This window comes from Chlamydotis macqueenii, chromosome 19 (assembly GCF_036417535.1).
Source record: "Chlamydotis macqueenii isolate bChlMac1 chromosome 19, bChlMac1.mat, whole genome shotgun sequence".
NCBI classification, from domain to species: domain Eukaryota; kingdom Metazoa; phylum Chordata; class Aves; order Otidiformes; family Otididae; genus Chlamydotis; species Chlamydotis macqueenii.
In genome coordinates, this window is record NC_141574.1 from 6,812,337 (window position 1) to 6,914,593 (window position 102,257).

At 44.1% G+C, this 102,257-nt stretch overlaps 6 protein-coding genes and 1 non-coding gene across 8 annotated transcripts; 4 read left to right on the forward strand and 3 right to left on the reverse strand.

The window, feature by feature from the left end:
- Positions 1-1,486: 1,486 nt before the first annotated feature.
- CRCP (CGRP receptor component) lies at positions 1,487-34,440 on the reverse strand. Its single transcript, XM_086763310.1, has 6 exons — positions 34,313-34,440; positions 30,597-30,633; positions 27,165-27,263; positions 23,853-23,947; positions 11,240-11,297; positions 1,487-2,918 (listed from the first exon to the last, which is right to left on the reverse strand). Exons 1-6 carry the CDS (start codon positions 34,318-34,320, stop codon positions 2,775-2,777), a joined length of 441 nt encoding a protein of 146 aa, XP_086619436.1. The 5' UTR covers positions 34,321-34,440; the 3' UTR covers positions 1,487-2,774.
- Positions 34,441-34,524: 84 nt separating this feature from the next.
- Positions 34,525-34,595, reverse strand: TRNAG-GCC (transfer RNA glycine (anticodon GCC)). Its single transcript has one exon. It is a non-coding gene; the product is annotated as a tRNA-Gly (tRNA).
- Positions 34,596-38,957: 4,362 nt separating this feature from the next.
- LOC104479876 (argininosuccinate lyase) lies at positions 38,958-47,024 on the forward strand. Its single transcript, XM_086762970.1, has 17 exons — positions 38,958-39,054; positions 39,151-39,213; positions 40,489-40,683; positions 41,502-41,585; positions 41,912-41,968; positions 42,217-42,314; positions 42,943-43,020; positions 43,435-43,512; positions 43,657-43,709; positions 44,071-44,133; positions 44,356-44,470; positions 45,143-45,227; positions 45,385-45,444; positions 45,720-45,803; positions 46,009-46,089; positions 46,459-46,565; positions 46,783-47,024. The coding sequence occupies exons 2-17, from the start codon at positions 39,202-39,204 to the stop codon at positions 46,931-46,933; spliced, it is 1,401 nt and encodes a 466-aa protein (XP_086619096.1). The 5' UTR covers positions 38,958-39,054; positions 39,151-39,201; the 3' UTR covers positions 46,934-47,024.
- Positions 47,025-52,122: 5,098 nt separating this feature from the next.
- LOC147598355 (argininosuccinate lyase) lies at positions 52,123-61,919 on the forward strand. The gene is made up of 17 exons (XM_086762964.1): positions 52,123-52,219; positions 52,321-52,383; positions 54,446-54,640; positions 55,581-55,664; positions 55,991-56,047; positions 56,608-56,705; positions 57,334-57,411; positions 57,697-57,774; positions 58,225-58,277; positions 58,703-58,765; positions 58,988-59,102; positions 59,792-59,876; positions 60,034-60,093; positions 60,369-60,452; positions 60,724-60,804; positions 61,049-61,155; positions 61,678-61,919. The coding sequence occupies exons 2-17, from the start codon at positions 52,372-52,374 to the stop codon at positions 61,826-61,828; spliced, it is 1,401 nt and encodes a 466-aa protein (XP_086619090.1). The 5' UTR covers positions 52,123-52,219; positions 52,321-52,371; the 3' UTR covers positions 61,829-61,919.
- A 1,723-nt stretch (positions 61,920-63,642) lies between these two features.
- GUSB (glucuronidase beta) lies at positions 63,643-75,696 on the forward strand. Of its 2 annotated transcripts, none has more exons than XM_086762856.1 (12): positions 63,643-63,879; positions 65,578-65,763; positions 66,213-66,394; positions 66,905-67,047; positions 67,576-67,763; positions 68,714-68,866; positions 69,681-69,859; positions 70,252-70,398; positions 71,572-71,656; positions 73,239-73,415; positions 74,063-74,198; positions 75,476-75,696. In XM_086762856.1, the coding sequence occupies exons 1-12, from the start codon at positions 63,643-63,645 to the stop codon at positions 75,631-75,633; spliced, it is 1,971 nt and encodes a 656-aa protein (XP_086618982.1). In that variant the 3' UTR covers positions 75,634-75,696. The 2 variants fall into 2 exon arrangements, with proteins under 2 accessions (XP_086618982.1, XP_086618983.1); XM_086762857.1 differs by having other exon boundaries at positions 63,756-63,879; positions 65,582-65,763.
- Positions 75,697-77,868: 2,172 nt separating this feature from the next.
- On the reverse strand, positions 77,869-94,483 carry VKORC1L1 (vitamin K epoxide reductase complex subunit 1L1). The gene is made up of 3 exons (XM_086762858.1): positions 94,272-94,483; positions 82,805-82,914; positions 77,869-82,111 (listed from the first exon to the last, which is right to left on the reverse strand). Exons 1-3 carry the CDS (start codon positions 94,463-94,465, stop codon positions 81,885-81,887), a joined length of 531 nt encoding a protein of 176 aa, XP_086618984.1. The 5' UTR covers positions 94,466-94,483; the 3' UTR covers positions 77,869-81,884.
- A 3,413-nt stretch (positions 94,484-97,896) lies between these two features.
- On the forward strand, positions 97,897-100,177 carry CHCHD2 (coiled-coil-helix-coiled-coil-helix domain containing 2). The gene is made up of 4 exons (XM_010125940.2): positions 97,897-98,058; positions 98,584-98,830; positions 99,399-99,558; positions 99,863-100,177. The coding sequence occupies exons 1-4, from the start codon at positions 98,009-98,011 to the stop codon at positions 99,871-99,873; spliced, it is 468 nt and encodes a 155-aa protein (XP_010124242.2). The 5' UTR covers positions 97,897-98,008; the 3' UTR covers positions 99,874-100,177.
- The last annotated feature ends 2,080 nt before the right edge of the window (positions 100,178-102,257 follow it).

The window sequence follows — 102,257 nt, forward strand, 5'->3', positions numbered from 1 at the left end:
TGCATTTTGCTCCCTGTGAAAAAAAAGGAGAGCTTGTCAAATTCTGCATTTCAGTGGTGGGCAACCTCAAACACAGCCCTGCCCCTGGTTCATGGTGTGACCACCACCAAAGCTGCCCAGCTCATCAGTAGGGATTTCCCACATCTTCTACAGAATTCCCTCTGGAAGCCTGTTTCTCACGTATCTATTTCCCTTTCCCAGCACCAGAGCACAGCCAAGTAGGAGCAGCAGCTCCTTCTCCTGCCATAAAACAAAGTTTCCTGCTAAAAAAACTTCTCCAGTAAGGACTGTGAAGCAATCTCAAGGAAAGTTGTCTTTCTTGGGCTTGAATTTATGAAAAGAGAGGGCACAACCCTTCTCAAACAGCTTGAAACCTCAGGTAAATTCCGGCAGCTCGCTCCCCCTTCCCGCAGAGCGTTTCGAGAGCACAAGACCTGCCCTAAGCAGAGCCAAGACCCAAACATGCGATACAGAATAGAACTGAGGAACACTCAAGCAGCCTTGAGACAGGCAGATCTTTTATGTAAGATATAGGACACCGGAAAAATGGCATCACATAAACAAGGTGACATTTGCTTTCCATAAACCATTTCTGAGTCCCAGGTTTCTAAAGAACATAACTGAGAGCAAAAAAACACAACGCGAGAGCTGCTCCCAGAGCCAGAGTAATGCCTCACCTGCCCTCACATGGTCAGAGAGCACAGACAGTAGATTTGAAAAAGATTTCTTGATGTCACGCAGATGTCGAATCCCAGATCCCTTCAAATGTCACTCAGTATTGCATTTTTAGGGAAATTACAGTTTATGTAACTTAACTGAGACTGAACAAGTTATCCATGCATTTGCGCAAGTTTAATATATGTATTCATCTGGAATTGATTTTGATAAAAAAGTTAAATAGAATAGAAGTGAACGGGTTCCTGTATCTTTTGTAACGTGCATACAACAGAAGACAACATGGACGCTGGCAAAAACCCGTTACGATAACAAATCGGCAAGTCCCAAGATGAAACATCCAGCTTCAGAGACCTGTTAACATATTCTTGCTGGATAAAGATACTTGCGATCTGCTTCCATCTGCTTTTCATAAGTTTAGAACATGCTTCAGCAATTTAATTTTAGAAAAAAAGAGAGATAAAAATGTAAACACTTGCAGTCCAAGGCCAGAGGATGTCAAACACCACCAGTGACTGCTAAGAGGAAAAATGCTAATTTTAAAATTAATTTCATGTCATTCCGTGATACGATCTACTCAACTCTTCTGTTCTGTGGCCCACTTAGAGAGAGAACACACATTGATGTATCAGAAAAACCACCAAGGACTTTTCCCCTCTAATACTACGCTTACCCAGTCAAAACACACGTTTAGTCTCCAGCCTTGGATGCATTTAATATAAGATAAATTATTTTTAAGAGGTAATGAATATATTTTCCAAAAAATTCCTTTCCCCTCCAAACATCAAAGAAGTTTAAAGTACCACAAAAGTGCATATCATAATCCTCCAGACGCTGGAATTTATCGCTCCCTTTCATATACAGCACAACTACAGCTCAGAAAGCGTAAATTCTTTGCATAAAACCACAAAATAAAACCATGACAGTAGCGGGGTGAAAGAGTCAGATATTCTGATTCAAGGTCTTGTATCTTGTCTGTAAGTCACAAAACTTGTCGTTGTACTTCAGACTTAACTTCTATTTCCAGTACATTAAAATAATCATAAAAGAATGGTCTGCCGTCATAGTATAAAGCCAGTGCCACGTGTAACTCATGGCTTTATGCATACACACACAAATGATTTATTATAATCATCAATGCTTTCAACATTAAATACTTGATCTTGAAATCTTTAATCAGACAAAAGCCCAGTACACAGAAAATCCTGCTTCAGCGAGGACTGATTCTCATTCTTCTAAACCAGCTTAGGACTCCACTTCAGTGTTGACTCATCATTCACTCCACGGTCGACAGCACGTTCACAAGGCTGTGACTTGTCTATATATAAATACTGGAACAAACGTTCAAAGGGGAAATATACGCCTCACACCTAAACATTCTTCTGTCTATATTGCAAAGAGCCTTCACATTTGAGTCCAGAGCCTCAACTGTGTAAACTGGTCCAACTTCAGCTGATTTCAGTTGGTTTAGCCGATGATCTGGATCTCTCTTACCGAGTACGGACTGTAGGACATCCTTGAGAACAGTTACCCTACCAACAGATCCTCTCGCTTCCACGATGCCAACAGCCTCCTTGAATTTGGGCAGATACCAAGCGGTTCTTGTACGTTACTCCATGTACCAATCCCTGAAACAGCCCTTTCACAAACAGCTCCAAAAGCTGGCTTTGTATTGCAGACCGTGTTCTGAAAACCAGTTGGGCAATTCAAAAGCATATGAAAGCAATTATAATTATAGTACTGCTGCAGTAATTAAAACACTGCCAGCTGTATATGAGCCTATTCAAATGTACAGCTGTTATATGGGTAATGGAAAAAACACAAAAGCTTCAGATTCTATGACCCATAATTTCTCAGACCGCTACGTTACAAACTCAGTTACTACCATCCCCGTTTATGACAAATGCCAAAACAATAGTGCCCTTTTCTATGCCTTCTTGTAAACAATTGGTTCCCTCATCACCTCCGAGTAATAAAAATTGTAACATATTTTACAACGATGTCCAATACAAGATTAAACTGGTATCAAGTAAAAAACAGAAAAACAGTAGCCGATTCTCCTCTGCTGAAATTATTGCCGTCTTTGGTGTAGATGCCTCCTACGCTTGGTCACCTTTGTCCTCTGTTGCCATTGCTGAGTCTCTCTGCTGTTCTTCTGGATCCCCTGGAAGAATACTGGTGACTGTCTGGAGTAGTGACTCGATCTGCTCTTCCGTTAGTCTTTCCTCGCTTTCTTCTACCATCTGCAGGTCAAAAACAATCTATTGTAATCATTAAATCCATACTTCCTTCCTCAGCTCCAAACAGAAAGACTCAGCTAATTGGGAAATACCAGTTTCAACGGATGTAAGACATTGTCTGAGCTCATTACAAAAGTATTTTACAAAGCGGAACTCTTACAATGTTTTAAAAAAGAGAAGAGCTCCATTGTTAACCATGACAATTGGCACTCCATAATGAGACCCTGCTTTCTTTACAACAAGGGAAACATCACGCTCAGGACAGGCTTTCCTCCCTCGTTTCTCCTAAAGCTTCTCCCAACCTACAGGTCAGTATTTTGAGCCAGGCTTTTCAATTAGCTCATGTGCAGACCTACTTTCCGGAGCTGCTTTCTGAAGTTTCTGTGCTTTCATCTGAGAACTGAAATGAGAAAACCTGAAAGTGGTTACCTGAACCTTGGTACCTTACCCAGGATCTAGACTACAACTGATCAGGCCATAAATAAACCACCTAATCCTACAGCAGCTATACTTCACTGGAATTTACTTAGATTGTGAGATCCCTGAACATAAAGGCATATAAAAGCTCTGAGCAACACAAAACATGCTGTCACGACTCAACAATAAAATTCCGTAGGATTAATTAGGGACCTACTCTCACTGTGGAGCTGTGGGAACTCTCCTATCGCTGCTACCAGTAAAAACAACTGCCCTAATTTATAGGCAGCTGTTAAAAGGAAAAGCTTGTCAGAGGACTGGAAAAGCAAGCCAAATGAACTCTTCAAACGCAAATGAAACCAATTAGGATTGTGGGGTTTGAGATTTTCTTTTTTATACAAAGTCCTTTAAAATGTCCTTTGAAGAGCGGTGATTTATATTAATTATGGTTCCAAGTCAATGCAGGTTTAATCAGTTCTAGCTATAAACTGTCAGCTATTCATATGCATCTTGCCTTCTAAAAATGTAGAGTGGTATATTCAATTAACTTTTTTTTCTTTCCTTCAATGTCCTATGAGCCCTCTTTGCACAATCTGATCATCTTTCATCGGCCATTATCCACAGACACTTGACGAGAGGAAAGCAAGCCTGCCTGAATGCATTCATGTAGCAAAAGGCAGACAGTGAAGATCCATTTGCAAATGACTGTTTCTGGGGACCATCTCGATCAAAGCATGAAACTCTCTGTGGAACGGCTTTCAAACTACAGTGAGTTCCAGAACTACTGTAGGATGCTGGCTTGAAAACCAGCCCTGGCTCTCATTATCGCCAGCTGCTAAACTATACACTACAAGTTAAAATATACTAAAAATCTTCCTAACATTACGCTTCCCTGTAAGCAACTGCAGCAGCTACTGAGGTGGTATCGGGTAATTGCCTGCTGGACTGCATTTCAGAGATGATCACCGTAGCAGCTTGACGGGCATGCCTGGAGCATCAATATTATACAGTCCATAAATACACTCTTTGCTGCCCACACTGCTGGCAAAGCCATTACTCTACAAGCAAGCTATGCTGGGAAGTTTTGCAGAGGATGATCAGCCTGGGTTGCGCATTGGATTGCAGTCTTATTGATAACTGTTACACTGAACTTCCCAGGTGACAGCCCCACAGCTGCAGGAACTGTACAAAGGCAAAGCCCGCATCCTTCGGACAGGCAGCGTCACTTACAGCAGAACCATCTCTTAGTGGAGAATGTCTCCTGCATTCATTACCATCCCACTGCTTTCTGATCTTCAGAAAAACGGCACCTTGCTTGGTTTAGATTTGATTTATTGGATCACGTGAAGTCCGCTCCTCTTCCATATTTAAATTTTTTCCCTACCTATAGAACTCCTTTCCCTTTCTTCTCCAAACACTTTCTCCTTTAGATGCTTGCTTCAGATAGCCAGAGTTAAACAGAAGGATCTGATCAGAACTTAAACAGATAATAGAGACCGATTTCTAAATCATGGAATCACAGACTGGTTTGGGTGGGAAGGGACCGTTAAAGCCCATTCAGTCCAACCCCCCTGCAAGGAGCAGGGACATCTCCAACCAGATCAGGTTGCTCAGAGCCCCGTCCAACCTGGCCTGGAATGTTTCCAGGGATGGGGCATCCACCATCTCTCTGGGCAACCTGGGCCAGCGTACCATCACCCTCATCGTAAATTTTTTTTACCTAATATCTGCTCTGAATCTACCTCCCTTTATTTTGAAACCATTACACCTTGTCCTGTCACAACAGGCCCTGCTGAAGAGCATCAACTCTTCTCAACTTCTGCACGAGTGTCTAATCACTGCTTCTTACGTGCTCCTGAGTGCCAAATGAGTAATGCCCCAACTCCCAGTACGAACAACCACGGTGACGTCATTTGTACTGGCTGAACATGGAAGCCCGCAGGACTGACAAACCGCAGATACGACTCGGGACATTGACAGATGAGCTCTGGTGATTGCTCTGGCAGTTCAAGAAATCACAGTTGACCAGGAAGATGATGAAAGAAAATAGCCTCTCATGTTTCAGATGCATTGGTGCTGTAACTGATGTCTCATTAAACTGGTGAGAAAAGCATCTTTAAAGAAAGATGCTGGATACTGCACGGAGGAGTGGGTAAAGTAGCTCCAAATTCCCTTCTGTTGACAGATCCGTCGTCTCTGCCAGAGGGAAGTGGTAATCCTTTAAACTACTGCAGCAAATTTATCACGGGCTCACTTCTCGGTGCCTCCGAGATGCGCATCCTCGCTGCCAGCTCTCCCACCAGGAATTACCGATAGACAAAAAGCTACAATTTGGCAGCATGGACAGCTTACTACTCAAGCTGATGCTTCAGTGCTATTTTGCTGTGATACCATTCAAGAGTACAAAGGATCAGAAGCATAAGCCATAAAAATCAATTTTTTCCACTCTTCAGGGAAGCAGCCTGAGCAGTGACTTATCAAAACACAAGCCATTAGGAAGCAGCAAAGCAGCATGCCAAAACTCAAAAATTAAGCACAGAGAGCATGTAGATAAAGAGATAAATGAAACTGCCCTAAAGCAAAACAGATAATCAAGGGGAAATAGAAGGTCACTCAGAGGCTTATTCTAGATTCAACAGATGTTTGCACAGTCTTCTGATTTACAAGACAAAATACCTTTGCTACTGATAGTACTAGGAAGTACTGTTACGATGCTCAGAAGAGAAATGATGCGTAAAAAAAACCTAAGAGGCAAAAAGAAACAATTGTATTCAAGTATCTGCTTTTCCAGCTAGAATTATACCAATATACAAAAAAATACCAACCAAAAAGCCTTGCTAACCTCTAACTTGCAATTGGCTGCAACCGCTCAAGCAACAGATTCAAACCATAAGCAGTCAGGAATGCAAAGTTTATACTCAGGCAAACAAAAATGCAGATGTTTTTAATAGGCGTATGACATCAGATGTTTACGTTGGCAGTGCCACACACACCGAATGGAAACAGCTTATCCTCACAGATGTGCAAAGCGCAGGGTACCATCAAACTGTGTCTTTTCAATATCCAGGGGTTTGTGGAAGTAACAGAATTGGACAACGTTATAGCAACACAATTTAGAGATAAAAAGCACCCTGCTGTGCAGCAAGGCAAGCGCTTCCCCTTCTCAGGGCTGAGAGCAAGGATTTTTTTGAAATGAACACAGAGAGAGGCAGAAAGTGATGTCAGCTATGCTGCTTCTTGCACTAAATAATTCCCAAGCCGTTACTGCTTTTCAGCATTTGAGCCCGTATTATCCCAAAATAACTGCAGGTTTGGTAGCAGGTCAGCGTCACTCACACACATCACCGTACGTATTTCCTATGAAACGCAACTGCGTGGCCAAGATAACTCGGTCAAGTCAGGCCTCAGGAATAACGTCTATTTAACTCAACCCAGTAACATTTAGTTATTCAGCTCTCATTGCAATATATTCATACAGTAAGCAATTTTCACATTGCATTTCCCCCCCCAGCTAAGGCTCCGAACAACATCATCTACAAGACGATCAAAGAAGGAATCAAGGAAAGAAGCAGGAAAAACTTAATTTACAAGTCTAATACCAGTTTTTCACCTGCTTAAGCACCTTGTACCCGCAACTGTTAAGCCACAGCTTATGTACTGACTTCATTTCAAACACTCAAAAGGCCCAACTAACTTACCTGGACTTTAACCTTAAAGTTAGGCAAACATTTACTAAATGGAGAGCACATCAAGAAAAGGACGCCGACTCTGCTCTGCCTCTCCAGATACGTATGTGCACGGGCTTTCTAACACAGCAAAATGAAACACGCGTCCAACATCCATCACAGAATCTTGCTACAAGACAAGGAAAAGACAAATTGCCCGTCAACTGCAGAATTAAACACTGGCAGATGCCTTGCTCAGTAACATAACCGCTACTGGGAAGCAGAGCTGTGCTTATTAAACAAACGTGTATGTGGAATATTTTACCGCCATGCAGCCTTTCCCAGCTGCACATTTTAACAGCAGCTTCTTTAAATTGAGTGCGATGTATGAATTTCTCAGAGGAACAAAAAACTGTGATTACCAAATCAGAATCTAACAACAGAATTACATTAAGCAGTAAGTCACATTAAAACCTGCTGATAATTTATCAGGCAGAAAGTCATTTTCAGAAGCTTTTAAAGATTCTATTTATCCAGAAGGTAAATCTCAAAATAACAGCTAGCCTGACTATCAAGAGAATGTCAAAGATTAAACCGATCATTCAAAAAATAAATGTGCAAATCTGTATGTTCATAGTGCCATGTACCCATATAAGCACAAAACATGAACATACTTATTCATGTACATGCATAATTCTCTAGATTTATTTTTTTTACTTGGAGAAACAAGGACATTTTGGGAACATGCTTTCCCTAATTACAAGCACATTTTATCTTTTCTGCTTACCCAAGTAAAAGCAAAGTATAAGAGATTTCATCATCCTCACTGTGCTTCTTTTAGCTTTCAACGCTAATGTTGATTTCATTTTGCCTCCTGAGACGTGACAATACACCGCAAATGCTGAAGAATAAATAAAGCCCCACTGAAGAACCCTAAATGTTCTGAAAGAACCAAGAAACTATCTCATGGATAAGTAATATTTGATGGGTAACAAACCTCAGCATCACAGAACAGAACAATCTGTGAGTTAAAAGCTATTGTTTATTTGAATAACAAGCAGAGAATTCTATTTAAAAAACAAGCCATAAACTACTGTAAGAAAAGAAAGAGAGGTTCTGATCACTTCCAAAGCTATCAAGCACATAATTTATCTCCAGTGCAGGAGGTCCACATTTTATGAGAAAATGACTGCTATTTCCTTCTTTGAGCAGTAATTTGAAATAGTTCAGCATCAACATCCTAATAGGGAAAAAAAAAGTGTATAAAAAAGAAATAAGGTAAAAGATGGAATAATTGGATTAATGTCCCTCAGAGACAATGAACCAAGTGTGCAACATGGGAAGCAAAATACATTGTTGAGAAAATAAAGTGTTTAAATCATCTAACATCTTCTGTTTTCCAGAGGAACACTTTACATTATTATTTTCTATTCAACAATAAAAGACAATCTGCCAGGCTGGCTGTGCAGAGCACATATCACGAGGTACAAAGCTCTCCAAGATGGAAATTTAATCTTTAAAAGCACAGAATTCAAATCGACTTTTCCATTCAGAAAGAAGAATGTGGAGCAATTTGTTAATTAGAAAAGATGATGCTTAATCTTCAAATCCATCATGGTTCGGCATTAAGTAAAGCTGGACGACTGTCACGGTTAGATCAGGCTCGCTGTCTTTTTTTTTTTTTTTCCCTCCTTTGTGAATTCCTCAGCCAGGAACAACATATGTTAAAGATTAAAATAGGAGGTCAAGATAGCTGCAATGTGTACAGTGTTTCACCCTGTGGGATATGAATTAGAATTTCATGCTCCTTTTGTTGCTATTGTTTGAAAATAAATCCTGGCACACAGTCCAGAAAGGACAAATACGAACAATACAGCAATTTATGCAGAAAGACTTATGAAATAACTTGAGATCAAAAGATCACAACATAAATTTGCTTTTTAGCTTAAATATAGTTGAATCAAAATTAATTTCTTGTTTGCATAGAACTTAAAGACAGGGAATTTTAGAGAGGGAAACTGAAAAAAAAACAAAAAAGCTGGAAAGGCAAAAAAGCACCAAGCAGTAGTAAATGTAACTCCTCTCCCATCAGCCATTAAAAGCTTATCAGACAAATTTGACTCCATTCCATGGACAGGCAGCACTGAATAAAAGTTTGAGACATCAAAACTATTTGAGCAAGTGAGGGACAGGTACGGCTTGTTTGGCATTTTGTTTAAAGTCGGCTTTTAAAAAATAAGATTGATCTGCCTACATCAGAAGTTTTCATCATTATTTATTTCTGATTTCAATAGCAGGAGTGACTCAAAGCTTTCGAGTGGCAGGGGCAAGTTCAATGAAAAAGGAATCAAGGCAATTTTAGATCTAGCATTCACTTCTCTGTAGGTTGTGTCTCATCCATCGACGGCAGTGAATTGACTCGCCTGCACGAAATCTGCGTAGGGGTAATCTTCCCACCGACATCAAAGCAGAAAACGCTGGTAGCCTCCACTGCTCTCTATTATTTTGTACTCAAAGATGCTCAGAGAAGGCAGAGGTTTTCTGTGTTCAAAGACGCTGCACTGCTACAATCTCTTTCCCCTGTCCTCACAAGAAACCGAAATGATTCAAGACAGCAATCAAACAGCAAAATAATTTCCTTGCTATTGCTCCTGGTGTCTGTATTTCACTAAGCAAAACGGCCTGCAGTTTCCCAGCAGTTACTGAGCTCACAAGACTTTGATGTGCTTTGATGAAAAAGTGTACTGCAATTTTGGGGAGGCTTAATTTACCACAGGGTTAACAATCCAGTCAGCCTAGTTTGCTGTGGGAATTACAGGGGTATCGCAACGGAACAGAACTAGCTGCATCCCCAGTACCTCCACGACCATACCAACTCAGGCTAGGCCCCAAACGTACCAGTATTACATTTTCCCAAGTTGCTTTTGATCATTAGCAAAGGGTTATTATCAATAATGGGCTGACACTGAACTCAGATCTTGTATTTTGTAAGTTACAGCAATGACATTACAAACTTTGGAATATCTAAAGGAGGACACTCTACAGAAACCTGACTTCCAACACAAAGGCCCAAATTTCTTACACTATTTTCAATATTTTATGGATAGATAATGAGGGACAGGTAAGATAATAAGGGGAGGAGGGAAAAGAGAGACAAAACCACAGTCACCTGAAACCTGCAGAAGATTACTGCATTTAAAGAAGCAAAGGGAAAAAGACGACGGTATACAGCCTACATGGGAGTATAACAAACCTGTGCCTAAGCACACGAAGCTAGCAAAGGCATGAGGCAGGCTCTACATCACCACTTACAACTGACTTCCTAAACAAAACTCGTGAAGCTCTAGTGCTCTCAGTTGGGCTGATGACTGACACTGATCTCTTCAACCACAAAACACAATATTAATTCCTCCGCTAGAAGCATTCTTCTATGAGATGCCTTCAGCATTATAATATCTACTCCTTGGCTACAAAAGAAAAACAGTCCTACTGGTACCTCTCTAATCCTCCTCTTTTTTGCAGCAAAACATGATCCCATTACTACACAGTTTGGTTTGTAAAGATTGTAAACAGATGTTCTTAATGTAAGAGCTCGTTATTAAAATAATATCCTTATTATAATAATCTCTTTACTGCCCCAGGATTTTGTATTCCGAAGGAGATACTTCAGCGAACATAACCATCCATTTCTATTTAGCGACAATCCTTCTTTACATCTGAGCTATGCTTAACAGATTGGTAACGGCTACTTCCATCAGGAAATCTGTTTATATCCATTTCTCACTCTGCACCACTGCTCAAAATTCCTTATCACCTATTACTCATTCCTTTTCAGCGTGCTTGGTTTTACTGTAACATAAAACCCTGCCTTCCAAACAACCATGTCATTCATCACAGCTGTCAAAAAGTGAAGTACTTGATTACAAAGCAGCAACAAAAAGACTCAGGTTAAATATATTCTTACTCACAAGGCTGTAACTAATCTTTAATGACTGCATTGGGCCTTTTCAATATGTGACACCGAAGCAAAGAGAGTTGGAGAATCTGTCTGAGAGAAAGATGGGCTCCTCAGTCTCTGAGGTCTCAGAGAGGAAGCAGAGTAGATTTGAAACCATGAATATACAGACGTGCATAAAGGGACACATTCAGTAAGTGACCACAAGAAAGTAATTGTTCAATTCACCTTCAAGGTTAAAGCCGCGTTCATTGTAGCTTTGAACAGCCAGGAGCACTGTTACTCACCAGCTGGATTTCAACTGCCGTCACAGGCCTGTGGTTAAGCAACTGGAGCTTTTCTGCCCTGTTTAAAAGCAAAGCATAAAAACAATCCACATTACTATATAATTTGAGGATCCCCTCAAATGACTGGTGAGATGCAAATACATTCCTGATGACTTAGGGATGAAACCCCACTGCCAAGAGTAATTCTGACGGGGTTTGCAGTGAGGTTTAATCGCCACGGGTACTTCAAATACAGATATTTTAAATACATATTTTCCTATGTGTTTAGATATACTGCTGTTGCCCCTTGTAGCCTAAGGTGGCAAGGCCCTTAGATCATTACTGTACAAGCGTTAATTAACATGCACTGTTGCTTTGTTTAACGCTGTAGAGAAATGCTGAACAACTTGGCAAAGATCAGAGACTCCACTGCTACAAACACACAGCCACAAGAACAATTACCATACTTAAGAAGTTACAATCCAGCTGCCAAATGGCAATAACTTCTTTATTGTTTTAGCCCACTGCAAATGCAAAGTTAAAAAAAAAAATCAGCTTGAAACCACTTGGTCACATGCATTCTCTGCAACTCATACGGTTTAGGTCAATGCATTTCTTTGTACTTTATTGTAATGGGCTGAGACCGTACTTTACACATGTATTTTTGGGCAAAAATACATCTTCATCTCTGTTCCCATGCCAATCTACCTTCCCGTTGTGTTTCTACAACGGTTGGGCAGCACATAGCAAACCAGGTGCTGGACTGTAAAGACAACTTCTTCTTCTGGGTTGTTTTTGCCCTGATTCCCACAAAGATTTGTATGACCACAAACAGCAAGGTAGCAAAGATACAGAAGATGCCAAAAAAAAACCCTCACCACCCTCAGCCAGTGCCCGAGTTGTAAAAGTATGGTCACTCACTGTGCTTTAAAAAACAAATGAGAATTCATTAATTTACAATAACTGACACACTCTGACTACCTGCCCACACTCTAAGGCAGACACAAAGCGACTCAAAAAAAATGCACTCAGATTTGCAACCCTGTGCCTTCAGCACAAAAGCACTTCAACCAATATTTTCTTCTTTAGTTTTGACTTCAGCTATGAACCACGTTGCATCTGCATTTTTAACGGTCCAGTTCCATTCTCCTCTGCCTACACGGGGGAGAAGTCAGTAAAACCTGTCTGACTTTGGTACTTACACACAAAATGCTTCAATATTCAGAGAGAGAGCTCAGCACCAGCAGCAAAATTCCTGATACATCCAGAACCATCATTAAGCTCACCCAGCCTCACTACTTCTCTGGATTCATTTTCACCAAACAGTTATTAGCTCTACATCAAGAAATCACGAGATCTCACAAACGTCAATTTGAATACTTTATCATTAAAATAGAAAAAAAAAAAATGTGTACGAGGGGAAAAAAAATTCATTGACATTTAAAAATCTCTTTTCTTTTTGGAAGATGTGATCAAACAAGCACGTTTATTAAATTCAAACCACAACATTTAAGCAATAGCTCTGCAGCCAAAAATTATCAATTTTATACCCTACTTAAAACACAAATAATTCCAAAACCAAAGGAAAAACCAGCTGTCATATGCCAGTAATGCATATTTCATTAATTTCAGAAACTCGGAACATTAACATTGACCACATAATAGCAGCATAGCTAACGATCTGAGCCGATCTTTGTGTTTTGGAACAGAAAAGCACAATAATACAACGCTCCTAAAGATAAAACAGATGTTTGAAAGGGCATATGAAACAGTAACAAATGCACTTTTATAATAAAAACATACAATTACAGTGTAATAATAATGGATACAGGAGTAAATGAACTTGAACATACATATTTTGCGGGGGAAAAAAACCTTGCATGGTTTTTACTTGACATACAGCCTCTCCTAGCAGCCATCTATGTTCATGCAGCACCTCTATCGCACACATTGATGCAGTAACGTGAGACCTGACAGTTAACACGCACGATCTTCCAGCCTGTGACACAGTCGTGAACAACGATTTTGAAGAAACAAAGCTTGGCATTCATTATTATTTAAAAAGCAGTCTTAATGTCTATCTAAACTGATGCTGAAGAGTTTCTCCCTGGTTTATCGGACCTGTGAGTGGCCTTCAGGAGAACACAGATGCTGTAATTCTCAGCCCGGAGCTCTCCCATGACGTTCACAACCGACAGGCCAACGTCTACGTGCCTGGGGATACTGCAGAAACACCGTCTCTTCTCAAACAGCCTCCGACACCGGCTGCCCTTGAGCTCTAACACCAGCTAACAGCTTCTAACATCGTCAGGTGTTTCAGTACTCCATCGTTCACCTATGTGCACCAGTACATGTTCAAAGACCGAGGTGGTTGGACTCCTCAGGAGAAGCTTTGATGAGCGACGCATTGCTGCGGTGTGTACACACACGCACGTGCACACGTCGAGAGTTTAATACTTAAGGCAGCTGACACCCAAAGAGAATAAAGCCCTTCATTTATCGACTGAACACTCTGAATGAGCAGCACTAGCATAAAATTTTCCTGGCTTATGTCTCCTGAAGGAAAAATCCTGTATGACCACAGAGTGGATGATCTAACAAACCCTCTTCAGCTAAAACGTCCACGACTGGAAGTGACTTAGTGATGGGAACAGGGCTATGGGAGACTCTGCACCTAGTTCCTGAGCCATCCTGCCATCATTTTTATAGCATGCTGGAAAAGAATTTTAATCATGACTTTCAACTTCAAAAGAAAAGCTTTCAATTTTAAAATGTAGCATTTGTGAAATATTAACAACTCACAACAGAAAGCTCCAAGAAATTCTCCATTACATATTCATTTACATTAAAAAGCATACACAATTCAACATCTTGAATTTACATTAACTTTACAAAACGTAATTATTATTTTTCCTCTGTAAATTTCAAAATTGGAGAATGGGATCAGGAATTAGGACTTTATAAAGGAGAGGGGAAAAAAAAAAAAAAAAAAAAAGAAGAAAACTCAATTTTAATCCAGAACTGTTCAAAATGTCTTTTTAAGAAGCAAGCTCAAGCATTTTGGGTACCACCCTATCCTTTTAATCTTCTTTTCTACTTCTACAGAACCACATCAGAAGATTTTCCTCAGTCTTCACAAAAAGCTTGCAACAAAGTGACATTTGGCACCTGGAGAAATGCCAACAAGTGTGGCAGATTCCACATCCATTTCAGATTTCACAGCTAAAAGATTACTTTCGCTGAAGAATAGGAAGATGCTTCTACCTGCACATCAGCATTTGCCCTTCCAAGCAGGGCCATCAACTTACTCCTTAAAAAAAATAAAGGTGCCTAAGTACATTCCTAAAGCAAGTATTTTAACAGTGGCTCCAAATTACTTCCTTGAGCTTGCCCGCACTTATTTGTGTGCCTTGTATAACGCAGTAAGGATCACTATTCCCATTTTACAGACGTTAAGACTGAAGGGGAACAATTAAGCAGCGACCGCTTTAAAGGCCTCAAGGTTTTGGAGGTGTAAGAATGGGGAAGGGAAACAAGAAAAGGAAAGGCCCTTGAGACAGCACATGGCAGCAGACGCTGCTATATTCTCTGAATAACGCAGAAAATGTGGTCCAGACCTCCTCCTTCCTCCTGGAGATCGTGTAGTGCCCTGAAAAGGATCTGTCCTTGCATTCATGAACTGTAAGGTGCATCCAGGCTGCAAAAATACAGCAGGATGCTGAGGAGAAGATCCTTTGTGTCAATTACGATATAAATCAGTTTTTAGAAGCAATTCCCACTGTAGTCACTATGTCCTCTCTTCCATCCTGCAGAATAACTGTTTACATTTTTCCTCCCTCTCCTGTTAACGACCCCGTGGCAGCATTTAAGATTTAGTCTTAAATTCTGAATACTGTGATTTCACAGACGACGCAAAGGAATCAGAATTAGCTTGGTTAGTCAGATTTATTAGACTGCTTTCGTTTTGGAGATCCAAGGATGAAGGCCAAAGATGTTCCCATTGGTGGGAAGCAGTGGATACACCTCCTTTGTTTTCCCATGCTAATCACTTACATCTATCTGGCAGCGTGATGTTCACAACAAGAAACTCAGCCATGCTCCTAAGAGTCTAACACTGAACTCAAAGCACCACTGTTGGCTGCTTTACTGTCAAAAAGATAAGGTATTTACAACTGCTGCTGCTTACTACTGTCAAAAGTAATGAAAAGACAGAAATCAAACCTTAATATTGACGGGAGATAAGTACCGAAATCCTTTAGATCAGAACTGAAATTGAGAGCATGGTATTTAAGGAATCAGTGAGAGGAAAACCCCACCCTTGTAAAACTGCAGCGAAAGATCACTGCCATAAAAGCAGGAGCCCTAACAGAGGTGGGTGAAGAATATTAAATACCATCTTCAGTGTACAAAACTTTGGCCAATTCACCTGAATGAATGTATGAAAGACTGAGCACTCTTTCCTCAAGAGCTAGGAAACTGCCCGGGTCGGTGCCTGGAGCACTTGACAGAGCTGCAGAAGCTGGTGCTCTGGTCCTGGCTTTCCATGTTGTTTGCTTTATGGTCCCTGGCCAAGCACGTCTGTGCCTCAATTTCCAAACATCTAAAACAAAGACAACATTTGCAGCTCTCACAGGAGAGCTATGAGGATATCTACTTGTAAAACACTTCCTCCTCCTCCCAAAGCCCTACTTACAAAGACAGACTTTTATGTTCACTGTTTAATGAATTAACACAAGTTTCTCACCGCATTGTGCACTCACTTGCCACTTTGGAGATCAGAGCCTTTTCAAAGAAGTCTTTCTTTACTTTTGCAGCAAAACACGTCCCAATCCAATCCTATAGCTCCACCGCATCGCCAGACAAAACTCACTCATTTACTTTTACAAAAGAACACATAAGATACATGTTCTCATATTCTTGTTTTTCCAAGTAATATCTTTGAAATTTGTTGCCAACAAAACTTCAGAGCCAAATAAAGAGGATCAAATAACCAAGGCCATACCGTGCCTGTGCTAAAGAATGCAAATCTTATTTATCCAGAGCTGTTTTAAAACAGGTACAGCTGCATCGTGTTTGTCGCAGAAAGATTACTGGCAGAGTAGGTAGCAACAGAAATAAATTAAAACCAATTATACATCATGACTAAACCAATCAATTAGTGAAACTGTTCATGTTTCCTGAAGGCAAGGAACACAGAACACAATAAAAAAGGTCGCCTCTCAAAGACTTTCTGCTTATAAGCCGTAAACTTTACTGTAATTCATTAGGGAACAGATAGAAGTTTTACAGTTGGGACAAACGGATCCCAAAAGCATTATTTCAGCAAAGATGGTATCATTCACAGTACTCACAGTTTTTAAAATCGGTAGAGAAGGAGAGATAATTTGCAAGTAAGTCATTAAAATGTGTTATCTGAAAAATTTCATGCCTTTTTTGATCTGCAAAGCTCCCTCCTGGAACAGCGACTCAGAACATCAAAAAGGAATTAGCAGCAGGGTACAAAAAAAACCAAAAGCTACATAAATGACATATTTCATCTGAAGGTGCTGGTGTAGTGCTACAGGGCTTTAGAAATCACAAACACTAATTAACACTAAAAAATAATAATCTTTAGACATGTTAACATTGTATAATTACAATTTAAGCGACGCATGTTTTATTAACATAGAGATTGAATCCAAAGACACAGAGAAATGGCCAACTATTCACTAAGTGTCATCTGAAAACTGGTACCTAGCTAGTTATTTGCTCATCAACCTCAACATCATTCTGACAATGAATATGTAAGTTATTTTATTTTGGCAAAATACTGCAAGATGGTAAAGGGATAACGGACTGTAACTGAAGACGTGGACAAATACGCTGATACTAGTGTGGGATACTAGATGGCACGCTGGATGCTAGTATGGGTGGATATGCTCCTACTGCAACAGAGAACAGTCATATTTTATCTTCTCTCTTCTCTTTAGAAAAGATCCAGCTGCTAAGATTATTTAAGAAATACCAAGCATGCATGCGTGCAAGACATGAACAGTTACCTCTGCCTACTTGGGAGGTCCACGTTAGCAGCTCTTCCTGCCGTTTGTACAGAATTCAGACAGGCACTCCAACTACGCGAGCCGAGATCAGCTCAGGGCACCCTTTGGATGTTCTGGTTCCAGCTCTTCTCCCTGTGTGCAATTTCTGACCTTCCTTCTTGTAACAAATGGAGCGACCAGAAAGGTACTACTCTTGGTCTCCCCTTCAAGCATACACTCAACAAAATGCCTCTGAAGTTCAATGTTGCAATAGGAAACTGGATCATTCAGCGCCCAACGCTAGCAGCAAGCGGTGTATCACTGCACACAAGATGAGTTGGAGTTCAGTACCCACTCCGCTGACTTTTTCTAACACTGATACCAAAAAGTGACTGTCAGGATCAGAGCCTCTGTGTAGCTGGGATTTCTTGCTAGCACGTAGCCAAATTAGAACCTGACTACCCACAAGTCCATCGGAAATAAGCTTTGAGGAAGGCAAACACTCCAAGTCTGAACAAGCATCAGTATCAGTGCTGACTGCAGTGTTTTGCACAGGCACAGACATGATAAGCTTGAATTTAGTTCATGCTCCATTACACCTAAAAAATAAAAGGAACTTTTTCTAACTCAGATGAATCCATCTTTACACTTTCTACAGCATGCATGTTTACACTCACACGCATTTAATAAAAAGGATAACTGTCCATCTAAACAAAAAGTGAAGAATCTTTTCAGCTTAATTGCACCCCAAAAAGCAAGTCTTTGTATTTTCTCTGGACTGCCTGGGTTTTAGTAACACTGTTTGGAACATGAAAGCCGCTCATTCAAGAGAAGAATGCAAAAGATGAGTGACAGTTGAAAGCCATTTTCTCACATAAAAGCAAGATTCCACTAATCAGAGTTAATCGTCTGTTATGCAGACTCCTACAGGACCTGCCTCGTGAGAAATCCCAAAATGGCAATTACTGCTGTTAGACTGAAGTCCAACACTTCCAAGCCACATCCAGCAGTAGCTGAGACTGAGCTAGAGCCAAGATCAGCATTTCCAGCTGAGGGCAAAGTGATGCCGAGTGGGCTTTGGAACATATAAAGACAAAAATGCATGGAGTTATGGGAGAAAAAAAACAGGTCTGAGTTTGAGGGGAGAGTGTATCAGGGAGGTGAAGATTACACTACATTCATGGCCAAAAAAAAAATTGTTCTAGAAGACAAAAATCACTGTCTTTTGTTCAAGATCACAGTGCATATTTGGGTAGACAGAATGGACAGCACATTGCCACAGTGCATAATAAACTCACAGATTCTGAAAAATAAGAACAGTTACATACTGTTGTGCAAATTAAGACCAAATGTATCCTGTTCTGTCAGCAGCTAGCCAAATATTTGCAGCATTTATATTTTAACCAAAGCCTCCTATTGAATGTCTTTGTATTGCACTTTTTTAGCTACTGAACTCCTAGACTGTACATAAATATATATGCATGCACTTTTTGTTTTCCTAGGATGAGATCTATAGGTATGGGTAAGAAGAGAACAGTATTAGTGCCAAGATACAGCACAGAGCTAAAAAAAACCTTAAAAAAAAAATCTGTGACTGTGCAGAGGTAGATTTATCCTCAGGAATGTTTAGTTGCTAGGAAAACCATAGATAACAGCAGTATACATAACCATGTATTTCATTACTAGCTGAAAATACTTCAGAGTCAAAGCCTATGGTCTTGAGTCAACCACGGCACGTTGTCTGAGTAAGATCACAGATCTGGCTCACGGATGAGCAGTCCTGAGCTGTGGTCTGGGAAATCACAGTCCCAGTCTGCGCGCGGTCTGTTGCAAACACACCAGGCTGTGTTCTCCACAGGGGTTACCACCGTGCTTCAGTGTCAGTACAGCTGCGCAGGATGAAATCTGAAGGCTGATAGTGGTATCTGAATGCAATAAAAAAATTGCTACAGATTAAAGGGTTAATTTCAGATTAATTCAGTGGGAAACACAATGGTCTTTCTAAAGGCTATTAACTAGCACCATCCTGACTTTGGCGTTGAATATTCACTTTGAAAGCTCTGGAGGAGACAAAAATTACAAAGTAAATCATCCAGCCTTTAACATTGTAAAGGTTTATATTTGTTGTAGTTCTTGGCAGTAATGAGGGAAAATACTTTCTAAAAGTACTACTGATTTTCAGCTCAGTACTTCCTTGAATGTGTTGATTTAAAGACAAAATGGGCAATGTTTATGTCAAATTTTTAAAATTACGATCATATGCAGTGATTAGAAATTTGATTATTCCAAAATCAGATCTAAGATAGGCTATCGGTAACAGGCAGAAGTACAAGTACAGCAAATTTTCATTTAACTGCAATTATAGAGCACAAGCTTAATAAATATTCTTTTCATGCAACGCCATTCGCACTACCTTACAAAATATGAAGCCATTCCAGGGACTAAAGCTGGAAAATTAGCTGCTAGTGGCATACTGTATTTCCAAGTACAACATGGCTTACTGCACTGTAGCACTAGCCAAAGCTTGAGGCCTCAACAAGGTAATAATAAAATTCACTATGATGTCAGTTCAGAGCTTTTCATTTAAAAAAAAAAAAAATCTCAGTTTCAACTTTACCAAAATAACTGATGACAAGGAAAAAACTGTGCTTTACTACACTTATACTGACTATATCAGTGAAATACAGGTTTAGATGTCTTTGAATTTGCTCAATTTAGTAAGGCAGCTATCTGAAGTGACTCTGAAAGATCTAAGTTGTTTTTACACATTAGTATTTATTTTTTAAATTTGCCTTTCAGAAAAAAATTATTTTTTTCCTGCCTGTAACACCAATGAGAAAAATCACATCACAAAATTGATGGCGATCAAAGATATGCTGGTCTGTTAACCTGGTATTTTGAGTAGCAAATATCAGAAATAATAGAAATAAAAGACTTGAGGTGATTTTACAGGAACAGCACCATTTGCCAGCACAACACTATCACTGGATTCTAACTGGAACCAGAATGTTTTAGGGCATCACGTGCAGCCTAACGAGCAATGCATTCTGCACGGTTAATACCTCAGGTTTGTAGAAGGAGGGCAAGAAAATGAGAATTCACTTGATTAAAAGCTCCTTTTTTAAATGGATGTGTCTCAATTCTCTGTATTTCTCCGGATGGTGTCTGGTCTTTCTTCAGGACCTTGAAATTCTCCCATGCACTAGCACAACCTAGTGCTTGTGCGCTGCAGTAACACGCTGAGCGGGGAAAGCCAGCTCAGCACAGTACCTACCTCCATCAGGTTTTAGATACAGCTGCAAATCCTTCGTATATCAAAGCTCTGAAGTACTTGTATTAAAAAATAAGTTGTTGAGCCTAATCAGCAGCACAAACACACTGTTTAATTGTTAATTGGTAGAGTTGTAACAATGAATTTAAACAGCAGAGGAAGCATTCTAAGATGAGGAGTTTTTGACCAGTTGTGCCTTTTAACCAGAACCCTCTATTCCTCTTGTAATGAGAAAACAGAAAACACCGCTATCCCCTCACTGGGGACAAACACCAATTAACATATCACTTAAATCAAATCAGCTACCTTCAGAAAACTGCTACCAGCAGAGACCAGCTAACGGATTAAGGGAGAGAGCACATCTCTGAATGCCCTACCCAGAAAGGAAGTAGAAAAGACAGACTAGAGTTCATTATTTTTTGTGGGAGGAAAGGTCATTACTGCAAGATCATGTAAGCAAGGTCCTGGAGAGCAAATATTGCAGGTTCTTTCCTCTCAAAGGGAGGAAAACTCTCTGCCAGCTAACTGGAACAAAATCTGTAGTGAAGCCTTTTAAACAAATACCACCTCCATCCCACAGAATGGAAACAATTAAAGCCTTTGGTTTTTAATTTATTTAACAACACTGTTGAAATGATCTTGGTTATGAACCAAAGGGTAACTCAAAATTTCCTTTGAGGCATTATTATTTTAAGTGGTTTAACATAAAGTGCATGATACAGTAATTGCACACCATATGCTTTCTGTGTTTTGGTGAGAAGAGGCTGCCAGATGGGCTTTGATACTTCTAGCTTGAAATGTCTGACTGGAAAAGAGTAGAAGAAAGAAAAAGTGCCAGGGTCACACTAAACAATTCTGTTTCTCATTTCATAAAGTATGTTGTATTTGCAGTGCTGCCGAGTTCTTATCAGATGAGAAAGATGTTAACTAAAAGTAAAGTTGTAGAGCGTGCTCGAGAAACTAAAGTATCACAGCCCAATTTGAGTTCTGACAAGCCATAAAGGCGGTAAGTTTGTAGCCTAAACCAGTGGATGGCTCTTCACTCTTCTCCTCCTGCCATTATGCAGAAAGAAATGACTTGGGAGTAATTCTCTTGCTTATCTTACAGGCTCTGATTCGGAGAAAAAGGACAGAGATGATACCTAAAACTAAAAGCACTTCCTAGCATACATAAAGAGAAGATAAAACAGTCAAAAAAGCTCATTTAAAGCTTGCAACCATTTCAATCTTTGCAGCAGCGCTGTATTCAAGTTCAAAGAACAAGCAGGCTTGGGAAGGCAAATATTTAGGTAGGTCTTCTACAAAACAGTTAGGCAGTACGAGAGACATTTGGCAGCTAGACTTCTCTGCATTATGACCCAACATCATTTAGCACTTCACTCTCGGAGACACCACGTGGTGGAGCAGATGCAGACAAGGTATCTAACGTGATAACAGAGCTCCCCCAACGTTTTTTTAAGAGTTAACTCTGGGGTCCTGGTCAAATTCTACCAGAAAGATCTTTAGAAATGAGCTTTAAATCAAGAAAAGCCATTTGACTTTTGATAAGACTACTTATAAAAAAAATCCTGTTCTGCCTTTTTAACTCCCCCGGCTTTTTGCTGTGACACAGCATTCTTCTGGTCCTTCCTAACTTCTGCCCTGCACACACTGAACAAGCTGATTTCATTTCAAAGAGGATAACAGTTTCTCACTACCAGAAATCAAGGATGCTCGCTACTTACTGGAAAAAAAGTTTGTTGCTGATTTTCAGACACTCTCTACCCATGCTATCAGCTCTTAACAGTAAACAGAGTATTTTCTCCATCCTCGAATACCTCCGTGTCAGGAAATAACTAGGATATCCTTGCCCACTACATAAATTAGTATCCTGCTATACAAAACGAGCTACGGGAGGACTAATCACTGACATACTGACCTGGCAATTTTAACTCTACAAAAGAAAGCACTACAAGCAAAGTTGCAATAGCCAGAACAAAGCTTCCAAGTACCAGCACCCCTGTGTCTGCCATGACAGCAACACTGCAATCAGAGCTGCTGATGTACTGGATGTGAGCATGACTGTTTGTAGAGAGGGGGCACTGAAAGTCACCCAAATAGCTGACAATCTGCTTTCTACTCAGCTTACTATGCTTTGGACAGGGTAAAAAACTTGCCTTGTGGTGCTGCACTCTCCAGATGCTCTCACTTTGCATTTCTTTTTGTGACACAACCAAATTATTAGTAAGAGCCTCCTTCACAGAGCTTGAACTCCTTGGGAGCCCTTCCAGCAAGGAAGAAAAATGCAGTCAGTGTTTATACAGCATAAACTGCTCCTTCGCAGTGAAGACGGAGTCATTTAGAAGCAACTAAATCTTTGGTTTTCTGTTTTGAAAATCAGATGACCAACTGGAGCTATCCAAGCAAGTAGCCACTTGATTCAATTTCTTTTGGGTCTGATTATTTACAACAGGCTTCACTCACACTTTGGAGAGAGGTTTGAGAAGATCATGCATTTAAAGCACTGTGAACAGGCATTCATACCACTGCCAAAGAGGAAAAACGCCCTTGGAGTCTTCTTGTAACTGCAAAGAAAATCTTTCATTTTCTATGGAGAACTTCCCAAAATAAGAAGAATGTTCAGCTATACTAAAAACTGCAGAGGAGGGAAAAGGGTGATGGACACAATATTTTGGTAACTGAAATGTACATCGCAGAAATCCTAGTGGACATAAATACCAGTGGACAAACAGCACAAAAAGAGAAGATGAACATCTCAGATTGCTGAACGTCAGTTAGAGAGCATAACTCAAGAGAGATGATCTGTAGCAACCGGGGTTCACAGATTCACATAAAACTTAACTTCAGAATAACGTTATTTCCCATATATCCACATTAGGATTTTATTTACTTATTACTTTCCTGCAATACAGCCTCCTTTTTCGCCTCTTAGGAATGAATGCATTTTTGCTTCGGGAAGTTCATAAAAATAAGACTGATAATAAACCAAGGTTGGGTTGGGTTATTATTTTTTTTTCTTACTGTGTTAAAAACCCATTCACAACTTACAACTTCTTCCTCAGAAAACATTTTACAACTCTACTTTGCGCTTTGACCATGTGAAACCATGCTAAAAAACAACATACTGAGAAATACATTGGTAAACACAGGCCCACTGAAGGAAATATCCAACTACGCAGGCGTTAACGAGTGAAGGAAGAGATGGTTGGATAAGCATGTTAATAATGGCAGAAAATACATAAAATATGTTAATCAAAACCAGGCAGATTATCATTCTGTGTGCATGGGGATCAGATTTTCAACACTGCTATGAGTTCCTTTTATTCAAAGGCACATCTCTACTTACTTGGTTAGCTTATGGCCTTTCATTGCTACGAGGAAATCTCTCACAGTCTCAGGACTCTGGTATCTACAGGGTGTTTTCGAAATGTACTTCAGTGTCTGCAAGGGACAGAAAGAAAGTACACATTATTTCACAGATACTATTTGCTTTACCAGCCGCGTATGAAACAAGCTGATTATTGAAAAGTCTCCTCAGTACTACTCAGAAAAACTGGAAAAGTCAATTCAGGTTTTGGGGTTTGGCTTTCTTTTCTTTTTTTTTTTTTTAACAGTGGGAAGTGCTGTCACAGATGACACAGATCACTCACATGTTTCTGTCTTCGGTAAGACTACACTGGTATCTGCTGAGGGAGTAAGAAACAGGTAATACGTAACTACAACTTTATGTGATGACAATTATATTAGCAATTTCCAAAAGTCCAGAAAGCCCCGGTGAATTCATTCCATAAAGACAGGACCCAATCAGCTCATGACATACCCAGGTGAGAATTACAGCTTTGACTACTCCCTCTGTGGTTCTGGATGCCATTCATCTCATCTGTTCAAAGCCCAAAGTTGTATGTTGAAGAGCACAGGAAAGCAGTGAGTTTTAGCTCTGTCTACTAAAAAACCATCTGCTTGCGAAAGACATTTGCTTTCTTGGTTTGAAATAATCTCAGGTGATGCTAAGACTGTGATCAACACATACAGCAGTGCTGAGTAGTATCACTCAGATCTACTTTTCAACATCAACAAACATTTACAAATTCAAAGCTAGTTTAAAAAGATACACGGTTTGGGGGTTTTTTGGTGTTTTGTTGGTTTGGGTTTTTTTTTTGTTTTCTTTTGTTTTTTCAAAGCAATAACACTCAGAAAAGTTGAATACTATTCATCCTTAAAACCATGTTACTTTCTGCCAAGTTTTCACGTGCTCAGTGCCAGGGATGCTCTCACTGCCAACTCACTAAGCTCTCCAACCTGTGGTTGTTTTCAACAATATATGTATTTGACAACGCTTTCTTAAAGTTCATAGAAGCAGGTTAGATAGGTTGTCAAGAAAATCTGCAAGAAGAGTGTAGTATTAGAAATGGTTATCTGACCTGAGACAATTTACTTTTGTTGCATTTTTTACACGTAACACCCACCAACCTCAGCTAACTTTTGCAGCAGGTGTTACATGTTTTATTTAAAAAAACATGACACCTGGCAGACATGTAACACAAAATGTAATTTGACCTGAGTAAAAAAAAATTGTTGATTAAAAAAAACCAAAACCAACACACAAATTCTAGTTCACAGCTGTCTTTTGACTGGAAATAGCTTAGAATCTTCCTGAATGTTGCTTGTTGCTTGGAATAGATCCCAAAATAAAGAGCTGGACATAACGAGCGTCAATGGAAAAGTCAAGGAAATCCTTGCACTGTCTGCATCGTGTGCATCAGAAATGGAATGATTTAAAAGAGTATTGGCAATGCTTCATCTGCTGATACTGCATAGCTATATATAAAGCTTAAAAGTATCAATACACTAACTGGATTGCAAATACAGAGACATGCAGTAGGATGCCACGTGTAGAGATTATCTATAATAATAAACAACTATAAAATTCTATATGATGCTGTTTGAGTTTCTTTTTCAGAACATCTTTAAACTGAATATTTATATTTGAAAAATCAGAAGCCAAAAAAGCTGAATCAGTATTCACAGAGCAGAAAATAACAGATACCGGGCAAAAAATGAGCTACAATATCAGTATGGCAAATAAGAAAATATGCAAATGTATTTCCCAGCTATTTTCATTAAAATCTGTTATAATTTTAAAATGCTGGGTAAAGGAAAAAAGACTTCAACACCACAGGATAATTCATCCTACGTAACAGATAGTGTTGATGAAATATGAATCACTAGCATTCTCAAGGACCAGTTTCACTGGATTACTGAGAAAAACATTAAAAGCACAATAAGGTGTTAGATAACTCTCTCTTCTGTAAGCTCTGTCTGAACTGTTCAGATAAAAGGAAGTTATTATTCCCCAATAATGCCCCAATCATATTGCCGTGTAATAAAATTATTTAATAGGAGTAATTTATTTTCCAGTTCAGCCTTTTTTTCCTAGCAATTTCACATCAATTAAAATGCCAGACATAGAGCAAAACATAGGTCCAGTTTAGCCAGGTCCACCTAGTTATTTCAGTACCAACGGATCCAGCCTACACAGCTCATGAAGATATACTCAACATGAACAAAGACAATCCCGCAAGATCAAATTCTCGTTTTCTTTCAGTCAAATGTAGAGGAAATACACCTAGAGTTTACACCAGCTTCACTCCATGCACAGAAACGAGCATCCTATAGGTATCTAACGTGTAGCGATATAATGAGGCAATTAGAGCTTTAAGGTGCGTTCTGACAAAACATACTTACAGGATCTTTCTCAGCTGTTTCACAGAGGTCCAGGAAGAGACTCTTAGTCTCCATGAAGATTTAAATTAGATATGTTTTTGTAAGCCCCTATTTTGTTGAACATGAGGCTTAGGAATTACAACTCTATACCTTTTCAAACAAAGCCAGAACTAAAACAAAAACAAAGCCTAGGCCAAATCTCATCCACATGAGTAGTTTCACTGCTCAACGGATTTACTCATGCAAGCAAGGCAAACTGCTTTCAGCTCGTTGCCAGTCGTGGTGCTACTCATGCACTTCTCTGACACAGGCACAATAGGTCACACTGCAAGTCTGTAACGAAGTTGCTAATTTGAGATATTTCAAATATTAATAGTTGTATTAGACAATTTTAAAAGTTCTTCCTAGCAACAGATTAAACACTTATTACCAATCTGGCATCCAACTGATGTTGCTATCTGTGATTTTGCTATTCTTCTGACAAAAAAAAGGAAAAATTTAGTTGGAAATTATTAGTTTAATTCTGTTAATAAAAAAGTACCGTATGTGATGTGCGCCTCAGCTTTGAAATCATGATTACATGGTATCATCAGTTCATCAGATGATAGCAAATTCTGCCCTGGGTCTTAAAAGGATACAGTATTTGGAATTTTAAAAACCCCACAAAACCAAACAGTTAAAAAACAGGGCGGGAGGCGGGGCAGTGTATTCTTTTTGTGATAGATTTTAATAAGAGTCGTTGCATACCTCTGCCCTGACCGTGCAGTTAGCCTGCAACCTGAATAAACGGACCACAGAAAAGTGGCAAATAAAATATTTCACTGTGTTTTTTTAACAGGGAAAAATTGATACAAAAATATTAATATATAGACCTAAGAATGTTAATTAGTCTGGCTTGGGCTAATTTGCAAAGGAATTTCACAGTGCTACTCACTTCATACATGATTGTGTTCAGATTCTGCTGACCAGAGCTCTGCTTGTTTTTCCCACTTTCTTTGCGCTGCTGCTTAAGATCAGTAAGTAACTGGAACACCTGGGGAAAAAAAAATAAAGTGCTTTAGACCATTTGAGACTACCTAAACATATTACAGCAGGAAAACATAAATGAACAGTGCAAAATCCTATCAACCAAACAACAAAAAAAGTGTAATTTCTTTGGCGAGAGCACCAGCAATTGAAATGAAAAATGCTTTGGTACCAGAACGATGAATAGGTATGTAAATTGTTTTTTTTTTTAAAATTATGATTTTAAAAGATGATTAATCATAAAAAGATTAATATATTCTACCTGTTTATCGTATCTAATGTCCTGAACAGAGCTGGGTCATACCCTGCCATACTGGCACAGAGCTCCCATTTAAATGAGAGATGCCTGAAGCAAAGTGTCACGCAAGTTCACGGCCCTACTGGATTTGTTATGCCAGATGTTATTAAAATGGATATTATTAAAATGGACATGTATTCTGTCTCACAGAGACACAATTTTACATTATTCACAAAAAAAAAATAAAATAAACTACAACTGTCACACTGCCAGGAACCAACTAAATAAAGGCTTGACCTATAGATGCTCCTGAGATCAGTGATCCTATTGTAAATTCCCATGGAGTTACTCATAATAGTAAATGTTATAGTGACCAGCATGCTGTTACGGCATGTTAAGCCACAAAGACTAAATTAGCTCCCTATTTCATCACAACAGTGTAACACAAGCAGACATTCCTGACAAGAATGAAATAAAGTTGTCTTTGCATTTATGATGTGCTGAATATTAACGCAGGAGCGATTCCGAGGGCAAGTCTGAAGGCAAGGAAGACATCTGATTTTTGCAACTGTGTTTTGTCAAATCTGTTGCAACACTGCAACGTCTTTACTCGTCACAGCTAATTATGCAGCAAAATGTTGGGACAGCATCATAGTTACTCTTTTGTTCCCACATTAAATGACAGCAGGTGATCTGATTTCCTCAGATGTTTTTGGTTCAGGCTTTACAGTACATCCAGATCCAACACCCACTGCAAAGTAACAGACCACTTCTTGCTGTTTATCTCCTAATTTTTAACTGGTTTCGCTCAAGATCCAGATCCAATGGCATTAGAAACTGGCAAGTCCATAGAAACAAGAATACAAACACTTCTAGACAGCGAGAAATAAGAACATAACCAGCTATGAATCCTGCATCTACTTTGTACTGCATCTTCTATGAGAAAGGAACATCTCTCAACCCTGCCTTGAAAGCCAAAACCCAAGCTGTGAACTTTTACCTAATAAATATTTGAAGAAAGTGACAACAAAACACAAAACGACAACTCCAAACTCACAGAAGAAATGTAGGCATGGAACATACAACGTGTCACTCCTGAATACTCCTTTCAAATACCACTTTCTGTGCAAAACATTACCTCCATAAAGAGAACGTTAACTATGCCAGTCACAGTGCAACCGGAAAGAGGAGCAAACAGAAAGGGATCGGCAGTTTTAGGGGAATCGGTACTTCAAAGAGCAGTGAAACGGCCATGCCCCAAAGCCTATCGCTGCAAACACTGCAAATCCCCTCCTGCAAAGAGTCAAAACGCTACACGCACGACAACTGCTGCGGAAGGGAAACAAGACGTAAGCACTCTCCTCAGGAACTTTGTTTTCCACTTCCTTTTCCTCTTTTTCAACACACACAGTACACTCATCAACAAATAAAACCTCAGCTGAAGAAAGTTCTGACTGAAAGCATGAAGAATGGATTCTGCAACTCTCCATATTCTGGACTACACCGTGAAGACCCCTACAAATTTTACATAATCTGGCTGACACCACTTGAACCTCAGCAAGCAGTAATACCTAGATTCCAACAAACACCCCAGCAAACGATGAAGAAGGAAGCAGAGATGATTTTGCAATAAATAATCTCTGAAATACTTGCTATTTTCTGTACTGCATTAGCACATGTTTTTAACAAACGGGCACTTAACACCAGTTTGGCTGACACAGTATCATTTATTTGTCAGGCAAGACAGCTCTTTCCAAGCACCTCATTAAAGCCCTTTAACAGTCACCAGATGGTTGCTCTGCTGTACGCAGACAGAGGCAGCTCCAGATAAAACACTTCAAGATTTATTTCAGAATAGAACGAAACAGCTGTGCAACTTTCAAGCTTCAGCAATAAAATAATATAAACAAAGTACTTGGGTTATTAAAACTGTTCAAAAAAATTACATTAATAAACAAAGCACTGAGATCTTTCCATCACCTAGCTGAAGGTAAACCAACAAGAACACTACATTTCTTTCTACCTCACTAAAAAAATACCTTTAACTCAGGAGAGAGGAACATGGTTCAGAAGTTATCTACACTAGAAATTATTTTTTGATTTGTTGTATGTATGGCAATATTCATTGTTTGTTATGACAGGGCACCGGAGCTTCCTCCAGACGAAGGTACATCACTGGCTTCTAGAAGTGTTTATCGTGAGCAACACATCTCAGATCAAACTGCCTCACCCTCACTATAACCTAACCTGCTTGGGGAAGACCTCAAGATCTTAAAAAAAAATACTGTCAAGCTTTCATGGGTGTAAGACTGCACTTCCAGTAGCACTGGCTTCAATACAATTATGGTTTACTAAGTTACAGGCTCTCATATGAAACTGCACATCACAAGGTTAAAGTGAAATATGAAACACTGATTCTAGCAGCAGCCATCCGTGAAAAATGTTTGAAAATTGCTGCATGAATTTTTATTTGCAATATTAAACAGACTCCAGCAATCAGTGTGACACTCACTCGATGATATACTGGCTTGTCATAAGATTAAACTGGAAAAAAAAAATTAAAAAAAGATAATTTGGACATTGCTGCTCAGTGACATAGGTGACAACATTCCCAATTTGGGATTTGATGCCCTACACGTCACATAAACCACCGGTGAAGCCAGTGCACTCACCCAAATACACAACCGTTCAAAGATGTGGAGAATCAAATGCTAAATAACAAACCATCACACCCAGGAGGACTCAACAATCTCACTACACAGCAACACTGTGAATACAGCAAGGCTGAACTTAAAGTTACCGACGTTCTAAAGATCTGCTCCTCACCTATTCGAAAAACATATTTATATCTGGTTTTACAGATTTGGAAGCAAGCAAACAGTAATACAGTACCCATCACTAGAGAAAAATCAGTCATTTTCTAGAAAATTAGATTTTCTTTAAAAAGCTTTTTCCTTAATAACAAATCAAATGCAGGGCTGTGGAAATCACATGCAGGTCTTGCTGACTGCCACTGGCAATTTTCACCTTCCACAGCAGTATACAGGTGACTGATTACAGCTTTAAACCATTGGTTTAAAACCAGGACACAGATAAACTTACCTCAAAGTTACTTAGCAATGCGGCATTTGCATCTTTTCTAAAAGGAAAAATGAAAACTATTAATTTATGTTCCAAATGAAACTGTCTACAGTTTTTCTTTGCCAAGTCACAGAGACTCTAAAAGAAGAGACACTACTTTCATAAAGTTTAAATAAAAATATATCATCATTAAATCCGATTTTGGTGATTCTACAACTATCAAGTTGTTGCCACCTCTGAAAAAATATTTTTCCATATTTTTAGTAGAATTATTACATAAATATACAGTATATTTTGCACAATTTGCCCCATAAATCATAATACACTTATACAACATAGTCTTCTCAGCCACACTATTTCATTCACTCACCCAATTTTATAAACTAAAACCAACCTAAGCCTCTTCCTTACACAAAAGGGCCTCCAGTTTTACTTGAATAAAGACTGACAGGAAAAAAAATAATTCAGATTACACACAGTTTATTTAGTAGTCAAGAGCATGGAAAAACAGAACACAATTACATTTTAGCACCATGAACATCTGTGTATAGATGTGGTGCTATATTTACACACACTGTACTGAGTTAAAAAAAAAAAAAAATAAATAAAAACAACAAAAAAAAAACCAACCACAAAACTTATTGCATTTCCTCTTTATTTATTCTTTGAATCTTGATGTGCCAATCCCTTTATTAGCAGGGGAAGGCTGAGAGTTTCCCATTTTCCACCAGCCAAACAATTCCCCACTAATTCTGTCCCCATTAAGCAAGAATCCCTATCCAGCGCTGGTAGGCTGAACACACGGAGCGAAGCACTACTGAGACTAACCATGTCTCTATTACTTCCAGACGTTGCAATTTTATACTTTTAAATTTTAAAAGGGGATAAAAACTGACACAGAACATCCTATATTCCCCGAACAACACATTCTGCTGAGCAGTCAGTGGCCACAACAACAGAAGGTTTCCATACAAAAGGAAAAAAAGGCCTTTCTCAGGTCTGTGCAGCAGCTTATGAAAAAAAAAGGAAAAAAAAAAGGTGCAATGTATTGTTAAGCACCGTCAACTGTTTGAATAGAACTGTCACGTTCATCACTTTCAAACGAGTTAAAACGCATCCACAAACTTCCACAGGTTCTATCATTGTTTTTAAATGAAAAGGACCTTCTAAAATACGCTGAGATGAACTTCAACTTCCATTCCGCTGACTGGAGTGAAACTTCAGCAAGTGAGCTCACACACGCATTAGTTTTCATTCATGTTTTACAAACCATATAGCTTTTGTTGTTAGGTAAATGCAATTCTTCAGAATGTTTGCATTCAGGCTATCGTTACAGAAATCCCTATGGATCAAAGACATTCTTTGTTAGAAATAATAATGCTATAGAAGAATTATATAGGGAATTATTCTGTTAAATAAGTGAAAGGGTCATATAGAGTCAATACATTACTATGCAAATGAGTCTGCGAAATCTAGCTGTAAGTTAAATTATTTAAGGCAATTGCTTCTTTCTTAATTCAAAACCACTTTCTCATTCAGAAAAATACTTTTTTTTTTTTTTCTTCTAACAATGGACAGAAAATGAGTCAGTCTCAAATCTTCAACAATTTTTGTTGGGCTGAAATACCAGAATTATAAACTGAAAGAGATCAGTTTCAAAAACTTTTCTCCAGTCCTAACTCTCACGAAGCAACTACCAATTTTACATTCAGAAAACAAGAAATTAAAAATAATGAATTCTAATGTATATTTTTAAATAGTCGACTAAACAATATGCTTATTTTCAATCAGATTAAGAATTAAGCAGAAAGGAAAAAAATATCAAGTTAACATCAAATGTATACACACTTTTTAGAATCTTTAAATAGGTAATATTTGCCCAAATTTCAGTCCAAACCAAAATATTATTGAGAAGGTCTTCTGCATATATCAAAAAATATCTTAGCATATGGCATCACACCTCTAAAAATATCACTTACACTTTATGGTTTTAAATCTACTACTTAAAATACGCTGTGTACTTAAACCACAACATTTCCTGGAGAGTTCTTTTCTCTAGTAACAGATACTTCCGACATGGTAAGAACTTAGGAGAGATTTTCCTACTTGCAGAGCCTCCCTCTACAAAGGCCATCAGGCAGGAGGCAAAAGATTAGAAAGATTAAATCCCAACAGCAATTCAAGTGAAAATTAACTAAACTGTTCCACTCCAATGCAAGGGACATCCACCCACAGCTCAGGAGTTGAGTCCCGGCATCTTCTACCGCTGACGCACCTTCCTATCGGTGCCAAAAGAGAGCACCACTAAAATAAGCTGGGCTACTCAAGGTAATAAAAACCAAGTGGATGTATAAGCAGCACCACAGACTTACTGGTAACGGTATCAAAAGCATTTTTCTCAGCATGGCAAATCCTATCTTTCCTCACACACAACAGCAACTTTGAGCCTGTCTGCACAGCATTTTTCAGTATACAGCAGCAGGATCAGGTCACTTCCCTGCAAGCTGCTACTTGTGTTAAGGGTAAGATAATACAAATCTGTATTTCAATGGATGTTTCTTATTTGTTATCTACTTTCCAATTTTATGTAAAGAAGATTTAGTTATAATAGTACAGAAGATTTAACGACAATAAAGCATCCATGCATAACATCAGCTCAGCTGACTTTGGTGGATGCTCATGTACATCCCACGGGACACACGTCCTCCATGCCCTCATTCACGTGAAACCAGCGCCGCGTACACGCGTGTAACCACACAATGTAACGGGCTTCACACAACTCATGAGAATCAGTTTCTAAGCTTCAAAGTTGGTCAAATCCTACTGCTTTGTGCCCACATGATGCTAATAAGACAGAAACACGCACAGAGCTGTCAGCGTAGGAAGGCAACAAAACTTGCTGCCTGGGACAGTAACCTGAGGGCTGGCCCAAATTATCAGCTAGCCAAAATTTTAACTCGCCTCTTGGGTTTGTAATCGCTGGCATGCATGCATTAGGTTTTCTCCTTCTCCGTATTCAGCTCCTATAATGAGTCCTATACTCCTCCTATACCTGCCACTCACAGGAATTACTCTCTCCCAGAAGCTGTAGCAGAGGATTCGCTTCTCACCTCTCCTGGGACAGAACGGAAAATGGAGTGTGGGGAGACAGGAGGGCAGGGGAGATGGGGGTGGATAGCGGGATTAGAGCCAAGCCACGACACCTTTTGCCCAAAGAAACAGATGCTTTAGCAAGATTTTTAAAGCAAAAAAAAAAAACCCCACCTCCGTTTGCCATCAGAATTCCTGAACACACCGCTGGTCATAGGGGTGTTAAAGGCCAAATATACCCCCCCATATGCCGCTGGCAGGCCCATAGAGATACACCCATATAGATATACCCCCCCAACACACACCCCAGAGGCAGGCCCATAGAGATACCCCCACACGCTGTGGGGAGGCACATATATCCCACTCCCCTCAAACACACACACAGCAGAGGTAGGCCCATATGAATATACAGCCCCCCACCCGAGGCAGGCCCATATAGACATACACCGCCCACACACAGCCCGCCCCCCCCCCCCCCCCCCGAGGCAGGCCCGTATAGACATAACCCACCCACACACACTGCAGGCTGGCCCGTATGGCTATACCCCCCCACCCCAACCCTGGAGCCCCCGCTGCCGCCAGGGAAGGGTCGCAGCTGGCGGGAGGCGGCAGCGGCCCGTCCCCGCGCCCACCCCGCCGCTCCTTACACCTCCATTTTCTCCGCTCCGGGCACGGGGGCCGCGGAACTTCCCCTCACACGCAGTACACACGCAGCCCGCCCGGCAACGGCGTGGAGAGCGTGGGGGAGGCTGAGGTTGAGCTAAAGGAGGTTTTGATAGCTGGGGCGGAAGCGGAAAAGGAAGGAGAAATAAGAAGGGGGAGGGGGAAAAAAAAAAAACAAACCTAAAACAAAAGCAACTGCATTGGCCGGGAATCGAACCCGGGCCTCCCGCGTGGCAGGCGAGAATTCTACCACTGAACCACCAATGCCGCTCGTGATAAAAGTGCCCCCGCCCCCTCAGTTGTAGCTACTCCGGACAGAAAATGTGCGAAAAAGTGTTCTGGAAACCTGCTCGGGACTCTAACAACTCACCACTGTTAAGTATGTTGGCAACGGGAGAATAATATTGCAGAGATCTTTCCAAATAAAATCTCTAGCCACGTGCAAGCAGAATACTGTAAGGCTGAACTAGTTCTGTCCTGCTCCTGTTGACTTTTGAAGCACCTGTACATACATCTTACCAGGCTCATCAGCATCATATGTCTTCTCCTACCATCACTATGATTCTTCCCCACTTAATCTATATGCTATTAAATTCTTCAAGAGCCCTTTTCATTCCCAAGAAAACTGTTGATACCTCATTGAGTGCAAATAGCTGAAAATCCTATTGGCTACAGCAAGGAAAAATGTCTGGCTCTGAGACTGACAGGCAAGGAAACATTAATTGATTTATTTTGCCATTATCTCTCAGGCAAAAGTTGCTATGCACACACACCACCACAAACTCCCTAAGGAGGCACATGCATACCCGCTTTCTTTTTTGCCGCAGGGCTGCAAGAGCAATTTAAGCACCCGAATGTGTTGGACTTCTTGGGCCCATAACCCCAGGCTTGCAATACTAGCACAAAATACACCAGCCACTTTTCTCTCCAGAATCAAGGCAGAAGAAACCCTGCTCTCACTTTGGGATTTTACTTTTCCTTGAGGGGTTGCAAATCTTCAACCAATTTTGAATAACCCGAGCAAACTGCAGCGCTTCAGTGCCGAGACAGTGGGCAACAAACAGCTCCTGGCCCTCCAGGAACCATCAGCAGCAGATACCCAAGTGCTGGGCAAAGCATAAAAGCCTACTGCAAAGCTTTTTCAGCCCTTTTCAGCTGCAGACCCTTAAAAAAGCTTCAGTGGACATGTGAAGCCCATCACATACAGATTGTAGTACAGACAGAAATTAGCTTATACTCCAGAATCATTGTCTCGGAGTCCTATGAAAAAGAGCCAGGAGAAAGGTCTCCAAACTGCAGACTGAAAACCGTTGTCTGACTGAGTGGTAGGATGTAATGGATGCTGTCCTTTTTCATGTCAGGATTAACTGACCTTGTAAGTTGGCCAAAACTGGCACAGCAAATGCTCTGTAACTTCTCTGCCGTGTTTCAAGCCCTACATGTGAAACTGCCTGTACACCAGCTCCCAGCCGGGCGAAAGGCAAGAAAAGAAAAGGAAGGATGTGAGTTTTCATTTGAGAATGTGGTATTTCCAGACTATCAAATTTCAAAATATTGTTCCATAAATCTACTAATCCTTGCCTGCACCCTCTTTAAATAGGGGTTGAAAATCCAGCATATTCATTTTATTTCTCCTTTGCATCTCCTCTTTATATCTCTCCCCCTGCACCAATTTATCATCTTTATTTCCACTGTTTCTCCAAAAGTTTAATTCCAGACCTTTGCTGATGAACTTTTTTTACAATGCATGATGATGGTGCCTGATCCCAGCAGCTGGGAAGAATGACCATAATACAAATGTCTCTCTCAACAGCTTTCAATTTTTTTTTTTCTAAGAGAGATATGCTTCCTAAATATTTTCCAATGGAGGCATATAGCCTGTTAGCATGTAAATACATAAACGAACCAGCTGCTGGTCCACCAACATCACACAAGTGAGAAGGGGAGTATCTAAGAGAGGACTCATTACTCTTACATACAACTGATTAGCTCACTTCGTTTTTAATCGCTGCTCTGTAGGTGTTAGACAGTCATGCTACACTATCCATAGGGAATGCAGACATAGGTTTTTCTAAATGTGCTTAGCATGTCAACATTTTAAGCATTGGCTTGTGATTGTTACCGCTAAGGCTTGGTGAGAGAGGGGCCTCGGTATTAACTATTGAAAGCAGGGGGCCTAGGAAATGCTATCGAAAGCAGATCTGCAGGGTATTTGTATTCTTTGTCATGAAAGATGTTTACTGTATTCAGCATTTCGCTGATCACCCTATAGTGTCTTTTTTTTCTTTTACATTCAAAATTCATTAAACAAAGTTGTTTGGTTTTTTTTAACAAAAAATGTCAGCACCGCTTTCACATCAGTCTAGCTGACGGTGCGTTTGACTAGCACTTTCAGCCCGTAGAGCTTTTTTTTCTTTTTCTAAACCAAAATGAGAGTTAAAAAATAATGGTTTTAAAGAAGGTGCACTGTAGCAGTTTATGCTATCCCTTTTCTTCACTGGAGTCAGTTATTAAAATAAGTCCTATTCCGAAAAGTGTATTTCTAGAAACCACTAAAGCCCTCCTTCAGACCTGTGCTCCCCAAGCATTGCACTCTTCTAACAAAAAAAAAAAAAACGCTCTCTAAAAGAAATAGTGAGGCTGTGACTTATCACAAAAGCAAGTACAAATGAAGTTCAAATCTTTGACGATGTTAAAAGATATTTACTTAAACCTCTCCATGCTGCAAAATGGGCAATTTACTCCCCAGTGCTACCTCATTGTACATCGACTTGGAAAAGGGTGTAGCTGGGAATATTAAGGTATGAACAATGTGCCATTTGCTGTGCCAGAAGGGAAAATAAGTAGAAGACCCTGCCCTCAGACCCTCCTTGGTATTTAACTGTGGGGTGGGGATTTTGGGGGTTAACCTTTCTATTCCACTAAGCAAATCAAATACTGAAAGAAGATGATGGGAAGAGGAAAGCCATCCAAACCAGAACAAATAGAGAAGATAGCAATGAGAACACATTTCAGTGTGCATTAGAAAATCTATTTTGCAATGCTATTTCACTGTTTTCCCCTCAAAAAAGTTCAGCTCTCCAGCTCCAAGTGTCTTTAAGAAATTCTATTTCTTCAATGTTCATTTTTACATGAATGATTGCTGCTTGGATTTACAGTTTCAATTCAATTTTTATTATAAAAATATTACTGTATATTCTACATTGCTTATTATACAGAAAGGATAGTTCCTGCCTGTTTCACCTAAAAATAGGAAAAGAGAGAATTAATAATCTCCCAGATACAAATTGGGACAGGAGTTGAGCAGCGTACTACAAGCAAACTAATCCCTATGAAGTTTGCAACACACACAGTGATACTGCTGACAGATCCCACGTGAAAGCATGCGTCCTTGCCACATGTAATATCAGACACAGATTAATAAGATCTTATTGACGTACATTCGCTCTGGTTATAAATTCAGCGCTTACTATTTTCCCAACACACCAGCAATCTCCTGTCAAAGCCCAGAGTAAGGACACGGACTCCTAAAGGGTGAACAAGACAGGAAAAGTGGTAAAAATGAGGGATTTCAGAGTAGGAAGCAACATGATCACAAAATGATCAAGCACTATTACTTTGTGTAAATATTTTAGTGTAAAAAGGTAAAAGGAGGTAAGTTGCAGAATTGAGAGAAGAACAGTAGAAAAGGAAAAAAGAGTCAGTTCTCCTCAGGAAGAAAATAACCCAACAGAATGTTGGCGAGAAAGTTGTAACATGTTTCCTGAGCTCAGTGAAAGGTTTCAACCATGCAGATGGAAAATATTATACTGTAGTAGCTCATTGAGTAAGGCAAACCAGCAAGCACTCAGCTTTCTGTGGAGTGGCTGCAGAAAAGTGCCCTGTGTCTGAGCAGTTAACAAGAAATTGGTGCTGAGGTGAAGCTTTGCAAGTTGCTGCACCCAAAGCTCTCCCGTGTTTTAAATTGGTTAATTACACCCATGATATTTAAGGTTTGATGAGTTTAAGATCCGAGCTATTTGCCAAGGCTGCAGAGCACAGCCTTACACCCCACAGACACAGTTCGGGGCTCACAGGACCCTCTTGGCAAGAGTGACCCCACGCAAGTGGTGACAGTGGGGAAGCTGCAGCATCCTTACAAGTGCAACGGAAAGTCTCATCCACATGGGAATGGGAAAAAGCAACTAGCTCCCATCTCTTTTATTCTTGTGCATTTGCTGGGGTTGCAATAGGGACAGAGCAATGATGATCCAGCCATCGTATCTATTACATTCATATCAAAGACTGCTCATTAGGGTGGTATGGCACAGAGTGATGTGACTCTTTCAGTACAAGGATATTCCCAGAAAAGAAGTTGACCTGTCAGGGAAACCACACAGAAGACCCTCTGGCACTGCAGAAGCGCTTGCCTAAAGCTACACACCAACAACAAGCAGCATGAGAGCATCTCTCCCAACTCTCCTCCTTGCAGCAACCCTGCCTCCAGATAAACTTCTCTCTCTGCCTTGCTAACCATGCGCTGGTCGAGCTGGGGCCGGAGGTAGGAGAGGGATGGGAAGGGCGAAAGGGGGCTGGGGTGAGGGGGATACCGGAGCGGGGCCGGCCCCGGGGACACCCCGCCCCGCCGGGGCGGGACGAGCCGCCAGCCCCGCGCCGGGACCTGTAAAAGCGGGGCGGCAGGGACGGGGAACAGCGAGCGACCGGCCAGGACCGCGCTGCGGAGCAGGTGAGCGGGGCCGGGCGGGCACCGGGGACCGGGCACCGGCACCGGCATCGGCACCGGCGGCAGAGCCTCACCTCACCTCACCTCGCTGTTCCGCAGGTTGTACCAGTTGCCAGGATCGCTGCACAAACCAGCAAAACGTCGTCCGAAATGGCAACCGAGGTAAGGGTGAGCTTTGCTTCTCCGTCGGGGTGGTCTCGGGGTGCGATGGCAGGGGCGAGCCCAATGGCACGAGAACCCCAGCGCTGCACCCTTCCGTGCTCGTTCGGGTGCTCCTCTCTTATTCGTTTGTTTTCCCGGGGTTTAAATGGGGAAGGGGGACAGCAAACATATTTGCTGCAATATTTGTGATGACCCACCTCTGATTCTGGTGAAAATGCACGGTAGTGAAGGTGTGCTTCAGATACTGGAAACATTCCAGGCCAGGTTGGCCGGGGCTCTGAGCAGCCTGATCTGGTTGGAGATGTCCCTGCTCCTTGCAGGGCGGTTGGACTGGGTGGGCTTTAACGCCCCCTTCCAAACCATTCCATGATTCTATACACTCCCCCCTGCTCTCCCCGCAGCCGAGCTTGGGTGACCGGACCCAGCCCCGCCGGACGGGGGGGTGCGGGGGGGGCTGGCTCGCCCGCTGTCCATGGTAGCTGGGGGGGGCGGCCGCTTCCGAGACCTTCCGGGGGGTGGTTTGGGGCCGTGGGGTTTGTAGTTTGGTTTTTTTTTTTTTTTTCCTTTTCATTTTATTTGTAATACTGAAAGGTACCCTGACATCCCTTTCTGGAGTCTGCACCTCAACCAGTTTTCTGCTAATTTTATGCCAAAGCTTGTGAGAACAGCATGGACTCCAACCCTAACCGTTCTATGACTGTAGAGATGCTTCTAACGGCAACTTCAAACACTTCAGGGTTACAGGAGTGTTTTAGAGGATGTGGCTTGTGCTGGACCAGAGCTTTTTGCCAACCTTATAGTCTCCCTAAAAGAGTGAGGTTTTAAAATTATTATTTCAAGTAACAGTAGATACTAGCTTTCACTACATCCCTGACTCCCTTACTTTTTTTTCCCTGCCAAAACACTATGAAAGGGTGAGTGATCAGCAGCTCCCTTAAAAGAGAGATCCATGTTGGTCTTGCACCATATGCCTCTGCAAGGACAGGACATACTCCCTGCAGGGTCCTGCAGAGGTAAAGTATCTTGGAGGATACCTGAGGCAGACCTGACAACTCAAGGGCTAAATGCTAGTGACAGTGACATGTTCTCCACTTCAACTACTTCGAGGGGTCTTAAGGTCCGCGGCTTTTCTACTTAATGGTGCAGCACTGGAAAAACATTCCTGAGTATGTCCTCAGTTTTACTTGGATAAGGAGCAGCATGGACATTAAACCATATTTTAGGGGATATATCAGTTAATCTTCTGAACATGCCTGTTAACTTCATTACTTGCAGGGGGATAAAATGTTGAGAGGAAGGTTTGTCGGAAGCACAGATCCAGTCATGGAGATTCTCAATGCTTCCATTACCTATGATCAGAGACTGTCTGAAGTTGATATCCAGGGGAGCATGGCTTATGCCAAAGCCTTGGAGAAGGCTGGGATCCTGTCTAAACCTGAGCTGGAGAAGATCCTGAGTGGCCTGGAAAAGGTATTTATTTCTCCACATTTGTCATGTGTGCTGGAATGAATGGCTTTCTAACTGACAGGATCTGTAGTAGCCTCCCTGAGTTGCCCTTGAATACACTTGGACGCATTATGGGCAGTGGATCAATACTCCAGTTGCATCCCACTAAAGGCACCAAAGCCCAGCAGTAGGCTGTGAACCAGCTGAGAAGCCCCCAGTGACATCCCAAAGCCCTGATGTGCACATTGGCAATGCTCATTGCGGCAGCCTCGGTGCCTGGGTGAGGTGTGCTCGGTGTCACCACCCTGCCCATCCTCTCCACCCTGAACGTGCACCAGGAATTGTTTCAGTATGAATTGGGAATATTCTTTTTCTGCTGGCACTTAGCATCCTTTTGAGCCTGGCTGCCCGAGTTAGGAGGAGGCAACGCATAGCATTGTACAGGGGTGAAGAGAAGTCAGCAGCTAAGCGCTTTTTTAAAAATATCCATTGTTGTTGCTCACCCGCCTCGGACAATGGCGACTCTATACAATGTTTGTATAGGAAAAGCTTTGTGGACAATGCTAAAGCAATCACTGACAGTTCAGCTCTCTCTTTCATTGCAATGCTTAAATCCTCCTATAGCCACAGCCCTGCAGGATCATCGTGGGTAGAGGGATGAAGTGCGGTCTAGAGCAAGCAACCAGCCTTGGCCTGCAAGAACAGGAATGCCAGAGCTCACGTCAGACTTAACACTTTGATTTCCATTGGGATGGCAGTTGTTGTTTGCTAGGGACAATTACGGCCTCCATGTGCAGTAGGGTAACCGTAGTGGCTGACTGTGTTTCTGCTGATGTTTGTAGATCTCTGAGGAATGGTCTAAAGGAGTCTTTGTGATCACCCAGACTGATGAGGATATCCACACTGCCAACGAACGCAGACTAAAGGTTTGGGTCCTCTAACCTCTTGCTCCTGTTCCTCTGTAGCTAGATCTGCCGGGCTTAAGTGCATGCACCTCTGTCCCACTGTGAAATTCCTCCGGACCCTGTGGCACTGAAACCCCATGTGCACAATCAATGTTTCCAAGACCCCTTTTGTGGAAGAGGCACTGTACAAGCATAGAACCCAAACTCGCCCTTCCCCAGAAGAGATCCCATGGCTACTCACAGGATCCTAGAGCTGAGTCCCTTCCAGGCAGGGAGGAGGTCTGCTCATGTGGAGTTTTTTCTTTAGAATATGGAGGCACTAATAGAAGTCTTCCTCTTGTCCTCAGGAGCTGATTGGAGATGTAGCTGGAAAGCTGCACACTGGAAGAAGCAAGAATGATCAGGTATATATGGAGTCTTTTCTGTCTCCTTTGTACTCCTCACCCACCTCACTTGACATCTCAGACCAGAACAGCTGTCGGCTCTCTTCCTGGAGATACTGTGACATTATCACATCAACACGATGAAATGATGAGAGGAAGATGTACCTTCTCATCACATAGAACAAGGAGGGGTTTACTTTGCAGTAAAAGAGGCCACTCACTAAGTATGTCACGTTCTGCTTTGACTGACTACAGCCAATCTCATACAGGTTGTGACTGACTTGAAGCTGTTCATGAAGAATTCCCTCTCTGTCATCTCCACTCACCTCCTGCAGCTCATTAAGACCCTGGTGGAACGCGCTGCCATGTAAGTCCTTTTCCACATCCACGGCCTTGGCCTTGCTGGGGCAGCAGACTTCTAGGCTTGCTCTTTGACTGACACCAATCAGGGAACTCACACCAGCAGGGACTTCTGCAGAGGAAAATACAGACAGGCAGTGTGTGACAGCACAGGGAAAGACCACAGCCCCTCTTTCTTCACAGTTCATGTCACAGAGACCTTCCTCTTCCCCCAGCGTATCCTGGCAAGGGAGTTGAGGTGGGAGGTCCAAACAAGACTTAGAGGGAGCCAGATACTTCAGGTTGCTACACATGAGAAAAGCTCAGCTGTGTTGACTCCCTGTCTAACTCTCCTGTTCACACACCACACTCCAAACCAGTGCTGGACTGGGGAATCTTTGCCTGCCACAGAGGGATTACTGTATCGGGCACGTTTCCAGAGAGGCTGAGGGCAGACACACCACACTGGAGGATGGGGAGATCTAAACCAGTCTGCTTAGGCAGCAGGTGATAGGAAGACATAGTCCAGCTTCAGCACAACAAGGCTAAAGGTGCTCTCTTTGGCACCTTGCTTGCTAGAAACCCCTGAAGTGTTCCTGCCACTGCCCTCTCTCCTGAGAGCTGCTGCTCACCTCTTTCTCCCCTTTCACATGCAGAGAAATTGATGTCATCTTCCCTGGCTACACCCACCTGCAGAAAGCTCAGCCTGTCAGATGGAGCCAGTTCTTGCTCAGGTAACCACCTCTCACACTTGGCTGGAGGAAACCTTCTCCACCCTTGGGAGAAGGAGCCTAGAAGTGCATTGTCCTCTGCTGGGGCAGCCCAGGGTGGTGACAAACCAGAGCTGACCTTCCAGACTGGAACAGTTCTGTGTGGCTCTGACTAACCTGGGACCCAAGCACTGAGTGGGCAGTGGAGGCAAACTCTCTATATGGTCGATCCTTTGGCCACAGTTACACCTTAGCTAAGGGAGTAACATGGAGGACCTTGTATTCCTGCTAGCTGTTCCACTTCAAGGGGCCTGAGTGCCTAGGCTCCATTTCAAGCCTCTTCTGTTCAAGAGGGGATCGCAGGCTGCAAGCGTAGCAGCATACTCCTTGGGAAGGAAAGTGACATTTTTAAACTTCATCTCTCCTGTCCTTTCCCAGCCATGCTGTTGCTCTGACCCGTGATTCTGAGCGCCTGGCAGAGATGAAGAAGAGGATCAACGTCTTGCCTTTGGGAAGGTAAGGTCCAATGTTTGTGTAATCATTGGGCCTTGCTATGCTCTGCAAAGTCTTCAGAGGTGCCTTCTCTGCTACCTAGAGCTCAGTTTTAGTTGGGATGTGCAGGATATCTTGCATGACTTGTGTTTCTTTCTTCCCTGGCAGTGGTGCTCTGGCTGGCAACCCACTGGAAATTGATAGAGAGCTTCTGCGTAGTGGTAAGCGTCTCCCTATGACTGAGTGGCACAGGACTATTTCTAATACATAGGAGGGAGGGAAGCATTGATACATGGCTCCAAATGGCACTGTAATGCACTGTCCTGGAGCCAAAGCCTTGCCTTCGTAAGTCTTTTTACTGCAATGAGACAGGAAATGCCTGTGGGGTCAGAGCAGAAAGAGCCACCTCTGCTGCATAAGGCTGCCAGGGGCTAACAACAAAATCCTGCTCATTGGAATGCTTAAGCAAGTTTATTTACTGGGACTACTGAAAGGTCACAGTCACCTGCATGCTGGGGCACACTGCTGCATTCAAGCTCCAGATGTGCCAAGCCTGACCTCTGTCCATCCCCTTCCTTACAGAGCTGGACTTTGCTTCCATCAGCCTGAACAGCATGGATGCCATTAGCGAGAGAGACTTTGTGGGTAAGCACAACTCAATCACTTCTTCCCACCACTGTTTCAGGAGCAGGCTCCTGAGACCTTTCCAGCTGACCTCCTTTAATAAGGGGGCTGAAGTCCCTCAATAGGAAGTAATTATACAGAAGATCTGTTTGCTCAAGTTTAAACTCCAGTCAGGGCTCCCTGGGTTGTCATGCAAACACGCACTTGATTTCTTCACCCCCTGATTTCCTGCCTTCTCTGCAGTGGAATTCCTCTCTGTTGCCACCCTGCTGATGATCCACCTTAGCAAGATGGCAGAAGATCTCATCATCTACAGTACCAGCGAGTTTGGCTTCCTAACCCTCTCTGACACCTACTGGTAGGTTTCTGGTCTCTGGGGAGTAATTCTGCTCAGCTATGCTCAGCTGAGAGAATGAGAGATGTTGGCTGGGGTCTCCCAGCTGCACAAGGCTGACACAGCATTCAAAGGCTGGCAGAAAGGCAGCCTTAGGCTGAACATCCCTCAGCAATGACCACTTATTTCTGATCCTGGTCACTCAACCGAGCCTGCATTCAGCAGACACTCCTCCCCAGCAACTGCTGGCAGAGAGAACTTCCTCCTCTGCTGGGAATCCCTGCCAAAGCCCTTCCTGGACCAGCCAGGCGTGCAATCCCAACAGACTTCCTGACTCTCAGGGTGGCACAGCCACAGCCCTCCCTCTCTGAGATCACAGCAATGCTCTAGGCTGGCCTGTTGATAGCACCGATGGAGAGGCTTGTGGGGAAGCCTCCTTCTTGCTTCCCCTTTGAAACCTGCGACTGTGTGGTAGCTCCAAACAAGGCTGCAATCACAAAGGCTTTGCTGTGGGAAACATGAGAATAAACTCAGCGCGCTCAGTTCACCGCTTTCCTAGAGAACGGTGTCTGGGGAAGGGGGAGCTGTGTGTGGATTTTGGAGGGCTGGGTCAGTACACTGCATGGCCTGTCTTAGCCTGGGTCAGTATGGACGGGGGTCTTGCTCACCGTTACACTCCACACACCTTTCTTGCAGCACTGGCAGCAGCCTGATGCCTCAGAAGAAGAATCCTGATAGCCTGGAACTGATCCGCAGCAAAGCTGGCCGTGTGTTCGGACGGGTGAGCCTGCTAAAGAAAGAAGAGGGATGGGGAAACTGCTCACGCTGGGGCTCAATAATTCTCCTTCTGTGTAAAGAAAGGTGCCCAGTCTGAGCCTCTGCTGGGGCAATGTGCTTCTCCCCCTAGAACTAACTGCCTCACCTGTTTCCCTCTGCAGTTGGCTGCCATTCTCATGGTTCTCAAAGGACTTCCAAGCACCTACAACAAGGATCTGCAGGTAAAACAGATGTCAGTTTTCACACCATCTCTCTGAGCAGACACAGCTGTCTTCTGCTCTTGAGCTGTCTTGCCACTGCATTTCCCTGCACAGACCCTGCTTGTGTGCGGGATGCCGAGACAGGGGCTGAGGCACAGCGTGCTGCAGTTGACCCCAATCTCTAGCAGGAGCCCCTGGGGTGCTCTGCCTGCTGTGCTGGCTGGGCTGCTTGGGCTGTTGGGTTTTGGGCTGCATTAGGCTGACTTACAGCCCTTTCCACCCCTGTTCTAACGCAGGAGGACAAGGAGGCCGTCTTTGACGTTGTGGACACCCTGAATGCTGTGCTCCAGGTTGCCACTGGAGTGATTTCTACCCTCCAGGTAAGGCTTCAGCCTCTCACTATTGAACATGGTTGGGGTGCACATTCTGTGAGTAACATAAGTAAGAGAGCTCCAGACTGGTGCTAAGATGAAGGCTCCTCAGTGGGTCACCCGTATTGCTCATTATGGCCCCCTATGTCAGCTAACGTGTCCCCAAGGAGGAGGTGATAATAATGTCTCCCTCCTTCTGACCATCCTTCTGCAGATCAATAAGGAGAACATGGAGAAGGCTCTGAGCCCTGAGATCCTGTCCTCTGATCTGGCTCTCTACTTGGTTCACAAAGGAGTAAGTATCAGAGGGAGACCTAAAGCAGTGACTTCTTTGGATGCAGAATACTGCTCAGTGAGGGCCTGAGATAAGGCCTTCTGTTCTGTCCCCAGGTGATGGTAACTCTGGGTCAACAAACACGAAAGCTGGAAACCTATTCTTTACATGTATCCAAAGTAGTGGAACTGCTGCCAGGTGGACTTGATAGTAATTTACAGGTGGAGTTTTACCTCCTAAAGCCTCCCTTCTTCACACCCCAGAATACCTGGATTCAGATTTTCTAAGTGAAAACAAGCCAAACAAAAAAGACAGCACATCCATTTTTTTCCTGTTGGGCTGCACCCCAGTTGCCCCATAGCTCATTGCAGCCTCTGCTTCTCACTGCAGATGCCCTTCAGACAAGCCCACATTGCTTCTGGGAAGGCCGTCCACCTCGCCGAGTCTAAAGGCATCACCATCAATAATCTCACCCTGGAGGACCTGAAGAGCATCAGGTTCGTATCCCTGTTATTTTGCCACGACTCCCCTCACAGGCAGGTTTCAACCTCCCTTAGTATCTTTGGTCTGCCACAAGCGCAGAAGCAGGACTGCAGGAGGCCTTTCCCCTTGGAAAAAGGCTCTGTCTACCCTCCCTCGCCCTCTCTGAAGACAGTGAGCGTGCCAGCAGCACCCAGCGCTCTCCGCTGACCCCTCTTCTCTTTGCCTCCCCAGCCCCCTGTTTGGCAGCGACGTCTCCCAGGTCTTCAACGTTGTCAACAGCGTAGAGCAGTACACAGCCATGGGCGGTACGGCCAAGAGCAGCGTGACTGCCCAGATCGAGCACCTGAGGGAGCTGCTGAAGAGGCACAAGGAACAAGCTTAGAGTGTGGGGAGATATCCCGTGGATGCAGCGTTGTGCCTGTCACACTAATGTGAAGTTAATAAACACTGGGGTGCATTGTAGTTCACTGAAACTCCTGTCTTGTGTCTTTCTTCTAAGGGGCAAGACTGGGCTGGGCTTCCACAGCCCATGAGAGGCTTGGGTGAATGTTCACTGATGTGAAAGAAATGGGGCTCTCCCCTCCCTGGCAAAGGAGCTGGGTTATGCGGTATTCCAGCTCTGGGGTCCTGGTAGGTAGACACAGACACAACTGGAGTGTCTGTCTACAACAAGAGACCTGAAAATGTGTCTCTTGGAAGGGAGGGTGGTGGACTAGGGAAGCCATCATCCCCCTGTACCTGGCACTGGTGAGACTGCACTTCAAACACTGTGTTCAGTTTTGGGCCCCTCTCTACAAGAAAGACACTGAGGTGTTGGAGTGTGTCCAGAGAAGAGCAATGAAGCTGGTGAAGTGTCTAGAGAACAAGGCCTGTGAGGAGAGGCTGAGGGAATTGGGGTTGTTTAACCTGGAGAAAAGAAGGCTCAGAGGAGACCTTATGGCCCTTTACAACTACCTGAAAGGAGACTGTAGCAAAGTGGGTGCTGGTCTCTTCTCTCAGGTTAGAAGGGATAAGATAAGATGAAACCACCTCAAGTTGTGCCAGTGGAGGTTTAGATTGGATACTAGAAAAAATTTCTTCACCAAAAGGGTCGTCAAGCATTGGAACAGGCTGTCCAGGGAAGTGGTGGAGTCACCATCCCTGGAGGGATTTAAAAAATGTGTAGACGTGGCACCTGGGGACATGGTAAAGCTGGACGTGAGCTGTCAATGTGTGCTCACAGCTCAGAAGGTCAACCACATCCTGGGCTGCATCCAAAGAAGCGTGGCCAGCAGGTCGAGGGAGGTGATTCTCCCTCTCTACTCCACTCTGGTGAGACCCCACCTGCAGCACTGCATCCAGCTCTGGAGCCCCCAGCACAAGAAGGATGTGGACCTGTTGGAGCGAGTCCGGAGGAGGCCACGAAGATGATTAGAGAAGCACCTCCCCTACAAGGACAGGCTGAGACAGTTGGGGTTTTTCAGCCTGGAGAAGAGAAGGCTCTGCAGAGACCTTATTGCAGCCTTTCAGTACCTGAAGGGGGCTGATAAGCAAGATGGGGACAGACTTTTTATCAGGGCCTGTAACGATAGGACAAGGGGTGATGGTTTTAAACTAAAAGAGGGTAGATTTAGAACTAGACATAAGGAAGAAATTTTTAACAATGATGATGGTGAAGTACTGGAAGAGGTTGCCCAGAGAGGTGGTGGATGCCCCATCCCTGGAGACATTCAAGGCCAGGCTGGATGGGGCTCTGAGCAACCTGATCTGGTTGGAGATGTCCCTGCTCCTTGCAGGGAGGTTGGACTGGGTGGGCTTTAAAGGTTTGTTCCAACCCAAACCATTCTATGATTCTATGATATGGTTCAGCGGTGGACTTCATAGTGTTAGGTTAACGGTTGGACTCAATGATTTTAAGGGTCTTTTCCAACCCAAATTATTCTATGAATCTATGCAGCACAAGGCTGGATCCAGTCATGCCAGAGCAGGCTACACAACGTGTTGAGGGAGGCTTGTGGGTGTGCACAAAGTGCACCGGCATGTGCAACACATGCCACATCTCCAGCTATCACTGCCCTCCCCAAAGAAGCATACTTGCCTGCCTGCCTTCTGGCAGGGGGGATTAAGTGGCCAAAATAAGTCTCCTCACCACCTGGCACCAAAACTTGCATAGTCTTAGGCAGGACTTGGCCAGCAGGTCAACACACAGATCATTCCAGCCCATCACAAAACCACCTTTGGCTCTGGTTTCCACCAAAGGGGTTGCACAGTCCCAGGTCAAGCTTTCTCCTCTGTGTGACCCAGACCAAGCTAGCTGGGGCAGAATGCTTGAAAAGAGGCTGGCATGGCTGGCTGCCTCTTACAAATCTTACACTATCTTCCTTACATCCTTATAAAAATATAATCAGAACAAAGACCAGGAAAAGCCTTACTCGGGGAATGAGAATGCAGCAACCTTGTGTCTTTCACAGGGTGAAAGATTTCATTAAACAAACACTTGAAATGTTATTCCCCACTATTGCTCTGCAGTGATTTCTGGATGGAATATGACTGCTGCTTGATTCAAAAGGCAGGGAAAGAACAGTTGTTTACAGGGAAGGTGTGACAATATTCAATAAACACTAAACCAGCTTGAACCTGGCACCCACAGCACAGTAGCACTAGTTTTCTCATGGACAACTTCTTTTCCATCACAGCATTTTAAAGCCAGTGTTTGGCTCAGCAGCCTGCCCTCCATGCTGATGCAGCAACACGTTATTGACTCAGCACTGCAAGACTCCGTAACAAACAGGGAAAGGCAGTAACGCCAGCATTGCCTCACCATGTTTAGGTCAGGGGCTGTAGCACAGTACAGACTGCCACGAGCTAAATCTTCTGCCATTAACAAGTACCCCAGGAGACACAACGTGCTTTCATCCTACCTTTGTAGCATTTGTCCTTTAAACACGTGGAAGAAGAACCAGCAACAGAAAAATTCCCTTTCTTCAATGCTTCTCCCCAACCTCAGTCTCCCCTTATTCTGGCCCTAAAGCTCATCTATTCTCCTGACATTTAAAGAACGGCACATTTCAGTCACCACTCTGTAAATCTCTTTTGTGTTTGCTCTGTTACTTCCTGCTGTGTTTCTGTTTCAGCACTTGTGTCTCGCTCCCCAGACAGGTCAGCTGTGGCTGGGAAATCACTTACGCACACTTAGCTGACAGGGGAAAGGCGCAAGAGAGGGAGAGGTAACACCAATACCCAACACCTACAGAGTCAGAAGAAGGCATTTCTCCTCATCTCCACCTCACAGCTCTTTTTCCTCCCATAAGCTTTCTTGATCTATGCCACTTCCCTCTTTTTCCCTATTTGTGTCTTATAGCTCCTGCTCAGTACCTTCAGATGCCTCAGCTGAATAGATTTTCTCCTGCTTCCAGTAGCAAAAGTCTGGCCTTGTTCCTCACAGTCAGTGCTGAGTAACACAGGGCCCTGGCAAACAGAAAGCAAAAGGGAGGTCTTAGCAGATTACCACATCTCGGTTTCCTACTTAAATGAGTAGTTCATAATCACTGGTACTTCCCACCCATCCACTCTTTTTTTTTTAAACTGTGAAATAGTTCAGATTGGAAGGGACCTGTGGAGGTCTCTGAAGCTCCACAGACATTACAGAAGTGTGTGGTCCACAGTATCTTCAGACTTTCACTGTCACCCTACTATGACTCATTGTGATTTGGGTTTTCAAAGGCCTGTCTCTTACCACAGGAAGATCTGTATAGACAAAAAGATCAGTGGCTTGGACACTACTCTGGACTTAGTTTTAAATCCCTGCTCCATTACAGACCACCGAAAGGGTCTTAAGCCAAGAATTCATGTAGGCTGATCATGAGCTAGTGAAACTCTCAGCAGATGGCTATGTGAACTCTGATCTGAGACCCAAGCAGATAACAAATGTACAGAATGGCTCGTGAAACGTTAAAAAAAGTAGTGAACTCTTCACTAGATTTCCCAAAGGAAAAGATCTCTAACCTGCTTGTACGCTCCAGAAAAATCCTGCTGAATATTTCGTCTCCTAAACAAATTGCTGTGCCTAGTCTTTTTATCCCCTAGCTCTCTGTTGAAGAAGCTGAGCTAATTAACATTTCTCTGCCACCACAAGAGAGTTGTGAGAACAGATGCACTGCATGACTGCAACGTCCCCTGCAGGCACTATTTGAGACAGCAATATCCAAACTTGTCCGTCTAGACTGGACTCCTCTTTGCCACCTTCAAACCAACTTTGTTGTGATTCTTCAACTATTTCTATTCCTCACATTGCAGAGAGATGCACATATAGATAAGTGGGGGGAAAAAAAAAAAAAACACAAAGAGGCCTGGAACTAATGGAACAGAAACTGGAGCTTTCTCAGTTAAAGATAACCGTGTAACTGTTTAAATACAGGTAACATTTAGAAATCAAAGCCGTCATGTATCACACGTACACAGGGTTAATGATGTGAAAACACAAATAGCAAAGCAGATACAGGGGGACTCAAAGTGTCGCAGAGATCCCATTTCCCCTGTTCCAGCCCTGCAACTCACAACTAGGCTCCGAGGGAGAGGTGCCAGGACCAGCGAGGTGCCCTCTAACCCCTCCTGGCTGCAGTGCCTTGGGCACCCGCCCCTTTCCCTTTTTCTCTTTGGGCAATTTCTGTACAGCTTATTTGGGCAGAAGGACGTACAATCTTTGCATGGGCTGTGCATGTTCCATATAGCCAGTCTCGAGCCCATATCACACACACAACGAGGTAAAGCCTCTCCCTGTTTATGATTCATTCTAGATGTAAATCTGGTCCTTACTGTATTGCCAAATCCTCTCCTGTCAAATCCCAGAATAAGGACAAAGACATTCATAAAAGATGAACACGACAAAAGAAGCAGTAAAAATGAGGGACTTTCATAAGAGGAAGGAACCTGGCAACAAAATGGTTCAAAGAAGTTTTCTCAGTGTAGACAGCATGATGCTCTGTGCATCTGCGAGCCTGGAAGTTTGAAAGGGAACAGGGACATCACCCCGGAAAGAAATAATCATAACGGAAAATGTTTGAGAAGCAGTGAATTAATAGTTGGCTATGAATCCAGATAAAGAGTTTGAACCTTGTTCTGGACTGATACTGAAGGCAGCACGCTGGAAATGCAGCTGCAAAAGGTGTTTGCTCATTCAGGCTGGGTAGCCAGAGGCAACCTGATGCTAGCCACATCACTCTGCCTGTGTCCAGAGCTGCAGAAAGCAGTGTGCCCAAATCATGCAACTGTGCCCTAGACTGTAACAGAGAAAGGGGACGAATAGTAGGAGAGAGAACATAGGAAAGATGGCTGGACTGGGATCATTCCTGTCTCAATTATCCTACAGTTCTGTGACAAGGCTGGTTAAAGGGCAGAAAAACCCAAACGGGGACAAGAAAACTGGGAGGCACTTCCTGCACGCCCTCAAAGGCCTCTGGCAGTGCACAGAGAAAAAAATGCGGTATTAGCACACTGCCTCAGGCGGAGCAGAAACACCCCGGCGCTGCGGGGCGTACGAAGGGAGGGGGGACCGGAGCGGGGCCGGCCCCGGGGACACCCCGCCCCGCCGGGGCGGGACGAGCCGCCAGCCCCGCGCCGGGACCTGTAAAAGCGGGGCGGCAGGGACGGGGAACAGCGAGCGACCGGCCAGGACCGCGCTGCGGAGCAGGTGAGCGGGGCCGGGCGGGCACCGGGGACCGGGCACCGGCCCCGGCCCCGGCCCCGGCGGCAGAGCCTCACCTCACCTCACCTCACCTCGCTGTTCCGCAGGTTGTACCAGTTGCCAGGATCGCTGCACAAACCAGCAAAACGTCGTCCGAAATGGCAGCCGAGGTGAGCGTGAGCTTCTCCGGCGGGGTAGTCTTGGGGTGCGATGGCAGGGGCAAGCCCAATCCCCAGTCCGAGTCCCTGCCATTTCCTCCAGACACTTCCCTCTGCCTGGGAGAGATTAATAACCGGAGCAGTTTGTTCCTGACGACTTGCCTTCAGGCAGGAGGTACTTTACAGCAGCTTGCGTAAACACTTCTCTGTACAAAAAGCTGCGTTTTCAGTTTCCGAGCCTGGTGGGTGAGACGTGACTGACCAGTCGTATCAGCACATCGTGCTTTCTGCCTCCCAAATGGCTACTACAGCCCTGGCCTCCTCAGCGCTGCGTTACAGACTAGCGTCCATCAGCTGTCAGACTGTACCAGCCACTTCTCTAACCAGAGTCCTGGAGCTAGCTGAAGTCAATCTTTCAGTTTTGATTTCCTGATTGCAAATGCACATGCTGCAATGTTTCTTGCTGACCCACTTCTTACTTTGCTGGAAACTCTGAAAACTGAAAATACTGAATTTATACCTAGGTGCTTGGATATACCCCTTCCCCATTCAAACGCTTAGCCTCTAGTGCTGGCCTTTAATTTAGCATCCCCCATGCCATGTTCCTGTGGCCACCAGATGCACAACGAGAAGCTCTAACACTTTTCTTTTTCAGTTCTGATTCCCCTCTCTTCCTTCCCTCAGCTTTCTGACAAAGCTGCCTTAAAGACAGCAAAAACCACGTGCCTGCGTTCTTACCTTTGCAGGCTCTCTCCTGCTGTCCTCTCAGGCATGTTGTTTCAGCAGGGATCGGCAGAGATGTGGTGACAGTCACTATGGAAAAAGTTTCTAAGGTTACTCAACAGTGCTTAGTCTGACTGATAAAGCCCTGGCACAGATTAGCTTGCAACTGTCCATGGTAGTTAATAGTGTACAGCACGAGAGGAGACTTGACAGAGGTGTTTAAAAAATCAAGTAGATTAGTAATTATTATCCACTCTGCAATGGCAATTGTATTAGGCCCTTCCTTTAAATATCTTCCAATTTCTTTTTTTTTTTTGTGCTTGCTAGTGCTGGAGAGTTGCTTTTAAAATCTTGGTTAATTTGTAGGGTCTCTGCGTAAGCAAAATTCCTATCCATCTCAGGGCAAGTTTGCCAGAGTTAGGGCTTCAGGAGGTGTCCTACCTGGGCAAGCAAAAAGCTTCTGATCAAGTGACAATGGCTCTTAGCTAGTGAATTCATTCAGTTGTTGAATTACTGGTGGGGAAAAAAAAAAGCTTACACACACCCTGCTGTGATGCAGAGCTGGCATTGTGTGCCTGTCTTTGGTCACCCAGTGAAGTAGTTATGTAGATGACACATCCAAGTGTGCGAGGTTACTATGTTAATTTGGTTTGGGTGGAAAACCAAGTTTTGTTTCTATGTGTTTTAAAACCTTTATGTTGATTTATTTTTCTGAACATTCCTGATACTGAAAGGTATCCAGACATCCCTTTCTGGAGTCTGCACCTTAACCAGTTTTATGCTAATTTAATCCCAAAGCTTGCAAGCACATCATGGACTCTGGAGACGCTTCAAACAATAACTTCAAACACTTCATAATGTGGCTTGTGCTGGCCTCCAGCTCTTTGTCAATCAAAGAAAAATCTTTCTATTGGCTCCACAGCACAAAAAGGACTTAGAGGATACTAACTTTTGCTATATTCTTTACTGACCACTTTTATCCCTCTTTAAAAGGCTATCAAAAGGTTGTTGACCTGCAGCTGCCTCAAAAGATAAATCCATGCTCATCTTGTACCATATGGCCTGATATTCCTTTTGAGGACTCCCTGCGGAGGTAAAGTATGCCGGAGGATTCTTGAGGCAGACCTGATACCTTAACGGTTAAATGCTAGTGACAGTGACATGTTCTCCACCTCTTCAACTACTTGCAAAAGGTCCTGAAGTCTAGGGGTCTTTTGGTCAGTGCTACCACACTGAAAGGACATAGCTGAGCATGGCCTCTCTATTGGATAAAGAGATCACTGGATGCTACACGAATATGACCATCACTGAAGTTATTAGGCCTCCTTATTTGCTGCTTCTTCTCTCTCAGGGGGATAAACTTTGGGGAGGAAGATTCAGTGGAAGCACAGATCCAGTCATGGAGATTCTCAATGCTTCCATTACCTATGATCAGAGACTGTCTGAAGTTGATATCCAGGGGAGCATGGCTTATGCCAAAGCCTTGGAGAAGGCTGGGATCCTGTCTAAACCTGAGCTGGAGAAGATGCTGAGTGGCCTGGAAAAGGTATTTATTTCTCCACATTTGTCATGTGTGCTGGAATGAATGGCTTTCTATCTGACAGGATCTGTACTAGACTCCCTGATTTGCTGTTCTGAAAAGCATCCTTAAATGTCCTCCTGTCCTGCTCCTTAGTGCTATGCATGTGCTGAAGTGCTTTGTGAAAGGGAACGCTGTCCTAAACCATGAATATGGCAGGCCCATGTGTATTGCAGTCAGTACACTTGGAGGCATTCTGGGCAGGGGATCAATACTCCAGTTGCATCCCACTAAAGGCACCAAAGCCCAGCAGTAGGCTGTGAACCAGCTGAGAAGCCCCCCGTGACATCCCAAAGCCCTGATGTGCACATTGGCAATGCTCATTGCGGCAGCCTCGGTGCCTGGGTGAGGTGTGCTCGGTGTCACCACCCTGCCCATCCTCTCCACCCTGAACGTGCACCAGGAATTGTTTCAGTATGAATTGGGAATATTCTTTTTCTGCTGGCACTTAGCATCCTTTTGAGCCTGGCTGCCCGAGTTAGGAGGAGGCAACGCATAGCATTGTACAGGGGTGAAGAGAAGTCAGCAGCTAAGCGCTTTTTTAAAAATATCCATTGTTGTTGCTCACCCGCCTCGGACAATGGCGACTCTATACAATGTTTGTATAGGAAAAGCTTTGTGGACAATGCTAAAGCAATCACTGACAGTTCAGCTCTCTCTTTCATTGCAATGCTTAAATCCTCCTATAGCCACAGCCCTGCAGGATCATCGTGGGTAGAGGGATGAAGTGAAGTCTAGAGCAAGCAACCAGCCTTGGCCTGCAAGAACAGGAATGCCAGAGCTCACGTCAGACTTAACACTTTGATTTCCATTGGGATGGCAGTTGTTGTTTGCTAGGGACAATTACGGCCTCCATGTGCAGTAGGGTAACCGTAGTGGCTGACTGTGTTTCTGCTGATGTTTGTAGATCTCTGAGGAATGGTCTAAAGGAGTCTTTGTGGTGAAACAAAGTGATGAGGATATCCACACTGCCAACGAACGCAGACTAAAGGTTTGGGTCCTCTAACCTCTTGCTCCTGTTCCTCTGTAGCTAGATCTGCCGGGCTTAAGTGCATGCACCTCTGTCCCACTGTGAAATTCCTCCGGACCTTGTGGGACTCCAGACCTTATGGCACAATCAATGTTTCCAAGACCCCTTTTGTGGAAGAGGCACTGTACAAGCATAGAACCCAAACTCGCCCTTCCCCAGAAGAGATCCCATGGCTACTCACAGGATCCTAGAGCTGAGTCCTTTCCAGGCAGGGAGGAGGTCTGCTCACGTGGAGTTTTTTCTTTAGAATACGGAGGCACTGACAGAAGTCTTCCTCTTGTCCTCAGGAGCTGATTGGAGATGTAGCTGGAAAGCTGCACACTGGAAGAAGCAGGAATGATCAGGTATGTACAGAACTGGTTGTTTTTCATCCTTCTGTATTCCTCCCCCACCTCAGTTCATTAATCAGATTCCTTCATGCCATCTTTCACATGCCCTGACACTCCAGCCTGTGCTCCCTAGGGCTTTAAACCAGTGACGCTGCATTGACTCATCCACATAGGGGAATGGGCTCTGCAGGATTGCTTTTTGGTGGTGCAAGGCCACAAACATGACATCCCTTTGAAAGCCTATAGGAACTGTGACTTTTCTGGCTGGGTGTCATGCATCTTTAAGGATCAGTCCTTTAACTGATGACTGACTGGTGTCGGTTGGGGATTTTCTGATCTAAAGTTGACAATACCTGAGAAGTCCACTGAAAATAATGGGCTTTGGTTTTGTTCATGGAAAGCAAGGTACAGTGACTTTTACAAATGAGTGACCAGGGACAGATGTGGTAAGAGGAAAATGTCCCTTCCCATCACATAGAACAAGGAGAGGATAACTCTGCCAAGACTTTCTGCTGAACAATATTTGGTCACTAAGTATGTCATGTTCTGCTTTGACTATGCCCAATCTCATAAAGGTTGTGACTGACCTGAAGCTGCTCATGAGGAATTCCCTCTCTGTCATCTCCACTCACCTCCTGCAGCTCATTAAGACCCTGGTGGAACGCGCTGCCATGTAAGTCCTTTTCCACATCCACGGCCTTGGCCTTGCTGGGGCAGCAGACTTCTAGGCTTGCTCTTTGACTGACACCAATCAGGGAACTCACACCAGCAGGGACTTCTGCAGAGGAAAATACAGACAGGCAGTGTGTGACAGCACAGGGAAAGACCACAGCCCCTCTTTCTTCACAGTTCACGTCACAGAGACCTTCCTCTTCCCCCAGCGTATCCTGGCAAGGGAGTTGAGGTGGGAGGTCCACACAAGACTTAGAGGGAGCCAGATACTTCAGGTTGCTACACATGAGAAAAGCTCAGCTGTGTTGACTCCCTGTCTAACTCTCCTCCTCACACACCACACTCCAAACCAGTGGTGGACTGGGGAATCTTTGCCTGCCACAGAGGGATTACTGTATCGGGCACGTTTCCAGAGAGGCTGAGGGCAGACACACCACACTGGCGGATGGGGAGATCTAAACCAGTGTGCTTAGGCAGCAGGTGATAGGAAGACATAGTCCAGCTTCAGCACAACAAGGCTAAAGGTGCTCTCTTTGGCACCTTGCTTGCTAGAAACCCCTGAAGTGTTCCTGCCACTGCTCTCCCTCCTGAGAGCTGCTGCTCACCTCTTTCTTCCCTTTCACATGCAGAGAAATCGATGTCATCTTCCCTGGCTACACCCACCTGCAGAAAGCTCAGCCTGTCAGATGGAGCCAGTTCTTGCTCAGGTAACCACCTCTCACACTTGGCTGGAGGAAACCTTCTCCACCCTTGGGAGAAGGAGCCTAGAAGTGCATTGTCCTCTGCTGGGGCAGCCCAGGGTGGTGACAAACCAGAGCTGACCTTCCAGACTGGAACAGTTCTGTGTGGCTCTGACCAACCTGGGACCCAAGCACTGAGCGGGCAGTGAGGACCAACTCTGTATGCTCCATCCTTTGGCCACAGTTACCTCTTCGTTCTTATGGCATTTTCTGACTTCAAGTGCTTCATCTGTCACGATGTCTTTTTCCCAGCCATGCTGTTGCACTGATCCGTGATTCTGAGCGCCTGGGAGAGGTGAAGAGGAGGATCAACGTCTTGCCTTTGGGAAGGTAAATTTTACTTGTGTGTAATTGCTGGGCCTCACTTTGCTCTGTGAAATGGCTCACGCAGATCTTTTCATCCCATGAACCACCGGGGTATGTATGTCATATGCAGTGTAGAGCTGCGAGGCCACAAGCCTTGCTTCTCTCACCAAAGAAAAGACTGTTTCAAAGAGAAAACTCTCAGCTCAGAGATACTGTTCTTCTCCACTCCTGAAATCAAGAACCACAAGGCTTTCATCAAGCAAACCTTCATCTTTGGAACAGAACTTCTGGTTTAGTCCAGAGTTCAGAGTTTGCTGAGCCTCGGGCCAGCACAGCACAGGTGTCTGTGTGACACCAGAATGAACTGGGGGAGGGAAGCCTTCAGAGAGGTGTCATCACTGCATGGTAGAGCTCAGTTTTAGTTGGGATGTGCAGGGTATCATACATGACTTGTGTTCCTTTGTTCCCTGGCAGCGGTGCTCTGGCTGGCAACCCATTGGAAATTGATAGAGAGCTTCTGCGTAGTGGTAAGTGTCTCCCTATGACTGAGAAGCACAGGTCTACTCATAATATCTGGGACTTGGGGAAACATTACATTATCCTTACGTTATTTTGGATGTGTTGCAGCACCTTAACATAGAGTTTGTGGGTAATAAATACAAAAAATTAATATGATCTGATGCTCAGTGACACAGGTCGGAGGTAGGTCCTAATAACTCAGGAAACCAGAAAGCTTTTTACTGCTATGAAAGAGCAGATGCCTGTAGAGTGGGAGTATAAACAGAACCACCTCTGCTGCACACTGGCTGCCCAGGGCGAGCAAAACCCCGCTGAGCAAGTTTGTGTTCCTGGGACTACTGAAAGGTCACAGTCACCTGCATGCTGTGGCACACTGCTGCATTCAAGCTCCAGATGTGCCAAGCCTGACCTCTGTCCATCCCCTTCCTTACAGAGCTGGACTTTGCTTCCATCAGCCTGAACAGCATGGATGCCATTAGCGAGAGAGACTTTGTGGGTAAGCACAACTCAATCACTTCTTCCCACCACTGTTTCAGGAGCAGGCTCCTGAGACCTTTCCAGCTGACCTCCTTTAATAAGGGGGCTGAAGGCCCTCACTAGGAAGTAATTATACAGAAGATCTGTTTGCTCATGTTTAAACTCCAGTCAGGGCTCCCTGGGTTGTCATGCAAACACGCACTTGATTTCTTCACCCCCTGATTTCCTGCCTTCTCTGCAGTGGAATTCCTCTCTGTTGCCACCCTGCTGATGATCCACCTTAGCAAGATGGCAGAAGATCTCATCATCTACAGTACCAGCGAGTTTGGCTTCCTAACCCTCTCTGATGCTTACAGGTAGGTCTCTGATCTCTCAGCAGAGAGCCCTTCCCTCAGTCTCTCCTCCTCAGATATGCTCAGCTGAGAGAATGAGAGATGTTAGCTGGGGTCTCCCAGCTGCACAAGGCTGACACAGCATTCAAAGGCTGGCAGAAAGGCAGCCTTAGGCTGAACATCCCTCAGCAATGACCACTTATTTCTGATCCTGGTCACTCAACTGAGCCTGCATTCAGCAGACACTCCTCCCCAGCAACTGCTGGCAGAGAGAACTTCCTCCTCTGCTGGGAATCCCTGCCAAAGCCCTTCCTGGACCAGCCAGGCGTGCAATCCCAACAGACTTCCTGACTCTCAGGGTGGCACAGCCACAGCCCTCCCTCTCTGAGATCACAGCAATGCTCTAGGCTGGCCTGTTGATAGCACCGATGGAGAGGCTTGTGGGGAAGCCTCCTTCTTGCTTCCCCTTTGAAACCTGCGACTGTGTGGTAGCTCCAAACAAGGCTGCAATCACAAAGGCTTTGCTGTGGGAAACATGAGAATAAACTCGGCGCGCTCAGTTCACCGCTTTCCTAGAGAACGGTGTCTGGGGAAGGGGGAGCTGTGTGTGGATTTTGGAGGGCTGGGTCAGTACACTGCATGGCCTGTCTTAGCCTGGGTCAGTATGGACGGGGGTCTTGCTCACCGTTACACTCCACACACCTTTCTTGCAGCACTGGCAGCAGCCTGATGCCTCAGAAGAAGAATCCTGATAGCCTGGAACTGATCCGCAGCAAAGCTGGCCGTGTGTTCGGACGGGTGAGCCTGCTAAAGAAAGAAGAGGGATGGGGAAACTGCTCACGCTGGGGCTCAATAATTCTCCTTCTGTGTAAAGAAAGGTGCCCAGTCTGAGCCTCTGCTGGGGCAATGTGCTTCTCCCCCTAGAACTAACTGCCTCACCTGTTTCCCTCTGCAGTTGGCTGCCATTCTCATGGTTCTCAAAGGACTTCCAAGCACCTACAACAAGGATCTGCAGGTAAAACAGATGTCAGTTTTCACACCATCTCTCTGAGCAGACACAGCTGTCTTCTGCTCTTGAGCTGTCTTGCCACTGCATTTCCCTGCACAGACCCCACTTGTGTGCGGGATGCCGAGACAGGGGCTGAGGCACAGCGTGCTGCAGTTGACCCCGGTCTCTAGCAGGAGCCCCTGGGGTGCTCTGCCTGCTGTGCTGGCTGGGCTGCTTGGGCTGTTGGGTTTTGGGCTGCATTAGGCTGACTTACAGCACTTTCCACCCCTGTTCTAACGCAGGAGGACAAGGAGGCCGTCTTTGACGTTGTGGACACCCTGAATGCTGTGCTCCAGGTTGCCACTGGAGTGATTTCTACCCTCCAGGTAAGGCTTCAGCCTCTCACTATTGAACATGGTTGGGGTGCACATTCTGTGAGTAACATAAGTAAGAGAGCTCCAGACTGGTGCTAAGATGAAGGCTCCTCAGTGGGTCACCCGTATTGCTCGTTATGGCCCTCACTGTCAGCTGCTCAGGGGGTCAGATGGGTCCTTTTAGAGCCAAGTCCCTTCCAGATGTAATCCCCTCATTGCGACCACTAACGTGTTCCCAATGAGGAGCTAATGATAATGCCTCCCTCTGACCATCCTTCTGCAGATCAATAAGGAGAACATGGAGAAGGCTCTGAGCCCTGAGATGCTGTCTACTGACCTGGCTCTCTACTTGGTTCGTAAAGGAGTAAGTATCAGAGGGAGAAATAAAGCAGTGACTTCTTTGGATTCAGAATACTGCTCAGTGAGGGCCTGAGATATTCTGTCCCCAGGTAATGATCCCTCTGGGTCACAAAACCTAGATTCAGATTGCATTTCCCTAAGTGAAAACAAGCCAAACAAAAAAGACAGCACATCCATTTTTTTTTTTTCCTGTTGGGCTGCACCCCAGTTGCCCCATAGCTCACTGCAGCCTCTGCTTCTCACTGCAGATGCCCTTCAGACAAGCCCACATTGCCTCTGGGAAGGCCGTCCACCTCGCCGAGTCTAAAGGCATCACCATCAATAATCTCACCCTGGAGGACCTGAAGAGCATCAGGTTCGTATCCCTGTTATTTTGCCATCACTCCCCTCACAGGCAGGTTTCAGCCTCCCTTTTTTTGGGACTCCTTATGGTGCCCTTCCTCAAAGTGCCTGGGCCAGACAGCTCCCCAAAAATCCTCCTCATCTAAATATCAATGCTGCTACTGATGGGCCTGAAACCACTGAAGGGGGAGAACATCACTCCCATTCAAAATCACTCCCATTCAGCTCCAGGGGGGCATGGGCAGCAGCTATTGGGAGGCACTGGAAGAAGCTCATGCCCTGACCTGGGGCCACCAGCCTTCCAGAGGCATTTGGCTCCAAATTTCCTTGCTGTCCCCATGGAGCCAACTCTTTGGTCTGCCACAAGCAGCTGCTGTCAGGCACTAAAAGCGCAGAAGCAGGACTGCAGGAGGCCTTTCCCCTTGGAAAAAGGCTCCGTCTACCCTCCCTCGCCCTCTCTGAGGCAGTGAGCATGTAAAGCCAGCCAGCAGCACCCAGCGCTCTCCGCTGACCCCTCTTCTCTTTGCCTCCCCAGCCCCCTGTTTGGCAGCGACGTCTCCCAGGTCTTCAACGTTGTCAACAGCGTGGAGCAGTACACAGCCATGGGCGGTACGGCCAAGAGCAGCGTGACTGCCCAGATCGAGCACCTGAGGGAGCTGCTGAAGAGGCACAAGGAACAAGCTTAGAGTGTGGGGAGATATCCCGTGGATGCAGCGTTGTGCCTGTCACACTAATGTGAAGTTAATAAACACTGGGGTGCATTGTAGTTCACTGAAACTCCTGTCTTGTGTCTTTCTTCTAAGGGGCAAGACTGGGCTGGGCTTCCGCAGCCCATGTGAGGCTCGGGGGAATGTTCACTGATGTGTGAACCTGGCAGAGGAGTTGAGTTATGAGGTGTCAAGTTCTAGAGGGCCAGTAGGTGGAGAGCAGCTGGAGTGTCAGTCTATGTGTTAAGGGAGCCTTGTGCATGTCCACCAGGAGAGATGCTTGCTACAACGCCTGCAACACATGCCACATCTCCATCTATCACTGCCCTCCTCCTAGGATTATGTTTCCCTGCCTGCCTTCTGGCTGGGGAAAAAAAAACCAAAACAATCTCCTTACCACCTGCTAGTGGAACTTGGTCAGCAGGTGAACCTACAGGTCACCCCAGTCCACCACAAAACAACCTTTGGCTCTGGTTTACACTGAGGGACAGAATCACACGGGCCCAGGTCCAGCTCTTTCCTCTGTGTGGCACATGCCCTGATTTGCCCCCAAGCTAGCTGGTGTAGAGTGCTTTAAAAAAAAATCCCTGGCATGGCACTGCTGTTGCCTCTCACAAAAATCATTCACCATCTTCCCTTTTGTCCTTACCACAGTAAAATCAGAACAAAGACCAGGAAAAGTCTTACTTGAAGAATGAAATGCCAGGGAGTTCCTGAGTCCCCTGCTGCTTACTGCCATGTTTCTCTGGTTTAGTACATTCATCTCAACTTCCAGCCAAGTTAGCCGTGGCAGGGAAATTATGTACACTTAACTCAGGTGGAAAGGTGACAGCAACAGCCAACACCAACAGACTCGGAAGAAGAGCTCATCTTATCTCTTCCTCCCCAGCTCACAGTTCTTTTCTTTCCTCACATAAGCTTTCTCCCTGTTTTCTTACTCCTGGTCAGTACCTTCACTCAGCTGACTAGACGTTCGCTTGTTCGGAGCTTCCACTGTTCAGGATCTTGGGGGTCAGCGCTGAGCAACGTGTGGCCCTGCTGATTGAAAAAAGAAGGTGGTTCTAGCAGATTATCACATCTCAATCTCTTGCTTAAATAAACAGTTCATAATCACTGGTAGTCCCCATTTGACCCTCCATCTTTCTGATATTCTTATGTGTCACGGAGGCTTTTGCTGCCCTGCAATAAACTGAGCTGATGCTTCTGTAATTGAATCAGATACAGACAGCTGCTGACTGCACACGGAGGTACACGTTCCCAGCCAGGAAACAAACACAGCCTGCAAATAAATGTAAAATTAAAACCAATCCAATAGCATTTCCTTCCTCCCTTGCCCCTATGAAATTTTTCTCCATCCTGCTTTATTCCTAACGAGGTTCTGAGGGAGGTGGTTTGAACAGGAGATGTTACCACACGTCCCAGCTCTGTTTTTTTTTCAACAGAGGCGGAGATCCCCCTCCCGCCTGTCTCCCCGGGATGCTGCCTGGTCACCAGCGCTCTGCTTTGCCATTTCCAACAACTTCTTTGCCTCCTGCTTCAACAAGCGACTGTGAAAATAAATAAAAGTAAATAAGTAAGCGAGGAAGTAAATAAATAAAATAAAGCCACCCCCCGCCCCGGAAATCCAGCAATCCTGGACACAACCCAACGCCTGCAAGTGTTTTTATGCCAGGCTACCGGTGGCTTTGGCCGGAGGGGCTTGTAGCCCCATCCGACAGCACCCGTTCCCCGCACCACCCCGGGAGCCGCCCCCGCCGGTACCGCCCCGCGGTCGGGCACTGCCCACAACCAAGATGGCGGCGGCAGCGTCAGGCGGCGGGGTGGCCCGCGGCATGGCGGGGGGCTGCCGCCTGCTCCTGCTGCTGGCGCTGGGGCGGGCGGCGGCCCCGCCGGGCGGGATGCTCTACCCCCGGGAGACCCCTTCCCGGGAGAGGAAAGAGCTCGGCGGTCTTTGGAGCTTCCGCGCCGACTTCTCGCCGGGCAGAGACGCCGGCTTCGCGCAGCGCTGGTACCGGCAGCCGCTCCGAGAGGTACCGCGGGGGGCGGGCGGCGCCTTCCCCGGGGCAGGGGGCTGCTCTCCTCCCGGGAAGGGAGCGGGCTTCCTTCCTCTCCCCGCAGCACCGTCTCCCCCTTCCTTCCCCACCCGGCTTGCGGGGAGCGGCCGCTCTTTGCCCCCCCTCCCTCCCCCCATCGCCCTGCAGAGGTTTTTTCCTGAAGAGGCTTGCTAATTAGCGAGCCTCTAATTAGGCCAGAAAGCATTGGAATGAATTACAGCCACCGTTAGCCGCCGTAGACAGCCCTGTGCTGCAAGAGCAAGGCTGACCTTGCACATGTACCTGCCAGCAGCACAGAATAACCCAAAACCCGCCTGGGAAGGGCCCTCTCGTTATTTATGGGAAAGCAGCCCCGCGCAGATAAGCAAGTTCTAGTGCAAGAGAAATGCGTTAGGAAATTAACACCATTGCCTAAAAGAAAGAAGTGATGTATTCTGTGCATAAAATGTATATGTCCTTCATCGCTTCTGTTTTGGCCCTTTGGCCTTTTTTTTTTTTTTTTTTTCCAAATTGTGGAAGGGGTGAATTGCTGAAAGACACCATGCTGCTAGAAGTTTTGCTAAAAGAGAGAAACAGAGGAGAGGGATCTTGGACTATGCCCCCGCAAAGGGTGGCTTAGATGTGTATGCTCAACCCACTTTAGACATCAGAGAATCTCCCTGAAGGAGACACACGTTATGGCCATCCCAGTCAAGGGTTATCCTGTATCAGATACTTGAAAATCCACTTCACAGTACAAGGATTTTCCTGCTAGGATTTTCTGATGTCTGATAAAGGCGTTGAGTTTCTCTGCAGTGCCGGTACCGCTCAGTGCTGAGTCAGCCGCGCACATGATGCTCACCCCTGGGCGACCAAACCTTCCTCGTTCCGCTCTCCGTGGAAAGGCTTCCTTAGGAAAGGGGAAGCTGCTGCCGCGCTCGTTCATGCAACATCACGAGCGCAGCAGGTGCTAAAAACGAACAGCTCTATCTTGCAATGGCATCCGGTCACCTCAGTGCTGACTGCATCACAACACTGCCTGCCTGTAATGCTTACATTAAAAATAAGCACATTCATTGACTTTATTGTCATCCTAAGGAATCTGTGTTGCTTTCAGGGAGTGAGAAAGGCTGGACTCATCCCAGACAGTCTCCACCGACCTTCCCTGGGGGATCTGGCCCTAAATATCTGACTCTTGCCACCTTTCTGCTACAGCTCTTAGCCTGACAAGCAGCACCCCGCACCGGTGAACTGACACCTCAACAGCAGCATTGCTCACCAAACAGCCAGAGCTGTGCAGGAGAAACTATAGTCTGTGGGAAGTCCCAAGCTAAAACAACGACTTGGGCATTTATTTATTTTTCCTCTCACTTCTCAGATTCCACAACAGCAGAGCCATTAATAAAAACATTTCCCTGTCATAAATCCGGAGGGGAAACAGATATGAGCAGCTGCTTCCTGCAGGAACAGGCAGGCTCCTGGGCCTGGTGTCAGGCAGGACGCGTACAGGACATGTGACAGACCACATCAGTTTGCAAACAGCTTTTCCCAAGGATTTCCACTTGGCAAAGGGATTGTAAGGCTGTCAGCGGAAGGGGATACCTCCAGCAGTACAGGTTGAACAGCCAAGACAGTAAAATTTATTTTTTTTTTTTAAATGATCTGTTCCCTCCCTTTTTGTTCAATTCTTGCCAGACAGGTCCTGTGATTGACATGCCAGTGCCTGCCAGCTTCAACGATATCACTCAAGACCCCAGCTTGGAGAACTACATCGGCTGGGTTTGGTATGAGAAAGAGGTGCTGCTTCCCCTCCGCTGGGTTCAGGATGACACCACCAGAGTGGTGCTCCGTTTCGGTAGCGCCCATTACTACTCCGTTGTGGTACGTTGCACAGGAGATTGTCCATGTGTTCCCAAAATCACACTGCACTAAAATCTGTCCTATGGCTTCTTCAGCAAACACATCTCTGCCTAGATTTTCTGTCAGTTTCCTATTTTCTTAACTCTTGGCTCTTTTCCTCCAGCCCAAAACTTGGCCGTGTTTCCCAAGTCTCTCTTCTCTGGACTAGTAACTACAACATTTCCTTGCTACGGGATCTGCCCAAACCCGTGTCTCTCAGAGACACTTGCTTGTAGGTGACGCAAACCTAGCTCCCTGTAAAGGAAGGGCTGGGCTCTTGAGGAGCAAGAGCCCAGAACAAGGTTCAGTGTTACTGGGAATCCTGACTGCCCTTTGCTGGGCTCCTTTCCTTCTCCCCACTGTGCTTGCCACAAAAAAAAAAAATAAACAGCAACTGTACCTCTTGGGCTCATGGGTGTCTTCTCTTGCAGTGGGTCAACGGAGTGCAAGTTGTGGAGCACGAAGGGGGCCACCTCCCTTTTGAGGCAGATATAAGCAGCATCGTCCAGGGCAGCCCAGGGATCCCCTGCCGCATCACTGTTGCGCTCAACAACACTCTGACGCCCCACACTCTGCCTCCGGGGACAATTCAGTACATGAACGACAAAACAAAGTGAGTTGCTAAAGCGCTGTACCGCTGAGCTTATCCCAGGGATGAGAGAAGGGGAATTTATTCGGCTGCTGGTTCATAAGACCCTCTGAGCAACTCACATTTATGCTGAAGTTCATCAGTCGAGCAGGGAGGAGTTTAGGCTTCGGTATTACGAGGAATCTGCACCGAGTTATTGCATCTGTTTTATACACAGGGAACTGAGATTAAGTGATTTGCCGAGCTGAATCAATGGCAGATTTGAGAAGCTTGAGTTCAGCTGGAAACTGCAAGTACCAGCTCTCCTGAAGGATCAAACCTGTTCAGTGTGTTAGATGTTTGTTAGCTGGTAATTCCCTTCAGTGTAGCGGCAGTAGCACTACTGAGAGATAGATCCATCCTGCTGTAAAGATGATTTTCCCAGCTAGCATCTATTTTTACATGACTATTCTACATTGCGAGCATCCCTACGCTGCCTTCAGTTCTTGTGCAATGAAATGTAACGTAGCCATTTCTCCTGTCTTGCTCACTCAGGTATCCCAAGAACTATTTTGTACAGAACATCAGGTTTGATTTCTTTAATTATGCTGGAATCCATCGCCCGGTTGTACTTTACACCACTCCTTCTGTCTACATAGATGATATTACTGTGACAACTACGTCCTCAGAGAGCATTGGTAGGTCCAGAACGATTACAGCAGCTACCTCAGTCCCCAGATGGAGATGATGAGGGCAGCAGAGAAAATATCATGCAAAAGTCCGATTAAATTTGTTTCGTAGTGGCTTTTTCTTGAACCCGAGCTGGTCTATTGCACAGTTCAGCAGCTGCAAGAGTATGGTAAAGAGTTCAGAAGCAGTAAAAAAAAAAAAAAAAAAAAAAAAAAAAAAGTGCTTGCAAGAAACAGCTGTTAAAGTGAAAGGATGATCAGGTGTTTATCAAAGTAGAATTTGTCAGTAGGGGCAGTCTTCTCTCTTAAAGCACGATTATCTCTAAGTAACAGAGCTGTGTGATACACAGTTCTTGCTGGAAACTTCTAGACCTCAAGACAGACAGGTCACGTTTCTTACATTCAATTCACGCCACTCTGTTGTTGTTCCACATCTCCCTCATTTTTAATGCTGTATGTGAAAACCCTCCAACATTTGATGCATGTGTTTTTCCTTTTGTGGCAGTCTCTGATTATTTTTTGTTTCCTTTGAACCAGCAATAGTGCAGTATCAGGTGTCGGTTGTTGGGAGCACATTCTATTCTTTGTCTCTGAGTTTACGTGACCAAGAAGGGAAAGTGGTTGCTACAGGCGAGGGGCAAGCTGGAGAGCTAAAAGTCCTGAACCCAAATCTTTGGTGGCCTTACCTGATGCACGAGAACCCTGGATACCGCTACTCCTTAGAGGTAACAGTGATATTTCTTCCTTTCTCTATGTGTTTTCTCTGACTGTCTAACAGGGTTAAGGAGCTGCCAATATGGCCCATCTTCTGTATTCATCTTCTCCCACGGATCCTGTTCACGTGACTGGAGTGGCATTGCTAATTGTAGAGTAATCAAATCATGCTTTGCCAGCTCCCGGGATGCTGAACAGAAAGGTCTGTCAGTGAGAAGAGGAGGGCATGCCCGAAATGCACACATGCACTCTCAGATTCTTGCCCTTCACGTTTAGGGCCCACTCCATCCTTTGCAAAAGGACTGTTTGAGACGATACAGGGGAGGAGATACCGCAAAAGCGGAGAGTCTTTGAGGAGCAGGCTGCTAACCTCTTCCACATGCTTTGCCATGCAATGAGCTTTCTTCCCACTCTGCAAGACAAGAGTTCAGTGTCACTAGCACAAGTCAGGAAGACTCTGTGTGAGTTAAGGACGAGTACTGACATTTAGATGCAGAAATTAGGGCAGATGAGCAGCTATGAGTTTGCAGGGACTCAGGTTCATAGCTCTTGTGAGCAGATGACATTTCAGTCGTTGCCTGATACGAAGATGCAAGGCAGAAAAGGTGTACTGCAGCCTTGCCCGGGGGGATGAAATGGCCCCGATGAGTAAGAGGAAACAAAATCGAAGCTCTTGGGGTGAACAGGTCCAGAAGGGTCATCCCAGGACTCATGTGTCATCCTTCAACTTGCCCAGCTTGGATTTCTATTATCTGTGTAGTTAGACCTTACTCCTTCCCTGAAGAGGTACACGGGGACCACAAGAGGTGGCTGAAGCAGCGGTGAGGAGCAGGCCGTGTGCCGAGGCAGGGCTGGGAAAGGGACGGACGGTCAGGATACCCCTTACAGACAAGGGGGAGGGAGGACAGGGCATCCTTGCAAAGCCCAGCACATCACTCGCATCTCCTCTTTGGAAATCCAGGTGAAAATGCAGGCACAGGTGAACGGGGCATTGCTGGAGGACGTGTACCTGCTCCCGGTTGGCATCCGCACCATCCACGTCACCAGCACACAGTTCCTCATCAACGGCAGGCCCTTCTACTTCCACGGCGTCAACAAGCACGAAGACGCAGACGTAAGTGCCTGGCACCTGTGGCGGGGGCACCCAATGGCGCCTTGCTCCGCGTTGCTGAGGCAGCGCTTGCTTTTGCCTCCCCTTTCCGCACAAAGGGGCCATTTCCTCACATCTTTCTCCCCGGCTGGGAGTATTAAGGGGGCTCAGTTCAGCCGTGGTCCTAATATCCCTCTCAGGGCACGTAGATGGGCCCGGGGTGTGCTGGCAGGGCAGCTACCCGCCCCTCCAGCCACGGCTTCCAGTCAGAAATAGCTGCTCACTGCTTCCCCAGACCCGGGCAAGGCCGAGAACAAAGTCTCCGGCGTGGGAGGAGGCAGCCGCGGAGGATCCGCAGGCCTGCGAGGCGCGGCCCGGCCACAGGGAGGCCCCGCAGCCCCGCCGGAGGCTCCGTCCCCGCCGGGCAGGGCCGCCCCGTCCCGCCCTGAGCCGGGGGCGGGTGGGGCCGCTCCTCCGGGGAGCGCGGGCTCGCAGGGTTCTCCCTCCCGCCGTGCTCCCCAGCCCGCCTCATGGGTCACACCTGTGGGAGGGAGGGAGAGGGCGGCCCGGGCTCCGCCCCGAAATGGCGGGCAGCAGCCGTGCCGGCAGCTGGGCTGCGACCAGCATCTCCTCTGCTTCTCCAGACACCCGGGGTCTGCGTGGGCGTGTGGCAGGAAGGCAAAACACTGCAGGGAGAGGTGGTGCGGTCAGCTAGAAATGGTACCCGAGGCTGGAAACGCTCTGGGAGCAAGAAGGAAAGCGGTGGTGCCCCGCTAACATGTGAGGAGAAGCCCCGGGCCGGCAGCGTGATGGGGTGCGATGTCTGTCTCCCCTCCAGATCCGTGGCAAAGGCCTCGACTGGGCCCTGGTCGCGAAGGACTTCAACCTGCTGCGCTGGCTGGGGGCGAACTCTTTCCGCACCAGCCACTACCCCTACGCCGAGGAGATCATGGACCTGTGCGATGCCTACGGCATCGTGGTGATTGACGAGTGCCCGGGAGTGGGCATTAAACTGCCGTAAGCAATCGCTCAGAGGACCCTTCCCCTTCTTTCCATGTTCGTCCCTGCCACAGCGTCCTCCTCCCATCCCACGGTGCCCGTTGTCCTGATAATGAAAGTACTTTGCTCTATTTAGAAATCAGCCCGTTGCGCCACATGTGCCTAGTGAGGTTGGGCAACTGGAGGGCGTTTTGCCACGTGGTCATCATGTCATTTGGTCTGGCTCAATTAATGAGCTCAAGCCACGGCCCTGAACTGTGTAGCAGGTTTTGGGGGAAGAGGGCAGAAACCATATTCAGTGTCAAGGCTCAGCTGTGCTTAAACACCCCCAGAGCTTGAGTTTTCATGGGGAAAAGCAAAGGGGATGGAATTTCTACGCTCACCAGGTCTTGCTTCTTTTTGTTTTTAAGCGAGAGCTTTGGGAACAAGTCCTTGCAGCATCATCTTGTTGTGATGGAGGAGCTGATCCGCAGGGACAAGAACAGGCCGTCAGTCGTGATGTGGTCAGTAGCCAACGAGCCGGCATCGGAGCTGCCCCCAGCAGCTTACTACTTTAAGTAAGTGCATCTGCATGTACACAGAGCTGAGGCTTGAATCTTGGCAGATGATGCATCTTCTTCCTTTGGCATGGCACAGAGAAATAGTAAAGAGAGGGCAGGTATTTTTTGGGAACACTGAAACGGTATCCACAGATGCAAAGTGTAACGGCTGCATGTGTTGGACTAATGCTCAGAACTGCACAACAGTCTAAACCTCTTTTTCTGAACCAGTAAGCCTCTGCAAAATTACCAGGAGTCCGTTTGGTCTAAGCATCTCTTCTTGACCTAAGGGTCAAGCAAAAGCAGACCTGATGGGAACAGGATATTCCTTGTTACCAATGGAAGATGAGTGCTAAATTCTTTGAGAATTACAGCAAAGCTGTAAAATAATTGGCCTTTAATTCTGAAGACAAGGTTCTTCAGTTAGTGCTAGTTATTTGTTCTGCAGGGGATTGTGACACCTCACTTCAAAGCCACTGCTTTTAGTCCCTACAGACCACTTGGTTTTATTTTTAGAGAGATTTAAGCTTTGGATAGCTAACAGTCTTCTCTGTAAAGGGGTAGCAGACTGTCCCTGTTAGCTCTAATTGCATTAAGAGGTAACTGTGAGTTTTCATTCTTCAGAATGATCCACCACCCTCCTGCAACGTCAAGGTAGCAGCAGAATTTGAGCCTCCCATTCTCCGTCTCCTCTCTCTTGTTCAGTTTCCTCAAAAGCAGCCAACCTGTGAACGCTCTGCCTGCTGTGGTGTTGGGTTAGGGCCTCGTGCTTTTGCAGGAACACTTCCCAAGAGTTCTTCAGAAACTTCCCATTACCCTTCTTACATTTTTGTCTTCCAACTCACTGTCCTTTCTCCAACTTCCAAGCCGCTAGCACCAACAGATAAATTAACGTGCCCATGTTTGGTATACTTCCACTCCGGTCTTTTTTCAGGTGGGATAGCAACCAACTTTGTGACAGATAGTCTCTTTGCCATGATGTTTATACTTCTGCAGAACTGGCTAGAATTGCAGGCGCTTTATAGTGGGTTATCACTAACTATCCTGCAGTATTTAATTAAAAATACTCTGTCTGCTAAAACAAAAGCAGCTCCAGATGTCTGAGGGGAGGGTGGAAGGACAGAGAGCTTGGGGAAATGGGGCTGTGCTTCTCCATGCTGTTGAACTCTTCGCTTTACTGTTTGCAAACAGGACAGTGATAGCTCACACTAAAGCTCTTGATCCCTCCAGACCAGTAACCTTTGTGACAGAGGCTAATTACGCTCTTGATCGTGGTGTAAGTTCACTTTATTTTCTAGCCTTTTTTTTTTTTTTTTTTAATTCATACATTACATTTCCTCGTGTAATTTCTTTTATGGTCCTTTTCCCCTGCCTCTCTAAGTTTACTGGAGATATTTAACAGGGAAAGGCAGAAGAAAACTTACATTTTTGTTTCTAGTACAAAGCACCTTATCCTGTAGTTGTAGTCCAGCTGAAAAAAAGAAGTAAAACCAAAAGAGAACAACAGCTCTTTGTCTAAAGTATGCAAGATCAGAGCCCTGGATTCCATTAACATTGTCATGCTTTGCTATCTCAGTGACTGTGTTTACTAATGCTCAGGATTTTCACTTGCAATTAAACCAAAGCTTAAACCTCTTTAAAATGGCAACACCCCTTGTGGAAGTCTAAAGGAAGGAAGCTTTGCTTTAATTCCTGCTTTAAACTGCTCTAGATCTTCTTCAGCAGATGTCTGTTAATGTTGAAGCTATAAGAGCTTTTAGATTGTTCATCATTAAAGTCCTAGAGCTGTATAAATAGCCAAAAGACACTCTTTGTGGATGTCTGTGCCTGAAGCTGGCCATAGCATGAACTAAGGATCTTTAAGCACACATAGATTTGTTTCTGGGGTAGTTCCTATGTAATTTTTCATTTTTCAGGATGGCTTTATAATACCTGTCACTAGTGTACAATAAACACGTCTAGCAGGTGAGTTTGTAGGTGCATGATCCTACCACATCCCTGTTACAGGTTACACTGTAGTTTTCTTTCAAGCTTTCCTACAACTAGCAGGAACACCGTTCTGTAACTCAGATGTCTGTTCCTCCCCACCCCAGGAAAATAAAACTGCTGGCCTTAATTCTTCTGAAGGCGCCCAGCAGAGATCTGGCTCTGGGATATCACTGTTGCGTCAGGCGCGTACACAATGACTCTTGATATCCCATCCCCACGAGCGTGTTCTGACTTGAGGAGACACAGGGAAACAAAACCAAAGAATAGATCTCATACGCTGATGTGATATTAGAACTTTTTTTTCTCTTTTATTACAAAACATGTTAAGAGAACATTGAACAAGTTACATACAACATCACTTTCTCTTTAGTGGGCTTTGTGCCCTTTTATCATACTGTCCACATGGCAGAAATGGCATATAACTTGCAGAATGCTTAGTCTTAGTATTGCACCATTGATGCACAAATTTAGTTGCTAGTCAAAATATTTGACCACTAACTTGATAATGATCACATTCCAATACTCAAACAGTACATCCAAATGTACCAGCAGCCAGAGACATCTAACTGAAAAACTAACAAACCTGAGGATGAAATGGGTTGATTTTGTCTAACTCTTTGCTGTGACTTCCTAAGTCTGTAAGAAAAATGTCAAATTAATGCTATTAGCTTCTTAAATTTATTCTGCTTTTTTTTTCACCTGGGAAAGATGTCACATTTAGAGGGCCTGAGTGATGGGGAAAAATACTTTATTCTATGTGTAACAAAACTGGATTCCACTAAATGAACAAAAAGGAGAATTAAGCTTTATGAGTGAAGGTTGCCTACTCTGCGCTGTGTAACAAAACCCTCTCACCTTGTTTTTTGTAGGCTCCTTACGTGGATGTAATTTGTGTAAATAGCTACTATTCCTGGTATCATGACCCAGGCCATCTGGAAGTTATTCCAGTACAACTCACAACACAGTTTGAGAACTGGTATAAAAACTACCAAAAACCCATTATCCAGAGTGAATATGGAGCAGACTCAGTTCCTGGACTTCACAGTGTAAGTGTTACAGATGCCCTAGCTGGAAAAAAGCACTACTCTTCTTAGAGGGTCAGAAAAACTTAATTAGAAGAGATGGGTGCCATTGAGCCTCACTACTGAGTTTTGAGATGCATTAGCTTCTAAGTGTCCAAAAGACTCCAGGACTGTAATCCTGCTCCACTGAAATCAATGAACTTTGCCACTGACTAACAGAGGTTATTCTACCTAAAGAGAAGTTTTTAGCTTTAAGTAGAAGCACTGAGTGCTCTAAAACTTGTACTTTGGCATTTGTAGAAAATGCTTCATCGTAAGATAACGACACTGGAGAGTGGACATTCATTTCATGATGCTGTCCTGCACAGAAGGGAGTGGCACTCCTGTCCCTGTCGTGATAAAGCACCATTACCAAGCAAAACCATGGACACCCCTCTCCAAATATCTCTGGCATTACGACTGTATTTATATGCATTTCCCCTTGTAATTTCAGTAGTGGCTAATCATCACTAAATAGCCATTGTTAATGCAGCAGGAATGAAGAGAGCAAGCAATTGGAAAGCTTGTTTTCAGGAAGCAGGTCCCCAATAAACAGGAAGGTAGCAAGATGGAGCCTTTGCTGAGATTAACTGTCACCTTCATTCAAGGCCACCTCTTTTTCCTGGCTGTAGGATCCCCCTCTTATGTTCAGCGAGGAGTACCAGAAAGCTCTGCTAAGAGAGTACCATTCTGTTTTTGACAAAAAGAGGAAAGAGTATGTGATTGGGGAGCTCATATGGAATTTTGCTGATTTCATGACTAATCAAGGTAAGCTTGTATTTATATTCTAAACAACTCTCCATCCTCCCTGCAAGTTTGAAATGGTTTATGATACACAAAGAGTATTGTGCTGTAGGGTAGGACAAGAGGGCCCTCTGCTTACAGAGACAGAGCCAAGACGATTTCGGTGACAAAGTCCAGCATGACCAGAGCCAAGAGGGAAGGTCCTGCCTGTACTTAATGCATCCTCTCTCTCGGCTGAGTTCCTAGATGTCCCACCTGTAAAGATGCTACCCAGAACACGACACTGTGCACTAGGGCAGAATGCAAGCGAAGCTTGTGAGCAGGCCCAGAGGACTTTATTTCTTGGCCATCCCTCCAATCAGAGCCTCAGTTAGCTATTAGGGATGTCTCACTCGCTTCATATTTCATCTACAACTGCCCTTACTAAAAGAGCACCTTAAATATTGTATTATTAACTCGGTAGAGGTTTATCAATAGAGAACCAGACGTCACACAGGTAGACAACTGTCTATCGTGACACTCCATCCACTATTAATAAATAAGTGCATTCACAAAGTATGCGGTGTTACTTAATCTACAGTGCAGAGAGTCACACAGAAATTAAATGATTACAACTCGGAAGGAGACTCAGTAAGGAACTAGTTATGCATATGCCACCTGCAGTGAGTTAGGGTGGTGGACAGTCAGTGTTAATTCCAGGCAGGGAAACACCATTAAGAGTAACCTGTAGAGCACCAATATAGGTATTGGAAAGCTAAGTCATCCCAGAAAAGCAGTCAAAAGTAATATTAGTTTCCTGTAGGAGGATGGAGAAAATGTAGACAAGTTCACATACACATATGCAGTTCCAGTCTCTCTACATGTTGCAATCATCTTTTCTGGTTTCCTACAAAACTAAAACAGGCAAAAAGGATATGGACACCACTAAAGGACAGTACAGTCAAACAGCTGGCAATCAACATTTCCACCATCCAATTTCAAGGTGGAGCTAATGGCAGAAGGAACATCTGCTGTAAATACAATACTGATCAAGTTAATGGGCACACCTGAATTAACTGGCATTGACTTATCAGTTGTAAATACAATGAAGTGCAGCTATATTGCTCAGTTACATCAATTAATCTTGCTAAGATGACACAAATTACATCTGCCAAGTTCCCTGCTGTACCTGACTATGTGTAGAAGAAAGTGCATAGGTCTCTTCCACCTCACCTGATTTAGTACATACATTGTAAGAGTTCACAGCAGGAGAGATAAGAGCATTTTACACATACTTGCTTTATTTTATAACTTCTCTACAGGGACCACACGTGTTTTGGGGAACAAGAAAGGAATATTTACGCGCCAACGACAGCCGAAATCAGCTGCCTTTGTTCTTAGAGAAAGATACTGGAAGATTGCAAATGAATCAAGCTGTCTTCCTCCTATAATAAAATCACATACCCTCTTTGTAAAATGAAATCAAAAGGTATAGTGGCTGGCTACTATGCTGAACTTGTTCATTAAATTTTTGTTTAAATAATGTTTATGCCTGACTCAAGTCCTGCAAGTCTAATGCAATTTCTAGTCCACCTGAAGTAGTTATTATGATACAAAGCAGATCAGAAACACTAGTTTCCTATGCTCAGCATGTCTGTAAGCTTCCTGTTTTCAGGTAGTAAAATGAGTATTCAGTTTCAAGGAGCTGAAGTTAGAGATCCTGACTGAGGTATCTGTTTATGGCCAAAAAAAAAAAAAGGATACAAATCAATACTGAAGACTTCAGAAAAATCCAAGTCACTCTAAATGAACATCACACCCCTCCAATGCAAATGAGGTTTTCCAGTTATACTCCCCTAACAGTTATACTACTCGGATCACAGTGAATTGTCCACAGAATTACTGAAGAGCACAATTTATACAGTTTCTCTTATTGGACAGAATGTATTGTGGCTGGCTGAGAAATTCTGAGAGTTCACAGCATTCAGGAAGTGTATGAACCACGACTTCTGTGTGGATACCCAACACACTCCAGTTCAGCAGCAAGGTGCGATACGTTAGATATGTAGGTACATTAACTGAACCTTGTTTAAAACTATTTCTTTTAATCACAGTACCAGAACTGCCGCTATCAAATGCGGTTTTACCTTCCACCGTGGAAGGGCTTCCTTCATGTTAAACAGTCACTACAGTAATAATAGTCTAGAGGGTAAATTTGAGCTGAGCTTTTCTGATAGTGGCCTGAAGCATTCTGGGGTAGGGTGATGTGTAAATTAATGTGCACACACTACTTGAGACTAGCGTAGTGTAGTAGTGTCCCTTTCAGGCTGCACACCAGTCTTGGAGGACTCCAAAGGCCAAGGTTTCGACCGCAGTAGATTATGCCAATGCTCACAGAAGAGCTCAGAACACTCAGTCTGCAGCCTTCTTACGGCAACATCCCAGGACTGTCCTGAGAGCAGCGTCACCCATAGCAGAATAACAAGATTGGAGGCTGCCTACTAAATTTTGGAAGTTGGCACAATTATGTAGTTTCATTACTCTAATTCACAGAGCCTGTGCGAAACTGCTGCTATGACTACTTTTTCTGCAACTGGCTCTTCTGCTTGTACCTCAGGAAAGTGACCAAAACATCTGCCAATATAAAGAAAATATTTGCTCTTGTGTTGTGGCCAAATTCTCTTTCCTTTAGATGTGATACATGAGAAGCCAACACCACCTTCCACGCTGCCGCATGCAGAATAAGGACATACATGTTTACCGCAGACTTCAAAGCAATTTTTCTTGAGTTTTTAAGGGAAAAGAAGAAATATACTATCAACATTCTTTATGGTTACACCATGTTAGGTTTACAGTTTTTCTATACACCTAAAACCCCAGAATATAAAAGTCTATCCACAGTAAAGAGACACTTGCTCAAATGTACCATGGTTTAAGAGCGAGTACCATATTTAAGCCCACTACCAGTGTTTGAAAGTAATTTCAACATCTCAATCTCTAGACTTTTTTTTTTTAAAAACATTTTCTTCCCATTTCAACAGACAAGACATACCAACAGCTGCCACATCAAAATACAGATAAAGATTTGACATTATTAACGCATTACAAACTAGGGCTCAGATCCCTGTGGGAACACACAGGGCTTGCGGTTGCAGAACAGAAAGCCATTACTTTCATTCGGTCCAACAAAACGGATGAAAGGTTTAATATCTACACGTACGGTAAGCACACGTTTCAGAGTCTCAGTTCCTGCTTGTTCTTAACAGCTCAGTGCAATTGTAAACCCATCCCGCCTATCCAACCCTTCCCCAAAAGCTCCCTCCCTCCCCCCCAAATCCATGAAAATATACAGCAATTTCCAGGTACTTTGTGATCTTGTCGGAGTGGAGTTAAAGCAGACCCACAGAACCAAGGAAAGCAGGAAGTGAGAAAAATAACACACTTGACGGGGGTTTTTTTGCATGTTGCTTAAAGAACTGTAAACAGTTAAAGCCTCAAGTCAATGCTGCTCAACCTTTACACATCCGCGTGCACACAACATTCAGCAAGACACGATGAAGCTGCAAAGATTCTATAAAGTGGTAGCTCTGGGGACCCAAGTGCTTTAACTCTTCTACTGCTAACAAACAATGTCTCTGAACAAAAATCACAACTGAATACATTTCTAGAAACAGAATTACAGTACTGACTTTAAAAACAGTTTCTAAGGCTCAGACTGAGTCCAAAAAGGCCTCTGATTGGGTTTATTCAAGCTCTTACGTTTGGACTGCATGAATGCAGCATAAGAATGATTGCAGCAAGACGTCCACAGGTAATTTCTACATTTATTTTTTTTTTATACCAAAAAGTTATGTGCAACAAATAGAATTCATACATATTTACATTGTTTTTACCTGTTAGCAAAATTGTATCCTAAACCTCCAATAGAGAATCTCTCAACCTATACTGATAAAAGGAACATCTGCCCAATGACTCCATTTAAATGGATGTTTGATTTGGAGTTTAAAGCACTAGTAATAAATAGTCGATGGAACATACTATACAGAACAAACACCTAATATTTAGGCCATGCTTAATACAGTTTTATGGTAACAGAATACTTCATCTTTTCTGGACTAGTTTTGTCTAGATCACAATTAAACAACATTGGCAGAACCAAAGCTATTAAATCTCTTTGACTTTAGTTCATATAAATTCGGAGCATCAAGTGCTGCCTGAAGCATCTCACCAATCTTTTTGAACAATCAAGAGACTCTGTACAGCAGAAGACAAATGTGTACTACAATATGCAGAAATCTCATAATAAGAGAGATTTGTTGTCACTTTAGATATCGAAGGTGGCAGGGAATGTTTCATTGGCCTTAGCATTGCAAACACGTTACAGTAAGAAACTTCCAAGAACATTCATTTCCTAAATGAGACTTGAATGCTTCGTTGGCCTTAAGAGTAGCGAGTACCTTACAGTAAGAGGATTTCAGGAATGTTTAATTCCTAAGCAGGTTTTGGGATGAGGTTACTTGGCCTTTCCAATCTGTCCCTCCCCGCAGAACTCCTGAGCGCCGGGGCAGGGGTAAAGCCCAAATTCAGAACCACTGTTTGTAGATTATTCATTTCCACACACACCCCCCCCCCCCCCATTCTCAACGAGCGTTGAAACCACAACCAGAATCTGTGTAATGATACTGCCCCCCTGTCCCTCTGCCAGACCTGGTATTATTTACTAGCTTTTTTTTTACCCATACTCTTACATCCTCAAGATTTCTCAGAATTTGCCTCTGGATTTGTAAAGCTCAAATTAATATCAACCACCTACTTGCCACAACATTTGTTTTGGTTTGGGGCAGGCAGGGGGGCAGTTGCATGAAGCACTCATCTAATTTCCATCACATTACTAATTGTAACCTGAGACATTTTACTGGAAGAAATATGCTGTTTCTGTCATTGGGAACAACGAGGAAAGTGTCAAAGAAGTGGAAGCAAAGGTCCAAATTTCTACTGCTAATATTATTTTGCCCTTTATTCAGGCCAACTGCATTTCTGAAGCACAAGAGAGAAAGTGGAAGAGTTAGGGCCATTTCTAGCAAATCACTTCCAGTAAAAAGTAACTGCAAGAAAAGCACACAAGACAAGAGAGTTCACAATTAAGGATCAGATTTGCAAGTTGGTGCACAAAGTGCAGCTGCAAATTCTTCCGGAGACCAAACTCAAATTCGATTTGATCCCTATGTGCACACAAACAAGGACTGCAGACATGACTGCTGAAAACCTGGCCCTAAACAATTTTACTGAACAAACTGAATTAACAGACTATGCCCACACAGACAAGCACAAGACACAGTGAAGTTCGTCAACACCTATACTTTCAGCTGATGGGGTTTTTTTTTTTCCTTTTTTTCAGTGCACACTACACGCAGAAATTGGACCAAGTAATCATTGATTTTACTTGTCTCCATTGCTGCTTGCTCTGAGATATTAGCGCTGTGACTAACCATTTCAGGCAGCACGTGTTCGCCTCTTCCTTGGATGAAAAAGATGCCTTAGTGTAGATCACAGGAATGCATCAAAATAAATCTGTACAACATATTAAACAGTGATATTGCCCCAAGGCTTGTAAGAGAACAAGAGCAAAGCCTTGAGGGATCAGTTTAACATCATTCACTCCCCTCATATCAAAGTTCAAGGCATTTGAGAGACAGAACTAAACATCAAGACAAGCTTTAACTATACTCTGGTCAATACAAAACGCATTTAATGAATTGTTGCCTAAAACTGTTAGACAAGAGGGACAAGTAATTTAGTGTTACATGCAACAGATGTTACTCATACCACAGAACTCTATACATAAAAGCAGTTTCCACCTACATCCTTGATACAAACCAGAAAATTACTTCAGTAGTAATTTAAATACTATTTTGTGAGTTCAATCTAAAAATTCTATTTTCTCTACGGAACACTGCATGTTTCACAGTCAAGTTTATCCTCAACAACTTAGTGTTTATAATCCACTTAGCCATACAACATAAGTGTCTCTCTGACATTCATGTTTAAGAAAAAAATCCTACAATTAGTTAAACTAATTCTTTAAATAAATGGGTACGCAGTTAGAATTCTTCATATTTAGAAGCTGACAAGGGCAAAAAGCAGCACAGCACCAATTACAGAAAGTAGCTGAACCTATACATTTTGGTGTCACACAGTTTGAAACGGGTATTTTACTTTTCTGAATCACATTATCAACCTTCTATCGCATGGATTTAAGTTAACTGAAACAATATTGCTACCACTTCTCAGTCTAAAAACTAAAATAGATCTCTTAATACTCTTCTATCCCCAGCAAGTTTCCTGGGAATTTTGTTTATTTGTTTGTTTTAAAGCAAGGACACTTCTGCCTGCCAAGTTCAACACAAAGTATTTGGTTTAAGATTTTAAGACAGAAGGCACTTAACATTCAGCCTTAGAATACTGAGTGCAGAAAAAAACATTTATAATTTTGTTCCTTTGTTTAAATCTGCAGTTTAATTTTTTTTTCCAATTAGTTATTAGAAAGAGCAATGATAGCACTATATCACATTTCATTTTCAAGAGCACATTTACTCATTTATCCCACTAAACAGGTTGCCCTTCCAAGGGATCTTCTATGTGTCAGGCCTAAAGTTCATTTCCCAATATAGCACAAACCAAAGATCCTGACGAAGATCAATTAAGTAACTCTTCTTCAGTGCACTACTTGGTTATCCCGCTCAGTCAGTGGCTTCCACTGCAAATTGCAATTTTATACCGCGGTATTCATATAACATCAGACATTAGTAACACTGGCTGTCTGACCGCAGTTTAAAAATGAAACAGCTCTGCATGGAAATTAAGTCCTTTCAAAGAATGCTCTTTGATACACCAACCCCCAATCTGCATAGAATACCCCGGTGGCAGCTTTCTATTGACCACATTAAGCTATTTTCATTCTGTACAGAAATTAATGAAGTTGTGGTTTAACGAACATACTTTAGGTTTCAGCTTTAATTCCATTTTTCGTTACTGGAGACAAAAAAAACCACCACCCAACAAAATGGAACAAAACCCAACCATCATTCTTGTGAAAGCACTGGCAGTGAGTGCAGCAACACGGTGTTCTCTATAGAGGTCACTTCTTCCATCATGTCAGTTGACTATTAGCTGAACACTGACAGCTCCTAGGCTAACAAAACTGATTGTACAGTGAGTTCTCCAGGGATGAAACCAATATTTCTAATTTTATTTACAGTATAAGTCCTAGTCAAATCTAAGTCCATCAGCTAAAAAAAAAAAAAAAAAAAAAAAAAAGTCATACACATACTGTAAACATGGCAACATTAAATATGGTAATGCTATCCTAGAATATTTAATGTCACAATCACATCTTGTTATACCTGAATTTATATACAGGATATTTTATAGCAAGTGTTACCCACTTCACAAGTGGAGGGGGAAGAGAGAGAGTCTAGGTTTTGCTGTGGCTAAAACTCCTTCAAAGTAAAGTTAAAGCTTGTCTTTGATTGTATTAGAGCTTTCTTTCAGGACCACATTTAAGTTGAAGGTTAGCACAAAAAAAATATCTAGGGCCCCTTCAAATTTATAATTAAAAATTCAGTTATGATTCTCAGGGAAAGTGTCTGATATGGAGAATAAAAAATTACTGCAAAATAAACTTAATGGAAGTTGGGTCTTCAGACTGCCAGTCAAAAGTTCAAACAGGCGTTATTCCTGTTTGGGTTGGAGTTGCCGTTTCCAGGCCTCGTTCAAATAAACTAGTCGTTTGTAGTTGATGATAAAGAGAATGAAGTTCAGCAAATATGTGATGACGCAGACAATGCAAAATTCCTTCAGCACGAAGTACAGAATGTATGCCAAGTACAATGACCCTACTACAGACACTATGGAGGATGTCATGAGGATTAGAGCTGCTACTGCACTTGCTGTCATACCTGCAACAAGAGAGAGAAAGTTACTACCGCTGCTCTCATTCCCCGCTCCACACAAAGCAAAAACCAAAGCACTCAAATTCAAACGGAAGGCTACTTAGCAAGTTTGTATTACATAAGTCTGTTTAAAATACCACGAGCTCAACATGGCTGACACATCGCTATTTGGAAGGGAGCTTCTAGGTTCTGTACGACAGTCCTTTGATAAGGAGTATGCATAGTATTTACCATCTTCCATACTCCTGAGTTACAGGAAACTTACAGGTTGGTCAAGTTAGGTCTATCAATAGCTTTATAGCAGACCATATAGTTACGAAGAAATATGCATAAATTACATTTCATGCCCTTTTTTTGCCTACTCTATTACTCCTGTAAAACTTGTAAATTCCATTTTTATTTCCTCTCTTTTCTATTGTGCAGCCTAATGCAAAAATATATTTAGGTGCAAATAGCAATGCAGCAACTGCCTTGACTTTTATATCATTAATAGTGTGGCAGGAGAAAATGCAATTGCTTTTGTTCTTAGTCGGGTTCTTAAGCCCTTTGGACAGATGTATCATTAGACTGGTGCTACAAAAAAACCAAAACCCACATGCACTTATCTGGTCTCTTGCAAACTGTGCAGTGTATAACACACTCCTCTCATCACCACAGACCTGTTATAAACCTTAGGCTTTAAAGTGAATTAGTACTTACCAAGTAGCATTTGTAGTATATAAAACACGAGTCCAAAAACACTGTTTGACTGATTTATTGCACTGTCCTTTCCAAAGATGGAACCCAACAGACCGAATCCTCGACCCCATCTGTAAAACAGTGAAACTGATTAACTTGTATTTGGGCACCTATTGTTTACATCAGTGTTTTTAATTCATCACTTGGAAAAAAAAAGGATACATACATTGTGACATAATCACTGCAGTCCTACATGAAGTTCAGGAGTATCTTTGAAAGCCAAGCAGCTTGCAACAGGGGGTGCACTAGGTACAACTTTATCCCACACACCGCTGATGGAAGTTATTTGACACGCCAGAAACTATCAAGTTCACATAGTTGCAACTTCATTAAATACCATATCTGCTTCCCAGGGTTTTAGTTCAAAGCTCTTCTGTCAAATAAACATCATCTCTAGCAGTTCCCTTCACCACAGCAAGCTGGACACCTGCTCACTATATAGTTGCAGGAAAATGTTAAAACTTGGTAACTAGCTGTTACGAGCTCTGCCAGCACTTACCAGAGCAATAAACAGGAACTTATGTTTGCATCTCAGCGGCTCCTGATCAGTCTAACACCTCAGGGGGAACCCAAATCTGTCAAGCAAACAAGCTGGGGATGGTACCGTAACAAGATTCACAGATCTCATTTGTTAGAGCCCTTGCAAGCACGACATTTTGAACTAGCACCTTAACCACAACGTGACCTTCAACTTTTTAGTGATAAGGTAGAAAGCAGCAGAAGCCGTAAAGAATTGCTACTGCAGTAAGGTAGATGAACTATTAAATTAGCAAATGTATTTGTGCTAGAAATCATTAATTTGATGCCCTAATGCAGATCACCACCTTATTTGTAAAAGCAAAGTGAGGACCATATTAATTAGTGTCACTTGAAAATTTGAAAAGTAGTTAACACTACTTCAACATGCAACTTAATCCACTTACAAGAGAACATTAGGATATCTGCTAGCATGTATTCAGAGCATTAAGTCAAACACTGCAGAAATGTAAGCCTAGGTTTACATTATTAGCTTAACTGTCACATAACCCTGTAAAAAAAAAAATGCAACTCCTCACTGCTTTTGCAGCAGAAGGCACTAGTGTACTACATTCACGCCAACAGAAGCGCAGTTTCCGCAGAGATTGTTGTACTAGAGACAGTGGTTCTACTAAACCAAGCATAGGTTTGCCCTCCGCACACTACAGGAACATTGCCGATATACTTCACCGTACATCTGAGACCAGTGAAAGGCTACCACCACATTATAATCAGTTTCCTCACACAAATAAGGTGCCACAATAAGTACAATACCATCTCGAAAATACTTCCTAATCTCACAGCCATTTGTGCAATATTTTCAAAACATATTTGAATTAATAATTTTAATTCAAACTTAGTAACTGTCTGCAATTAACTATTATACCCAAGTCTTGTGCTCTTCTCCCCAAGAAACTGAGCAGAGGATTAGGTACCAATTCCTAGAAAGCATGTTAAATCCATGAACAGTAAAAAAAAAAAAAAACAAACATACTTTCAACTTGTTTGGTCTCAAATCTTATAAATGACTGAAGTTACTAGAAAGCTTCAAGCTAGCACAGAAAAGACCAACTTGCTTTGCCATGTGGACAACGCCTCACATCCCAGAGCTGCAGAGGGGTCAGGAAGACACAAAGTTTACTGCTTAGAGGAGCAGTGCAATACTGCCTTGCTCCCTGCAGTCACCCCGGTGCCCGTTTGGGGCTGCGCAAGCTGTGGGGGACAAGGCTGGTGACACATACTCCCTGCAGCTTACAAAGGCCAACGGTCCCAATGAGCGTATGGTATAGTTTGTGGGCGAAGAAGCATCAAGCACGGATGGCACAGATCCGGAAAAGCAGCTGTAGGGATACGAGTGCAGCACTTCACAGCTGAGGGAGCCATGCTTCCTAGAAGGAGGGATTTTAAAAAAGACCAAACACTATGCAACAATACATAAGCAAACATTATAAAGAAATACTGCAAGTTCCAAGAATCTCAGCTATGGTGAGACTTTCCTCCTACACACTGAATGTTACCAGGATTTTAAGTCAGAACTGTTTATTTTTTAGCCTTACTTTGATAAGACAGTCGGAGCACATGTAACAACTGTCTCCAGTTGTCCAGCCATCAAATGCAGTATTAAAGAGCCAGACAAATATATTAAAGGGATCATCACTTTGCATTTAATAGTATATTTTTATTTTTCTGTAATACCACATTCATAGATGCTTCAGCTTACTACCCACAGGTGCAATTTATTTTTCTAGTCTCCAAGTGAGAATTCTTTGTAGACTGACATTAAACTCTATTTGAACACACTCAGGCTTTCCTTACCGAGAAACTAAACAGCATAACCCTACATTAGCCTAGCTCAAAGTACCTGCAGGATACTGAATTCCTACCCTCTCCCTGCCCTAGCTGTACGCTCTCACTTCTGATGCTCATGACATCCTGTCATGTTCGAGAGCAAACCCAACCTTAAACCATCAGAAACTTTGACTACAGAATCTGACCCTGCAGTTATTCTGCGAGTAAATAAAATGTTGCTAATGGAAAGGTAATGAGTTCAAGCCCTTCCTGACAGTGTCCTCAAGTGACCTGTCCATAGCTGCAAGAAGGTCAGAGCACGGTGAAAGCATTTTCCACAGGCAACAGTTCATCAAGTATCTTGTTGGCCTTGTAGCAGCTTTAAGGACATCAAGTATCACATTTCAGTCCATGGAGTACAGCTCTAATCTGGCATCTTAGCCCACATGCTTCAAGATACCTGAGAAGCCCGTAGTTTAAAACATGAAGCACTTTTAAAAACTTTTAATATTTCTATTTTGACCTAATTTCTTTACTGAAGAGGCTAACAATCCCCTAATTCTATCAAGGAGGTTCCAAAACCCGCTAAAATGCACAACGAACCAAGTACTTTTGCAAGCAATTGGAAGGGGGAAGAAGACTGAGTATTATAATCTTCCTTCTTACATCAAAATAATGCAAATAACACCTGAATAATTATAACTTTGAAAGTCAAAAAAAACATATGGCAAACAAATGGCAAGTAGAAAGACTGCAGTCCTAACAAGATAATAAACTCCAAGAAATAAACCATCAGTATAAAGGACTATAAACTGCTCAGAAGTCCTTAATGGATCTTGCCTTTCTTCTAAAGAATATAACTTACAAGAACTATTGTTAACTTGGATCAACTTTTTGGATATGGAACGCTAAGTACAATTAACTGCATATGCCAACATCACCAACTTGTTCCTGGTACTGACTTGTGGCTCCCCACCCCTGCAGCGGTCAAGTGTGCTGTTGTGAAAATCACACGGCAGTCACCCTGCATGATTCAGAGCAGTATGACAAACACATGTGGCAAGCCGATTGTTGCCACACCCAGGCTTCAAAAAAGAAAAAAAAAAAAGAGGCAGTCTGAATTAACTTCAAGGAAGTTTAAAGTAAATCTTTAAGACATCTTCCTGTATGTTTTAAGGAACTCAAATTCCCTCTCCGTTCAAGATGACGGCCTGAGTCATTTCTTTGCAGGTACAACTTTGAACGTTCCTAAAAAAAGTTTTCAGAATGGTGATTCAAGAAATCCAAGACAAAGTGTTTAGAATTGTTCATGTATTTTCCCAACATCTAAAATGGAATACTACGGTGACTTCTAGTCCAGTGTGCATTTCCTTTTACCAAAAGGAGGTCTTAAAAATTATTATCCATCCTCTAAACGGTGTCCCTTCTGGTTTGTGATATTTAACAAACCTCAGAAGTGTTGCATTTATAGAAGTTTAAAGCAGTATTTGCATGCACTTGACACTTCTTAACAGGAAGACAGGAACAACTGAGGTAAATTTGATCCATAAGTGACATCTCTCCAATAAATTCTGATACTGTTAAATTATTACCTCTTCTGCACAACTATGAACATCCTCAATGTTCCAGAACAGTATATTATGTGAGTAGACTAACTCGAAACATTTAACCATAATTTAGCAGAGACAATATCACTGGCAGAATGGCAACCAAGAACCTTGTGCAGTATCTGAGTCATTTTAAAGGGCAAGTAAACAACCTCCATGTTTAACAAGTTAAAAGCTGTAAGAGTTACCAGTATCAGATCAAAAAGTAACAGAATTCCAAGCCTGCCAAACATAACTCAAACACACAAAAATATCTATTTAGCCACCAGTCGGATTATTATCTCATCCACTCTCTATAAGACATGCTACACTGTTTTTACTGTTTTTTCTAGCCAAGCACCCCAACTTTGAAAGTTACCTGCAGGACATGTTTTTAAGGGCTTTTACAAAGAGATCATTCCCCAATCATCATTAAGAATCAGCTTAAGAAACCTCTGAACTGGGGTTTCACCTGCATCAACAAGCTCAGTAGCCTACTGTGAAGGCTTCCTGAACGGACCTAGATCCTTTCTGAACGCATACTTCCGACTTCCACAACATCTTCCAGTGACGAATGCCAGAATCGCATTTCACTTGGCAATCCTCAGCTCTCATGTCAAGAAAAGAACTAACTACTGTATATTCCTTTTGACGTGAGAATAACCATACTAGATCAGGTCAAGTCCGGCCAGCTATAGTACCATGTCTCTGACACGAGCAAGTAGGAGATGCCTTGAACAAGGCACACATATCATACTACTTGTCTAGTTGAAAATGCTATCAAATCATTCAGGAGACCAGATTATTAAATGGCATGTGTGATTAAAAATCTGAGAACACTGCATTTGTGCAGTGACAGGTTTTCCAGCACATTTCTCTCTCAATTTTTAGGTTTGCTGCAAGAAAATGGCAAACAATAACAAAAAAAAAAACCAACTATATTTTCAGAGAATTGTAAGTATAGAACTCAAGTTTGGTTTTCTGAGTAGTAGTAACGTACTTAAAGCTCCTCATTCCAGGATTGTTTTTCATCCCATAAGTATTATTTTGTTATCAACAGCAAGCACCATTTACCACTTTGTAACCCTGAGGAAACAATAAATATTATTTTCTATAAAAAAAAGCTTACACTGGACAACTGATATGCACATTTCCTTAAATGTAATCTAACTTCTCAGACCAGTTATGGTACAGAATGAAAGTTCTCAGGAGGGGAGTAAAGCTGGCCTACGCTCACACGTTGCCTTCAGTGAAAAGCTCATATAAAGGTCAAAGGATCTGGAGCATGTTAATACTCAGCAACGTTAAGAAACTTTGGTTGCAGCTTCTTTACAGCTTCACTAGAGGATTTTGGATTAAACCTAGTTCACGGTTACAAGGTTGCTTAGGCCACTCTAACACTTTTAATAAATTAAGTCAAAGCCTTCAATTAGAAGCCATGAGAAAAAGGAGATTAAAAGTTCCCTTTTGTAAGCTTGCCAAGAGAGCTCAAAATTTTTGATTCATTTCATTTCATATTTAAATCTATTAGCAGTATTTACCATAAACAAATGGGATTGTTCTACATATCCTCCAGCTCCACCTCAGAAACAGTCCGGAAAAATCTCAGTGTCTAGATCATCAAAATCTCAAGCAGACAGCGGTTAATTATTTTGTAGCAGTCTCCACAGAAGCACTGATTATTCAAGCTACAAGCCAACAGCATTGTATTCCTTCTACATAATCTCTTATATTAAGCTATCATAAACTAAGCCCAAATTTGAACTACAGGCACTTTGCATCAGGCAAAATGATTGTCAGCCCTACTGCAAATTCCAGTCAAGCTAGAAATGATGTATTTATGAAAAGCAAAAATACACGTGTTCGTGTTTACGCTGTAAGATTGGGGGGGAAAAAAAAGCTAGAATAGTGCTGCATTTTATAAAAGACATGCCTCAGCCACTACATATTGTATCAGTCTGAAGTATTAAGTCATCAGTCGTCAGTTTTCTGTTAAAAAGATGAGACAAAAATTGCTCAAACTATCAGATTCTGCTGCTTTAGGAACAACTTGCTTTAGTTGAAGCAATGAATGAAGAATGAAGCTGCTTTTTCACAGATGTTCCTGAAATACCTTCCCTCCCCAGCGCACAGAATAACCAGATCCCTCCCAGCTCACACCCTCCTGTGCTCCCTGCCTCCCTAACCAAGTCCATTACCTATCAGCTCTGCGTCCCATTTGCACGTGTGCTGCCCGTCTGGCTGGCAGACCAAATGGGACAGATAACCTACTGCATGAGCTGAGGTTTTGTTTTTTTTTTTCCTCCCGTCTTCAGCAGAGGTATTACTTTGACGCCCTCTCATCTCCCCTTTGGCACTGAATCTGTTTCTATAAAACTAGAGTAACTTGTATCCTTTGTGAAATTTTGCCATAAAAATTTGAAATGTTGTAAAATAAATTATTAATACACAACACAAGAAGGCAAAATCTTCTTTAGAAACCAGGCTAAAGAAACAAAATAATACAACCTCCCTTGGCCTCAAGTTGTTGGCGCTTTTTTTTGGCTCAGTATCCTTAGCTGTAAAACTTGTATCATGCTCATATAGCCACAGCTATGCCCATCCACCATCATCCTGAACTGCAGCACTCCAAACCCTGCTGAAGCAAAGCGTTCGGACATACTAGATAAGACTTCTGTCTACACGGATCTCCCCCTGCCTAAACAACAAACTGGAGAGCTTCAAAGCTTCCTCAGACAGCAGAAACAATGAATTCTTGCTACAGAATAACCGAAGAAGCACTGTTACAGCTGCTATCTAACTCACAGACCTCAGAAATAAACAACAACCAATTTTAAATTACAGACAGATTATAGCTGAGTGTCAGGAGGCAACATTTTAATGTAAACTATTTCAGTAGCCTAAGAACCACAAATATTATCCCTCTTGAAGGAGCACCAGCTGCTCCATACACTGCCCTTCAGCAGTTTAATCAAACTTCTATTTTTTTTCTATATAGAATCAAATATGCCTAACAAAACCAATAATTTGGCTCAGGTTAAGGAAATGACTGACTAGTAAAGAATTTCAAAACTAGTAAAGTTTTTTTTAAAAAGCACAGGGGCCTCATTTGTCTATGGGCTGCCTAACAGCTGTAGCCGTTGACTTCAAACATATCTGAACACCTGCTTGCAATAAAAAAATAATAATTAAAAAAAATACCGGGACATCAGGAACTTATTAATATAAGATAACTGCTAAAATAATGTTCCTAAACAATAGTTTTAGCAAGGTGTGTTTCACTGAAAAACCAGCACTGGTCAAAGTTTTAACTTCAATATCCTAGAGCGTTGACTTCACACACACTCTGCAGAGGAATAAGCTCTACACCAGCATTATTATTTATACTCACACAACACAGCATTGAAGTACTATGTCACAAGAGCGAGCAATTAAAATATAACATTTACACAGGTCTAAATTCACTGCTTAAAATGATTTATGAAGGTGAGCAGAACAATACAATAACACTACAGTTATCACAGGCCACACTTAGCAAACCCAGTAAGACAACTGCATGTCTGCAAAGATCTGTCTACAACACACGGAAAATTTTACAGGTGTACATTTTCAAGAACTACCAGATGATTATTTTGATGTATCCACTAGAAGACATAAGGCTGACATGCATTTTTCAGAATAGGCATTTCAGAGTAGCTCAACTAGAAGACAACAAGCCTTACACATTAGCATGAAGGAATCCCTAAAACATGTCATCTATCAAATTACATCCAGAAGAACACGGATTCTTAAAATCCTATTTTGACTCTAGAACCTCTTCAGTAAGCCAGGGTAAAGATGTTAAGCTAGATCAATATTGACTATTTCTAAACCTCTTCACATACACAGCCGGCCAAAAGCGACAAATATTGCTAAAGATATACAGTGACATGTGCCCTTTGGTCACTCATGCCAGCTATCTTAAACCTGAATTCAAGTTGTTACATCATTAACACATTTCAGGCCACAAAACTTCCTTCTAAGAGTGCCATCCACTAATCTGCTCTGCAGGAGCCTTAAATTAATCAAGACAGAAAACAGAAACATATCAAAAGACCCAAAAGTCTCCCAGGGAACACAAAAGAGCAAAGCAAAAAAAAAAAAAAAGCTCAGAGTCTCTGCATTACTCAAGTGTCGCATTTTATTTCAGGCCATACCACTATCCATACTACTTGAAACTTGTCTATTAGTTTAATTACTTCTCTGAAACTATTGTAACAGCAAAAATAAAGAGATTTTTCTTTTCAGGAACTGCTATTAGCCAGTTTCATTATAAACCAAGCTATTCCTGCCACTTAATTATTCTCAAATGTAAGACAGCAATTCACTTCGAAAACCTAGAGCAATTGTCGAACGAAAACATTAGGTGTTTCCCCAATACCTTCCCTTATCTCTTCTTGGAAAATGACAGTGGTCATTATATAGTCCTTAGCTGTTTTTCTTTTAAAACTATTTCATGAACTTTCCCCATGATAAAAGCAGGAAATATGCCGACCATAAATATTTTGAATAAGGGATACTAGGAAGGTATCTCCCCAACATAATCTTCTGGATGAGTCAGTCTCTGATACAAGATTTTCCATGCTCCTCCCTCTGCATGCTGTTAATCTTCACAACATTTCTGTTGTCACTGTTGTGCCAATACCAGATTTGGCTTAAAAATAAGACTTGGAAACACTAACAGCTTATTAGTGAAAAAAAAAAAAAAAAAATCCTCCCCAAAGACCAGAACTCAGCTCTAAGAAGAATACATCAATTTATTCTGATTATTCTATACAGTTAAAACAAATCTCAACACCATGATGTGCTTTTTAAAGTTCAGATCACTGTTAGAGTCAACACGCAAAATGTGAAGATTGTTACTTTCCAGGTTCCATTAGTAAATCTTAAATAAAAGATGTTACAACCAAATGAACACTCTAGAAGCTAGTAAAAGCCACAAAGTACAAGTTTGTCACCCACTTCACTCGTAGAGTTAACTCTGCTAACCAGCTAATGTGATTGCCAGTGTAATAGCTTCATGAAAATTTGAAAGTTGAATCTGTGTTACGTGTGAAAATGCTGCAACACTGTATTTGAAACGGCTATCTTCGGTGAAATCTAAACTGTAGTTGAAAGTTCCTTTTAGAAATCAAGTTTCAGAGAAACTTTGGCGATGCATGGTCATAACAAGGAATATTCAGTTGGACAGGGGGAGAAGGAATGACTGATGGATGGGGAGCTGTGGCAACGTGGAAAATAAAATCAATTTATCTCAAGGTTATTCTTACTTCAAAGTTTAATAGCTTGCCCTCTCGTCTTAGTTTTAAAGTAATACTCCTTTTTTGTCTGTGTCCTGTACAGCACTGAAAGCACATTCTTCTCCAAATATGGTTTGACTGAACAGAACTTGCACGCTCCTTTTCCATAATCTCCTTTTACCACCTTCTCTAATTACGATGAGCTATCCTGACATTTGCAATGTTTCCGGCTCCCCGCACGATTCTCCTAGCAACTGCTAGTGAGATTTTAGTTGATTTTATCCTTAACTGTTCATATTATTATCTAGAATTCCTGCATATTTTATTTACAGATCTTACCACGGCATACTCAACACTTCAGCAGCAGCACTACTAACAAACACTATAATTACCAAGCATTATTCTGTAATTAGAAATACCTAAAGATATAATTGGAATTATTTCACTTCTTCAAAACATTTAGTAAACATGCATTAAAACTAGTGCTTCAAATTCCCTGTCTCAACAGCAGCGTTTGTAAGTAACAATTAAAAGCTAATGAAGGACCAATTCTATACATGAAGAGGCTACTGCAGAGGGTATTTAGGTGCTTAAATCCCTGTTATGCTCTTTTTACCTCTATAGCTGCGGTAGAATTTAGATCATTGATGATACTCACGTGGTTTAACCTCAGTAGCCTATGCATAATTTATAAATTTAAAGTTTAAGTTATCTGGCAAGTTTATTGAGTCTTCTTCCTGTTCAGATTGAAACGCCTCATCTCAGGACACTTGTCAAATAGAGACATGAACAAACAACTTAATAAACTAAAGATCATCTAATGACAGACAGAAAAGCAGAGTTAAAGCCCTCATTCAATCACAAGAGCCTCCTTTCAGACAGCCATAGATACGCATCTCTGTAACATAACACAACCCTACTCCTGTCATCACAGAAGAGGCTTTAAGAATAAGAATTCCCTGTAGGTTTTGCCTAAACAATTTAACCAGTTTCCACCTTGACAGAGTACGGGCATATTCTCCCCCACCAGCTTGTCATGATAATACAGCGAGTACCTCTGTAAGAACTGTGACAGCTTTTAGGCAGGTTACACTTAGAGAAAAAGAAAAAGAGTTTAAAAAAACCTCAAGTACTCATTCAGCTGAAGACACTTACGTGATAATAACGACATTTTCATTAAAGAAGCAGCATTTAAAAGACACGTTTGCCGAAGAACCAAACCCCTCCTCTTCCCAGCTCCTCACTGGTGGATACCTTTCCATATGTCTTTATATGCTTATACACAGACACACAGACACATATGCACAGAGCAGTTTAAGACTGCTGGACAAATCATCTTATTTCTTTAGTCAAAATACTTGAGAATATGCTTTTAGGAGAGTTTATTGGCCAATTTACACCTGAAAGTATTTCCTAAAGCATGTTTATACTGCTAGAACTTGTAACTATACGGCATGTTAAGGCTTTTAATTATTGTAATTCAATCAACTAGTTACGTGACAACAAGTCAAGCTAGCAGCATATTAAAATTTATATATTGACTCTCCTAACAGAAATAAGAACAACCGGCCTTTAGAAAACAACTGCTAAAGTAATTACTGACAGGAAGCCTGTAAAATAAATCAGGATTTGGACTGGGCTTTTGCTGCCGAGGCATTCAAATCTCTCTTGAATTAAGCACTTCCTCTGTATCATGAAGGCAATCTTCTGCGCTGCCAGGTGACATTACAATGAAAATGCAATTCAGATAGCCCAATTAAAAACAACCCAAACCCAATCACCTACAATTGTACATGTTTATGTTGGCCTCAACCACTAACCACACCTACAGGTTTTACTCTAACGTGCACTTGCCACTAAAACGCCTGTCACGCTACCTAATTACCATCGATTACAACACAGAAATTGTGGGTGCCTCACCCTCCAGCCCGTAGAGATCCCGGAAAAAGCCGTTCCCACGCCAGCGCTCCAGCGAAGGGGCTGCCTAAACCGGGAGCCCCGACACCCCCCTCCACGGCCTGCCCGCCCCGAGCCCCCAGCCCAGGCCCAGCCCGCTCTGTGCCCCGGGCAAGCTCTCTCCGGGACGAGCCCCGGCCCACAGCCGCCGCCGAGAGCCGGGCCAGACCCCCAGCAGTCCCCGCCCCGACCCTCGAGGCGCCGGAGGCAGCGTTCGGCCCCGCCGCTTCCCCGCGCCCCCAGCCTCCTTCTCCCCGCGGCGGCCTGAGGCGGCGACAGCGCCGGGTCCCATCCCCGCCTCACCTGGAGGTGATGGCGGCGGAGCAGCGGACCCGCTCGCTGAGGTCGCACAGGGCCTGGTAGTGGAGGTCGCGGCCCTTCTCTCGCTCCAGGTGGCAGGCGTAGAGGGAGAGGAGGATGCCGGCCGCGCACACGGCGGAGCGGGCCACCCGCTCCCAGCGCGGCACCGACACTCGCAGCAGGACGGGCGCCGCCATCTTACCCCCTCCCTCCGCCTCAGCCCGCGACGCGCGCCCGGCGCCGACCAGCCGCGCACGCGCGCCCGCACCCCATTGGCTCGCTGGGCGGGCGCGTCCTTCCCGCCCCACCCCGCCCACCCGCGCCGGACGTGGCGCTCCGCGACGACGTCACGTCAGGACGGGGCGGGGGAGGAGTGGGCGTGGCGCGGCGTGGCGGTTATGGCGCCTCCTGGCGGCCATCGGGCGACACTGCAGGGCGCGCAGCCCTCGGCCCGGGCTGTCCCCCCCCCGCCCCCGCCACCTCCACCGGTTTCAGCAGGAAAATGAATTTTCCCCCCTTTTTCCTCAGATCTGGGCCGCGGGGGGCATCTGGGCTGTTTCAGGGAGTGCTACCAAACCCAGCTCGGCTGAGGTTACCCTCAGGGCTGATGTGCCCCTTCACTATAGCTAAAGCGACACTGGTCTCTTAACCACTGCAGTGACTGCTCCAGGTTGTTTTTTTTTTTCCTATAATTTTGGAGAGAATGAGCCAAACCCCTGCAGTCTGCAACCACACAAAGCCTATCTGGTCCCTCCTGTGCCGAGAGACCTTGCTGAGGGCCTGTTACGTTCCCAAAGTTTACCCTGTGGCTTTCTGGGAGAAGCTAATTTGGAGAAGCCATATAAAAAGTGCATTACAAGTTTATTTTTTCTAGCGTACACCGTAACCTGGTGCTCCGCCTGGCTCTGGAGCAGCTGTCGATGGATTCCCCCAAGCCTCGCTCAGGCTTATCTTTGGAAGAATGCGCTTTGCACTTGAGTAACAGGATTTTGTCATCTGTTTCACAGATCTAGGATCACATTCGTATCACGCCTCTAAATATAGCTGGCAGAGCTGTGAGTCGATAGCGCTAGTCAGAATTAGAGGCGTACAACCAAAGGCAATCAGAGCCGGATCATCTTTCTTTCACACGTCTCCGGTTCCTATCAAAAGTAGCATCAATGCCTGTCCGGCTGTAGTTTAAGAAACCAGCTAATATATCTGGTCTACCAACACAAAAGCCATCTACTAGCTGAACATAAACTAATCTTTGCTTACTGTAAACACCTACCATAACCACCATTATTGCTTTATTTTGAGGATGGCCACTGGCTACTTGTTCTCCTTCCTTTCCCCATTTCCTTGTACGCACGTTATTGCCGGGCATTAGCAGATGGAAGAGCGACTCAGTACAAAATGAAGCTCTGCGAGTTTTCCCAAGGAAGGCAGGACGACAAAACACAATGGCAGCATTCATACCGCCAGTTATGCCATCCGTGCCTTCATTGTTCTGAAAAACAAAACGAATTCAAAGAGAGATGTGTTGCAAAATTATTTCAGCAGCAAGAAGGAATCCCTACGCCAGCAAAAAAAAAAAAAAAAAAAGGGGAAACTGAAAACTATTAATTAAAGAGAGTTGAGAAAACCATTCATTAAGAAATGAGTTGCTTGAACGCTAGCTAGCATATAAACTAAATTTTAAAATCTCCTGCTGTCTACGCTATGCCTTCTGCTATCAGTGGGAATAAAGGGAGAGGGACAATGGGAAAGGAGCGGAGATGACCAAGATAGAAGAGGCAATTAAAAAAATAGCACGTACTAAAGCTTCAGGAAACTAAATCGCTCTATCTCATATATTTACAGGTTAGCCCCTAAATAAGACAAAGTCTAGTCAAAGCTTTTTCTTTTTGTAACACAAATGGGCACCACAGGATGCTGGGCCCTGGGAGCGTCGCTCAGGCTGGCAGCAGGGCTCTGCCCTGCCAGGCTCTCAGCGGTCCTGCCGTACTCCGGGAGCTATCCGTGGGCATCCTGGGCCAACTGCAGGAGAGAAAGTGCCAAATCCGAAGTGAATTACTTACTGTCTGTCTGGTGTGCAAAACTCATAATGCTTTGCAGGCATTTGACAAAACCCCAAACCCAGAGCTGCTGAGGAAGCAGCCAAAATGGAGGGCGGCCAAGAGTAAAAGGACCAGAGAGAAGATGCGTGCAGAGACGAGCAGTAACGCCAGCAGTCTGAACGTACGCGATGCCGCTGTTCTGAATATGATATATGGTTTGTGTTTATCTCCTAGTAAATTTTACCTTAACAGCAACTCCTTTTCTGACTGAAGCTTTGCTTTTGGATTGCTATTACTATTAATTATTGCTATATTATTGCTATTATTGCTATATAAGCTCACAATATTCACACTTCCTTCGTCAGACAGTAGTTACATCCTCTTACATACAAGATGTTGAAATGACCGGTCTTACATAGCTACAACTGAAGAAACTGTGAACAAGGAATTTTTTGTCACAATAATGGCTTTATAGCAAAGTTGCACAGTGGCAATCGCATTTTGGGGATGAACGTGGATATACGTACGCCAGGATAAGAAGCAAGGTGCTTGCTTACAATAGGAAATGGAGTTTGAAATTTCACTTTCCATTAAGCCTAATGAGAGTTTATTAGATCATTAAGTCCAATGCCGTGTATGTTAGTCATCTGGACTCTTTTCATTATTTTCAGTGTCTTAGATCGTGAAAAAAAACCCAGACAACTTGTGTGCTATGTTGACTGAGTAAGTAGGAATCAGATTTCAGCAGAAGTTTTATCTCTGGTATATCCAGACTTAGTTAGTGAACTCTAGGGACTGTATTTTAATTATATTCAAAGTTGTATGACGTTACTCGTGCCCTTCTCCTTAGTAAATGATTCATTCTTTTCTAAAGCTTGCTAAGGTTCATAACTCACAGCAGATTCCAAAAATAATTTGTGTTTTGTCTAAAGAATTCCCTTCATTTAAGAAAATAAGCCTAGTGCCGTTCACTTTATTGTAACAGCTCCGGATCTAGTGTCATGACTATGCGGTAGAAGGCCTGAGTTCTATTTATTCTCTTCCATTTGCTATTTTTATTGTGTTCCCTTCCCTAGACTATGCAATACTAGTCTTTTCAATCCATCTTTCACCATCTGTCTCCAAAGTTCCCTGCTTTTTTTTTTTTTTTTTTTTTTTTTTTCTTAAAAAAAGCAGCCACCTTCCAAACCCCAATCCAGCTGCACAGACCCCCAGGGACAGCTGCGATGGGGTCAGGCCTTGCTGGAGCGACTGGTGACTGCAGCAGCGTCGCGATGTAGCCCGTGTTAGAGCTGCTGTGTATAAAAATAATTAATAAATACATTAATAAATAAATTTTTCACTTTGGGGTGAAACGCAGCAATTCCGCGAGAGCTGAAGGGCTCTGGCGGCTCCTTCACAGGGGCCACGCCCGCTGCCTCCAGGCTTCCGCACAGCAGGCGCACGTTTAACCGCAGTTTAACCGTTTATTTTTACAGACGGACCCGCCGCCATTTCGCCGCCCTCCCCTCAAGGGCAGTTTTCCCGCTCTTCGGGCGGGCGGCGGAAGGGGCGTGGCCGACGCAGACCCCGCCCCCTCGTACGTGCGGCGTTACGGCAGTGACGCGGGCGCGCACGGCGGGTGTCGGGTGACCTTCAGAGGCGGCGGTCCCGGCTCTTTCTCTCTTTTTCTCCTCTCCTCAGCGAACCTCTCCCGCCGCGATGCCGAGGGGCGGCCGGAGCCGCACGTCCCGCGTGGCGCCCCCCGCCAGGTGAGGGCCGCTGGGCGCCTCTTCTTCCCCGCCCCCGCGTAGGCCGCAGGCGGTGAAGGCCTTTCCGCCATGCCGGGGTTGGGTGACGCGCCGAGGTGGGGGTTGGGGGGGTGATAGGGGACATGGCGAGGGAGATGGCCTGAGTACTTTGGGCTCGGTTAGCGGAGCGGGGTTAGGCGCTTTGCGGGGGTGGAGGTGGATCTCGGCACTCGCTGGGCTCGGCCATCCAGTGCCTGAGCGTTAAGGCCCTATTTAGTCACCTTTTAGGTTATATCTCATTTCCCGCAGAACAGCGCAGTCCTTTGGGGTGTGGGGGTGCGGCTAGTCTTTAAAACACAGCCAAAACCAAGCCTGTAAACTTTACCCTGTTATACCTAAATCTCTCACCAGAACATTGAGTCCTTGCCATCAACGTGCAGGGTGTAACAAGGAAGAGATGCAAATAGCCGTTCCCTGCGGCCAGGCAGCCTCTGCCCGGCGTGAGTTTGGTGTTATGATGTGAGGTTTCTCTTTATGTCCTTGCAGTCGGGCACCACAAATGAGAGCTGCATCACCAGCGCCTGCTGCTCGGGCGCCCGTCCCGGCAGCGGCACCGGCTTCTGCTGTGGCTGCTCCCGCACCGAAGCAGCCTGGTCTGATGGCACAGATGGCTACAACTGCTGCCGGAGTTGCTGTCGGCTCTGCTGTAGGCCATACCATAGGTCACGCGCTTACAGGAGGATTTAGTGGAGGAAGCAACTCTGAAGCTGCGAGGCCTGATATTACTTACCAGGTAAGAGAAAGCACACCCAGGGACACCAGCTAATGAGGTGCAGTTAACTTGGGATGCAAGTTATGTGCAGACATAAAGATCACACAAATCATGGCGGGGAGGCTGGGGTAACTTTAGTGACTCAGTCTCCAAAACAACTACCACGGTGGTTGTGAGTATCTTAAAAGTAGTTCAAAGGGATGCATGAGCGATACGTGCTTGTGGTAGGGCATTAGTCTTGTTTTCTACTGTAGTCCCCCTCTGATTCAGGCAGGACTTCATGTCCCAGGTCTGATGACGGTAACATCTGTTGCAAGACCTTTTTGTGCTGCTCAGACATCAAGATAATCCTGTTACCTTGCCCAGGTGCTATCCAGAGTTTTGTGACTTACAAAACTCTTCAGAATGTCTCGTGCTACTGCTGGGAACTGCCTTGTACTTCAGCCCATTGTTTGTTTTCCCTGTAAAAAGTGACACAGCAGTTTGACTAAAACACAGGGAAGAAATACACAGCAAGCGGTTCCGGGGTGGTGCGGCTTTGCAGGCTGGAGCTGCTGCCAGGGCGTTTATGGAGGTGTTTGCCTTTCAGGAGCCGCAGGCCGCTCAGCCTGCCTACCAGCAGCAGCAGTCGCAGTTTGCTCCTTGCCAGTATGAAATGAAACAATTCCTGGAGTGTGCGCAGAACCAGACTGACCTCAAGCTGTGTGAGGGCTTCAGTGAAGTACTGAAGCAGTGCAGGTTTGCTAATGGTAAGTAGACAGTGCTACCGGACCACTGCTCGCTGAGCAGGAAAATCACTATGGGAGTACCCTGTTTTGTTTTGGTTTTTTTTCTTTTATTTTATTTTTTTTTCCAGTCCATCCGGTAAAGAATGGGGGTTGATAGGGAGCACACATAGTGAAGTCAGTTGAAGCAAATTGCTCTTCTGTTTGGCTTCCTGATGGGGTTCGGGGGGAGCACCATAACACATTTTTGCCATATAGCAAGGAAGACCGCCTGCTGTCGAGGGATTCAAAACTTACTGGGATTAACTGGTAACTTCCTACCTTACAGGTTTAGCCTAAGCCTCCGGAGCAAGGTTGCTGAAGACCATCTGACCTATGAATGGAAAAAAGCTTCGGTAATAAAGTCTAAAGCTGTCTGATATCTTGTTACTTCATGCATTCACACTCTTGTCCTCTTCGTGGCTTCATTCCTGCCATAGCCGCTACAGATGTGATACAACTTACAGCCGCTCGTTAATTTAGCACAAAACGGGAGAATGAACAATAAAGCAGAATGAGCTAATTGTGGGGTTAACTGGTTTGCTGATTGTTGTGTTGAATGTAAGTGATACTCTGTATAAATAAACAACTCTCTCTAGAAGTACCTTGCTTTAGCGGACTTTGGAGTTGAGTCTGAAGGGTGAGCAGATGAGAACTGATTTTTGGCGGGCTTCTCTCTGCCTGCCAGCTGTGCTGCCAGCAGTGGTGCCTGAAGGGCCAGAGCTACAGGAGTCCAGGGACAAACACTTGTAGCTCAGTGCTTGCCAGACACCTGCTTGAGTGTTTGAACCCCACTGCTGACTGAAATATTCAGTGACAAGGAAGGCTGCGTTGACTGCACGCTGTTCTGTGTGCGGTGCGTCCCAGTTCCCCAGCAGCCCCCTGTAATACTCTTAACAATGTTTTTAAAAGCTCTGTATTCGGATTCAAGAGACGCTGAGAAATACCTTCCCTCTGCTCGGAGAGGATCTCTGTGGCAGGCTGTTACCTGAGCAAGCCTACGCGCTATTGAGCAGCCGTGCACTCCTGAAATAATACAGCCTTGCGTCAGACTCGCAGCTCCCAGTAACGCGAGCCGAGGCTGTTGGTTTTTCATCCTCCATCTTGTGATAGGAGTCATGAACTGAAACATGAGAAGATGGTCCGGGTGGTGCAGCCTTTGCCTCCTCCTCCCACCTGGTCTAGGCAAGTGCCAAAGCTTAATGCTGCCACAGGAAGAAAAAACAATCTCCATTTTAGAAGTATTTCGTGATGCAAAGTGCAAACCCTCCTTTTTCCATCAGAGGGAGCAGCCAGCTCATGCCCTGCCCAAAAACCTTGGAGCCTGCAGGGTGAACAGCCTCCTGCGCTTCAGGGCTGTTGTAAACTCTGCGCAGCGGAGGAAGGATTGCGAGCAGCAGAAAGGTGCGCCCGCACCGGGAGAGAATAACCTTGCACCAAAAAGTGCAATTCCTGTTCAAAATGTATAGCATGACCTGTTTTTCCTCAGCTGCTTTTATGCTGGTGGGTATTCCTGCTCCTAAAAGCCTTCACCTCCCATCTGCCGTTCCTGGCAGTGAACGGATAAAGTCAGCATTGGAAATGGGGAAGGGTTACCTCAAACGCGGGGACAAGGACACGGACACAGCTGCTTGTCCTGGGCACACCAGAGCTTTGCTGCTGATCAAGCTCACGTCTCAGGGGCCGGGTGTTGCGCCGTCCTGGTGAAAAGAAAGAAAAACGGCGTGGGCCAGAAATGCCCGCACTGGACGGTGCTGGGTGTGCAAGACGTCCCTAAACTACTCCTGAATGGGTTTAGACTTCGGGAAAAACACAGCGTGGCCGGTAAAACCGTTGGCAACCGGCAGTGGGCTGGAAAGCGACAACCCACGCGGGACGTAGCGGGTGGGAGGGTCCGGCCGAGCCAAGGCCCCCCCCCCACCCCACGCAGCATCGCCGCTAAGGAGCGGCTCGGCGGCGATTTAACTCAAAAACGGGCGATTGAACCCCGCGGCTGAGCCCGGCCCCGCGCCGGGAAGGGTTAAGGCAGCCGGTACCGCGGAGGAAGTCCCGCACCCCCACCCGCTCTTCCGCTCCCCGCGGCCCCGGGCGGGTTGGGGGGGGGGTACGGGGTCCCTCCCCCATCACCCACAGCCGGAAAAAAAAAAAAAACAACAACAACAAACCAAAAAAAAAAAAAAAAAAAAAAAAAAAAACAACAAACCAAACCAACAGCCACCTCACTTTGAGCCCAGGCCGCCCGCGGCTGCCAAGTCGGGCTTTATTTTATTTTCGGCTGGGCGGCGGCGGGAGGAGCGGGCAGCCGGATCCCCAGCGCCCGGGCCCTCGTCCCAGCCCGGCCCCTGCCCTTCGCCCGCCCCAGGCCCGGGGACGGGGCCGATCGGCGGTGCCGGACCCGCCTGCAGCCAGGTGAGGCCGGGAGCTCGTTTGGGGGAAGAAACCGGCTGCTGGAAACGGGGCTGGGGTGGGGGATTTGGCCGCGGGGCTGGGGGGGGCGAGGCGGGGGTTTAGGGGTTTGGTGGGGGGCGGGCACCCCCGTGCTGGCCTAAGAACTGACTGCGGCTGGAGCTTTTGGGATTTATCTCCATAAATGTTCGCGTGTTATTGGCTATTGACCGAGGCAGGCACGGAAACCCCCGTGGCACCGCAGCGGGCCGGGGGGCGATGTCCCGCACCCCCATTCC

Coding starts and splice junctions, on each gene's coding strand:
- CRCP (XM_086763310.1), bottom strand. Junction 27,264..30,596: donor CATTGCTAAGTAACTTTGAG/GTAAGTTTATCT, acceptor TTTTTTCCCCAG/GTGTTCCAGTTACTTACTGA. Junction 2,919..11,239: donor CGGCAGTTGAAATCCAGCTG/GTGAGTAACAGT, acceptor TTTGACCTGCAG/ATGGTAGAAGAAAGCGAGGA.
- LOC104479876 (XM_086762970.1), top strand. Junction 43,513..43,656: donor AACGTCTTGCCTTTGGGAAG/GTAAGGTCCAAT, acceptor CTTCCCTGGCAG/TGGTGCTCTGGCTGGCAACC. Junction 45,804..46,008: donor GAGTGATTTCTACCCTCCAG/GTAAGGCTTCAG, acceptor ATCCTTCTGCAG/ATCAATAAGGAGAACATGGA.
- LOC147598355 (XM_086762964.1), top strand. Junction 58,278..58,702: donor TAGAGAGCTTCTGCGTAGTG/GTAAGTGTCTCC, acceptor CCTTCCTTACAG/AGCTGGACTTTGCTTCCATC. Junction 61,156..61,677: donor GAGGACCTGAAGAGCATCAG/GTTCGTATCCCT, acceptor TTGCCTCCCCAG/CCCCCTGTTTGGCAGCGACG.
- GUSB (XM_086762856.1), top strand. CDS start 63,643: ATGGCGGCGGCAGCGTCAGGCGGCGGGGTGGCCCGCGGCATGGCGGGG. Junction 73,416..74,062: donor CAGTTCCTGGACTTCACAGT/GTAAGTGTTACA, acceptor TCCTGGCTGTAG/GATCCCCCTCTTATGTTCAG. Junction 74,199..75,475: donor TGATTTCATGACTAATCAAG/GTAAGCTTGTAT, acceptor ACTTCTCTACAG/GGACCACACGTGTTTTGGGG.
- VKORC1L1 (XM_086762858.1), bottom strand. CDS start 94,465: ATGGCGGCGCCCGTCCTGCTGCGAGTGTCGGTGCCGCGCTGGGAGCGG. Junction 82,915..94,271: donor TCCGCCGCCATCACCTCCAG/GTGAGGCGGGGA, acceptor ACTGTTTTACAG/ATGGGGTCGAGGATTCGGTC. Junction 82,112..82,804: donor TATACTACAAATGCTACTTG/GTAAGTACTAAT, acceptor CTCTTGTTGCAG/GTATGACAGCAAGTGCAGTA.
- CHCHD2 (XM_010125940.2), top strand. CDS start 98,009: ATGCCGAGGGGCGGCCGGAGCCGCACGTCCCGCGTGGCGCCCCCCGCC. Junction 98,059..98,583: donor CGCGTGGCGCCCCCCGCCAG/GTGAGGGCCGCT, acceptor ATGTCCTTGCAG/TCGGGCACCACAAATGAGAG. Junction 98,831..99,398: donor GGCCTGATATTACTTACCAG/GTAAGAGAAAGC, acceptor TTTGCCTTTCAG/GAGCCGCAGGCCGCTCAGCC.